General features: G+C 32.2%; 5 protein-coding genes and 2 long non-coding RNA genes across 10 annotated transcripts; 4 read left to right on the top strand and 3 right to left on the bottom strand.

The window, feature by feature from the left end:
- Positions 1-15,950: 15,950 nt before the first annotated feature.
- LOC139513682 (uncharacterized) lies at positions 15,951-21,279 on the top strand. The gene is made up of 3 exons (XR_011662499.1): positions 15,951-16,087; positions 17,953-18,166; positions 21,068-21,279. It is a non-coding gene; the product is annotated as an uncharacterized lncRNA (long non-coding RNA).
- A 9,123-nt stretch (positions 21,280-30,402) lies between these two features.
- On the top strand, positions 30,403-41,976 carry LOC139513681 (pituitary tumor-transforming gene 1 protein-interacting protein-like). Its single transcript, XM_071302390.1, has 7 exons — positions 30,403-30,793; positions 31,468-31,517; positions 32,462-32,570; positions 34,036-34,144; positions 34,715-34,780; positions 35,801-35,847; positions 39,469-41,976. Exons 1-7 carry the CDS (start codon positions 30,655-30,657, stop codon positions 39,513-39,515), a joined length of 567 nt encoding a protein of 188 aa, XP_071158491.1. The 5' UTR covers positions 30,403-30,654; the 3' UTR covers positions 39,516-41,976.
- A 5,353-nt stretch (positions 41,977-47,329) lies between these two features.
- On the top strand, positions 47,330-51,235 carry LOC139513680 (uncharacterized). The gene is made up of 3 exons (XR_011662498.1): positions 47,330-47,579; positions 49,223-49,531; positions 50,142-51,235. It is a non-coding gene; the product is annotated as an uncharacterized lncRNA (long non-coding RNA).
- A 3,783-nt stretch (positions 51,236-55,018) lies between these two features.
- Positions 55,019-56,663, bottom strand: LOC139511123 (putative nuclease HARBI1). The gene is made up of 2 exons (XM_071297696.1): positions 56,560-56,663; positions 55,019-56,045 (listed from the first exon to the last, which is right to left on the bottom strand). Exons 1-2 carry the CDS (start codon positions 56,661-56,663, stop codon positions 55,019-55,021), a joined length of 1,131 nt encoding a protein of 376 aa, XP_071153797.1.
- A 4,181-nt stretch (positions 56,664-60,844) lies between these two features.
- LOC139513679 (enolase-phosphatase E1-like) lies at positions 60,845-83,639 on the bottom strand. Of its 2 annotated transcripts, none has more exons than XM_071302388.1 (10): positions 83,582-83,639; positions 82,066-82,231; positions 79,886-80,100; positions 77,881-78,071; positions 77,241-77,401; positions 68,747-71,880; positions 64,412-64,677; positions 63,780-63,851; positions 62,605-62,649; positions 60,845-61,736 (listed from the first exon to the last, which is right to left on the bottom strand). In XM_071302388.1, exons 1-10 carry the CDS (start codon positions 83,591-83,593, stop codon positions 61,733-61,735), a joined length of 4,266 nt encoding a protein of 1,421 aa, XP_071158489.1. In that variant the 5' UTR covers positions 83,594-83,639; the 3' UTR covers positions 60,845-61,732. The 2 variants fall into 2 exon arrangements, with proteins under 2 accessions (XP_071158489.1, XP_071158490.1); XM_071302389.1 differs by lacking the exon at positions 83,582-83,639 and adding an exon at positions 83,442-83,545.
- Positions 83,640-89,702: 6,063 nt separating this feature from the next.
- Positions 89,703-101,652, bottom strand: LOC139513715 (serine/threonine-protein kinase 16-like). The gene is made up of 8 exons (XM_071302462.1): positions 101,501-101,652; positions 100,385-100,505; positions 100,013-100,253; positions 98,176-98,315; positions 97,311-97,431; positions 95,348-95,443; positions 93,921-94,048; positions 89,703-92,111 (listed from the first exon to the last, which is right to left on the bottom strand). The coding sequence occupies exons 2-8, from the start codon at positions 100,486-100,488 to the stop codon at positions 91,985-91,987; spliced, it is 957 nt and encodes a 318-aa protein (XP_071158563.1). The 5' UTR covers positions 100,489-100,505; positions 101,501-101,652; the 3' UTR covers positions 89,703-91,984.
- On the top strand, positions 101,597-121,186 carry LOC139513712 (dynactin subunit 2-like). Of its 3 annotated transcripts, none has more exons than XM_071302460.1 (14): positions 101,597-101,746; positions 107,551-107,631; positions 109,782-109,875; positions 111,163-111,230; positions 111,865-111,957; positions 112,239-112,399; positions 112,804-112,939; positions 113,739-113,804; positions 115,089-115,127; positions 116,199-116,348; positions 117,837-117,896; positions 118,269-118,311; positions 119,147-119,238; positions 120,892-121,186. In XM_071302460.1, exons 1-14 carry the CDS (start codon positions 101,711-101,713, stop codon positions 120,976-120,978), a joined length of 1,206 nt encoding a protein of 401 aa, XP_071158561.1. In that variant the 5' UTR covers positions 101,597-101,710; the 3' UTR covers positions 120,979-121,186. The 3 variants fall into 3 exon arrangements, with proteins under 3 accessions (XP_071158561.1, XP_071158562.1, XP_071158560.1); XM_071302461.1 differs by lacking the exon at positions 118,269-118,311 and adding an exon at positions 118,134-118,176; XM_071302459.1 differs by lacking the exon at positions 118,269-118,311 and having other exon boundaries at positions 117,837-117,939.
- The last annotated feature ends 327 nt before the right edge of the window (positions 121,187-121,513 follow it).

Raw genomic sequence — 121,513 nt, 5'->3', positions numbered from 1 at the left:
ATATATATATTGCATTAGGTCACTACCACACTGTGGGCCTTATTTAAATCATAATAAACACTGAACTATACCAGCTATTTTGGTACAGGTAAAAGAATTCTAGTAGAAACTGGATATATTACCTAGTATGTATATATATACTCACATATTTGGAATTGAAAAAGTGAAGGTTTAAGAATTTTTTGACTCACCAGACAAAAACCTTGATGATCCTTTGTTTAGCCAACCTGACCAAAGTCCATGTTGGCCATTGAAACAACTCGATGTGTGTAATCTGTCGTTGTTATCCTTCCATTAACAAACCGTTTGGGTCTTATTTACAACCACTGAACAATATTGATCCAAACTTGGCAGACATATTCTTTATGATCCTGCCCAAGTGTTCTTACTCTGATAATGCTTCATTTACAAACATTATTGCCCTGATCTGTTCTAGTTTCTAATAAGCTGGACTTGGCAAATAATTTGTAGCAATAAGGAATATAAGGTTTCTATTTTATTTTAAAAAATGAACGAAGTAAAATTAAAAAAATGCTGCAACCATGTAAATGGTCTTGAGACGATGCTTACTAAACTGTGTTACTTTTAAACCAGGTTTAAACCATCATTCTCTACATAAGGATATGCCAAGTCAGAATATTAGAGAGGTCTTTTCTATTCGTTTGATGTTTTTGAGCTTCTGATTTTGTCATCTGTTTAGAAACTTTCTATATTGTCCACGGAATTCAGTATTCATGTTGTTCTACTTTTTTTTAGACCTTTTTAGAAAAGTTCTTTGAGGCTCTTAAAAGGGGATCACATTGATATACACTTCAAATATCTTCCTTAAAAACAGTGATAATTTTAAAAGCAAAACTGTACATACTTCTTTCACGGTCATTAAACAGTGGTTAAAATTAATCAAATTTGATATTTTGATTCTTTATCTAGTTTATCCTCTGTTACGAAATGAATGTGAGGGTGTCAGATGCTCGAATGTAGAAGTAGACAATTTATTTCGTTTACAGATATTTTTTGGTTTTTATACGCCCGGGACGGGACGTATTATGGTATACCGTTGTCCGTCCGTCCGTCCGTCTGTCCGTCCGTCGTTCACACTTCGGACAATAACTCAAAAACACCTACACCAATTTCCATGAAACTTAAGTGAATTGTTTATATCTATTGACGTAAGCTCCCTTTCGTTTTTTTTTTAATTTCAGATTTTAAGTTTTGGATTTATGGGGCTTTATTCATAAAAAAGGGGGGATTTTCAACACTTCGGACAATAACTCAAAAAGGCTTTCAACAATGTCCATGAAACTTTGGTGAATTGTTTATATCTATTGATGTAAGCTCCCTTTCGTTTTTTTTTAATTTCAGATTTTAAGTTTTGGATTTATGGGGCTTTATTCATAAAAAAGGGGGGATTTTCAACACTTCGGACAATAACTCAAAAAGGCTTTCACCAATGTCCATGAAACTTTGGTGAATTGTTTATATCTATTGATGTAAGCTCCCTTTCGTTTTTTTTTAATTTCAGATTTTAAGTTTTGGATTTATGGGGCTTTATTCATAAAAAAAGGGTGATTTTTAACACTTCGGACAATAACTCAAAAAGGCTTATACCAATGTCCATGAAACTTTGGTGAATTGTTTATATCTATTGATGTAAGCTCCCTTTCAATTTTTATAAATTTCAGATTTTAAGTTTTGGATTTATGGGGCTTTATTCATAAAAAAAGGGTGATTTTTAACACTTCGGACAATAATTCAAAAAGGCTTTCACCAATGTCCATGAAACTTTGGTGAATTGTTTATATCTATGGATGTAAGCTCCCTTTCAATTTTTATAAATTTCAGATTTTAAGTTTTGGATTTATGGGGCTTTATTCATTAAAAAAAAGGGTGATTTTTAACACTTCGGACAATAACTCAAAAAGGCTTTCACCAATGTCCATGAAACTTTGGTGAATTGTTTATATCTATTGATGTAAGCTCCCTTTCAATTTTTATAAATTTCAGATTTTACATTCCGTGTTATGAATTTTTATGCTTAAAAAAGGGGGAATTTTTCCAATTTTGGGACAATAACTAACACTTTCACAAAATTTTATGTATGGATGAAAAATTAAAGACAACAAACTTAGTTAAATTTGAGGTAGCCTTAAAAGTGCCAATTTTTTTGTGCATTTTTATTTATTATTTGAGGGGGGGGTATTTGACAGGGCTCACACTATTTCTAGTTGATCATATAAATTCATTTAAAGCATAAAAGACAAGTTAAAAGAGCAACGGGCGTATCATGCGCTAAAGCGCAGCCCTTTATTTATTTCTGTCCGGCATTTATCAGCTGTCCTTGACTTCTTTTTTTTATGAAATAATGCCTTAGCCTCAATAATTTTGGTTTTTAAAAAAATTGATCAAAACAAGGAAAGATTTTTATCTGGAATAATTTTGAACTATGAAACAAAAAATGAAATCATTTACTGAAGCAAAGATATGTAGGCATTATAAATAATCTAAGGATCGTCAAATAAAGAGTGTTCTTATGATACAACTCATCATTTATACAAGTTCTAGACCAAATATCAAATGTTTTCTTAAAACTAAAGCTGATGAATGTGTGGCAACATATTCCATGCTCAATGGGTATTATATCATTTTTTTTTAAACAATGTGACAGATCGACAGATATGAAAATCGCTTTAGCGGTACAACTCATTATATTAGTTTTAATCCATTCATCAATACAGAAGCTGAGCAACATGTAATATAATAGTGGTGACGCTGAAAATTCACACATGTTTTTCAGTGTTTACTGATCATGATTGAATATGTTTGTTAAGTTTTTCACTTCATATAACATAATCATTGATCAAGAAAAGTGAGGTCAAGGTCAGATGGAAAAAATAGTACAATTTTATTAGCTAAAAAAAACTCGTGATGGCGTCCTTAAAACGTACGAAGGGATGAGTTCAACCTCACCCTTTGGAACTATTAGTTTAATAGCTTTATGGTGAGCAGCATCCCTCTATCAAGAAAATCATGATAGGGAATACAAGCCCGGGAATATCGTATCAATTGGGAGATATAATCTGTATGCAGGCGCTGCTGGAATGTTGCTACATAGAAATGGAAAGTTCACAATTGTGAAGCTGAAATCATCTTTTTGACGTTAAGTTTTGTTTTCAACCGACCTTCGTTGTCAATTTCTAAATGTATGTCAATGAAGATATGGGACAGACTTAACTGTATCTGTTGTATCCTTTATATCTTGTTCGATGGGATAGATGCGTTCAACATAGTCACCAAGTTTTGAATTATTTGGCAGGAGTCCCCTAAACTTTTTACAATATCCATGATTCAATGAGTGATGAAAAAGTATACACAAGATCGTATCTTTGTTTCTGGGCTATGTCATTTTATCCCCGGCTTAGTATATTTCTAGGATTTTGATTGGTTAACGCACGTCGTTAAAAAAAACCATAGCCCCTGTGTGTATAAACAGATGCTTAATCCGCTAACGATTTTATCTTATTATGTCAATTATTTGCACTCATTTTAGTAAATGCATCACTATTCTACCACATTGTCAATGAATGGGACTACTGACCTAGCTATGCAAATGACCCACGTTGACGTCACACCGTCTATGATGTAACTCTCACAACTTTGATCGCCAAATTCGACCCATTTCACTTTCTCTGTCTTTAGATTAAAAACGTCTTATATGTGTCTACCTGTAGGGTTCTACCAAAGGTAGTACCCTACACCCCATTAAAATATGTCAAAAATTCCAAATTTCAATAAAAGTATCTAAAAAATGAAAAAAGCGTTACTTTCACGTTAAACTTTGTAGTCGAATTTCTCTAAAAATAGCCAAATTTAGGGAGCTACCATTTGATTTTTATGGGCTAGGATGAAATTTGAAAAAAATAGGCAGGACAGGAGTTTTGAGTTAAAAAAAAAAAGGCAGGATGAGACACTTGCAAAAAAAAAAGTCAGGACGACAATTTAGGTAAAAAAAAAAGTCAGGATAAACTAAAAAAAAAAAGGCAGGACCGAACAGAGTGAAAAATAAAAAGGCAGGACAGAGATTACAGCTAAAAAAAAATGCAGGACAAAATTTTTCATCCTAGCCCCCCATAAAAATCAAATGGTAGCTCCCTTAGACTAAGACCGGGGATAAATTCGTTATCTACGTTCATATCCGTAGATATGGATATTTTAACACCCTTCAGTACCCTGTACAACCTTCTGCTGTGCCTCATGGTGTACTTGAATATTTCAGGGTGTTAAAATATCCATATCTACGGATATGAACGTAGATAACTTATAATATGTATTTCCCAGGTAATTATGAGTAACTGGTAAACTGTATGTGTTAGGTAGAATCGTATGTTGTATATATATTTATCTATTTGTCTGGATTCTGAATTATGTCCAAATTGATGTTAACTGCTACTTTCAGCACTATTGCCCTATTTTGTGGCGGTCAGGTTTTAATTGAAGAGAATGCTGGAGAGAACCACCGACCTTTGGTGAGAAAACTGACAATACTAGTCGTACAAGATCGTAGTCGAGTGCACCTTCCACGTCCAGGGTTCGGACTCATAACCTCGCTGGTATTAACACATCAGCTAGTGGTATATTAGATCGACTACTTAGACTGTTCGGCCGAATTTCTGTAACTCATTTGCCGCGGCGATTCATGCTACATATGATCAGTAACCAGTGCAAACTTCATTCAAGATGTTATAAGTTGAAATGCATTGAAATCTGTTGATCGGTTTTGGTTGCCTCTTCACGTTTTATAGCATTTGATCGTCTTTGTATAACATTGCAAGTCTGGTTGTGTTCCCCAAGCTACGTTCAAATGTTTAATGATGTCACAAATGTTTTCTATGTACCCTTGTAACGTTTGCGCCATATATTGTTATTCTTAAGGTCTTCTCGGAACCGTGTTTCTGTCCAAGTAACATATTACCGTAACCATCACCAGTATGAGCATTGCGGTTAGTTAATTCGGTGTCGCATTGCATTTACATCAGCTGCTTTTACATTCTTTTTATTTTCCAACTTATATCTAAACTGAAACCTGCCATTAACGAGTTCGTCTTCGAATTCGTTTTCTCGCGCTAAAGGGAGGATTGAGCGCTCAGAAATATATTTAATCCTGCCACTTTATGTATGCGCCTGTTATTCAGTGGTAGAAGTTGGTACCTGTGTTATTTGTTTTCGTTGGTTGGTTTAAAACTTGATACCTGTCGTGATGGTGTGTGTTTTACAGCTGTATTTCTAGGCATTTGTTTCGGTACTGATCTGAATTTTTCTGGATGGTCTTGTTAAGGTAGATGGTTTTCTCAACGTATGTTGACTGCCGCCTTTTCATGTGTGGCTTTGTAAAACAAGCAAACTCTACTGTATTTCCGTCTAAATTTTAGCGTCTGCCATTTTAGGATTTGCATGATGTTTGTAGCAGCCCCTGGTTCTCGACTGTATGTTGGTGTCGTAAATCCGACAGTCTCCTTTGGACCATTTTGGGGGAATCAATGTGATGTTTCTATATGGATCCCATACCGCAAAGGCATACTCACGATGTGGGCGCACTAGCTATGTATATGCATGTGCTTTGATGTCTTGTGAACACTTCGATATGTTGCTTCTAAGGAATACATAGTGCTCGGTTAGATTTTGTGATAACTCTTGATGTGAGAACACATTCTAGATCATCTGATAACTCGAATCCGAGGTATGAATATGGGTGAGCTATTGATAGTCCCATCATTTTATACTCTTTTATCATTTGATTTTTCTTTCTTGTTACACTCAGTGTCTAGATTTTTTGTGTTATGAATTTGCTGTTACAAAATTTTAGAAACTATTATAAATTAAGGAAAGTATCTCCCTCATGCAAAGTTCTGATTCCTTTCACGGATTTGACTATACTTTTTGGACCTTTTGGATTATAGCTCTTCGTCTTTTATATTAGCTTTGGATTTCAAATATTTTGGCCACGAGCATCACTGAAGAGACATGTATTCTCGAAATGCGCATCTGGTGCAGGAAAATTGGTACCATTAATAGTATAACTACCTATGGGTCGATGCCTCTGCTGGTGGACTGTTAGTCCCTGAGGGTATCACCAGCCCAGTAGCCAGTACTTCGGTACTGGCATGAAAATATGGATTTTTTTGTGTTATGAAAGTTTGGTGTTATAACATTTTAGAAATTATTATAAATATAATACAGATATAGTTGTATATAAATATAAATATATTACAGATATAGTTGTAGTTGTTTGCTTTCCTCGCTACACTTTATTGTTAGAAACGATTCGTAGGGTTGATTGTGATGAGATTGTTTCTCCAATATCGTTGTATATAAAAAAACAAGGTGGTCCCCCCAATAATGTACTCTGAAGAACTTCTGATCGTACTTGTTTGTTCCCACTAGCTTTTACATCTAGACATAATCTCTAGTGTCGCTAATTGATACTATATATGCCCTTGAATTTTTACTAGATAACATTTTTGTTCGCTTTGGGAATTCCGTATATCGTCAGATTATCGGAATTTCAATGGGGACTAACTGTGCACCACTTATTGCGGACCTGTTTTTGTATTGCTATGAGTTACAATTTATAACAAAAATAAGCAAAGACCCATCGAAACAACATCTGATAAACAAATTTAATAATACTTTTAGATATATGGATGATATTTTGGCTCTCAATAATGACGACTTCAGTATGTATATTAAAGAAATTTATCCTGCTGAACTTACCTTGAATAAAGCTAATACTAACAATGACCACTGTCCTTTCCTCGATCTTGATATCTATATCACTAACGGAAAGCTGAATACTAAAATTTATGATAAAAGAGATGATTTTTCATTTCCTATCGTTAATTATCCATTTTTAGATGGTGACTTTCCCTTGTCACCATCTTACGGTGTTTATATATCTCAACTTGTACGATTCGCTCGTGTATGTAACAATGTTTTAGATTTTAACGAGAGAAATTTATGTATTAATGAAAAATTATTACACCAGGGTTTTCGATATCACAAAGTAGTTAAAACATTTACTAAATTTTATCATCGGTATAAGGACATCATTCGTAAATATAGCTCAACATGCAGACTTCTTATACGTTCAGGTATTTCACATCCAATTTTTTATGGAAATATTCTTTATAAAGCACAAAGGTGTCAGTATTCACCTCAAAAACTAACAAAACCTTTGAATAGACTTATTAAGAAGGGATATAGTTACGATACTGTTGTCAGGTCATTAAAGATTGCATATTTTGGCGTTAATATTGATTCACTTATAGGGTCTTTGCATCGGAACTAAACACATTTATTCAAAAACCAGTTGTTGGCATGACACGGGTTATGTTCTTCTCATATATGTTATGATGGTGTGGTACTAAACCCCTAACGGGAAGGATTGTGCCTGATGTTCATATGATGAAATCATAATCTTTCAGTCAGTTTATTTGAAGTCTGGAGCTGGCATGTCAGTTAACTGCTAGTAGTCTGTTGTTATTTATGTATTATTGTCATTTTGTTTATTTTATTTGGTTACATCTTCTAACATCAGACTCGGACTTCTCTTGGACTGAATTAATGTGCGTATTGTTATGCGTTTACTTTTCTACATTGGCTAGAGGTATAGGGGGAGAGTTGAGATCTCACAAACATGTTTAACCCCGCCGCATTTTTGCGCCTGTCCCAAGTCAGGAGCCTCTGGCCTTTGTTAGTCTTGAATTATTTTAATTTTAGTTTCTTGTGTACAATTTGGAAATTAGTATGGTGTTCATTATCACTGAACTAGTATATATTTGTTTAGGGGCCAGCTGAAGGACGCCTCTGGGTGCGGGAATTTCTCGCTACATTGAAGACCTGTTGGTGACCTTCTGCTGTTGTTGTTTTTTTTCAATGGTCGGGTTGTTGTCTCTTTGGCACATTCCCCATTTCCATTCTCAATTTTATAATCTCTAGTGTCACTAATTGATCGCCATGCCGAAATTTATTGTAAAGTGTTGTGTTTTATTCCATAGTGTGGTATTTTCGTTAGGAGTCTTTGGTGGGGAACTGTATCGAACGCTTTCGAGAAATCAAGGATAAGCATGTCTATTTGTTTTCGATGGTCCAGTTCTCTTGCAACTTTTTCTTTTGTGTTATTGAGTTAGCTATCGCATGATCGCTTACGTCTGAATCCGTGTTGGAAGTCAGATAAGACTTGATGTTTCTCAAGATGTCTCATGATGTGTTTATAGAATATGTGTTCCATAACTTAAAAACTGCTCATAGTTTGTTTGGTTTTTTTTCGGAGAAACAGTGCAATTCTAAATTCGAGATTCTAGTTGGTAGTTCATCTAGACCATTAGCCTTTGTTGGTTGCAGGAAAGTAAGCCGTTTCTCAAACTCTTGTGTTCTGATATGCAACTGATTTTCATAGTTAAACTGGTTCCAATATTTGGCATATTTGTTGGTATCCTCTTTCATGAAGACACTATCATAAAGAATGTTCAGTATGTCTGCAGGTTGTTCTAGAGGGTGATATTCCTATTTTGTCTTTTTTCTTGATCTTATATATTTCCAGAATTTCTTGCTAAGAATTGGTTTAGTGGGTTTTTTTTGTCCTCTTGATTTAGGATTTGTCGAACATAGTTGTCGTGTGTATCGTTCATCATCTTCCTTACAAGGTCTCTCGTCTCTTTGTTCTTGTTCAACTTTTTCTTTGTATTGTGTTTTTAACAGCATTGTATTTTCGCTGGTTTTGTCGTATCAGTCTTTTGATATGTGTAGAGATACATGGCACATGTTGGTTACTACCTATAGTTTTCTGTGAAATTAATTCTTTAGTTGATTGTAGTGTTATCTTTTTTAATATGTCAAGTTTTCTTCTACAGTGTTTCCGTTCATGTTGTTCATTCTGTTTCCAAATTTGTCTGGGATGTTTTCTTTCAGTCCATTCATATCGCCCGTTTTGAATAGTTAAGATGGAGAATGGAAATTGGGAATGTGTCTAAGAGACAACAACCCGAGCAAAGAGCAGACAACAGCCGTTGTTGCACCAGTCCGGGTTTCTTTTTTTCGTTTTTTTTTTGTGTATTTTGGCTTTCAAATCTATATTTGCTATGACTACTTGGTGGTCACTCATACCAGGATGTACTTCGATTTTACTAAAAATGTCCTGGATTTGTTGTCATCAGTAGAACTAGTGTGTTTTTGTCCTCTAGTTGCTTCATTTATCATTGGTTCATGTCCTTGTTGTTTCAGATTTCAATTAGCTTTTCATTCAATGCTTTTCCATACTGTGTGTTAGAATTTACAGTGGTTATTTGCCAGTTAATATGTGGCAGATTAAAATCTCCCCCTAGTATGAAATTTTTCAGGTTTTGGCTTGTGTCTATGATGCAATTAATAGATTTTTCACGTTTTTCTATGTCACTGCATGTCTACCTATAGTACATACCTGTGTATAGGGGTTGTCGTCCCCGTGTTGTTTTACACCATACAATTTCACAATCACCCTCAGTCAATATTTCTGTTGTGTTATGGTTGTTGTCAACAACTATGAATACTCATCCTGCTCTTAATTTTCTGTCTTTTCTGTATGGATTCTGGAATTGGTATGGAAATGCTATTGTTATGTCCAAGTGAGATTATGTCCCTTGTATGATGTCTGGTTTGTGTGTTTCAATCAGGGTTTGAAGTTCTAGCTTTTTCTTGTCGCTAATAAGGCTTTTGTAGTTTACATCCATGATTCTTAGTTGGTTGCGATTATGATCGATCGTATGCTGGTGGTTGGTGTTTTAAGCTGGAATTTCATTCACTTTCTCAGAGTCTGATATTGAAAATTTGTATGCCTATTTCGGAGGAAGTAACTGATGCTGCTGTTGCTGCAGCCATCCAGAAAATATGTATGCTTCTTTCGGAGAAAGGAACTGCTGCTTCAGTTGCTGCTGCTGCTGCGCATGTTTATTTTTAATATGTTTCCGAATATCATGTGACATAGTCCCCATACGCGTTGACATAATTATGTTGCACTGAAATATCTTCACCTTTTCTGCATGTGTATACAATCTTCTCTTATAGGTTTCTTTTTAAAATTCAGCAAGCAGAACAGGTTGTCATTATTAGGTCAACATACTTTGAGATTGTCGTCTCACCAGAAAATTTGATTCTGTGCAATTCGTTTCCGGTGACTTTGAGATAAATTGTTTTTCATATACGATGTTCGTGATATCTTCGTTCAAATCTTCTGCCGATTAATGTATCGGCAGAGACATTTTCAAGGCTTATGTGTCGATCGATGCCACTGCTGCCGGTGGAGTTTTAATTCCCCAAGGGTATCACCAGCCCAGTAGTCAGCACTTCTTAATGACATGAATTGTCATTGATATAGTCTTATTTATAAATTAACTGTTTACAAAACTTTTGAATTTTTGAAATACTAAGGCTTTTGTGAATAAACTCATCATAGATTTGGCAAAACTTTTAGGAATTAATTTTGGTCCTCAATGCCCTTCAACTTCGTACTTTGTTTGGCCTTTTTAACTTTTTTAGATTCGAGCGTCACTGATAAGTCTTTTGTAGACGAAACGCGCGTCTGGCGCAAATACACAATATAATCCTGGTATCTATGATAAGTTTATTTACAACCACTGGGTTGATGCCACTGCTGGTGGAGTTTTAATTCCCCGAAGGTATCACCAGCCCAGTAGTCAGCACTTCTGTGCGGAAATGAATTATCATTGGTATAGTCTTATTTATAAGTTAACTGTTTACAAAACTTGAATTTTTGAAATACTTAAGCTTTTCTACCTCAGGAATATATTACCTTAGCAGTATTTGGCAAAATTTTTAGGCATTTTGGTCCTCAATGCTCTTCAACCTGATACTTTATTGGGCCTTTTTAACTTTTTTGGATTCGAGCGTCACCGGTGTCATCTGGCATAAATACACAATTTAATCCTGGTATCTATGATGAGTTTATTCACAAAGTCCAAGGAAAAATTAAGAAGACCCGTCTTATATGTAGCTTTCAGAGGCGGATTTAGGGGGGGGGTAGGGGGCCCACCCCCCCTTTTTTTGGGAACAAATTTGGTTGCTTATATAGGGAATCACTGAAGCGTGACTTGAGCGGGGCCCCTTCTTAGGTCAGTCAGTGGGCCCCCACTTATGAAAATTACTGGATCCGCCACTGGCTTTTGTGAAGTTGGATCAATCATAAATGTGTCACCGTTATCATTTTAAAAAAGCGAGAATCCTCGCTCGACACGTAATGGTAAAATTCATCCATAGTTTAGATATATAAGAGTAATTTCAGGCACCCTTATAGACGATAAAATGGTGACCAGTTTTTAGCATTGATTATTTTTCTCGATCTTTATTTCTATGTTGAGAATTTTTTTCTTTATTTACTTTTTTTATTCTATCATATTTTTTCAAGTCCTGCATATTATATATTTGTTTTTTTCGATTTTTAAATATTCGAATTTTTTAATTTTATTTTTTTCTAATTTTGATTTTTTGATTTTTTACAAGTTTTTAAATTTTTTGAAATATTGATTTTTTTTACTTTTATTTTTTATTTTATTTAAATTAAAATTTCTAAATAGGGAGACAAACTCTTGTTAAATTAACGTATTTACAATAGACCACTTTCGAGTTCATCCGCCACCGGAAAAAACTCGTCAATTATACGCGCTTTTATCACCGTCATTTGTGCGTTTTGGGGCGTCGTCACTTCCCTTCCAATGTTGAGCGAGTGGTTGGAAAACTATAATTCTATATTATACGAATCATTCGGCAAATTGAATTCTCAAAATTGACAATCAACACTGCTGTCATTAGGGAATTGTCAGTAAGTACCTACAGAGCAACCATTATTTCTAGTTTATCCTGCACAAAGACGATCACTAAGACGCTTGATGAACGTACATAGTGCAGGGATACAGGCGACCCCCTCTATCTGGTAAATGACGTCATAAAGGCGTGCATAATTGACGAGTTTTTGCCGGTGACGGATGAACTCGAAAGTGGTCTATTCCGACACGTCCCGTGTGTGAATAGTATGTATGGCCCGAGTTGTGGGTTTTCTTTTCTTTTCTTTTCTTGTTTGTTATTTGTTATTATTTTTCATTTAGATTTTTTTATTTATGTTTAAGACATTGACCTATCTTTTTATTTTTTTTAAATCATTTTTTTTTTATTTGTTTATTGGGTGAGACGTAGACGGCCATAACTACCATATCTGAACGTAGCGCGTCCTGTATGAGTCAATGAACATAAGGGACAGAGTAACGTTGATGTCTTATTATGTGTGAGTCATACTTTAGATTGTAACCATTACTTATGATTGACGTCACTTTAAGAGATCCTCTTCCATCCGGTGTCACTCCTTAGGGGCCTAATGATGATAGATGAAGTCGATGACTCATACGTCACGAGGATGTGGACACCCTATAAGGAGAGATGACTTCAGTGACGTCATGGGGCCCCGTCGTTCTCTGCCTTTGTGCCACGGTTTTTAGAAATGACTTATCACCTTCTAATACTAATGGGTACTAATTTTTCACCCCTGCAGGACAACCTGTTGTTTTCCTAATATGAAGTAGACTTCGTACATAATCTCATCAATGACCAAAAACAAAAAACGTCTAACAAATTCCATTTATTTCACTATTTTATATTGACGATATCCAGTCACTCAAATTTCTGATTTAATATTTTACTAATAATACATAAATTACACTCATTTAAATCCAAAACAAGAGCATAGCGAACATATTGGTTAATATAAACACAGTAAGACGGTGCCAAAGGAACATCACCGTCCAAAACAGGAAAAGTAACAATATGGAAAGAAAAATCAGCGCCTTTTTCGTATATTTTTGTGTAGAGTTTCTTGTGTAAAACTGAAATATCTAAATCTAGGAATACAGTTATTGCAGTGATAATTTGATTTATTTTTAAAAGATAAGTTCCTTTGGGTAAATTACTGCAGTATATTTTCTTGGGAATTCTTGATTATTTAAAGAACAATAAAAATCAAGATAACGGTGATTGTTATTAAAAATTATCTATTAAAAGGGTTTAGACGGTTCTTTACTGAGTTTGGCCATTAACTGTAATCCATAACAGTTATAGAAACAAGTCTGTTCTCAAAGGGGCACAATTTGTGCTCGTGGGAATACATACAACCTGTCGATAAACTTTATTGCCGACATGTACATAAAATGTTGTAAAGGAGAAAATGTATAATCATCTCATCACACATCCAGTAAGAATATCAAGGCATCTCATCACACATCCAGTAAGTGTATCGAGCGTAGTTATATACATTTCTTCTTTGCGACAAATGCTTAATAAGCGTTGCAGCAAATACATTTGCAATCAACACCTCTGAAACTACTGGGCCAAATACTTGACCACAATCATTATTGGGGTACTTAGTTTTAAATGTCTTCTCAACCAAGATGTCCGACATTGCTAAAATTAGATCATTGGTGGGAAATGCAAGTTGTGCCTATTATTTTGAAACCGTTCTAAATAGAGAAAATCTGAAAGGAGCACCAAGGTTCAGAATGGTGATCCCTACCAATTGCCTATATATCCGTTCAGTCCTTTGTTAATTAGAGTTATTGCTCTTTGCATGGTGACGATTTTTTTGGCCCATTTTTTTTTTCTATTTTTTCTCGTTTTTGCATTTATCTCTGATAAATTATAATAGATGAGGGTTTGGGTGGGGTTAAATGATTAGAGAATAATGCCCTTAAAAATGAAGATTATAGAATAACGGGCAAAAAAATTGAAGATTAGAGAAAAAAAGGGGTTAATTTTTTGAAGATTAGAGAAAAAAGGGGTTAATTTTTGGAAGATAAGAGAAAAAAGGGATGAAAATTAAATGTTTACAGAATATCTTTATTTGGCGTTTTGTCTCGTATGATAAAAACTTAAAAAGATTTATATTTATCAGTAGGACAAACGGAAGCGCCTGAGTAAGGACGACGTTGTCAACACGTATTTAGATTTTAAAAAGTGTGAGAAACATTTGTGGGTGTTATATACACCAATTTATTCTACTCTGAAACCAGAGGTGTGCCTTTCAAAGGCAGGATATTCATACAAGACAATCCTGTATGTAAAATTAAATGCTGAGAAAATCCATGAAATAGTAGAATAACTGGTCAGTGTGGTTGTGCCGCGCTATACCTATAAAGGGAATAAATATGCATGTTTAGCTTTAATACCCAGTAGCTACACACACACATATATATAACAGCTAGTATACATGTTATAATGGCTATGCATAATTAGATCGCTTAGGACATATAAGCTTATATGCATGATTTTATTGATTTATATATCGCCTAGTAGTACACATAGACAGATGTAGTAGCTGTAGCAGGCAGAAATCTGAAAACTATTTATTTTTATATTTTCTTTTTACCTTTTAGTAACACTGTTTTAGTGAATGTAAAGATTTTTTACTATAATGTATGTCCTGTAAATAATATTCAAAACTTTCTTAAAACTCTATTAATAACCTTTTAATTGTGACACATTTTTAATGTACATAGAAGTTATTATTATTATTATTATTTTTTCAGGGATTTAACTGTATATATTTTTTATAATGTTATTTTTAAATAGTTATGTTTTCACTGAATAATTAATTATTATAAGGGTTTAACCAACCTTAATTTAGTAAGGTTGGTGTACTCCAACTATTGGAGGAAGTTATAGAGGAAAGAAGAAGACAAGACAAGACAAGACAATGGCGGCCATTATTTGACGTCGGATTTGGCATTCCTCGTTGAAAGTTGCATAAATTTTATGACATTCTTGGATGCTTAAACTTTGTACCACACAACATAAAAGATAAAAATTAAAAGCTTTATTCCAGATATTGCAGGTAATTATTTTCAAAGAAGTCGTATCCTAAGAATGATTTAAACGGCAAAAATAAAGTGTAAAATAATATGAAACATGAATTATATTGAAATCCAAGTTTTCATCATTTCCTTTTCATGTAATGAATTTACTATTTATCACTTTTATTATTTTATTACATTCGGATTTCGGTCTGGGGTATCCGCCCTTGTCTCCGGAAATATTATACCTGTTCCAGACCATATGAGTATTTGGACCGTACGCGTACGGTCCGGACCGTATACGTATACGCGTATGGTCCGACCATACGCGTACGGTCGGACCGTATGAGTATACGCGTATGGTCCAGTACGAGCTGATTATACATGTTATTGGATCTTATGAGTTAAATTTAAACAAACATTTATCACAATCTTTATTTCAAGTTTTACAAATTGTTATTATTACAATTAGATGGATAAAATGAACAAACGAACAATTGAAATTAAATATTTGTTTAATTGTATATCTGAATCCTATTTTGGTACACTCGTCCAATGTGACACAAGTTGCGTAATATTTTTTACATTATCATGTTTGCAGTTCATGTATGTTCCTTTGCATTTGCATTTTTCAAAGTTGTAAAGTTGCTAAATATTCTAAAACAATTGTCCTCCCACATTATGTTTACTTTGATATCTTCAATTTCAGTGATCATAATTCAATTAATGTATTACAGATCAACATGCTTAATACAAGAGATTAACATATTTTAAATTACAATTAGCGTGAATTTAAAAAAAAGTTAAAATATAAAGTTTTTATTTCAATCAAAATTGAACTATTTTATATTAATTTGAGAGTTAAGTTATGTTGATCTGTTATATGCATCTGGGTCTAATAAACTTAACCAACTTCTAAATATAAGTCAGACCGTACGCGTACGGTCCGACCGTATGAGTATTTTGAAAAAGTACGCATACGGTCCAGACCGTACGCGTACGGTCCAAATACTCATACGGTCTGGAACATACCCACTGCCAACATCCGTTTTCAAACTGGACAGACAAAATTAAAAAAAAGTGTTCTTCACGATCTCCCTGGAAATAATTCACGCTATCACTTTGTGAACATTGTAATCATGAAACTGCAAATACGGACCAAAACGAATCAAATTTGAAAGCGTGGATGATCATGTTTCATGCCGACTGTAAGTTCTCTAAAAAAGGGGATGGGGTGGGTGGGTACTCTTCATTTCTTACGTTTTCCTTGGTCGCCATCTTGGAAGTACACACCGATATCCATAATTTTATAATGATCAATATTAACTTACCTGCAACTTTTTTTTTTATTTTTAGGTTATGAAATACACTTCTATTATAATTTTATTCAATAATATATGTTTAAAAGTCACTTAAATGTGTTAATATTGATATTTGAAGAGTTATTCGGTAATTACATGAGTTATTCGGATAATAACACTGTTATTCGGTAATTCGAGGTACCGCTCCATGAATTTTGCTGCATTAGAATGTAAGACATATTCACTTTAACTCTTGGCTACTTTATACCTGGTCTAATATAAATAAATTCCCATTTTATCTGGGAACAATTAATTTTATCTTCATTATAAACTAACTATCTAACTTATTTTATTCAGGATAAAATCCAGTACAAAAGGATCATCGCTAAAACACATGAACACATATAAAAACATATACAAAACAAAACAATTCAACAATAAAACATACCAGCCAACACTTTTGACACTTATAACATGTATAACAACATGAACAAGCAAGAGACAAACTCATTATATGTTTATGTGTTATTAGTTAAGAATCAGAATGTATTGTGTATTGTTGTCATTATTGCCCGTCAGGGGCCCTTAATTGGAAAATAAAGAATTTTGAACTTTTATATGTCCCTGATTTCATTTATATATAATACATGTACACTCAAGTTTAATATTTTATCTATAAAAATTAAATCTTTTATGAACACAAATTGATACAATACAAAGGGAAAGGGATTATAGGCACTTGTTTCTGACAATGTGGGTTCACTATCCATACTCTTCTTTCCCATATATAAAAAAATAAACCAGATACATGTAGTATCCCCATTGTAATTAACCAATCACCCGTCACCCATTTGAGAGCTTACACAGTGACATACATTTACATGTCAGACCAGAAACTAACAAATTTCAGTGGCAAAACCAGAACTTTTCATAAAAGGGGGGGGGGGCTCCAGTCATGCTTCAGTCCCTATATAATCAACCAAATTTTTTCCAACAAGGTCTCAATAGTCATGACAATGGTGGTTCCATGATTTTAATTGAGAAAAACTAGGTTATGAGTGCCCCCAAAATGTATATAATTTAAGCTTGTATTGTACATGTTATGATATTTATGTACACTATAATATAATTGAACATAAAAATGTTAATGAAAGGATTGTTAACACTCAAATTTGCTCCATGTAATGATATTAAACATTGTTATCTAACATGTTTAACACCGCCACATTATTTATGTATGTGCCTGTCCCAAGTCAGGAGCCTGTAATTCAGTGGTTGTCGTTTGTTTATGTGTTACATATTTGTTCTTCGTTTTTTCATAAATAAGGCCGTTAGTTTTCTCGTTTGAATTGTTTTACATTGTCTTAATGGGGCTCTTTATAGCTGACTATGCGGTATGGGCTTTGCTCATTGTTGAAGGCTGTACAGTGACCTATAGTTGTTAATGTCTGTGTCATTTTGGTCTTTTGTGGATAGTTGTCTCATTGGCAATCATACCACATCTTTTTTTTTATATTATACATAAAAAATAAATTTTCAAGACTTGGAAATATTTTCTTTGCCCATTATTGCCTTTAACTTTTATGTATTGAGCAAAATGCTTGAGGCATAATTATTTATAATGCTTAGTAAAAACATGTATTTTCTTGGTAATTCATTGGCAAATTTGTATTAATGTGTTGATAATAACAATGCAAAGTTTAATTTTGCTTTGAATAATTTAGTATATAATTTATTTAGTAATTGTATGTACATTTGCTTTATATTTACAGGAAGGAGAAAGATGTTCACTATGAATCAAAAATTCAATACATAGGACTTTAAAATTTATATATCAACAAAAAACACTTGTACATGTACATTTGTATGTGTGAGATACATACAACAAGAAAACAGTAATCAAATGGAATGTCAACGACCAGTGTCCAGTAATGTTGAAAGCAAAATGATTTTGATAGAAAACAATAGGACTAGAATATATTAAGGGTAAGTAATCCAAAAGTGTCTGTTTAGGGTAAAAACATTATTTACAGTGTGCTATGATTTCAATCCCACAAATATGAAACAAAAACATATTAATATACATGGTATGCAGACTGTTTTCATAAGGGAATAGACTGAAAATATCTACATTTAACAGTCGGACATAATTATATACTAAATTATTCTTTTTTATACAATGTATATAAAAGTTGTCAAAGGAATAAATTGAGGATGGAAATTATAATTAATGAGATAGGTAAAAGAATCATACACAGACTTTAAGGCCGAATGGTATTCTTTTAATAGTTTAAAGATTTTATTCTGTTATCTTTGCTGTATAAATGTCAAGATAGTTACATTTGGATTTTAAACCTAATTTCAAGAATGAAGGGTACCATAATTTAAATTTAATTTATGATAAAAAAAACAATATAAGGGAATTAACTCTTACATGATGTGCATCATATCCATGCAAATGAAGCGTTTTAATAAATCTGACCATTTTTATACGACTGCAAAAATTGAAAAATTTTTGAACGTATATTGGTGTCATGTTGGCGTCGTCGTCCGAATACTTTTAGTTTTCACACTCTAACTTTAGTAAAAGTAAATAGATATCTATGAAATTTTAACACAAGGTTTATGACCACAAAAGGAAGGTTGGGATTGATTTTGGAAGTTTTGGTCCCAACATTTTAGGAATTAGGGGCCAAAAAGGGCCCAAATAAGCATTTTCTTGGTTTTCGCACTATAACTTTAGTTTAAGTAAATATAAATCTATGAAATATTGACACAAGGTTTATGACCACAAAAGAAAGGTTGGGATTGATTTTGTGAGTTTTGGTTTCAACAGTTTAGGAATTAGGGGCCAAAAAAGGGCCCAAATAAGCATTATTCTTGGTTTTCGCACAATAACTTTAGTATAAGTTAATAGAAATCAATGAAATTTAAACACAAGGTTTATGACCACAAAAGGAAGGTTGGGATTGATTTTGGGAGTTGAGGTCCGAACAGTTTAGGAATTAGGGGCCAAAAAGGGGCCCAAATAAGCATTTTTCTTGGTTTTCGCAACATAACTTTAGTATAAGTCAATAGAAATCTATGAAATTTAATCACAAGGTTTATGACCATAAAAGGAAGGTTGGGATTGATTTTGGAAGTTTTGGTCCAAACAGTTTAAGAATAAGGGGCCCAAAGGGTCCAAAATTAAACTTTGTTTGATTTCATCAAAAATTGAATAATTGGGGTTCTTCAATATGCCGAATCTGACTATGTATGTAGTCGTAGATTCTTAATTTTTGGTCCTGTTTTCAAATTGGTCTACCTTAAGGGTCAAAGGGTCCAAAATTAAACTTAGTTTGATTTTAACAAATATTTAATCCTTGGCCAAGTTGGGGTTCTTTGATATGCTGAATCTAAAAAAATACTCAGATTTTTTATTATTGGCCCAGTTTTCAAGTTGGTCCAAATCGGGGTCCAAAATTAAACTTTGTTTGATTTCATCAAAAATTGAATAACTGGGGTTCTTCGATATGCCGAATCTAACTGTGTATGTAAATTCTTAATTTTTGGTCCTGTTTTCAAATTGGTCTACATTAAGGTCCAAAGGGTCCAAAATTAAACTTAGTTTGATTTTAACAAAAATTGAATCCTTGGCCAAGTTGGGGTTCTTTGATATGCTGAATCTAAAAAAATACTTAGATTTTTTATTATTGGCCCAGTTTTCAAGTTGGTCCAAATCGGGGTCCAAAATTAAACTTTGTTTGATTTCATCAAAAATTGAATAATTGGGGTTCTTCGATATGCCAAATCTAACTGTGTATGTAGATTCTTGATTTTTGGTCCCGTTTTCAAATTGGTCTAAATTAAAGTCCAAAGGGTCCAAAATTAAACTAAGTTTGATTTTAACAAAAATTGAATTCTTGGGCTTCTTTGATATGCTGAATCTAAACATGTACTTAGATTTTTTATTATGGGCCTAGTTTTCAAGTTGGTCCAAGTCAGGATCCAAAATTATTATATTAAGTATTGTGCAATAGCAAGAAATTTTCAATTGCACAGTATTGCGCAATAGCAAGAAATCTTCAATTGCACAGTATTGTGCAATAGCTAATATTTTCAATTGCACAGTATTGTGCAATAGCAAGAAATATCTAATTGCACAATATTGTGCAATAGCATGAAATTTTCAATTGGAGTCTTATCTTTCTTTGTTCAGAATAGTAGTTGAATCAACTTAAATCATTGTTTTATACAATATACAATGTATATTCACTTTTACTACCAACTGATAAATTAAAACAATCTTTACCTTTTCAGTGATTACAAGCACTTTCTTTACATTTTAATATTTTATCATATGATGTATTTAAATGAGTAGTTATTGTTGCAAACTCCATTAGAAATTTGAATTGAGATCAGTTTTGGAATAAGGGAAAAGGGGATGTGAAAAAAAAATTGGGGGGGGGGGTAAATTTTTTTTCATTTCAGAAATAAAAAAGAAAAAGAAAATTTCTTCAAACATTTTTTTTGAGAGGATTAATATTAACAGCATAGTGAATTGCTCAAAGGCAAAAAAATTTTTTTTAAGTTCATTAGACCACATTCAGTCTGTGTCAGAAACCTATGCTGTGTCAACTATTTAATCACAATCCAAATTTAGAGCTGAATCCAGCTTGAATGTTGTGTCCATACTTGCCCCAACCGTTCAGGGTTCAACCTCTGCGGTCGTATAAAGCTGCGCCCTGCGGAGCATCTGTTTTTTTTAGATAAGAGAATGACTTGTGCAGACTGTAATGAGGTCATAGATGGCAATAACAATACAATATATTATAATTATCATTTTTCATTACTTTTTGATTGAATTAACAAACTTAATTTAATAACAAAACATTTCATTTTCAGTAGACAACACATCCTGTCAGAGGAATAATTTTACTGGAGGATGAAAATTTTGATACCTGGAATCAGCAATTTATATGAAATTTGTTATGAGAGATATATTCATGTACAGAATGGTATCCGAGGTGGTTCAAGTGATTATAAGCGGACATTTTTTGTTGAACTAATGCAGGATTTAATAAATGAAAGTTTAACAGACTATGGGCTCCAAAGTTTAGTAACAAGAGGATTTTTATACGACCGCAAATTTTGAAAAAATTTTCGTCGTATATTGCTATCACGTTGGCGTCTGCGTCGTCGTCGTCGTCGTTCGGCGTCCGAATACTTTTAGTTTTCGCACTCTAACTTTAGTAAAAGTGAATAGAAATCTATGAAATTTTAACACAAGGTTTATGACCATAAAAGGAAGGTTGGTATTGATTTTGGGAGTTTTGGTCCCAACATTTTAGGAATAAGGGGCCAAAAAGGGCCCAAATAAGCATTTTCTTGGTTTTCGCACCATAACTTTAGTTTAAGTTAATAGAAATCTATGAAATTTTGACACAAGGTTTATGACCACAAAAGAAAGATTGGGATTGATTTTGGGAGTTTTGGTTTCAATAGTTTAGGAATAAGGGGCCAATAAAGGGCCCAAATAAGCATTTTTCTTGGTTTTTGCACAATAACCTTAGGTTAAGTAAATGGAAATCTATGAAATTTAAACACAATGTTTATGACCACAAAAGGAAGGTTGGTATTTATTTTGGGAGTTTAGGACCCAACAGATTAGGAATTAGGGGCCTAAAAGGGACCCAAATAAGCATTTTTCTTGGTTTTTGCACTATAATGTTAGTATAAGTAAATACAAATCTATGAAATTTAAACACAAGGCTTATGACCATAAAAGGAAGGTTGGTATTGATTTTGGGAGTTTTGGTCCCAACAGTTTAGGAAAAAGGGGCCCAAAGGGTCCAAAATTAAACTTTGTTTGATTTCATCAAAATTGAATAATTGGGGTTCTTTGATATGCCGAATCTAACTGTATATGTAGATTCTCAACTTTTGGTCCCGTTTTCAAATTGGTCTACATTAAGGTCCAAAGGGTCCAAAATTAAACTTAGTTTGATTTTGACAAAAAATGAATCGGTTGGGTTCTTTGATATGTTGAATCTAAAAATGTACTTAGATTCTTGATTATTGAAGTTTTTTTGGTCCAGTTTTCAAATTGGTCTACATTAAGGTCCAAAGGGTCCAAAATTAAACTTTGTTTGATTTCATCAAAAATTGAATCCTTGGGGTTCTTTGATATGCCAAATCTAACTGTGTATGTAGATTCTTCATTTTTGGTCCTGTTTTCAAATTTCAAATTCTACATTAAAGTCCAAAGGGTCCAAAATTAAACTAAGTTTGATTTTAACAAAAATTGAATTCTTGGGCCTCTTTGATATGCTGAATCTAAACATGTACTTAGATTTTTGATTATGGGCCCAGTTTTCAAGTTGGTCCAAATCAGGATCTAAAATTATTATATTAAGTATTGTGCAATAGCAAGTCTTTTCAATTGCACAGTATTGTGCAATGGCAAGAAATATCTAATTGCACAATATTGTGAAATAGCAAATTTTTTTTTAATTAGAGTTATCTTTCTTTGTCCAGAATAGTAAGCAAGAAATATCCTATTTGTGCAATAGCAAGAATTTTTTTTAATTGGAGTTATCTTTCTTTGTCCATAATCAACTTAAATCTTTGTTATATACAATATACAATGTATATACACTTTTTACTACCAACTGATAAATTTAAATAATCTTTACCATTCAGTGATAACAAGCAGTTTTTTTACATCTTAATATTTTATGATGTATTTAAATGAGTAGTTATTGTTGCAAACTCCATTAGAAATTTGAATTGATATCAGTTTTGAAAAAGGGAAACGGGGATGTGAAAAAAAAGGGGGGGGGGGTTAAATTTTTCTCATTTCAGATTTCATAAATAAAAAGAAAATTTCTTCAAACATTTTTTTGAGAGGATTAATATTCAACAGCATAGTGATTTGCTCAAAGGCAAAAAAAACCTTTTAAGTTCATTAGACCACATTCATTCTGTGTCAGAAACCTATGCTGTGTCAACTATTTAATTTTAGATTTAAAAAGTTTGAAGAAGAAATCTTTAATTGATTTGTAAAATCTTGGCATTTGTTTTGTGTAAAAAAAAACCATGTAATGTCAAAAATTTGATCACAATCCAAATTCAGAGCTGTATCATGCTTGAATGTTTTGTCCATACTTGCCCCAACTGTTCAGGGTTCGACCTCTGCGGTCGTATAAAGCTGCGCCCTGCGGAGCACCTGGTTTAAATATGTGAGACTCATCAACATTAAAAAGTGCAGAAGTGAAATGTCACCATATTTATTAAAAAAAATCAGATTATTGACTCAGTTGTTTTCATGAATATTTTGTTTTAAGCAATTTCACTGTTATATAATTAATAAGATTCCACGTTTATTTTATACTTCTGACAACCGAATATTATATCTTCCCTGTGGCCTCAAGTGTTTCCCTTTTATTTTGCATGAGTGTAATTTAAAAAAGCTCGCTTTTAGTTTTGGGCAAATTCAAGTTTTGCCATTCCAGAATTATTCGACTTTTTTCCTGGTAAATTAGACATGTACCCACATGTTGTATTTTGCTTTGGTACTTTTTCAAGAAATTATGGATCAAGGCTGAGTTTTATCAAATAAGATCATTTATGGATATTTATCACATATCACATACTTGAATAATCTTTAAAATTGAGAATATAGATGGGCAATGTGTCAAAGAGATAACAACCCAACCAAAGAGCAGAAAACGAGCAGAACCAGTAGTATGCTTATATTGATTTACTTCACTTTTGCCTTGTTGTTGAGATTGAGTGAAAGAATTTTTGTTTTGTTTATTCCTATCAATTAGGGGGGTGGGGACCAGTATTCAACACTGCATAACTAAATGTATATCCCATCACCAGAAATGAAGCAGCGAACCATACAAAACAGGCCCCCCGTCACTAAAAGGAGAAAAGAGATGCACAACATACAAAATATTCCATAAGGCTAGCTACATTGTATCATTTGAAATTATATTTCATTTATTTTTTTTACATGTGGAATTGTTTTTTGTAAGTAGTTATTTATTCAATTCAAGGTAATAAATACAGTTACCTTTCAGTAATATGAAAATTAGAAAGTTGGGGTATAATCAATGCCAATAAGACAACTCTCCACCAGATATCAAATGTCTAAAAAGATTAACTTGAACAAAAAGCAGTTAGTATAAAAGACCCTGTTACATGACACAAGACAGGCTGAAAAGGAATAGTCTGCATCTGTATGCAAAAGTGAAGATATGTTTAGAAATAAATGCATGTGTAGCAATGGATGCAAATGAATAGTCAATCCAGACAAAATCTCCAACGTTTTGGCGTATGTGGTTTATGCACAAAATTGTCAACCAAATTTTACATACTTCATTCAAATAATTTACATTAAAAAGGACAACAAAATAAAAATAAAGAACAGGGCGAATGGGTAGAAGGGCAAAGCACCCAGGGCGAACAAGTACATAGGCGGATCCAGGGGGACCCCCCTTTTCGAGGGAAAAATTTGGTTGATCATATAGGGAATCATTGAAGCATGACTGGAGCCCCCCCCCCTCTTAGGAAAAGTTCTGGATCCGCCACTGAAGTACTATTGTGAATGGACCAGGATTTCTTTTGAATTCCCACCACCTACTTTGAATAGAATTGGTCATCCCTCCTATGCATAGATATATTGATAGTCAGTATGTCAATGCCCCAAGAAACTGCAAAATGAATTTTTAATAAGTTTTTAAAGTCATGATGAGTTTGAACCTCCACTGTAACCAGAGATTGAGAACCATGAGCCCTAAAAATGACACATGCCTTTGACAAAATAAAAAGAGCATGCCCCTGCCAACGCCCCCCTTTTAAAAAGAAGAAACCAAACAAAACACACAACGATAATTATATTAACGAAAGGAATATCAACAGCTTTTCTGTGACCGAATCAGATTAAATGTTCATTAAAAACTCAGCGGCAGGTAGCAATATTCACGGAATGAATCTTGTTTTTTATAAGTTACTTTGTAAACTTTTAGTTAAAGTACGATCATGATTTCAACAAATCAGTCGGGGTCCCATGATGTGTAAGCCTAACACTCTAGGGTACCAAGTATGGTATAACGTTGGTATGGATTCAACATATTGCATGTCTTCCTGGGCATTAAGATTAACAAAATTGCTACAAAGAAGAAAAGAATCCAACTTTTAATGACATTTTACGTTGGCATTTTCGGCGCCGGAAATTGACAACGTTTATCTATATACTGACACAACTTCGGTTGAGGTCGATTCCGGCAATTCTGCTTAAAAAATCACATCCAGTAAAATTTATTGATGTCTTAACATATATTTGATATGTTTCAACTATTTTTAGTGGATAATTTTTTCGAGAGATGAATTACTATCGTGTTCTTCAGAAACAAGGTAAAGGGAGGAACAGGGCCCCCATAGTGGGGACATACAAAGTAAAGATGACCATTCTCCATTTCTACTCGATAGAAGTGCCTAATTTTTTCAAAACACATACATTTTGTACCAAAGATTAGCATATGAAAGTTTTAAAAAAATTGAGTCGGAGATTTTTTAGAAACACCTCATAATTTTAGCATATCAATAGACGTAATGGAAAAATAGCCAAAAATGGCGCCTTCTTCAATTTCGAAAAAAATCTATAATTTTACAATTCAGTGACACAAACTGCTATATTTAAAGTGGTTTTATACCCAATGATTCACCTTTTCATGATATTTGAATAAATATTTACTTTAAAAACAGAAACTCTTCCAATTTTCAAATCTACCGACCATGCAAGGAAAAACCTATAAAAGATTGAGACCCCTACTTTAAAATGGGAACAAATTTTTGCCCTGGCTTGGACACCTCTGGTCTTTACGAATTTCGATGCCAAAAACTCGCGAGAATAGGTTGTAAAAATTTTTAGCAAATCGAAAGATAGGTACTTTCTTGTTCCCAGTTTTGATATAGCCATTTAATCCTATAGTGCAGAAAATCAAAATCCGAAATTCTATGTTCAGATGTAAAAAAATCAGATTTCCTTATGTTTCAATGATCAAAAATGAAAATAATATGTAAACTCATATATTTTTCTCATGTAGATATGCTTAAAATCGACAGTATTTATCGTCCGCACTTTGCCGCAAACGAATTTAAAAAAAATACAAAAGCGCGCCATTTTTCAGTTGACGTCGGCCGACGCAAAATAGTCCAATTTTCGGCGTAGGACTACTGAGCGCCGCCGAATCACATTTTGGCCGAAAAGGCACATCCGGTTGTCCTACTGTTAGTAGGGTGCCCAGTATCGAAAAAGACGTCTAGTTAACGAGTTTAAGTTAACGGAGAACATACGGCTAAATTTAGATGCAAACTGTTGAAAAATCATTATATTTTCCAATCATGAATGTCGTCGTATGCTGCCGTGGTCACGTTTTTCAAAATTTCGTTGTTTCTTATGGTACCCAAAGATACTGTACAGTACAGGTCATCTTCAACACAAAACATAAAATTATTCCTCTTTGTTTTATTTGTTCAAATTGTACTTATCATTTAGCTTAAATATCAAATTATTCATATAAAGAAAGCTAAAAAATATTTATATAATTTAAGTATAAGTATTTCATGATTTTAGTAGGTCTATTTTTATAGCTGAAATTAACAACATTTTCAACGAAAGCAATTTTATTACGTGTTACTTTCACGGGATTTTTGCTCTGATTACATCAATAAGACATGGTTCATATGTGTGCCAAATATATTTCGTGTAATGTTAATCGGTGAAAAGAAAATAGCAATTAAAAACACAAATTTAGTGATAATTTTGTCTTGATTCAAACACGCCTTTTCTCGTGCCGTTAATCGTTTTGTAGCTTACACTATTAGGTCATTAACTAGGACAATTGTCACTAACTTCATTTCTTTTTTTTTTGCTTGTTGTATGGCCAATTTGTTTGTTTTTGATAGTCCAGTTTGTTTGAAGATCGTTGTTTTGTAACTTGAAATATCATTTTGTTGGTTTTTATAACTTTAATTGTTTTCTTTTAATGGATAGTTTTGTTATAATTGTAATATACAAAACAAATCCTTCGGTCACGTTTCAGACCCGGAATATGGCACACATTCACAGTCCTGTTAAACTATGCTAATCAAACCCTAAGCAAAGTAGGACTGAAATACAATGGGATAAGTGTGTTATAACTTATATGTCATGGTTCTTCTACTGAATTGCCTATTAATATGCGAGGAAATAACACTAAAGCTTTATCGAGGCTATGGGAGGACGGAAAGATCATGTATATTTTAGTATATTGCACGATGCTTCAGACCTAGACTATCTTCGTACTGATGATTACAAAATGTTGTACCATCATTCTTGCTATAAATCTTACACTAGCAGACACAACTGCAGTTATTTTAAAGCTTAATCAAGTTCTTGTTGGTCTGTAAAGTGTTTCAGGGCATATATAGAAGGTCGTCAAATTCCTGACTATAAAATTTCTTTGGGTCAGTGAGAACCAGCAGGCCTTAATCAGATTTCTTGGTGAATAGATTGTTCGGCATCATGGTATATCAACAGTTACTATAATACATGAAGAAGTCATATTCTATTTAACACTTCCAAGGACCCTAAATCAGCTCAGACGGAGTATTCAGGTTTGAAGAATTATTTTGTACGCCCGATGAAGTAGATACTCGCATGATTGTACATGCTATACATGTAGACAAAGAGTTCAGTGTGAAAGGAATCAAGAGTAGGCTATAAGTAAAAAAGTCACAAGATACAGATGTTATTATCTTATGGGTTCATAAGTACAAGTGAGAGGTTTAGCGCTATGAAACCAGGTTCAATCCACCATTTTCTACATTTGAAAACGTCTGTACCATGTCAGGAATATGACAGTTGTTGTCCATTCGTTTTTGATGAGTTTTGTCATTTGATTTTGCCATGTGATAAGGGACTGCCCGATTGAATTTTCCTCGGAGTTCAGTATTTTGTGATTTGCATGAGCTATGGTTTCAAACTGGCAATATAGCTTGCACACAAGATTTGCTCCGCTATTTACCTGTCCATGACACATGTAAAAGTATCGGGTTTGCCACCTGTAACATGGTACCAGCCGCACATGATGTTACATGATGCGATACAATGTAATCGGTCCTGTTTAGGATCGATAGGCGCACTGTTTATAAGTCTTAAAGGACAACCCAGATGATTTCACCGATTTGTCAAACCGTTCTTATTGTGACATCGATGAATCGATTAATGCAGCTCGAGATCTTGTTGTTAGATTGGATGATCTCAAGTCAAAACTAAAAATAGATCATTGTGCTTTTAAAAACAAATTGAGCGTTTAATTGGCTACAATTTAAAATTTCTCCCTTGTCAAATTTCCTACTTGTGAATCTACTTTTAAACAATATGAAATAAGCGCTTCACTCCAGACGTAAAGATATCTTCCAAAATAGCAAAACTAACGTAGCATTCTCCTCTTCAGTTCGAATGGGAAAAGAAAAATGACTGGTCTATCTCGAAGGTCAGATGTCATCCGAATTTCTGCAAGATTAGTTTGTACTTGTGAGGGGGAATCTGTGTTTTCAAAGGGTTGCATTTGCTTCGACAAAATCTATCCTGTACAGATGTATGCCCATGTCAAGCAAATGACATATGTCAAAATGTAAATACTCATCTGGTTGCAGTAAGAAACATTGATGACGACGAAGATGACGATGCATAAGATTTCATTTTTCTGTATGTACCTTATAAATCATTGTTAGTTATCGAATGAAAATTAAGAAGTCCATAATATTTACTAAACAATAAATAAAACATATAGTCAATTTTGATATCGTTGGAAATATAGTAATAATCTTTCTAATGGGGATTCCGAAAGGTATGTAAATTAAAAAAAACAACAACAAAAAAACCCTGCCATATGTTCTCTGACCTTGGCATGGTTGATGGGCTAAAACTACAGGAGACCATAAAACGTAGTAGGTAATACTAGCCTCGATCATAATTTTCTATTTGCATTTGATCTTTTGTGTGTGTGTGTGTTTTAGCAATACTGTTGTCTGCTTGTTTTCATTTTATTAGTTTTTAATGTTCCCTTGGTATCTTATGCCTGTTTTGTTTGCATTTGTTTGTAAAAACATCGGTGCTGTACATAACCCTCTTCCTTATTACATTTTTGGAATACTTATAAACATTATAGCCAATTGTTGCTCATTTAGTATATGTAAGAAGGGGTGTTTTACCTGTTCTAATAGACGTTTTGTTTTCATAACTTTTGCCCCCCCCCCTCTTTTTCTCTGTTTGCAGTAATTTTTACTTCTTCAAAGCAAAGTTATACACAGAGCTTTAAATTCAATCAAGTTCGACGTTAATTTCGGAACAAATCATTTATATATACTATTTCGCACCCAATAACAAAAATTTGATATTTACCTTGAAATTGACGAACACCTTACTATCAAAAGACGTGAAAAACACATTTTGTTTTCGACAAAAGATTAAAGTTAAGATCTAAAAAACGTCTTTAGATATTACTTGTAACGAATTGAATACAAAAATAACAAATTTAGAAATTGAAATAGGTCAAGGTCACTGTTATTTAACAGGTGTTTGAAAATTTCAAATTTGCACCCTACATGCAAAAAAGTCAATCTAAAGTCATTTTTGGGGATAAAAATATAAAATAAGTTCTAAATGTAGACACAACAGATATTTTTCTATAAATTAATTGTTTTTATTTTGCTCCAAACGCATAGATCTAGGAGAATCAAGCTATCTAAATGTGACTGTGCATTTTCCTTGAATTTTTGCTCTGACCTTTGACCCTGATTAAAAAAAATCGTGACCACGGTAGACAGCGACGACAACGCTATTTCGATGATGATTGTTCTCCTCTTTCCAATGATATAAAATATAGCCGTATGTTATTCCGTTAAGGCAAATCGATAATATTTGTTGATTGGGCACCCTACCGTATGTATAATAGACACAAAATAGTACTGAATAACTGAAGTAAAATTTTTCCGATAAAACTTCTGGATCTACTCTTAAATTTCTTAAAATATTATACAATAAGGAACAAAAAGGTCATACAGTTATTTATTTTATATATCCCGTTGAGTAAAAGCCAGAATTGGTATCTTCAACGTACTCACAGATACAAAATTATATCTATATTCTAAGTTGTGGCGTTTTCTTTATGAAACTAATCTTTGGTCTTCAGATTGTTTCTCGTATGTCACATGATTAAAAAAAAGTAGTCCTCTAATAAATGTCTACTTTATACGTCAAGTAGACTAAATATCCAAAATTACTTTTGAAAAATATGTGTATAAATGTTTGTAATTATTGATGTCGTATTACCAACATGATCTCTGCAAATTATATTGTCTTTTACAGTCTGGTGAAAGAATACATATACCGGAAGTCAAAACGTTACTTCCTGGATAAACACTGAAATACAGAAATGAATATCTTTTATTTTATTTGTGGTTTCCTATTACTGGCATTAGTTGACTCCGCTACTACTGTTCCAACCACACATGCACACACAGTAGAGGCACCAACAACCCTTCATCCTGTCACAACTTTAACACCAGAACAAGGTAAAACAACGAAAGTCGGTATATAGGAACAGTACAGTCATCGTCATGCACTTTTTATAGTTCTAGGCTATAAATTTTCATTCATAATCAAATGGAATGAACAATTTACATGTGGTTAACATATATGCAATAGAACAATAAACCTTTAAAACCAAATCTAGGTATTACATCAATATTTTCAACACCACCAAGTGGCTTTGTCCACATACTGGGAACAACCCTTTAAAATCAAAAGAGGGGTACAAATGTAAGTACAAAAGAATGAGGGACAATGTACTTGAAAATAAGTATTTGCTGCTTTTCTGATAACTTGTGTGAGAAGCACACAGTACTCATGAATAAGAGCAAAACCTCAGAATAATGTAACTAAATAAAAATAATGAGATACATGTAGTATGACATGTCTTCGTGTAGTTGTTTTCAGATAGGACATAGCATGAAAAACATGTACAATGTATTACATATCATATCAGCATTGAATGTTGAATATTCATGTAATATTTGCTGCTGGTTATAACTGTCAATCAATAATGCATTATATTATTAATGAAAGTATTGTTAGCTTTGAGATAACCAAAGCCTGGCTATCTTTACTTAATGTAAATTAAACACATTATTTTAACTAATTTTAATAGAATTTTATTTGTAAATGAACATGTGTTATATCTTTATAGAATGTGCTGCAAGAAACAGTAGTTGTGAAGCATGCTTGAAGCTTGCCAAGGTAAGCCCCAAACAATAACCTGTGGTACAGTATAAGTTAGAGTTTAATGTCATTTTTGTAAATCCACTTGCAATTGTAGTGCTACAATACAAAATGTATGTAACAATAATGTTTAGCATGACAAGATTTTTTGATAACATAATGACTATGTAAATTAGAACTTGGCTTCACCATGATAGAGAAAATATGTTTCCGCTTACACAAGTCAAAATATGTTTAATGCAAATGACTTGTAACAGATGAATATCAGCTGTGGAATCTCATTCATAAGGGGCTTCAATAGCGTCACACCCTTAGGTCACAAGGTCAGGTTTAAAAACTCTTAGATCACATGTTCACTTTAAAGTAAACCATATCAGTTCTAATCTGATTTGGTTCTCCATTCGATCATTTTGACACAGTTCCTACATGAGTCATCAGGTTGTAAATTCAGTGTCCTAAAAACTATGCTATTTTAAAAATGGAAATACAAGAAATGTATAGCCAAAATCAAACACTAGCAAGTTATAAATTTACTTCAAGACAAACTCATTTTCTCTTACAATATTCAGAACAGGAACAGTTTCTTTTTAAAATCTAAGCTGTAACTGATTGTAATATATACATTAACTTTTTGTATTTCTGCTTTGTTACATATTTAGTATGATTCTCTCCTGTTTTGCAAGAGTATAAACTTTTTATCACTAGTCTAATTAGTAATTGAATACATTTAACACTTAAAAGTACTTTTGGGGATGAACTTTCATTTGGCAAGCTCAAATCCAAAAATTTAAAAACCAAGAATGTTTAACTTCATTTGTACTTGAATATTCAAAAGTCATATGACCAAAAGAGATCTAATTAGAATAGCTACATTCACCTGAGGTAAATTTACTAGTTTACTATTGTCAGTCTTTCATATGAATTGTACTGTTATCTAACACATTTGTCTTTCTTTTTTTCAGTGTCTGTACTGTAAATCTAGTAGACAATGTACTCCATACCCTGTTGGAAAGGTACTGCCACCAAGTAGTGTGTGCCAACTAGATGATGCTAGATGGGGAGTCTGTTGGTGTAGGTTTTATTAGTTTATTTTTTGAGGCAATCAGATGATAGTTTGAATAAATTGTACTGGTATTATTTTTTTTGTATTTAGAAAATGTAAAACATCAGCTTATTGATTTTTTTTTCTTTCATGTTTTTCATTTCCTTACTTACTAAGAAGAGCTGATTGTTGTTTATGTATTTATATTTCAGTGAACTTTGAGGCCCTGATTATATCTATGGGAGTTGTAGAGTTTATAGATTTATATTTCAGTGAACTTTGAGGCCCTGCCCTGATTATATCTATGGGAGTTTTAGAGTTTTTAGGTTTATATTTCAGTGAACTTTGAGGCCCTGATTATATCTATTGGAGTTTTAGAGTTTATAGATTTATATTTCAGTGAACTTTGAGGCCCTGATTATATCTATTGGAGTTTTAGAGTTTATAGGTTTATATTTCAGTGATCTTTGAGGCCCTGATTATATCTGTGGGAGTTTTAGAGTTTATAGATTTATATTTCAGTGATCTTTGAGGCCCTGATTATATCTATGGGAGTTAGAGTTTATAGGTTTATATTTCAGTGATCTTTAAGGCCCTGATTATATCTATGGGAGTTAGAGTTTATAGGTTTATATTTCAATGATCTTTGAGGCCCTGATTATATCTATGGGAGTTTTAGAGTTTATAGGTTTATATTTCAGTGATCTATGAGGCCCTGGTTATATCTATGGGAGTTTTAGAGTTTATAGGTTTATATTTCAGTGATCTTTGAGGCCCTGATTATATCTATGTATGGGAGTTATAGAGTTTATAGGTTTATATTTCAGTGAACTTTGAGGCCCTGATTATATCTATGGGAGTTTTAGAGTTTATAGGTTTATATTTCAGTGATCTTTGAGGCCCTGATTATATCTATGGGAGTTAGAGTTTATAGGTTTATATTTCAGTGATCTTTCAGGCCCTGATTATATCTATGGGAGTTTTAGAGTTTATAGGTTTATATTTCAGTGATCTTTGAGGCCCTGATCATATCTATGGGAGTTTTAGAGTTTATAGGTTTATATTTCAGTGAACTTTGAGGCCCTGATTATACCTATGGGAGTTTTAGAGTTTATAGGTTTATATTTCAGTGATCTTTGAGGCCCTGATTATATCTATGGGAGTTAGAGTTTATAGGTTTATATTTCAGTGATCTATGAGGCCCTGATTATATCTATGGGAGTTATAGAGTTTATAGGTTTATATTTCAGTGAACTTTGAGGCCCTGATCATATCTATGGGAGTTATAGAGTTTATAGGTTTATATTTCAGTGATATTTGAGGCCCTGATTATATCTATGGGAGTTTTAGAGTTTATAGGTTTATATTTCAGTGAACTTTGAGGCCCTGATTATATCTATGGGAGTTGTAGAGTTTATAGGTTTATATTTCAGTGATCTTTGAGGCCCTGATTATATCTATGGGAGTTTTAGAGTTTATATATTTATATTTCAGTGAACTTTGAGGCCCTGATCATATCTATGGGTGTAATAGGAGGATTGATTATAGTGGTGGTTACAGTGTGTATCTGTTGCTGTTGTTGTTGTAAAGACAACAAGAAAAAGTAAGTTTGTTTGTACAAAAAAAATCTGATGTACAAAAATCTTTAGTTATTACACAGAAACTTCTTTTTAATGAACACAAATTATTAAGGTTTATTTCCTTAGAAAAAAAACTTTGACCACATTTTATAAAAATAAAATTGTTATAAAAATGTTTGCGTATAAAGGCGCTTTCACATGCTATCAAAAAATGATGATTGAGAACCAGTTTACAATTGGCAAATGGAAACAACTTCAAAGTGTGTAATACGAGTGTCAAATCTGTAATTTGTAAACTCTTTTGCCATGTGAAATAACAGAAATGATAATTTTCAAAAACAAGTTATTTGATATTATATTCATTTTAAATTTTGTAGGATAAACTAAGACTAAGACTAAATATATTCTTTCATATAATGATACAGATTAAAAGTAACTTTATTTTCAAAATGAGAATATTTTTGAATTTCTTGAACATCTATTCTGGAGTTTTCTATAGAAAATTACTGATTTATAAATAACTTGGTCTATAACACTATCAGTTGTTAACATTTTATTTACTTTTTATTTTTTTTATTCACTTAAATTTATAGGTATGCTAAAGAAGATGAAAAATGGGAGAGAAAGAAGGCTGACAGGAAAGAAAAAGCTAATGAGAAGTAAAGTCCATTATTTACACACAAACAATGCTTTTTTTTGTTGAGAAATATTATTATACGCCCGTCAAAATTTTGACAGGATGTATTATGGTATACAAATGTCCGAAACTTAATATAGTTGTTTCTTATGATGGTCAAATGATCTGTATACTTTTTGGTGAAAATAAGATTAAAACTTTTTGAGTTACAGGACTTTGTTACTAAAACATGGGGGGGGGGGGGGGGGTTCACATGTCGCGCCGTATCTCAAAACGATTTATGACTATTGCTAAATACTTTACCCACTTCTGAATTTTATTAATTTTAAGATCTGTATACTTTTTGGTGATGATTTAAAATTTCATTTTTGACTTATTGAGTATTGTGTAAAAAAGGGGGAGGTTTTTTTTACATGTCACACCGTATATGAAAAACATTTTATGACTATTGCTTAAATCTTTACACACTTCTTTGTTATATTAATCTAAAGATCTGTATACTTTTTGGTTTTGATTCAAAATTTTATTTTAGTGATATTTAGTTTTTTGTAAAAAAAAAAAAAAAAGGGGTGGGTTTCACATGTCCCGCTGTATCTCAAAAACAATACATGATTATTGCTTATACTTACCATTCTTCTTAATTATATTTATCTCAAGATCTCTATACTTTTTTGTGATGATTCAAAATTTTGTTTTTGAGTTATTGAGTTTTGTTGTTAAAAAAGGTGGTTTTCACATGTCGCTGTATTTCAGAAACTATTTATGATTATTGCATAAAACTTCCACACAAGACGAAAGGCGTATCATGCGCTCATGGGGCAGCTGTTTATTATATGAATATGGAACAATTCTGTCAAACTGTTTTCAGTACAAATAAGATTTTCAACTTGCTTACATCCACTTTATTTGAACACATCTCCTTATTTTTATATTGGTTTAAAGAATTTAACAATTTTATAGATATAGAGTATGATTGAGTTAAACAATTATAATCAACACATAATATTCTATACAATGAACATTTTGTTGTTTATCATTTTAGGAAAGCTGAGAGAAGAGCCAAAACAGATGAGATAAGGAGGAAATATGGTATGTCTTTATACTAATTGAAATAAATGTTTAACACTTGTAAGGGTAGTGTATGGTTATCTTACACAAACTACTAAGGTGTTAGCCAGCAATGGGGACATGAGACCTCTGGAAAGCTCTCTCAACTGAGCCAAAGGAGTACTGTACTAGCACATCTAATGGAGGACTGCTATGTCAACAGAAGAACCCCTTGACTTCCCCCACCTTATAGTACATAATCCGGCATATCATAATGACAGTATCCAACAACAAACCCTAGCTAAATTCTCTTAATCTCTTTATAACACCATGGGTTTTTCGATAAGGAAGTGAAACCAAATGTAAAAGGAGAAGCTTGGTTTTCCTTTAAAAAAACAACACTGTACCTATTGTCTTGAATTGAACTGTAGACCACTGGCATAGCTAGCCAACACTTTTCTTTAGCTAAACTAATACTTCATCACTGAAGCTAGTTAAGGGTGGTCTTATATCTTCTTTGTCACACCATTAGAAAATTATTACAACTGTAATTCCCTCAAAACATGTTCTAATAATTTGAATGCCAGTCATACACATTCCCCATTTCCATTCTCAATTTTAGATATAATTGTACTGGGTATACATTATTTCTTTTCTCTCAATTAAATTAAATACTAATGTTCTAACATTTTTACACCACAATTAAAGACTGATTATGACTTCATTGGTCATTCAACACAAATCTGATCCATTTAAAGCAATTGGAGCTGGTGTTATGTAATTTATGTACCTTATAACAAATTGTCATTCTCTTCTTAAAATTGGAGCTAACTAGAAACTTTTTTTTATTATTTTTTTAACCTCATCAGGAATTGAAATCAAAGGTATGGAAAAATGTTGTACTCAGTGTTGTAAACTGTTATTTTTTTATAGATATATATGTTTTAAGTTTTTTACTTAGATAATGCAATTTATATCTATTGATATTTTCAATTTTTAATTTTTGAGTAAGATAGTTTATAGATTACTGCTGCAAAGGGACATGTTTTGTTAAAACAAAAGATAATTTTTTCATTAAAGCATTATTGATCTTCCCCTGTTTTAACATATCAAAAAAATTAAACCTTGTGTATTTACTTACTTTTTTTTCTGTATTTTAGTTTAAGTTTTATTTTCCATTTTTTGTTTTTTCTTGCTTGTAACAAATGTTACGAATGTGAGCCATATATATTTCTCTTCTTCTGTTATCATCAACACATTATTTTTATTTTATCTATATCAAAATTATCAGTTATCAATGAATGTGTATGTACCTTAGTCATCCTCGATGCTAGTTCCATAAAATATATTGAATTTTTCACAATAATGTATTTATGAAGAAAAATGGTAACCATTGATTGATGGTATTTAGATATATCATCTTTTTCAATTTTCATTAGTACAATATATATATGTAACATTGTCTACTTGATCATGCTTAAGAAACCTTAAATATTTTTGATGGCATAAATTTTTTATCTTTCTGATTTGATAAAGATTAATTTATGATATGCCTTTAAAATTGTTCAAATGTTGTTTTTTTTTTAATTTTAAAACACAAAAAAGTCATGAATTCAATGTAAAAAAGACATCCCACTTGTTTGTCATCTTTTTTAAAACAAAAATAAATCATGCCTTCAACACTCATCGAAAGGAATGAAATATACAAGGGCAATATCTGACAATGATTTCAAAAAGTCAAAAATGGAGATTTTTATCAAATCGAATAGTGTTATTTTTGACGTCGTCAATGGAAGACAAGAATGCAAAATTTCAGCAAAAAGACCTATTTCCTATTTCTTCTCACTAAATTGGCTATGATTAATTGAGATATTGTTCAATAGATCTAGTCTATAGTAAATACAATCCTCAACAACAAAAAAGTCATATCACTAAATTAGCTATGATTAATTGAGATATTGTTCATTATCGCTATTTGTGCATTTTTCCTTTGATCTTTTTTTGTGATAATTTTCATATCATGCTACTCGCTTGAGATGGAAAATTATCGCTAGAAACTAAGCATGCACGTGGCGTTGCTAACGAAATTGACATGAAATTGACAACGTCTTCATAAGTAGAATAGCGATAAAAAGATTATCATTGTTCATCTCAACTCGATTTCCTTTCTCGCTTTCGCCATCCCGGCTCAAGCGAAAAAATCAATCTCGTTGAGATGATCAACGATAATCTATAAATAGATCTAGTCTATAGTAAATACAATCCACAACAACAAAAAAGTCATATCACTAAATTAGCTATGATTAATTGAGATATTGTTCAATAGATCTAGTCTATAGTAAATACAATCCTCAACAACAAAAAGTCTCATATTCTAGTGGCAAGTGCTTAATTGCACTGAGTCCAGAAATTGGTAAATAAATTTCACAGAGTAAGTGTATCAAATATTTTGCCATCTTTACAAAATCTCATTAAAACATTCCAAGATAACTGAAGACAGCGAGTGACAAGGTTCCTAACAAGCACAGGAACATGCAGAATGATGCTCATAATATAGAATCTAAACATGAATAACTTACAAGAAGACTTTATAGCAAAAATTGTATTTTAAATACATGTTATTGTATGTAAAAAAAAATTGAATACAAAAAACCTATGAAACATTAAAATGTTTAAAGGTCTAGCTAGGGTTGTCTGCAACTTTGGTAAAACATTTTTAAGGATAAAAAATTATGAACTACCAAAACATCCCAAAACGGCCAAACAAAGCAACTAAAAATGGATTTTAAAGATTAAGTTGCCATGGAAACTTCAATACTATACTGAGCCAAAAAAGTTTAGCAACAAAAACATGAAATTTTATTTTATTACAAAATTGTAACAACATATGATTTTAATAATAAAAAAATAAAATTATGATATGTCAGAAGCAACATGAATGTTTATCACTCACATTCATTAGGATTTTCTTGGTATGGAGCTTGGGAGGGTCAAAATGCGAAAATGAGTATAGTGTTATTCATAATCAATTTCTCAGCCATGCTCTAAGTGCATCAATGAAGGATTGGCAGGCACACCAGCAGTTGCTCGTAATCAATGCACTACTCTTATGGCCGGAAGAAAGTAGCGCTCCTCCTTTGACGATAGTTTTTTTTGGTTTACGACATATTGACCTATTCTGTGCCGTTGCAATTTGTTGATATCTGTTTTTTAGTCTCTAAACTGTTGACTTATGCACATTAAATCGATCCATGACATCAGAAACACTCATTCTGGCATCAACCATTCCAAGAACCTTCTGACGGTCGTTTTCGCGGAGGCCTGGTTGATGCCCCATGCAATGTTTTCAAACGTTTATGTGTTTTTCTTACCAATGGTGTATTTCTGAACGTAAGTGAAAAAAAATTTGAATTTTGTTTTGAAAGTTCAGGTACAGAAGATAAAACATCAATTACACGTGCAAAGCTGAAATGGCGCGAAATCAATCATCCAGAAAAAAAGTAAAACTGTTTAAAATTACAGGTAAAACTAAGGGTTATATCAATGATGTTTAAAAAAAAATTCGAGAAACAACAAAAAAAAAATTGAAAAAAAAGTGTTGCTAAACTTTTTTGGCTCAGTATATATACATGTATACTGATGGTTGATTTTGATTTTTTGTAGGTCTTGTGAAAGATGACAATCCATATGAAAGGTTTGAAAATGCCTAAATAATACCACCAAAGGTCGAGACTGTGTCCTGGAGAGTACAATTTTGATTATTACCATAAAATGACTGTGATTATTGAAAGATGTTTTGAAAATGAAAAAGAAATTTATGTAGATCACATATTTTGTTTGAAATGAAAATGAAACAAAGACTGTTAAAAGTAATATCTTGTTTAATGTTAAATTAAGAATGTAAAATGTTTGTATAAATTATGTTGTTTTTTTTGAAAATCATTTCCAGTGTAAATATTTTCTTGTGTATATGAAGCTTAAACTTAAACCAAGGCAAGCAGTAATAGTTACGCCTATTAACCACACATATGAAAACAATTTATTACTGATACATTTGCTTAAAGTTGTTACAGTAGTCCTTGTAGCTCTGCTATCTATGTATTTTGTCATTTGATGGATTAAGTAACAAAACACTTGCTTACATTCAAGCTTTAATGACTATTAAGATAGAATATGTTTAAAAAAAATATTGTTAGCTGTTTTTAAACAAAAAAAATGTTCAATGTTCAGACTTACACATAAATACAAATAACATGAACATTTGAACATTTTAAAACCTTTGAACATTCCTACTAAAATTATGGGTAGTGAACTGCAAAGTTGATTTGTTTTCCACTGTTACTTTATATGTGTAAATATTTGTGTCTAGGAAAGATAAAACAAATTCCTGGTGGATAGTATAAAAACAAAATTATATAACTAAACTTTAAACTTTTAAAACAGCAGAACTATATTGTAGTAAAATATGTGAATGAGCCCACCATCCTCTGACCGTTGCCAATTTAAGAAATTTTTCACATTGTAAATATTTTATATTAGTTTTTTATGCCAGGTTCAAAGGTCTTCCAAAAATCATAAAGTTTATTTTTCTAAACATTTGATATGCATGTATTTTAAAGAAAGTAAAGAAAAGTACAAAAGTTATATTCTTAAAATTTGATTAATAATTTTGGACAAAAACTTGTATTTATTAAGTGTGTTGTAAGCTTGTATAATAGAATTTTAATGTATGATGTAATATTTTTGTTAGTTTTAAAACACCGGTTATATTGTATTGTTTCTGTAATACATACAATGGGCAATGTTATTGTCCACTTTATTGAGATTTTTATAATTATTTATTTGATTTTCTTTGCATTTAACCAGTTTTTACAAGTTTGATAGATTTTTGATAAGTTACAAAGTTATTTAACATGTGATTTCGCATGATTCTTTTGGAATATTGTACTCCAGAGTTTTTCACTAATTGGTTATAGATTCTACTACTTAACCCTATTTGTGATATTAATCCATTCTCAATGGTTTACTATTCTACATGCTTGGTAGGCCACAAAATTCATATCATGAGGTTAACTACCTGTTCTTTCAATGGATGAAAAACATCAGTAGGATATGATGGTACAAATCATCCATATTGTCACAAGTTTTAATTTTATATATTATTCAGTTGTGGTTTATATGGTCTAGAAATGTAATTGTAAGGTAACAAAAAAAGATCCATTTAGACAGTTGTAAACAATTAACAGTTTCAGCTAATGAAACTTGTGTAAAATCACCATCTAAATAGACCTAAACAGATTTACACAAGCTGTCTTTTTTAATGTTATAAGATTATAGGATTTTTTTTGTTTTGTGATGAAAGTGTTTTTGTGATAATGCTGTGCACTCATTGTATATAGTGTAAAAGTCCAGCTGTCATTGTCTTTATTGGTTTTTGTCATTTCAGGAATTTTTTCTTTTACTTTTCCAAAAAAATTATTTCTGCCTGATATTTTTTTGGTACTTTGCTTCAAAATTTGGGAACAGTTTGAAAACCATGTATATATTTTTTTTTTAAATTTCTGCATATCAAAAATAGTTTTTTTTTCTTCAAGAGAATGCATATAAAACAAGTATGTATGGTGGACACCTTTTGGATGTAATGAGAATAAGGAACCTTTGATCTATTTAAGCTGAATACCACTTTGTTTAAATGGCTTTCACTTTTGGCAACGTAAACAGATTTTTTTAGTCCATATTTAACATAATTATGCATTGACTTCTACTATAAAAGAATACCCTACCGTAGTGAGAAAGTCCATTGTTTTTTTAAGACACTCTAATGTTAGGAAGATACTAGGAACAATGTGAGGAGGTAAAAGTCACTTTAAGAAAGAAAATTCACTGAATGTTTTTATTAACTTAATGGATGGTTAATTTAAGAAAAAAACAAAGTCCTCAATTCTCTGGATTTTTTTTAAATACTCCAAATTATAATAGGCAGACTCATAGGTTTTATTAAAATGGTGACATATTTTAGAATTAAAAATTTCAAATTGCACCACTTATCAAAAATTTAACATTAGATTTTGAAGACTTACAATACTTTTGGTAAATTTACTATTTCATTCTTTATTCTGAAGATTGTACCTCCTGATGTTTTATTTTTGTAAATAAATGATTAGATTGTTAGGAATATTTGTATCATTATATTCCAACTGCAGTAAATGTCACTGAATTTGAGACAAAAGTTATGGCAACAGCAGTGTTATATACTGGTGTTTTTTTTTAAATATAAGAAGATGTGGTATGATTTCAAATGAGACAACTCTTTATTAGAGACCCATTGATTTAGAAGTAAGCAACCAAAGGTTACTGTCAAGACTTCAACATGGAGCAAAACCCAAACTGCATATTAAGCTATAAAAAGACATCAAAATGGCTAATGTTAAACAATTTAAAAGAGAAAACTTACAGCCTGATCAATGTACAAAATAATAAAACAAACAAAATTATATGATACAACACAAAATTACCAATGAATTACAGGCTCCTGACTTGGGAAAGACATATACTGAATGTGGCCTGGTTAAACTAGTCTGTTGGCACCAAACCCTACCCCATACCTGAAACAGTGGTGTAACTTTACAACATAAGAATAACGTATATAGAAAAAAAGTTAAAAACTCATCCGATCCATACAAAGCACAAATCCTTCAAAAACAAAAAAGACACAAGTACTGATCTGAGAGTACTAAGTTTCTGAAAGCAAGGATTTATGAAGGTGGATATTTTAATATATACAAAACTAAATTTCAGTTTTAAATATTGGAGTTTTATTACATTAAATAACTCACCTTTATAAACTTAGATTAACATAAATCAAAGAAACACTGAATCCCCTTAACTAGGAGGAGGGAAAATGTAATTTGCAGCAACTAGGGGTTCTAAAGAATAGAGGTTTTCATAATGATGGGACATGGCACGTAAATAATGCTTTCAGAAGGCATTATCTGACATTCAAAAACCAGTTGACATAATTTCACTCGAAGAAGAGGAATAAAGCATCCCAAAATAGTTCTAACTTCATTGGCTAGTCGAAACTTTAGAAGAAGCAGACTTTTAGGCCAATATTTAATGGTTTCAAATTTGGGTAGAAATGTCAAAATAGTCTTAAACAGGAATTAACCAATCTGTCTTATACTGGCTTACGAAACTAGGTACAAAAGCAAATTTCTCATGGGACACCAAACCTGATTACCTGCAGGGGGAATGGCAGGAATAGTGATCCAGAACATTTATTTAGGTTCTGATTGAGATAAAAAGTCTTGATAGTGACACGAGTATCTGGAAACTTATCGGACGCAATGCGGAGGCAAGACTCAGAAGTAGACAATAACCAGTTGTCAACGCCATCTGTAACAACATTTATAAGATAAAGTTTATAAGTGGCTGAAGAAACTCCCAAGACTAAAACCAAGTCCCATGAAGGCATCAACCGCCTTTGAAAAGCTCTTTCAAGGCAAATGTTAAATCATCAAGGAAAATGTCTTTATCTCTTAAATCTGAATCTACATACAGCTCTGGCTAAGGGGAAACTTTATCCCTTTTTAAAAGACGGGACATAACTTTTATCTTCAAAAGGAAGAAGAAAAAATCTACTAACTGTTGCACAGTAAATGAGATTTGATCAAATTGTCTGGACAAACACTAACACAAGTTAACCATTGGAGCCATAAACAGATCTGGTAGAGTTTCTAGAACGGCTCTTTTGTGAGGAAATTTTGCCAATAACTTATCGTGCAGATGAAGATTTTAAGACCCGGAGGAATATTTGTTCTTTTGAATTGAGATAGTAGGTTGTTCCTGAGAGGAATATGAAATGGCTTGGGTAGCAATACACAGTTAGAAGTTTAGTTTCGCATTATGGCCCCTGTGAATTTTTTAAATATGAAAGTTTTTGCACAATAAAATTGATTTTTTGATAATTGAAGAATAATATAGCCTTCTTAGTGGGTTTATATGAACATTTAGATTGTTTTTAACATGCTTTGTAGGCCATTTATATGATTGACACTCCGTATTTTCCTATCCGTACCGTCCATAGGTACATAAATTATTGTAGTGTTCATCAACAAAGATTTTGCGCTCGATCTTTTTAATTCAATTTTATGGAAAAACGAGCAGAAATGCATATGATTTTTGTTGGACCACTTGATAGATATAAACCTATGGATTCAGGAAAGGTATCATTGTAATTGATTGAAATTTTCCTTTAGACCAAATTTTGGAGACTTTTGTGACATGTTCACCCCCTTTTTATACGACCGCAAATTTTGAAAAAATTTTCGTCGTATATTGCTATCACGTTGGCGTCTGCGTCGTCGTCGTCGTCGTCGTCGTCGTCGTCCGGCGTCCGAATACTTTTAGTTTTCGCACTCTAACTTTAGTAAAAGTGAATAGAAATCTATGAAATTTTAACACAAGGTTTATGACCATAAAAGGAAGGTTGGTATTGATTTTGGGAGTTTTGGTCCCAACATTTTAGGAATAAGGGGCCAAAAAGGGCCCAAATAAGCATTTTCTTGGTTTTCGCACCATAACTTTAGTTTAAGTTAATAGAAATCTATGAAATTTTGACACAAGGTTTATGACCACAAAAGAAAGATTGGGATTGATTTTGGGAGTTTTGGTTTCAATAGTTTAGGAATAAGGGGCCAATAAAGGGCCCAAATAAGCATTTTTCTTGGTTTTTGCACAATAACCTTAGGTTAAGTAAATGGAAATCTATGAAATTTAAACACAATGTTTATGACCACAAAAGGAAGGTTGGTATTTATTTTGGGAGTTTAGGACCCAACAGATTAGGAATTAGGGGCCAAAAAGGGACCCAAATAAGCATTTTTCTTGGTTTTCGCACTATAATGTTAGTATAAGTAAATACAAATCTATGAAATTTAAACACAAGGCTTATGACCATAAAAGGAAGGTTGGTATTGATTTTGGGAGTTTTGGTCCCAACAGTTTAGGAAAAAGGGGCCCAAAGGGTCCAAAATTAAACTTTGTTTGATTTCATCAAAATTGAATAATTGGGGTTCTTTGATATGCCGAATCTAACTGTATATGTAGATTCTCAACTTTTGGTCCCGTTTTCAAATTGGTCTACATTAAGGTCCAAAGGGTCCAAAATTAAACTTAGTTTGATTTTGACAAAAAATGAATCGGTTGGGTTCTTTGATATGTTGAATCTAAAAATGTACTTAGATTCTTGATTATTGAAGTTTTTTTGGTCCAGTTTTCAAATTGGTCTACGTTAAGGTCCAAAGGGTCCAAAATTAAACTTTGTTTGATTTCATCAAAAATTGAATCCTTGGGGTTCTTTGATATGCCAAATCTAACTGTGTATGTAGATTCTTCATTTTTGGTCCTGTTTTCAAATTTCAAATTCTACATTAAAGTCCAAAGGGTCCAAAATTAAACTAAGTTTGATTTTAACAAAAATTGAATTCTTGGGCCTCTTTGATATGCTGAATCTAAACATGTACTTAGATTTTTGATTATGGGCCCAGTTTTCAAGTTGGTCCAAATCAGGATCTAAAATTATTATATTAAGTATTGTGCAATAGCAAGTCTTTTCAATTGCACAGTATTGTGCAATGGCAAGAAATATCTAATTGCACAATATTGTGAAATAGCAAATTTTTTTTTAATTAGAGTTATCTTTCTTTGTCCAGAATAGTAAGCAAGAAATATCCTATTTGTGCAATAGCAAGAATTTTTTTTAATTGGAGTTATCTTTCTTTGTCCAGAATTTAACTTAAATCTTTGTTATATACAATATACAATGTATATACACTTTTTACTACCAACTGATAAATTTAAATAATCTTTACCATTCAGTGATAACAAGCAGTTTTTTTACATCTTAATATTTTATGATGTATTTAAATGAGTAGTTATTGTTGCAAACTCCATTAGAAATTTGAATTGATATCAGTTTTGAAAAAGGGAAACGGGGATGTGAAAAAAAAGGGGGGGGGGGTTAAATTTTTCTCATTTCAGATTTCATAAATAAAAAGAAAATTTCTTCAAACATTTTTTTGAGAGGATTAATATTCAACAGCATAGTGATTTGCTCAAAGGCAAAAAAAACCTTTTAAGTTCATTAGACCACATTCATTCTGTGTCAGAAACCTATGCTGTGTCAACTATTTAATTTTAGATTTAAAAAGTTTGAAGAAGAAATCTTTAATTGATTTGTAAAATCTTGGCATTTGTTTTGTGTAAAAAAAAACCATGTAATGTCAAAAATTTGATCACAATCCAAATTCAGAGCTGTATCATGCTTGAATGTTTTGTCCATACTTGCCCCAACTGTTCAGGGTTCGACCTCTGCGGTCGTATAAAGCTGCGCCCTGCGGAGCACCTGGTTTGCTATATTTTGTATCTAAGAAATGCAGATTGTTGCCATGGTAACACCCAAAAGGTATTATATTTCTACTGTCTTGGCCATTCCGGAGCACTAAGAATGGACTTAAATCAACCCATCTGAATTTTGTCTTCGGTCATGGAAATAAGAAGAAAAGGGGGAAACATGTAACCGGTGATTCCCAAGAATTTTTGTCAAAATGGTGGCAAAAATATCGATAGGACGATCCCATTAAAGTGAGATATCCTTAAATACTGGAACACTCATACAGGATACGGCATTCACTAGAAGGTTTTGACTGCCTGGAACATGTTGTCTAGAGACTATTTTACAGAAAAATACATGGGAAAGGAATGTGTTTCTACTTGATTCTGAAGGTAATTCAGCAACTTCTGTTGACATGGTTGTGGCAACCAGTAGTGACCTACCAACTTATATACCCTAATAACTTCTCTGGAGAAAGACCTTATCAAATATATGTTCGAAAATGTTCTGCAAGTTCTCAATGGTGTTGCAGAGGTGGATCATCCTTTCCATCTTGGTTTTTGTTCCTTGCTTTTTTTTCTTCATAAAAGAACGGAGGAAAAGTTAACTGTTCTAGACCTTTCTTTTCGGAAGCAGTATCTGATGGTACCACACATAAAAAAAGGAATCAACAGGTACAATCAGGTAGTCTCTTTATTGGGGGGATTTTGACATTCTCGACTTAAAGGATGCATATTTTCACATCCCTATTACTCCCATGTTTTCGTATTTTTATTTTCTTTGGCTGGTCTGGGCAGACAGGGCGTAGAGCTTTCTACTGCTTCATTATTTTTCAAAAGTAGTTTTCAAGTCGGTGGTATCTTACCTACATTCCCGGGCGACGCTCATATATTCCTACTAGGACAACTTCTAATCGAGAATCATTCCAGTTTTCTTCTGGTGTAACACACCGAATTGGCTACGCATTTACTCCATAGAGGTTCATTTTGCATTTTATGAAAACAAATCAGAGCATTCCTAGCCAGAAATCTGGATGCGAAAATGTTCCTTCGTCGGTCAGGAGATGTCAAAATCCTTGAAAAAGGGGACTACTTGCATATACCTGTTGGTTTCTTTTTTTATTTATTTGCGAGACCATGAGCGTATTTGTTTGGTCTGCAGGATCGCTACTGGATCGCTCCGCGATAGTTCGTTTGGGAACAGCTGGTCTACTGGAGAGCTACCGCTTCTCCATTTCGAGACCCAGGTAGCAAGTGGAGAGACCACGTGACAACTTCATTCACCATGGCCGAAACAGAAGACATCCATTTTGAGTGTGAATCTTGCAAATCAATTTCAACTAATATGGACGAATTTTTGCGCCATCCTTGTATGAGTGCAGGTAAATGATTCGATAAATATATGCACAAATGTGTAATGCATCATATTCAAGCATTTTCCCATATTCTTTAAATGTATATTTTACTCAAGCATTGACTTTCAATCGTCCCCTTTATATGTTTCGGCCCTTATATGAATTTCAGCTGATCTCGTTGATGGCACGTATATATATATAACATATTAAAAATGGTAGACAGGTTGATTTAATGGTACACAATCGTTTCTTTTTATCTTATTAAACAAAAGAAATATATGCAATATCCAACAAAGTTTAATAATTGGTTCAAAAGCCAAATTTACCTCTTGGCATGCCACCCTCCCCCCAAAAAGTAAAGAAGTTCAGTTCAGTTTCTTGTATATTCCTCCATTAATTGTGGAGCACTACCCAAAGGGTATAGTTTTAGCAACTATGTACACCTTAAAACATAAGGAAACAAATGATTATATACAGATGACTGAATTTGGTTATAATAATCACTAAATGATAAATATCATAATTAATTCATAGGAATGTCATCATAAAGTTTAAAAAAATATATAATAATTCATATGTGCTGAGTTGTAAGAAAATTTTAAGAAGAACCAAATGGTATTAAAACAATGGGCTTTTAAAAAAAATAATTTGATTCTAAATTTTCTTGGAAAATAGTTTGTTTCAAAAGGGTGAAAGGAAGTGGGAAAAGTGGTTTCTTTTTCTTTTTAAAAAAGGGGTAAAAATACAACGTTGAACTTAGGAAAAAATAATATTGTTCCTGTATGTTATTAAAAAATATAGTTTGTATTTTTACGAATGTCGAAAAACATTTGTTTATCCTGAGAAAAAAACCATGCTCCCCACCCAAAAGATGTATGGTCCATGTCTTAAACAAAATGAATGTAAATAAATTGAACAACTACTACAGTAAAGACATTATATTTATACATAATGACATTACATGTATGTTTCATTAGATTTAGTAATTTTTGATTGGCTGAAAACAATCGTGAGGCACTCCCATATCACATTTTATTTCCATATAAAATACAGCAGCTATGACTGCACGTGCTATCCCTGACAATGTCAAAACAATGCATTTACATGAATTAAAAAAAAAACAAAAAAACCCAGAAAGCTTGATATAACTCTTAATTTCATGGTTGTAGCATAAAAATGTAATTATAAGAATTGAATGCTTCTTTTTATAATTTTATAAGGGTGTAAAAGTGTTGATCATGCGCACATTTTTAATATGAAGCGCTTCCACACTTTATACAAAATGTGCTTTGGTCAACGCTTGTACTGACTCCCAATAAAATTAAAAAAAGAAGCATTCAATTCTTAAATAAACATCTTTACCTTGAGGCTAAAATGACTGTGTCTGAACTTCATATCTGCAGGGACCAAAAAAAGTGCACAGAAAAATCCAGTTAAGTTTTTAATTTTCTGAAACATTAAATACATTTGAATTTTATATATCTACATGTAGGTCATGCCATGCCTTAAAACTTTTCCAGCTGCACAGGTTTGTCTGTGCTCACAGTAAATTTTGAGGTGTAAACAGCCATTTTAGCTTAAAGTAAAGAAGCTACATGTACATGCAATATCTAATCCCATTTTTCCAATGGTGACCTTTATTTACATGTTTAAATAATTTTTAATTGTAGGCCTAAACTCTCAACAGTCTACATGTACAGAGACTGGTGATTCCCGTGATGATTCAGCCTCATCATCATGCTCAACATCCAACTCACCGTCTTTTTGGAGCGATTCAGCAACGAAGATTCTTATCAATGAGGTGAAACAAAGAGAAGTTCTTACAAACAAAGGGAAGCAAACTAAAAAGAGAATGTGGGAGGATATTTCAAAAGTATTGGCTTGAAATGGTTTCCGGTTTACATGGGAGCAGGTGCAAGGGAGGATGAAGACTCTTACTACCAACCTGAAGAAAATCAATGACCACAATTCAAAATCAGGTAATGACAGAAAAACATGTCCATATATGGAAGAAATGAGTGAATTGTTTCAAGGAAATCCCGTTATAAAACCCAAATCAACCTTGGGCACATCTATTTCAAACAAGAGAAAGCAATGCAGTGAGGATTCTTTGGAAAGTAGTACCGGTATATCAGATGATGAAGATGATAAGAATAAAAAGAGTACTGAAAAAGCTGGCACATGTACGTCAATCAAAAAAAAAAAATCTGCAGCTACTGAGATTGTTGAATTTCTCAAAGATTACACAGGAAATCAGAAAGAGGAGAGGGCTTCAAATATGAAAGAAAGAAAAGAAATGCATAATGAAAAAATGGACTTGTTAAGAGAATTCATTAATGCTGTTAAAAAATAAGTCGACATGTAGGTGATCAGGGTTGTTGCATGTGTAAATAAGTGGGTTAACATTGTTTTTTTTATGTACATCATTTAGAAGATAAAGCAACAAAACAACATCATGCTTAACAGTTAGTTTTTTTTACAATACAGAAATAATGTTTGAGTGAAGTGTATACATTGTGTATCCATACATTTTTATACATGTAGTATTTAATTACAAACTGTTCAGAGATTTTTTATTCTCTTTTGTAGGATTTATGGATTTAACAGAAGAATTAATTAAAGGGGTCTTAAAATTTATTAGTGTCACTGAATTGTTAATGACTGTTTCTAAAGTCAATAAAAAATTGCATGACATCATTGAGAGAAATTGTGGAGTGTTTGTTGAAGTATCATTTAATGAAGATTGTTTTGTCATTGATAAGCAAACTCTAAAATTATCAACAATGTCAGTGGAAAAACTACATACATTTGAAGTAGGGAGTCAAATTTTTGATATGACAAAACTAGAATTTAATCAAATCATATCAAGACTTGCAGGAGGTTACCATTTGAAAAGGCTCAATTTATGTGAAAGCCCATTGTTCGATTTTTCATTTTTGCAAAACTTGGTAACCTTGACATCTTTGGATATTTCAAACACCCAAATTATTGATGATGAGTTGAAATATTTAAAAAATCTCTCAAATTTGACAGAACTTTATTTATCATTTACAGCTTTGTCTGTAAACTCAATTGTAAGCATTTTGGGTTATATGCCTTTAAAAAATTTGGATGCTTGTCAAGTGAAATTCAGTTTTGTGAAGTTTCGCGAGTGTTTTGTGAAATGCCCTACATTGCAATACATTCATACTTCTTTTATTTCAAAAGAAGATGAGTCAAATGCTAAATCTTTTATTTACATGATACAAAATTTCAAGGATGTCAAATTAGCTATCTTCTGAGATTAGATTTGTGTTGGTTTATAGTTGTTTTTAAAGTATATAGACAAGACTTTTAAATGTGCTCTGTTTCATTTAAGAGATCAATGTTATAGTAATAACAAGATTAGTTCTTTTTGTTTATTAAAGTTTGAAAGCGGAGTATGAACTTTAACCTAATAGAGACAATATTATACTTTACAAGGAATTGTACTAGATGTTTTATGTTGTGCACAAGACAATTTAAAAAAAAAGTGTATATTCTAATTTTGCAAGACAGCAATGTATTTGTATTTATTTTAACATGTTTAGAGTACTTGGTTTACAGTATTTTTGTTTTAAATTTGTGATACTTTTTTACAACAGTCAGTTGTTATAGATTGTTACCTTTTTAATTTGTTATTGATTAAAGATTTATATATCAAAGTCTTGTTTTTGTTATACTACATGAGGCCTTGTTGCGAATGAGACATCACTGATTTTGTACCTGAGGCTATACATGAGCAACATGATGGGTGCCACATGTGGAGCAGGATACTACTGAAAAAGTCCTGTTTTTGAAGGAGGTCTTGTTGCTCTGACAGTCTTGAGCTTTCTTTGTTGTGTTTTGTGGACTGTTGTTTGTCTTTCGTCATTTTTCATTTTATTTTGCCATGGCTTTGTCAGTTTTTCATCGACTTTGAATGTCCCTTAGGTATCCCCCCTCTCTTTTTCAGTGTTTTGAAGTAAAATTGGTCAATGAACCTTATGTTACATAAAATGCAACATTCAAGAAGATTTCAGAAAATGGTAATAACTTCATGTTAATTAAAAGATAGATTTAGATTGTGCAATCAATAACTTTTCTCAAGTTGTCAGTAAAACCATAGTTGGTGCAATCTTATTTGCACACCATATTTATTGGGAAACTAATGAATATCAGGCATACCAGAAAGTTGTTTATATTTATCTAAATTCCAGCCTGACCTTGATGCAGGGTATGACGTATTTGTACATTGTTCACGTTTTCCAGTACAGTACTTGTTAAGATGAATATCAATAACAAAAGCACTTATTTCTCTTATGATGAGTAAAGTTGTCACTTGAAAACTTGCCCCATATCATTTTATTTCTTTATAATCAAATATGAGAAGTGTAAAATTCAAAAGAAGTGGCACTCCTACATATGTTTTGGAAACTATCTTACTTTATATAGAACACACAGCAGTCTGAATGAAATTGGCAGATGTATATGTATGATTTTTTTTCTTCAAATTGAAATGCCTTTTGTAGGGTACTGATAGAGGCCACTTAAAATGGATCCATATAAAAATGAGATGTGATATGATTGCCCATGAGACAACTAACCACAAGAGTTAAAATGAAGTGGTAGTAAGCAATTATAGGCCACCATGTACATTAAATCAGAATTTATACTGTAGGTGTGGGTATGCTTATAGTATGCTTATTCCTCCAGAACACCTTACATTTTTGTGTGAGTCTGTTACTTATATTTTTCAGTTTTTGCTTGTTTTTCTGTCAATCTGGATTTTATTGATTTTTGAATAGAAGTTAAAAGAAATATGAAGTATAAATCAATGAGACAGCAACCTAACGTCAAAAATAAAATATGCAAACAACCAATCAGCAAGCCTCACATGTATCGAATTGGCAGGAAATTAGGATGTTGCACAAGATTGAGTGATTGCTGCCAAAAAAATCCAGGAAAAAATTTACATGCATATTCAGGAAGATAATTTGGGGAAATAAATATACCCTTCTTTATAGTAGACATGTTTTTTTTTAATACTAGCTCCTAAGGGAACAAGTAACCACACTACCAGGAGACAACCTAGGTAGCTACACCTCTCTGTTTAAGTTTCCTTTATAAGGTTAGTTTAAGGAACATCAAGGATAAATCCAAGTAGAATATATCTGAACACGGTAAAATATTGTCAATCTTTAAAAGGTAAAATGCAGTAACTATATACACTTCTCTATTTACATATAAAATATGGTAGTTATATATTAATTCCCCCTTTTCAAATTTACACCAACAAAAAGCAGAGCCTTCAAGGAGCCTGTAGTGTTCACCTGACAGTTTGGCATAAAACTGATACAATGCAAAAAGAATAATTGTCTTGAATGGAAATTTTTGTGGGCCCAAATCTTGTCTTGTTGGACCCATTTTCTTTCTTTTCTATTATAGTTTTCATTAGTACAGAAAAAAAAAAAAATCCGCAAAAACGGGTAAAAATTGTCATTCAAGGGCAATAACTCGTATACAAGTATACTGACGATTTTGTCCTCAGATACAGCTTCTCTCTATTTATTACAGTGTTTTTTTTTAAATGATGCTAATCGTCATTTCAGACAATAACTCAAATAAGAATTGGTCTGACAACTTTGGTTAAAATGGACAGTAAGTAAATATTGACATTTCTATCCCAATCAGATTTTCACTGTCTATAACGGTATTCAAGTTTAAAAAAAACCAACTATATACTAGATAAAACACAAAGGTTATGTAAAAAATGCATGCTGGATAAAGTTGAAGATGAAGAACATTTTATATGTGAATGTCCCCTTTATCTTTTGAGAAAAGAGTTCTGTGATAAAATTTGATAAGTTGTCAAAATTTCGAAGTGTTAAACACAAGTGCCAAGTTCAATTGACTTTTTATTCAAGAAAACCTATAGGTATTAAAAAAATTTTGAACTTATATTAAGAAATGTTTTGAACACAGAAAACTATCATTAAAGTACAGATATGTTTATATATAACCCATTGAGAATATTTGCCTGTTAATATTTTATACAATCGGTTTTATTACTGCTTTTTTACACATATTCTTTGGCTCTGGTCTGGCTGTGGCTTAAGATCCGGCATAAACTTATAAAGTTGATTATATTCATATTTATATAAGATTGTCAAAATTATTTGTGTCTCTCAATTATAAAAAATCATTGTAATAAATTGCTTTGCTCATCATGGGTCCTTTAATTGGAATAAAGATATATTGTGTCTTATCTTATCTTTATAGACGATACTTGTATTTTACACCTTTTTTCTACGTTTAGAGATTGAAGTAATATATTTTTTTTAAAACTAGATACACCAAGGATGATTGTGGCCAATTTTGGTTCCAACTGACTAAGACGTTTTACGGACGACTACGACGAAGAACAAGAAGTGATGCCAATAGCTCACACTGGCCCCTTGGTCCGGGCGAGCTAAGCTTAATGTACAAGTATACCAATTAAGACGTACAAATCTTTTGGCACAACAAATTTCCTTCATCAGTGTCGTTCTTTTTAAACAATATTATTATCTTTAAGATATATTAATTAACAATGAAGGTATTTTATTTTGATCAAGGACATGCCGTCCTTTCAGGCTAAATTTTACAGAAATATAAGTTTTGACCTGTTTAATCATAATTGTCTTCAACAGCAATGCATTACACCCAATACTTTTTGATTTTATGAATACATAAGAAATTGTTGCAAAATGCTTTAGGTCAACTATTCATTTTAATTCCATTCAATAGAAGATGATGACGGATTGGTGTTTAACGTCCAGTGGGAAATATTACATGCATATCGGGACGAGAACATGGTAATGAGATAGAAGTATGAATCCTGTTAATTTCAAGACCGCCGACGAGCCGGATTTTTAACGTGCTAGTTCACAAGGTAAAAGTCCGAAGGAAGACACAAATAACCTTACTCGGGACACATTATTCTGACTCTGATCATGCCAGACTTGCTCATGCCGAAAGAAATCATAGCTTAAAATTCTTGTATACCACCGTAGTCCTAGGGACTTCCATAGAATTAAAAATATGTGATTTCAACAAATATTGAAGTTAATGACATGTGTCACTTAGCACATGGTCATGCAGTAAATCGGACTAAAACTCATCCATATAATTGTATGGCTCAGTGGAGTGTTTGCAGAATTTCATCGGAGGCAATTTCTTGGCATGCTTACTCCTAAATGCGTGTGCTTGCCAGAGAAGAAAAAAATTCAAATTTTCAAGTCTTTGGTTTGACCCGGTTGGATATCTAACTAACAAACTACCGACATCCCAAGTCATGCTAGGCACCACAAGACCACCACTATAAAAAGGTTTTCGTCATGACGTTCCAATTTTAAAGTTAAAGGGATAGGGTTTGGAAAAAATTAGGGAAACCAATTAATAAAATAAAACAAATATAGTAAGTTATTTTATTGCAAATTTGCAGCTATTTGATCGCGTTTTAAAATTCCTTGTTGGTCTGGTCCTTGAAGATTGTTGACTGCGTTTTGTTGAATGTTATCTTCTTCATCGTCATCCATCATATCAAGAGCAGCGTCCCCATCGAGTATTGATATGTTGTGGAGAACACAACAGGTGATAATTATTTCGTTCACTGTTTTAATCTGCTGGACTTCGATATACCGTAGTCTGCGGAATCGTCCTTTCAACATGGCAAAAACTCTTTCTATGATACTACGTGTGGCAGAATGAGCTGCATTATATCTCTTTTGAATTTGTGTCAAATTACCAGTGTTCCTGTATGGCGTCATGAGCCAGGTCTTAATCGGGTAGGCACCGTCTCCTAAAATGTGATTTTGACCACAAGCCATGTTTGCTTCGTCCCATAAATCTGATTGTCGTAGCACCCTGGAGTCATGAACACTTCCAGGAAAACCCGCAAAACAATTCGAAATCTTCATATCTTGAAGGCAAACTGCTTGCAGAATAACACTGTGGAAACTTTTTCTATTGACATAACTTTGTGGGTGTTCTGTTGGGGGTTTAATATGGATATGTGTTCCATCTATACATCCGACGATTCCAGGAAATCCCCTCTTTTCTCTAAATTTTCTTACGACATCATTTTTTTCAGCAGCACCCGAGGGCCATCGTATAAATCTGTCCTTAAGGTTATTCAAAATAGCCGAAATAAACCTATCTCTACTAACAATTACAGACGAGTCGGCCACATCAAAGATATTTGATATAATGCGCACATTTTCCTGATGTCCAAGATATCTCAAGGCTATTAGAACGGTTTTCTCCAAAGAAATTCTCCCCCTACCGCCAAACTGAGGTGACCTGACTGACATTTCTGGGCATGTAGACAATAACTGGCAAAGGTGCTGAAAACAGTCAACTGATATTCTATATATTCTCCTGAATTCAACAGCTGTAAATTGGGCAACAACATCAGATATATAATTGTCTATTCGAACACGACTTTCTCTTTGCCTAAAAAAAAGAAGAGAATTAGCTACAAAATAAATGAATGATAAACATTTTTATAATGTCATAAGATATCTGATTTCATATATTTTTTAACATTTAATGTACTTTATCCATGCACTTAAGAAAAATAGGCAGTGTCCCCCCCCTTTTTATGAATAAAATCTTATAACTCGGAAACGTAAAGTCTGAAATTTATAAAAATCGAAAGGAAGCTTAAGTCAATAGATATAAACAATTCACCAAAGTTTCATACAAACTGGATAAAGCGATTTTGAGTTATTGTCCGACATGTGGACGACGGACGGACAGACGGACGGACAACGGTATACCATAATACGTCCCGTAAACAGGCGTATAAAAAGTCAGTCCTTTTTAAAACTACTTGTATAATAAACAATAGTTAGTAAATGTGTTCATTTGTCGGAAGTATCGAAGGACCGTATGTCTCTACTAAATAATTTTTCAACGTCACAACAATCATACATTTGTGTTTGCTGGAAAACTTACAGAAACTTACAGAAAGGTCTGTAGTACTGCACCAAATATAACTGTACTTTCTGAGTCACAGTCATTGTCACTATCATCGTCTGATAAAAGAAACTCTGTAAAAACTGTTTCCATTTTTTTAATACGAAAATTATTTGTTTATCAAATACATACACAATAGTCCAGAAGCGATCTGTTTGTGTTTGTTTGCTTCAAACTTCTGGAGGTAACACGTGATTCTACAGAAGCACTCCATTTCTATTTGTTTGCTTCCCAAACCTGGAGGTCTTCTGGATGTCGTCAGAAGAGAGCAAACAAATACACCCCATCAGATACTGCTATTGAATAGAAAGATCTAGAACAGGTATCCGTTTCCTGTTCTTTTATGAAACAACACTATAATATTAACTTCGAAGTACAATACATCCTTTGGAGAATCCTTTGATTCCTTTTACAGAAAAACTGAAGCTCTAAACCCCACAGTTACTAGTATACCAAAAGAACCGACTTGTTCGATGTTTTCAAAGATCAATGAACCAGAAAGTGAGAATCTGCTACCACTAGGTTTGATAGTGTTAACATTATTTTCAACCTAAAAAGAGTTGAAAAAAGAAAAAAGCCAGTTTGAAGGGACCCCGACTCGGGGAAATACATCTTATAAGAACTTAACCAAGCAAGAACAAGATATGAAATAAATCTAAAGCAGTGATGACATTTGGAGATAAAGAAATTTTCCTTTGAAGAGGATAGGCCATATTCATGAGAGACTCCGTGAGAATGCTTAAAGGAGGCCCAACTTCCTGTGAGAGTGCAGTATCTTCAAAGAAGATGGAACTCCTACGACCACTGTCATCAGCTAATATAAAATCCTGATCACCAACAAAACCCTTATCTTGGCTTCTAGGGTAAAAGACCAGGATGTCTTGTAGTTCTAGAGATCACGGAGGGAACGTGAAACAGACATCTATAATCCATTTGAGTAAGGCGGTTACCAACTTCTAATAATTTGGCGTTAACTGTGAGCTTGCAATAGAGTTGTTAGAATCTTCATATCGTCTATAAGAGATGCCAACCATGAGAGGGTTAAAACCCTCGACTAGACCATACAGACTCAGCCGAACATGGATTGTAAAGAGGCAAGTCGGATAAACTCATTTCTGCAAAAAGGGTCTCTCATTATGCCAGAAGAAAGCTAGGGACCCCTTCATACTTGCGGTCTAGTTACAATAAGTGATAATTTCATTAAGACATAAATAAACTCAAACGACTGGGTACTGTTTTGAAACACCAAGAATAAATTGAAACTAACCCATCTATATCCTAAATCTCATAAGAGAGTTGATGATATAAATCATGAGGACAAGCCACTTAACAGTGGACACAAGCAATTGCTTCCTATCATCCATAATAATTGATGCATAATAAAGGCAACAGTTGTTGCTGTTCGAAAGTCATAATTCGATTGAGAGAAAACAAACCCTGGTTACAAGCTAAAACCGAGGGAAACACATCAACTATAAGAGGAAACCAACGAAACAACAGAATGTATATCATATCTGATTTTTGTTCATTGTTTTGTGCTTTAATCAGGCCGTTAATTTACTTGTTAAGTTGTTTTTTCATTTGTCATTTTTTGGACTTTTATAACAGACTTTGTGGTAATGGTTTATCTCATTGTTGAAGACCGTACACATAGTTGTAAACTTATGTGGCATTCAGTCTCTGTTGGTCTCATCAGCAATCATACCATATCATATTTTAATACTTAAGAGTGGACACAAGCCATTGCTTCCTATCATCCATAATAATTGTAGTAAATATTACTTATGATATATACTATTTAAATTATCATCCCTTACCATAGACAAAATTGCTTACTAATATCTGAAAGTGTGCCAACTACTTGCCTCTAAAAGTCAAGTACTGTGTTACAACCCTAGATAAAGTCAGTGAAGAAAGGTATTAGATCGACAACCAAAAGCTATTTTTTATGTAGCCTATGGGATCATGCGGTCTAGGGAGCTGGATACGGTGAAGGGGATGTTGCTTACGGAAATTGAAAGATCTAACATGTTGGGCTTAATTTGAGACGAATTATATATATAGTTTGGTGTAAGCCCTGTATAACAACGTGTTATCCAATGGAGAATGTCTGTCATACTGAAGAGACAAGGTCTCACTAGGTCACCGAAAGATGAATTTTTAGTTCAGTCTTGAGTGCTGGCATCTTTGCTTGACAAGGGTTAAGATCCAGTCCCACTCTCCACCTTGGCGAATTAAGAGAGAACTTGAGATCCACGAGGTAATGAATTCCATTGGTCACAGTCGTAACCGTCTGCATCCAATCAAAAAGGCCTATAACACAATGAAGTGTAAATGTAGAAAATGTAGATCAACATATGCCACATACTCCTGAAAACATACGGCAAAGCTGAAAAGACCTAATTGTGTTGACAAGTTTTTCACTTGGACCATTGATAGATGACCTTGGAATTTATAAGATGTCATCATTGTGACAATCTCATTAAAATCGGATGTTCTGATACGCTACCTCCACTAGCGTTAGTGGAGGGTAGCGTATCAGAACATCGGATTTTAATGAGATTGTCATTGTGTTTGTGTGATACTAGTTACACAGAAATTAACTGTGGTTCCATTCGAGAGAAAATAAAACCACTATACTGAATCTTATTCCTTTGTAAGAACATTGTAGATGAATCATAAAAAAGAGGTAAGTTACCAAAATGATAGTTAAACTCACTTAAGGTTTATGACCCCTTCTGTAGCCATTAAATTAAGAAATTTTCAATCTTCAATTGTATCAAAACAGCAGAAAGGATAACTTATATAGATAGACCATTTTTTACATATACCAAGGGGAATCTTCGAGCAAAGCATGATTATTTATTGTTTCATTGCATTTAATAGAAAAAGGGGATTTTGTGGCAAATAAAACCAGATTTTTGTTCTAAAATTTTAAACATAGATTACTCACTTATTTTTCTATGATGTGCTAGTGTTTATTGTTTACAAAATGTCTTATTACATCCAAAATACCTCGTGCTGAGTCACTAGAGTCAAGTGCACTCTAGAAGGTGTACTTGAATTGGTCTATATTTATATTTGTTTTAACCAATATCTAAATTTTATAAATTTATTTGAAGGAAGTCATTTCTAGCACTGCATGCAATGATCCTCTATTTATCATGCACTGAATCACCAAATATGTGTGTACAAGGGGATAGGCTGTGGATTTTCTACAAAATTTTCATATGTTTAGCATTGAATCAACACAAGGGTACATAATCATCCTTAAATTGAAAACAAACTGGTAATGCCATGCAGAAAAAACACAGAAAAATGACCAAAAACAAAACAATAGTATTCGCAAGACAACCTAGAAACCTAAAGACTGTGCATTATGAACTCCAACACAAACCAGGAATGATCTTAGGTGCTTCAAAAACAGATATTTAATAATGGTCAACCAACACATGATAGTGCATGGATTTCCATGATGCATGAATAGCTAACCATGATAGAGTTCACTCAACAAAAAAAAACCAAGCATGTTATGATTGAAATTATTACTTTGTAAGGAATAGTGATTAGACAGATATATTGTTTATTTTAGAATAACCATTGTCATTTGTAACAACTTCAATGTCAAGCCTGGCTCCTCTTAGTAAATGTTGACCATAATTCAGCTGTCCTCTTACCATGAAAGTCTTAATGTTAGAAGGTTTCTATTCAGGTTATTTGGTTAATTTTTCTCTCTGTCAAATACAAATCAAAAACACAAACTCGAATCTACAATTTGCAAAATCAACAAGTTTTGTACAAGTTTATGTAAAGCATTGAATAGTTATTGGTTAAGGGTATAGCTGCATAAATGTAGCTCTAATGGTCCTAATAATACTTTTAGACAATTTTAGGTCATCAGAACTGGATCAATGTTTTCTCCTTTGGGGTGCGATTAACAATTATTAACCAGTTTTTTTCAAGGCTTTAAAATAGTAATAAGAATGGTTGTGCTATTAAAGCAATTGAGTATAGTTACTAACAAAAATGACAGCAACCAGAAAAACAAAAATAAATTTTGACTACATTTTCAACCATGGCCCATGTTTTGCACTTACTTAAGATGGAAGGATTATTTGACGATCACAGAAGGTATATAAACAATGTCAGTGTGCCAATATAAAACAGATCATGGTGATGCCTTATGGATTTTGTATATATTTCATAATAAGGTTTGAATTTCAATACAGCATATTGGATACATACTTATGGCTTCAAAACACAAAAAAGATCAGTTTTGTATACAAAATTTTACTTACACATAAGATATTGAATATTATTCCATTACAAAACTCAAACATCCAGTTCAATCAACAATTAAAATAAATACTAAAATAGGGTATAGAAGAAACAACCATTCTCACAATACAGTCGCATCTCATTTAGAATGTTTAATTTTCATATATTGATTGTATTATAAATACTTATTGAATGGGATAAGTGTCATGTTCTCATTTTTTTAATACATTAATAATTCTATCAAAACAATAAGTGAAATGTTAAAACAAAATAATATTAAAACACTAAACTAAAAAAACATTATAGATCTGTCTTCATTATATGCAGGGCCTTTTCTTTTGATAACTATGTGAAGTACAGATCTAGTCAAGTATAGATAAAAGGTAAGTAAGGGCAGATAAGTCAAGAAGAAAGGAAAGAGATAAAGATACCTAAAATGTCCTCATCATTATAGAACTAAATAAAAATAACAATCTAACAAGTCATGTAGTTTTGTACCTCGCTAATCTACCTAGCTTAGCTTGAAAGTATTAGAATGCTTAATTAAGTTTTGAATAAAACATGTATAGAAATAGCATATTAAATTTTGTATAATACATCAATTAACAAACATATTTTTGCTCCCATAAATAAATACAAAACATATATTGGGTTAACAAAATGGCAATTTCTAAGAGTATCCTATTGCAATTTAGCAATACTATCAATACATTTTATACTTGAAGCTTAAAAGAGCTCATGCACTAAAAGTTTCAAACTGAATTGGTCTCCAGCTTAAATTTTCTAGTCTATTCTGCTATCAGCAACATGTAACACAGAACATCAGGCTTTCCAGAAACCTTTACCATGGTAGATCTGACCTTCCCAGCATGCTTGGTTTACATTCATCTACAACAGAAAAGGTTACAGTACACAAATGATTCTGTTAATAAAGGTCAATATGTTAAATTTGTAATTTTGTAAAGACTATCCTGACTTAATATGGGAATTTTGCTTTCAATGGGAGATCTTTTATCAGTCTCTATAGATTTCTTAACTAGGAATTAAGTGTTAAACATTGTACAGACACCTGCCATGCATATTGTCTTTTTATTGTTGTTTGGTTGCTGTGTCATTAATTTATCCCCCTAATCAAATTTCATTAGTTTTCTGTCTAAAGCATCCTCAGCTATTGTGGCTAGTAAAATAGGAATGCAAATGCTTTATCTATATTTTTTAGTTGATTGAGTCTCAAAATATATGTTACAAATGCTAGACAAAAGTTCTTCTTTCCATGTGTGAACATAAAACAGCAGCTTTGTGTTTTAAATATTTCATACATTTCACTGTACTGTTTCAAAATCAGTTAACTAACCATATTCTTCCTTAAAAATTTCATAATTGTAATGGTGTATGAATCTATCTGATCCCAAGATACTACAATAGGGACAGTAGACAAAACATGACAGATCCAATTCAATTGCTCTATACATTTTAAGTTAACATCACAAAATGTAAATGATTTTAACCTTTCAGTGTTCACAAGCAGTGATTGTTTTAACAAAAGCCTTCTAGAACATACATTATCATATCTTCGTCTAGTTTTAAAGGTTATACAATGACCTGTGGGAGTATATGTTCATTTTCTCCTCCAGTTGGTCTATGTTGGAAATAGAAGTTTCATTAGTGATGAATAACTTATTTTCATACATACATCAACCTGAAGTTTATATATTGCAAGATTAATCTTTACTTTATTTACAAATGATTTACATACCCAATCAATTTTTTGCCAGCCAAGACATCTTCTCTTCTAAGTTTCCTGCAATTGAACAAACAAAAATATATATATATGTGTATTTTAATAATATTAATAAAGAAAGTGCACACACTAATATGCCATGCCTGGTTTACTGAAAAAGATTGAATTTAATTGATCAGGTACACTTAACATTATCAAAACTCATTCAAATTCCTGACATATTTATCTTTATGCAATCATTCAATACTATTCATGATATTGTTGATAGTTGTTTATTGAAACAGATCTACCTAAAAACACTTCAGGCTGACTGACACACCATGAAAATACATTCAAGGTCAGATGAAAATGCCAGACTGATAAATACAAACACACCTAACAATTATTTCATACACCTATTTATTGTTACTTAATAAATTTTTACGTGAATAAAGTTTAGTAGAATTATTTCATGCATATTCAGGACAATAAAATTATTTGATTAATATATTGTTAACAAGTCTCTGTAAAGTTGTATCTGAAAAACAAGTCTAACCAACAGTTTCGAAATTGACCTTTGCAACGGTCAAGTTGAAATGAACCCTCCAAGATGTGCATCCAGTTAACAACCATTCCATACACCGCAATATAGTTGCTCTAAATCTATTTTTTATAGTATCTGACATATGGACTAAACATAAAAAACTTAAATCTTCATCAATGATCCAGTATTGAAATAAGATTAATGCAAAATTGACAAGGACTTTTAAAATTGACATCTAAACCTGGTTCAACCAATGGCAAGTCACCATATTTTTTTTTTAATAACAACTATTTAGGTTCTCAAAGTCATATTCAAACTAAAACAAAATATATTTGTGTTCTTGTAATTTGTTAACCCTTTCCTCCATGGATATTTTTTTACATACTTGATTCGCATAGGATTTTTTCAATGAAAAATAATCATCAGGTTTAAAGTATTAATGCATTGCGAAAACAAATTTTTCATCAATGAAATTCCAGTCAGATGTTCTCATGAATATCCTTTTTATATTAGATACATTTTTTTTTTAAAGTCTGATGAAGTTTTTTCCTAGGTAATACGTTTCAATTGAGGAACTACACAGGCGTTGAAAGGCGTCATTATGGAGTAAAGGGGGTGGCGTCAAAAGGCGTCATTATGGAGGAAAGGGTTAATTATGATAACTTACGCATGTAAAGGCTTTTCTTTATAGCAAACATTAGCAGCTCTTCTTCTTGACCTTGGTTCTTCCAGTACATTTCTATATCAGACAAAAACATTTCTCAATTATTTGTATATTTATAAGGATAGTGGAAAACTGACAATGAAAAAAATATAATTTTTCATTGAACTTTTAGAGTGTTTTTTTAGCTGTTAATTCATATTACTGATGACGAAAAAATATCATTACAGAAATATGACTCTTCCACATACAGTCATATAATCTAGAGGTTCTTAATTGCCTGTATCACCTATCTGGATTTCTATCTTTTGTCAACATTGTTCATAATCAAGGATCCGGAAAATAAAAATGTAGTATGAGAAATTAAGGACAGCAATTTGAAATCAAATTGAGATTTGAGATGACTAAAATTTTATCCTTGCAATAACTTTCATATTTCTGTTTCTTGCAAAAGCCTTACCTAAACCTTAGAAGTATGATGAGTCAGTTGGTTAGATAAAAATGTTAAAACACTGAAATACACATAAGCAAATCAAAGAAGAATACATCTAATATCCTAAAGATCAATGAGGTTTTGAGGCTTAGCACCCGTAGATCATGAAGGTTCAGGCAAACAAACTTTAATCTTAGTAACTTACTCTGCATTAGGAGTAGTAACACCATCTTCATCAAATGATCTATTGTTCTTGGATTCCTTAGACTCATTTAATAATACATTAGGACTTATATTTTCATCTCCTTTCTTCATAACAAGAGCTGGACTAGGAACATTTTTGGACTCCAGTTTGTCAATATTAGCTCCTTTAACTGGTGACTCCATACTTTCAGGTTTCATTTTAGGACCAAGTGATGCCAGTCTCTTTTTCAATAAACTCAAACTACTTGATGTACCAGTGCCAGTATTCTGAAATAATAGTTGTCAAGTTAAAGCAGTAGAAACATGAGAATATGATATGTAAAAAAAAAGATTGCATTATTATTCCTTGGTTATTAAACATAATGATTCAAACAAGTGTCACAGTGTCTTGATAGCGTGACATGTCATCATGTAGACTGTTACTGTTTTTGTCCTAAATATACAATTAACCAGTTATCTCAAAAGACTAATTTCAGATTTTTTGCCCCATGAATTTGTCTTTGATTTGTCTTTGATTTTTCTTGAATTTATTTCACACCAGGGTCATTACAGTTTAATTAGTTATCAAAGGTATCAGGATTATAATTTAGTATGCCAGACGCGCGTTTCGTCTACATAAGACTCATCAGTGACACTCATATCAAAATATTTATAAAACCAAACAAGTACAAAGTAAGCCTTTCAATCTTAACCTGAATCTACAGTATCGCAGCTTTATGCATGTACTTTTAGGTTATAACAATATAATGGCATATATATTCCTAAAAAATATTGTCAAATTTAACATTTTCTGATAGTTTATATTTGAAATTTCCTCAGATTTTTGGAAATTTTAAAGTATTTATCCCCTCAAAAAAATAAATGGATACTGAATCTATTTGAAGATCAAATGTTGAAAGTGAATCAATAAAAAATAAATCTATTAAAGTCATATGAAACCTCAAATTAAACAAAAAATATGCATATGTTTTTTTTTTAACAAAATGGATAGTTTTCATTAGGCCAAAAAAAATTATATGTGTGTTTACGGTTACCCGACTGACCCTATTTTGAGCACCAACCCTAAGCCATTTTATTTCCGTCGTAAAGTGAAAAATAAAATGAACTAATGTCTAAAGTGAAAATAGTGTTGCCTGATACATCCCATTGTTCATAATCGTGAATATGATAGCTGTTTTCAGGAAATATTGTGACTCGTATGATGTAATAAACGATTTGCCACCACTTTTTTCCCATCCAATCATTAAAATAACGGGTAAACTCGGCCCATGATGCACTTGGACCACGACAAGACGAAACCCCACACTCAAAATTATGTCACAAAAAATAAAATGGAAATACCGACCTACCTGCCCTATTTTTTTTAAAGCATGTTACCTTAAACAGACATATTTTTTTTTGGGTCTTATTAAACTATGTACATATACTTTTTTCTGAAGAAAATTCTCTAATTTGTCCACAATTAGAAGAAGTTTACTTTTTTTAAACTTCTTGCTTCCAGGAAGCAATTCACCGACATATTTTCCGTATGCAAAGTGACCTTAGCGTGACCCTTCTTGTAAAAATCCGGTGATTGCAATACGCATGATCTGTCACTAAAATAAACTATTATCTGATTGTTCAAGTTATACATGTGCTCAATATCGATGCTTATTTGTTGATTGTTTACTATATTAAGGTGACAATCGGTAAACTACGGCTTCAAAACTCTACAAATTAATGAGCGGCCATATTTTCATCTCATAACAGACAAAGAGAAAAAAAAATTGACGATTGAATATTAAACAAAGGACACAGATGAATTTATGACAAAATTGTGTTTTGGTGATGGATCTTACTTTACTAAACATTCTTGCTGCTTACAATTATCTCTCTCTAAGATGAACTTTGCCCAGTAGTTACAGTGGGAAAGTTAGTGAAAACTTACATAATTTTTTTGAAAATTGTTAAAAATTGACTATAAAGGGCAATAACTCCTTATGGGGTCAATTGATCATTTTGGTCATGTTGACTTATTTTTAGGTCTTACTTTGCTGTACATTATTGCTGTTTACAGTTTATCTCTTTTTATAATAATATTGAAGATAATAACCAAAAAGACAAAATTTCCTTAAAATTACCTTTTTTTAGCAACTTGGCAGCAACCTAATAACGATTGTCGGATTCATTTGAAAATTTCAGGGCAGATAGATCTTGACCTAATAAACAATTTTACCCCATATCAGATTAACTCTAAATGCTTTGTTTTTATCGATATACAATGTAAGCCAAAAACTGCATTTTTCTCTTATGTTCTATTTTTAGCCATGGCGGCAATCTTGGTTGGTTGGCCGGGTCACCGGACACATTTTTAAAACAAGATACCCCAATCATGTTTATGGCCAAGTTTGGTTTAATTTGGCCCAGTAGTTTCAGAGGAGAAGATTTTTGTAAAAGATTACTAAGATTTACGAAAAATGGTTAAATAGTCTATAAAGGGCAATAACTCCTTAAGGGGTCAACTGATCATTTTGGTAATGTTGACTTTTTTTATAAATCTTATTTTGCTGAACATTATTGCTGTGAACAGTTTTTCTCTATCTATAATAATTTTCAAGATAATAACCAAAACAGAAAAATTTCCTTAAAATTACCAATTCAGGGGCAGCAACCAAGGTTGGGCGGTAAATACAACCCCCGGTATTTACCAGTGGTATTTACCGCCCCGAACAATACTCCCCAAGTGGTCAATACTGGAAAAGTACTGGTCAATTGAAATTTTCATGGTTGTTTCTACTATTAATTGAAGTAAAATCTTGATAAAAAGTCAAATATAATGTGTCAGCTTATAAAATTAATGAATTTGATATGTTTTATTCATTTATAACACTTATTCTTACTGATTTAAAATTTAGTTTTTATGAATTATGATATTGCATACTTCATTGTACTTAAGATATATATATATACAAATTTATATTTTATTTCAACATGTTTAAATCAAAATATTTTTATTCAAAATTTATGATTTTACAGGAAATTAAAATTAAAGATAAATAAAACTACAGGTAAATGAAGTTACATGGTTCTTTTTACCTATCACCTGGCATTGCTAGGTGTGAAAATTTAATTACTAAAACAACAGCTTCCAATAAAAGTTGACAGTACCATACCTGCCAACTTTTCAAAATGCCCATGGGGGTTTTGCGTCCAAGATGTATGTCATAGTCCTAAAATACACCTTCAAGGGGGCCTTCAAATACATTTTAATGTTGTTTTTTGGCTTCTTCATACTAATATAAGCCTAATGTCATTGTAAAATTAATTGTTTTGTTTAAAATTGTGGACAAAATTGCTCTTTCAAAATTTCAATTTGGGAGCCTCCATGGGTGAAATCCCCCACAAATAGTGACAGTTGGCAGGTATGCAGTACATGGGTTGAAAGTAATAAAATTGATATATGAAGACTCCCTTAAACAATAAATTATTTCCTGTCTATAGCTATTTAACTGTGAGATAAAAACCTTCTTCATGCTGGAAATGGAAATTTGAAGCAGGGACAAAAAGTTTTTATCTTTTACTATAGTATTATGTACACATTAATCAATGTACATGATGTAGATCCCTGTTTGAATTTACAATAGAATTAGAAATGAAAGCATTAAAAATGATTTGAACACTTTCTACATGTATATAAATTAATTATTAATTGTAATTATAATTGACCAAGTAGATAGTGGTTTTTATAGTAATAACCACTCAAAATTTCAATCGACCAGTATTTGCCGGTATTTCCCAGTATTTCCCGGTAAATACCGGTATTTACCACTGGCATGGTCAATACTAATATTGACCGCTTTTTTGCCAACCTTGGCAGCAACCCAACAACGGGTTGTCGGATTCATCTGAAAATTTCAGAGCAGATAGATCTTGACCTGATTAATAATTAAACCCTCGTCAGATTTGCTCTAAATGCTTTGGTTTTTGAGATATATGCCAAAAACTGCATTTTACCCCTATGTTCTATTTTTAGCCATGGCGGCCATCTTGGTTGGTTGGCCAGGTCACCGGACACATTTTTTTAACAAGATACACCAATGATGATTGTGGCCAAGTTTAGTTTAATTTGACCCAAATGTTTCAGAGGAGAAGTGGTGCTGTGTAACATCTTAATTGTATGAATAATGTAAAACTGTTGAAATTTTTATGCATATATACTCTTTAATATCTAACAATGCTCCATTAGATGTAAGATTTGATTACTTTAATATTCTTGTAAACAAACACTAGAAATGACAATACACTTTTATAGAAAAATGAAAATCCCACTTTTTTCCCAAAGTAATATTAAAGTTACCTCTTTGTCTTCTTTCCTTGCCTTTTTCTTTTTCTCTGATCTTACTTCTGATGAAGAGTCATGGCGCCTTTTCCCCTTTCCTTCCTTTAGGACAATATCTAATGCTTTGTGTTCTTTTTTTAATTCGTTATCAATGTTTAAAGTTTTTGACAATATTTGCGTTCCTGTTACCGGCTCTAAGCACTTATCAGGAACATGCTCCTGTTCTAAGCTCTTATCAGGAACATGCTCTTGTTCTTTTATGTCAAAGTCTTGATTTCTGTCAAGTTTATGACTTCTAGATCTTGACCTCTTTGTAACACACATTAAATCAATTTTCACAGGGGATTCGTCTATCAAGATTTCTTCTTCATTTCCACTATTGTCTTTGATTATTTCATCTCTAGGCTTCAATGGGGTTTCACAAATTGCATGAACAGTTTCTACAATGTCTTGGTTTTCTACATTCTCACAAGAAAAGCTGTTGTCAGGGAAACTCTTTTTTCTAGTGTTTTTGAATAATTTATCTAAAGGATGATCTTCCCCTTTATTTGATTTAGGTTTTGTCCTGGATTTTTTCTTTAGTATTTTTGAAGTTTGAAAGTCATCCTCATCACTAAGATCAGTTGTGGTTGATATGAATGATTTTGAACGTCCTGTTTGATAGTTTGATTCTGCTTTGTCAGTTTCTTGGCTTTTTTTCAGTTCTGATCCAACTGACCTTGATTTCTGAATATTTGACCTTGAATTTTTTAACTTTTCTTCATCATGTTCATTAGAATTAGCTGAAACTTTGTTAGGACCTGGAATATCAGCATTTGACAGTATATCTGGCTCCTGGGATACAGTTTCTTCGCTATCAGATTCCCGATTACCAATAACTTCTGACAAGGCTTCTGACCTTAACCTACCTCTAGATTTACTTCGTGTTATTGTTTTAGAAGGTATGAACTCTGGTTCCCCTAAATCCTGTTCCTTTGACTCATCATTTTTCCGTGTCCTTGATCTTCCTCTAGATCTACTTCTTTTTTCTTCCTTTGTTTGACTTTCTATCACATGATCTATGTTACACGCCTCATTTTCCATCTTCCTTGCCTTGCTCCTGCCACGTGATTTACTCCTTGTTGTGGACTGTTTTGTATTTTCTTCCATTTCATCTTTCATTTTCTTAGGTCTACCACGGGAACGACTTCTTGATTTAGTTGGCAAATCATCTTCAATATTGTCTTCATCATTTTTATTTTTGTGAAAACTTCCTACAGGTGACTCTGGATTTACAGAGATTTCAACATCAATATCTTCATTTTCACTTGCCTTTTCTCTGGACTTTCTTTTCTGAGCATCACCATTTGAATCTGACTGTCCTTCATCAACATCCTGATTCACTACTGTGATTCTCTTACCGTGAGATCTACTCCTTCCTCTGGACTCACTTCTCTCCCTTTCTTGTGCACTGCCTTTACTTTTAGACCTTGACCTTGAAGTTTTCTTGGGGATGTCTGGAGAACAACCCTTTAAAGGCAGATTATAAATAACTTCACCTTTTCCATTTGACTCTTTGCTAATCATCTTTTTTTCTCCTGCAACTGATTTTTTGTTCTGGTCAGACTTTAATTCCAGATTATCTGTTTGGTCAGATTGTAATTTGACATCATTTGTATGGACGGACTGTATTTTATGATCATTGATTTGGCTGTCAGTGGTTTGATTGTTTACTTTGTCCCTGAATGTACCATATGATTCCTTTTCTCCATGAACAGACACGTCCATAGACATATCATATACAGAAGATGCATGTTTTAGGACAGTTGGTGTCCTCTCATGGAAATCAAACATGGACTTAACGTTACTATCATCAGTTTCATGTTTAGTAAGCTTGATTTTGGTTTTAGAACGTGATCTTTGTGGTAGCTTGGTTGGTACACGTTCTCTAGTTCCATCGAACATTTTTCTCGACGCTGCAAATACAATTTTTCCTGGTTTTGGAAGTCTGAATTCAACAGCTGATTGATGTCCTTCAGTCTTTTTATCTTCTGTTTTACTATTATCTTTCAAGTTGTCATTGACAACCTCCTGATTCTTTCCTTTTTTATTGATATCATTTTTAACCATTTTGTCAACTTGAGCAGTAGATTTGCGTTTTTTATCTGAATTTTTAGAAGATTTGACCATTTTCTGATTATCTGCTTTTGTATCAGATGTTTCGAGAATAATTCCTTTAGAATTATCAATGATTTCAGTAAAATCCATATCACTATTAAAATACTCTGTAACATCTGTATCACCAAGATTATCAGGTGTTGTTTTTTTCATAGCAACTGGTAGTAAAAATGCGTCTTTAGATGATGGAACCAAAAATGTCTTCCTTTTGTCTTCCTTCGAGTTCACAGAAGTATCAGATTTTGAGGATTTTGGGGGCAAAGTTTCCTTTTTCATTGAAATATTTTCCTGTGACCTTGAAGTAACAACCTCTTGAGTATTTTCTGACACAACAAAAGTTTCTCTTCTATCCTTTGACTTGGTGGAGTTCTGCAAGGTACCAGAAGGTACTACAAATGTTCCTCTTCTGTTTTTATCTTGTTTTGTAAGTTCCTTGTCTTCTGATTCTACATTGTCAGGAAGAATAACAGTTTCTTTTGGACATTTTGTATTTGGATCATCAGTATATTTTGTACTACCATCATGATCTAATTTATCAGTTGTGTTTGTACTACACTCAGGATCTGGCAATACAAATGTTCCTCTTCGTTCTTTTTTACTTGGTTGTTCATTATTCTTAGTTGTGTTTTTTTCTTTCTTTTTTGAAACCTTTTTAGATTGATCATCTTTCACTTTCTCTAATGTATGAGTTGACTCAGTTGGATTTCCAGATAGATTTTGCTTTTTCTTTTTCCCTTCATGTTCAGAACTTTTCTCCTGTGTTTGCTGATCAGTACTTTCTATGTTTGTTTGTTTATCTGCCAGTTTTATGTTATTTATTTCCTTTTTCTGACCATCTATATTCTCTGACAAATCAACCTCCTCAAATTTCTGGCTCTCTTTCTCAGTATTTTTCTGCTTTCTCTTTTTACTTCTTGTTTTAGCATGTATATCCTCATTATCTACCGTTTCAATTGTGTTTTGTTTTTCTTCCTCTAAAACTTCTTCCTCTATACCTGCAATGGCACATTATAGAATTATAGAAATAAATATTAAGAGAACCTTCAGGAGTTATTTCATATCGAGCAGTATTAAATAAATGAATAGATAAAGACTTATTATGAAAAATGTTGCCAATAGTACCGGAAACCTTCTTTCAAATTTGAAGTGAATAAGTTTCAGCTGTAAATCTTATAAATTAGGAATGTCTTATGATAAAAAGTTACTGGTATGTCAAACCTATTACTGAGGTTACGACAGGGTGTGAAGTCACTGGTATGTCAAACCTATTACTGAGGTTACGACAGGGTGTGAAGTCACTGGTATGTCAAACCTATTACTGAGGTTACGACAGGGTGTGAAGTCACTGGTATGTCAAACCTATTACTGAGGTTACGACAGGATGTGAAGTCACTGGTATGTCAAACCTATTACTGAGGTTACGACAGGGTGTGAAGTCACTGGTATGTCAAACCTATTACTGAGGTTACGACAGGGTGTGAAGTCACTGGTATGTCAAACCTATTACTGAGGTTACGACAGGGTGTGAAGTCACTGGTATGTCAAACCTATTACTGAGGTTACGACAGGGTGTGAAGTCACTGGTATGCAAACCTATTACTGAGGTTACGACAGGATGTGAAGTCACTGGTATGTCAAACCTATTACTGAGGTTACGACAGGGTGTGAAGGATTTGCTTTTATTAAGAAACATCTTTTTGACAACTACTTCAGGGGGAAGTTTCAATTTCATAACTTCCAAGCCCAGCAGACTTTTTTTTTAATCTGACAGTACAGATGACAGCTGGAATGACTTAGACCCATTTTAGTCAAAAGTGTAATCATAGGAAAGCTCTTCTTGTGTGTAAGTCCATTACTTAAATGATTTATCTCAAGAGCTGAATTTGTAATTCCAATTGAAAGATATTTTTAACTACAACTTAGCACACAGTGCTCTAGCTAGAAATCAAAAGGGGCAGGGTGCCAGTGGAGGGCAGGGCACTTTTTATGATAAGAAAAGGCACTGCTCATTTTTTTGTCTACGTTTCTATGTGCATCATGAGTTAACGAATCTCTTTTTTTTTTACTGTATATGTTGTTTTTTTTAAATAAAGATGCTTTTCAACTATAGTCTTTATTTCATTGTTTGTGTATGATATGTTGTTTTTTTTAAATAAAGATGCTTTTCAACTATAGTCTTTATTTCATTGTTTGTGTAGTTATAAAAATAGATATAGGAAGATGTGGTGTGAGTGCCAATGAGACAACTCTCCATACAAATAACAATTTAAAAAGTAAACCATTATATTATGAATGATATAGTACATCTTCATCAACATATTATGTTTTTACAGTTTAACTTCACTCTACCCATTATTAAAGAATATGTGTTTTTTTTATATATAGGAATTATAGCTTTTAATGCAACTGAAACTGAGAGCATTACTAATTTAACAATGTTTAGAACATGGATTGCTAAAAGTATAATTATCAAGTAGAAATTGCAATACATATTCAGGGATCTCCATGGATGAAAATTGAACAATGGAGGAACTTTCACCATTATAAACCGTATCTACGCCGTACAGTGTAGCGCGATCAAAGTATTTCATCCCTCCACATAAGGATAGGTGAACATGCTAATTCATTGCTTATCTAAATTATATTTATTTTATTTATTTGAATTTTCATTATAAATACTATATAAAAGTATATATATTTTCAATAATTGCCGTTTGTAACCGTTCAAATGCCAAGCCCTCATGCCCCCTCCATTTCCCTTAGTCGAGAATGACCAATAGCTATCACGAAGGTCCCAATGTAGTTTTCTTGCTATTTTTGGTAATTGTAATGGGGGTTAAAATTCATGTGGAGCCTTTTTTTCACGGACATTGTCAAATTCAGAATTCATGAATCCATTACCGGTATGGCTGGTTTGCAGCAACGACAAAACGAGTCGTACAGTTATGTAAAAGGTAAAAAAGATTTGTAAAGCGGACGTGTTCAAATGAAAAGGTTTTTAATGACTTTATCTAGCAAATCGATGCTATATATATGCAACATGCATCTTTCGAGTCTGAATAGAAATCGGAAACTCGGATGTATCAATATGATTGTAAACTACGAAATGAATTCGGAATTACGATACGATATTTATTTACAGGAAATATTAAACGTTTTTACTTTTTAACTTTTAAAGTAATTCTATATGATCGTTACAAAAGAGGGACGAAAGATACCAAAGGGACAGTCAAACTCATAAATCTAAAACAAACTGACAACGCCATGGCTAAAAATAACTAGAGGCTCTCAAGAGCCTGTGTCGCTCACCTGTTAATGTGTTTACTGATGTCGGCCATCTTCGTTGGTAGGCGGGGTCATTAGACACTTTTTTTTTAAATAGATACCCTAGTATTATGATTGTAGCCAAGTTTGGTTAAATTTGGCCAAGTCGTTTTAGAAAAGATTTTTATACAAGTTACAAAAATGACGAAAAGTTGTTCAATATTGACTATAAAGGGCAATAACTCCTTAAGGGGTCCTCTAACAATTTTGATCATGCTGACTTATTTGTAGATCTTACTTTGCTGAACATTATTGCTGTTAACAGTTTATCTCTATCTATAATAGTATTCAAGATAATAACCAAAAACTGCAAAATTTCCTTAAAATCACCAATTTTAGGGCAGCAACCAAACAACAGGTTGTCCGATTCAACTCAAAATTTGTGAGGGGATATATCTTATTCTGATGGACATTTAAATCTTGAAAGATTTGCCCTAAATGTCTTAGTTTCAAAGATATAACGCAATAACTGCATTTTACCACTATGTTCTAATTTTAGCCATGTCGGCCATTTTGTTTGGTAGGCTGGGTCATCGGACACATTTTTTACAACTATAAACCACAATGATAATTGTGGCCAAGTTTGGTTAAATTTGGCAAAGTAGTTTTGGAGAAGAAGATTTTTAGAAAAGTTACAAAAAATGACAAAAAGTTGTTAAAAATTGACTATAAAGGGCAATAAATCCTTAAGGGGTCAACTGACAATTTTGGTCATGTTGACTTATTTGTAGGTCTTACTTTGCTGAACATTATTGCTGTTTACAGTTTATCTCTATCTATAATAGTATTCAAGATAATAACCAAAAACTGCAAAATTTCCTTAAAATAACCATTTCACAGGCAGCAACCCAACAACAGGTTGTCCTATTCGTCTGAAAATTTCAGGGCAGATAGATCTTCACCTGATCAACCATTTTACCCCATGTCAGATTTGCTCTAAATGCTTTGGTTTTTGAGTTATAAGCCAAAAACTGCATTTTACCCCTATGTTCTATTTTTAGCCATGGCGGCCATCTTGGTTGGTTTGATGGGTCACGCCACACATTTTTTAAACTAGATACCCCAAGGATGATTGTGGCCAAGTTTGGTAGAATTTGGCCCAGTAGTTTCAGAGGAGAAGATTTTTGTAAAAGTTTACAGACGACAGACGACGGACGCAGGACGACGGACGACGGACGCCAAGTGATGAGAAAAGCTCACTTGACCTTTCAGGTCAGGTGAGCTAAAAAAGACAAACAAACAACAGCACACACGACACAACATAGAAAACTAAAGAATAAACAACACGAACCCCACTAAAAAAACTAGTGGTGATCTCAGGTGCTCCGGAAGGGTAAGCAGATCCTGCTCCACATGCGACACCCGTCGTGTTGCTTATGTGATAACAAATCCGGTAAATAGTCTAATTCGGTAGGTCACATTCAGGAAAGGGAAGGGGATTGTAGTTACGACGTAAGGAACATATCCGATATCATTTGTGATACGGTTATTCCATAACGGTCAACCAACTCGTGATGGCGTCCGTAAAATTTACGAAGGGAAAATACAGCAGTACTCGAGTTATTTATTTGCGATAAAATAATAATTACTGTTTTACGTCTTATTTTGTACTTCTTACAAAGGGGGATGCTGATTGCGTAAGTCAAAATAAAAGCACGTGTTCTACTTGTTAAACTTTGTAACTAGACTATTAATTTATTTATTTAATCTGAATTATCATAAGCATTTGTGGAAACTAAATTAAATAATTCGACAAATGAATCGTCTATCTTCAGATAATATTCTCCTGTCTGCTTTGTTGATCTACCTGTACAAGCTCAGGTACAAGTGATTAGCGATCTTAATCCGGATATTCCTCAGGCGTTAGAACTGGATTATACTATAAAAAAAGCCTGAAGGTTATGCAATTACAAGCATTTGATTATAATTGCTAAAAAAAATGGCGTCAGGCTATAAAAACGATCACAGTTTTGAACGATGGCGCAAGACATTTGAACGATGGTGCAAGTCATTTGACGATGGCGCAAGACATTTGAACGATGGCGGGGCGCCATCGTTGAACAGGCCATGGAGATCCCTGCATATTTTTTAATATGTTCAAAGACAGTTAATATCTTTAAGGTAACATTATTATGTTATTATATATTCAATTGGTTATTTATTCCTTTTTTTGATACTAGATAATATTTTAAGAGCACAAGTTTGTAATAAGCTAAAACAGGGGAAGTAATTCCAAAATCAATTTCCACCACAATTGGGTTAATAAAAACTGTGCTTGTCGCTAACAAGTTGAGATGAAAGGCATTTCTGTAAAGGCATAGTTTTATTTTGATGACTTAAATTCAATTCTAAAGTCATAAAAGTCTTCACTTATATATACGCTCTTCCATTGTGACTTGGAGATCGAAAATGCCGACCCAAGCTAAACACACTCGCTGACACATTCATCAAAAGTATGACAAAAAGATACATTGTCCTAATTAAATTACCTAGTTATTAACACCTTTGAAGTCTTTATCATTGTAATTGAGTGTAATGACATGATTGGGGCAATCACACAGGTGTCATATATGTAATTAACTTGGAAATCAGAAATCGATGAACCAAAATTTTACCAAAACGGCACAAGATAATTTTGGAAAAAGACGTCAGGGGGCAGAAGGGCGCGGATGAAGGCACCCAGGGCGCGGCTGAGGGCACCCAGGGCGCGGCGCCCTTCTATTTTGGGCTAGCGAGACCACTGGCACAAACACGAAATATATTTTAACTATGACTAATCAGTGGTTAAAATTGAATTCTTCAGCGAGGTGTTTGCAAGAAAACAAATTTTATGGAAAAACTAGACAATGCCGTAAAAGGAAAGCAATTCGTCAATTATCATTTTGGTATTTGATACTCTATTTTTCAAAGCAATATTGGAGTTTTCAAGTACCTGTTGAGCTCTCTATTGTACATATGTACTAGCATAAAAAGGTAAAAGTATTCAAAATATTAAACAAACATATTATTCAGATATATATGACAGACACACCTTCCTCTACAGGTAATTCCATCATTTCATCAGGCTGTAAGACATCATCAATCAACATAGACTGTTCTGTAATGATACTCATGTCTAATCGTGCCACTCTCTGTGGCAGCGATCGTGTAGGTGAGTCAGTCATTAATACCTTAGTTTGATGTAATGGGGCCCTGAAAAACATATACTATGTTTAATCACTTTATTCATATTACATTTTAATATGACTGTTTAAGGAAAACCAGAATTAGTTACATTGATATAAAGATTCATTTAACATCATTCTGATAAAAGGATTTCTGTTATCAAAAATATTTATATATTGATACTTTTTTTAATTTTTGAGTTGAGTTGTACTTTTTAGTAGTAATTATAATTTATTTGTTGTGTTTTTCATAACAATTCAACAGCCAAGAAAGTTGACTAATACCAAGATGTTTTTATGTTTTTTGCATTTATATTATTGGTTTATGATCGTTCTACATGTTAAACATAACTTTAAAAGAAAATATATCAAATGATTTTCCAATTTGCAATTGATTTCAACTGAAGATATGTTTATGACAAACAACAATCTTCAACAGATGTCAAATGCTGACAAACATTCACATAAATCATTTTGGCAGATGAGCTGTAGTTTACCACCACTTACCTTACAATTTGTTCACGATGAAAGTCTCCATCATCATCAGAGATCAAACAAATTGATGAAGATCTACATGACCCTGTTGACCTTCGAGATACATTCATACACAAATCCATAGCTTCTCCAAGACTTGCAGTAGCATCAAACAACTGCTGTCCCATCTTACCAAGATGGTTCTTTAACTCAGATATATATTTCTAAAAGCAAGCAAATAAAATGTTCAAATGCATCATTATAAATTAAAGGGAAGCAATAATCAAAGAGCTGAAAGCTCTGAGGAAAAATGACGCCAATGTCTCTAATATTGGGATACTTTTTATGCAAGTCTTGATTTTCACATACTGCAATTAGTTTAACATTGCAACATGTCTTGTACGGATATAATTGATATTCGTATAAGTGTGTGTGAAGTAAAGATGAAAACTGGCTGTTTTTTTTAATAGTCCAAATAATTATGACGTCTTGGAAGGCTATTTTAAATTTTTGCTTCGACGCCTTCGTCAAAGAAAATAATAATATAGCCTTTCAAGATATCATAATTATTTGGACCAGTTTTTTTAGTTCAAATGAAAAGGTCAAGACTACCTGAATGATCTACAGTATCCATAGACTACTGGCTGTTTTTTGTGCAAATAAATACTGTAGAAAGGCCTGTATAGTTCGCACTGGTACATAGTCCGAACCCCCTTCTCCCCACGAAATTTTAAAAAATTTCTGTTGCTGTTAGAAAAGGTCTAATGAAACTCTGGTAATTTCAAATCCTGTGCGATCGTTTGCGGTATTTTCTTGGGAAAACCAGTTTTCCATCATCAAACAGAAGTTGAAACTGCTTGTTAAAGATTCTTATGATTGTTAAAATAAGTTTAATTCACTTACAAAACAATTTAGAAACTTGTGTACGTTTAAACAGGAAGTTTAAAAAGCACGTGTAAAAGAAGAAATTAACCGGTGAGAGTTGAAATCCGAACTGACATGACAGATATCACTATAATATATACGACTTTGAAAGTAAAACAGTTCCATCCTTTTGTAAAACAGTCTTTAATATACCTATCACATTAATGTTTGTAGGGTCTTTAAAAGCTAATACAACGAACCATATTAGTCAGTATGAAACACCAAAACAGAATAAACAATAACCGATTACGTTTTGTAATTTACAAATTCTAAGCTGGTTTACGGTTGTCTTTTTTACTATGTATCGTTTCAATCAAGCAGATACCAGTTTATTTCAACCAATGCATTGAAAAGAAACGAGAAATTTGTAATGTAAGGTTTAGTTTTTATATTTATCAGTATTAATTTGATATCGAATAGAAATAACTTATTAATATGGATGAGTTAAAATTATTAGTTTGAAAATTGATGAGAGCGCCCTCTACAATATCAATAACAAGATGGAGGAATGTAAACAAACCACCTCGCTGAAAAATTGAACTTGTTCTCTTCTTTCTTGCTTATTGTACTCTATAGTCTGCACCCCCTCTGAAGGTCCAATTTTGTAGAATAAAACCGCAGACTATACAAGCCTTTCTATGGACAGGTCAAGATTTTTTTTTGTAAATAAAATAAAGTATGTAAACTGGTTCCTGTCCGACTACAACACTTTGTTCGGGTGTAGCATAATACAAGCAGATTCCAGTTAGTATGTAAAATAGTAAATATGAAACTGAGTGCGGTAGGCGGAAATATAATCGACTTCCAGTTCTGGTCAATGGTATTGGAAACATACCGCTGATAGCGTCATTTTCCAAAAAATAATACTATGTGATTTTAGGGAAGAGGTTTAAAAAAAAAAATCACAAATAAAACATAGCTTACATGTACCAGGCTTTTTTTTCACTAAAGAGAGCATCAGAATTAGAAATGTAGGTAATTAAAGGGGATTTTTTTTCATAGAAATTAAATTTAAACATGATATAACTTTGAAGCACTGTTAGAATCTTAAAGTAAATATTTTATTATCTTTTTTGTTATCATATATTTGGTTCCTAATCATAGTTTATTATACCTCCATTCTTATCTGAACTTCATTCTCTATTTCATCTGGTTTAAGTCCAGCTAGGTGTTTGTATGTAGTAACTTGTGTCTGTAGACCAATTATCTCCCTTTTTTGGTCCATTATAACATTACTGGCCATTCTGAGATCCTTTCTGGTTTTCTCTAGAGTCATGGCTAACTGTCTATTGTTTGACTGCAGTGTTTGTTTGATAACTCGACTGGTTACTAGAAATATACATGAAAAGTCTCAAGATCTAAATTTTGCTTAAAAATTTATAAACAAATTGAATACATTTCTATATATTTTATATGATGGTCATACAATTGAGAGGTTTAGCAAGCTATATAACCAGGTTTTATCTACCATTTTCTACATAAGAAAATGGCTGTACCAAGTCAGGAATATGACAACTTTGTGTAATTTGATTGAATAAAAATATGACCTGACATATCTTCTGTGGATGTTGGCCAATCATAGCAAATATATGCAGACTCCATTAAAAAGCATTAAGAAAGTCTTTAACAGTTTTACTATCTTTAATTCCTTGTTCATTGACAAATAAAAAGGCAAACTTACAGTTATTAAGCAGTTTGTACAATACTGAAAATACTCTATATTGGAGTGGCATTTTTATTACAAGAAAGGGATTACAAAACAAAAACATGTGCAAAATGGAGATAAAATACAGATTTTACTCAGTATTCTCCACAGGATTTTGTGATAGTGCTGTGGTAAGCGCGTAATTTCGATAATTCTCTTTAAATAAACTTTGTTGCGGCATGCAGTTTGTTTGTAATTGATTTGTTATGTGTTTTTCTTATATTATGATATTGATGTTTTCTCTTGTAATGATGTCCTCATCATGCTCATGGAAGTTACTCCTTTGTTTGTTAATGTTATTGTCTGGATATAGAAGAAGAGTCTTTTTTTCTATACCATAAAATTGAGAAAGGAAATGGTGAATATGTCAAAGCGACAACCACCCGACCATAGAGCAAACAACAGCCGAAGTGAATGTGAATGTGAAGATTTCTAAGCACTAACAGGTGATGTTGCAGAACTTGTAGGACCAACATTTAAGTCATTGTCAGCTTCTGTGTTTGGTTTTGTAACCCAGTGTAGCAGTGTACTGTTAACCTTGGAATTGACATTTTTTAGCATAATGATTTCTCATTTTTCTGACCTTAGCGTTTTATAATATTCCAATGGCTTCATCCAGTGACATTTTAATAAACTTGTCTCTGCTTCATTCAAGCTGGACACCGAGAAATAGAACTTCTCAAGTTGTATCAGCTTGGGGTTTGTTTTTCTAATCATATCCTCCTAATTGTTTTCTAATGGTAAAATTCATAACTGCAGAATTGCTGACTAAACAATTATTAGTTCAAATAGGTGATAATTATTACTTCAAAGACTTGCTAATTTTCAAGGGTTCCTTTCGTATGGATAGTGACAAACCCCTGTGTTTGATCGTTTTTAAAATCATCCTTTGTTCAAAGTTCATTAAACAAATTTGTGAGTGTCGTCGGGAAATGCGGTCAATTAATTTCATCTCATTTCATTCATATATGCCTTTATATATTCTTTTAATTTGAAAAATAGATGTCAATGTTGAAATCTTTATTTATTTTGATCTTCCAAAGTCACCATTTTGTAAATTGTATTAGACTGGTCCAGCGGAGTTACTTAGTACAAAGAAAATAATTTATTCAGAAATAGTAAACCAGTCGATCACGTGATCTGAAGTGAAAAATAAGCGGGAAATTTGACAAAAATGACGAAAAAAAATATAGTGATGTGCTTGCGTTTGGATAGCGCTGCTGTTAGTGCAATAGAACAGCGGGAAATTGTGATAGCGCTGAAAAGCGCAGTGCTTAAACAGCCTGGGGAGAACACTGTAATTTCTGAAATGACCAAAGTTATTTCTGTAAAAAAAAAATTATATTTTGTTTTGTTTTAAATTCCAATCCGCTGTTTAGGAAATGACTTGCAAATATGAACATTCTGGAACCCTCTGTTCTAGTAATTATTACATTAGCATTCAAATTCTAAAAGGTGTTTATTACGGTAATCAAACATTACATAGGCAGAAGATCCTGAAAGGTGTCTAACAGACAGTAGAATGGAGCGATTTGATCTGTATTTGAATCAGATTGAGTTATAACTATCAGTGTAAACACAAACAGTACCACTTCTATTGAAACTTTTGGAGAGTGAAGACAGTGATGTATTCAAGTTTCTTTTCTGTTTAAAAGTCTTAGCTTTATCTTTTTTCATAACTCTCTTTAATGCTCTTCTTTTCTTTGGTGGAACCTCAATCTTCATGGAATCTGACATGCTGATATCTTCAGTATCCTAAAATAAAAATAAAAATCTCTAAATTTCTATGTCAGACATATATTAGAAGAAATAATATATACATTATGAGCAAAGTTTCAAGTTAATTAAACTTCAACCTCAGCAAAATCTACCTTGACCAAAAACTGTAACCTGAACTTCCCACTATCATTTTGAATTTTCTATGCTCAGTGGACTGTGAAATTAGGGTCAAAACTTTAAATTTGAAAAGATCATATCATTGGGAACACGTTTTCTAAGTTTCAAGTTGATTGGACTTTAACTTCATCAAAAACTAAACTTTGACCAAAAACTTTAACCAGAAGCTGGACAGACGGATGAAGAACAAATTTACGCACAGACCAGAAAACATAATGCCCCTCTACTATCGTAGGTGGAGCATAACAATAAAAATGCATAATTGTATAATGCACTATGTTTAACAAAATAAAAGATATCATTTATGAAGATATTAAAGTGTAACCTGAGAGCGCGAATTTCATTACAAAATTACTTCTCTCCACCAGGACCTCTGTGTTACAAGGCAGCGCTTATACCGACTGAGCTAAAGAAGTACTTCCTTAGCTCAACCGCTTACGGCTGACTAAGTATCTACCAAATGTTCTAAGGGAAGCAATCCCGTCACAAAAGAAAAGGGGCCCCAATATAGAGCCTTGGGGTACCCCCTTTGGATGTCAGCCCAGCTACTCAGAACACTGTTTACTTTAATTTGCTGTTTTCTTTCAGAGAGATATGATTTTAATAAAGATACTGAATGTGGAGAAACACCATATGCTAGTAATTTATCTAGTAAAATTTCATGAGGTAGGCAGTCAAAAGCTTTTGATAAATCCATAAGAACTGCAGCTATATAAGTTTTTGTCTAAAGCTTTATGCCAGTCTTCCAAGCAACATAGTCTGACAATCATGTCCTCTACTGAAAGCACATAGATAAGGATTAAAAATGGAATCAAAGAAATCTGCAGACTGGAAAAATATGCACATCATAAATGACATTTATAATCCAGTTATAAGTATTCAATTTTCTGAAACATAGACTAGATACAACTTTTACATATCTAGGTCCTGCCATGCCTTAATACTTTTCTAGATTTATTAGTTTGTCTCTATTAATTGATCTTAGTAGATTTTGATAAAAAAAAAAAAAAAAAAAAAAAACATTTTTTGTGATGTAAACACGGAAATATTTTCAATTCCTTTGATGAACCTTAAGCTACTCTTGATTAGTGTTTGCTATGCATAAAATGCTGCTTTTTTTATTAAAGTTTTTTGCACTGGTACGTCCCCTTCCCTGTATTGAAGTTTGATTATTTATGGGTATAATGTTTGTGTAATGTATTGACTCACAGGAGACTCCATTTTGTTGAATTTAGCGCTTTTTGTGAAAAAGAATTTGATTGGTTTATTCAAAATTATAAATTACAAAACAAATTCCGAGAAAGCAGAGATTATATTTCCGGATAATTTCTATCATTTGTAAAAGATACTGTGATGCAGATGATCTGTGATAAAAGTCACAGTGTATGCTATATTGTTTCCACTCCATATGGGCACCATAATTCCTATTGTGCTTTTTTAATTTTTTAATGTATGTATGTTCATATATATATATATTTATTATTATATGTCATATATATATATATTTATTATTATATATGTCATATATATATATATTTATTATTATATGTCATATATATATATATTTATTATTATATATGTCATATATATATATATTTATTATTATATGTCATATATATATATATTTATTATTATATATGTCATATATATATATATTTATTATTATATGTCATATATATTCATATACAAACAATGAATAAAATAAATCAACTAACTTCAGTGTACTATTATGAACCAGACTTTTTAAAACTGAAACATTGTTAAAAACCATATTCTGACACAGAAAAAAAAACATGCGTCCCCTTTTTTTGTATTTTTATCTGACTTATTCAAGAACCAATACATACAATTTGTAACATAATACATATAAAAACTAGAGGCTCTCTAGGTCCTGTGTCGCTCACCTGTACTTACTGATGCTTTGGAAATCATGTAAAATAAGGTTAAAATCAAAATTTATAGTATGAGATATCATTAGATACTATAATAATATCTAAGATAATAGCAAAAACTGCAAAATTTCCTTAAAATTACTTAACTCAGGGTCAGCAACCCAACAACTGATTGTCGGATTTTTCTGAAAATTTCAGGGCAGATATATCTAAATTTGATGAACATTTTTGCCACCAGTCAGATTTGCTCTAAATGCTTCAGTTTCAGAGATATATAAACCAAAAACTGCATTTTACCCTATGTACTATCTTGGACTATCTTGGTTGGCTGGCTGGGTCAACAGACACATTTTTTAAACTGCATACCCTAATGATGATTGTGGACAAGTTTGGTTAAATTTGCCTAAGTAGTTTCAGAGGAGAAGATTTTTGTAAAAGATTACAAAAAATTAAGAAAAATTGGAAAAATTGACTATACAGGGCAATAACTCCTGAAGGGGTCAATTGACCATTTTGGTCATTTGACTTATTTGTAGATCTTACTTTGCTGAACATTATTGCTGTTTACAGTTTATCTCTATCTATAATAATATTCAAGATATTAACCAAAAACGGCAAAATTTCCTTAAAATTACCAATTCAGGGGCAGCAACCTAACAACGGGTTGTCCAATTCATCTGAAAATTTCAGGGCAGATAGATCTTGACCTGATAAACAATTTCACCCGGTCAGATTTGCTCTAAATGGTTTCTGAGTTATAAGCCAAAATCTATATTTTTAGCCATGGCGCCCATCTTGGTTGGCTGGCTTGGTCAACGGACACATTTTTAAAACTACATACCCTAGTGATGATTGTGGACAAGTTTGGTTAAATTTGCCATAGTAGTTTCAGAGTTGAAAATTTTTGTAAAAGATTACAAAAATTTACGAAAAATTGTTAAAAATTAACTATAAAGGGCAATATCTCCTTAAGGGGTCAATTGACTATTTTGATCATGTTGACTTATTTGTAGATCTTACTTTGCTGAACATTATTGCTGTTCACAGTTTACCTCTATCTATAATAATATTCAAGATGATAACCAACCAGATGCTCCACAGGGCGCAGCTTTATACGACCGCAGAGGTTGTACCCTGAACAGTTGGGGCAAGTATGGACACAACATTTAAGTTTGATACAGCTCTGAATTTGGATTGTGATTAAATAGTTGACACAACTTAGGTTTCTGACACAGAATGAATGTGGTCTAATTAAAACTTCAACTTAAAAAACTTTAAAATTTTAAATTGGACATTTACCCATTATGGTCCAATATCCAAAATCTAAATACATGGTTAGATTCAGCATATCATAGAACCCCAAGAATTCAATTTTTGATGAAATCAAATAATGTTCAATTTTAGACCCTTTAGACCTCAATGTGGACCAATTTGATAACCAGGCCCAAATATTAAAAATCTAAATACATGGTTAGATTCAGCATATTAAAGAACCCCATATATTCAATTTTTGTTGAAATCAAACAAAGTTTAATTTTTGACCCTTTGGACCTTAATGTAGACCAATTTGAAAACGGGACAATACTGTGCAATTGAATATTTCTTGCTATTGCGCAAAACTGTGCAATTGAAAATTTCTTGTTATTGCGCAATACTGTGCAATTACATATTTCTTGCTATTGCACAATACTGTGCAATTGAAGATTTCTTGCTATTGCACAATACTGTGCAATTGAAGATTTCTTGCTATTGCGCAATACTGTGCAATTGAAGATTTCTTGCTATTGCACAATACTTAATATAATAATTTTGGACCCCGATTTGGACCAACTTGAAAATGTGGCCCATAATCAAAAATCTAAGTACATGTTTAGATTCAGCATATCAAAGAACCAAAAGAATTCAATTTTTGTTAAAATCAAGCTAAGTTTAATTTTGGACCCTTTGGACCTTAATGTAGACCAATTTGAAAACAGGACCAAAAATTAAGAATCTGAATATACGGTTAAATTTGGCATATCAAAGAACCCCAATGATTCATTTTTTGATGAAATCAAACCAAGTTTAATTTTGGACCCTTTTGGACCCTAATTCCTAATTCCTAAACTGTTGGGACCAAAACTCCTAAAATCAATCCAAACCTTTTTTTTGTCATAAACCTTGTGTTAAAATTTCATAGATTTCTATTTACTTATACTAAAGTTATTGTGCAAAAACCAAGAAAAATGCTTATTTGGGACCTTTTTTTGCCCCTTAATTCCTAAACTGTTGGGACCAAAACTCCCAAAATCAATCCCAACCTTCCTTTTGTGGTCATAAACCTTATTTTATATTTCATAGATTTCTGTTGACTTATACTAAAGTTATTGTGCGAAAACCAAGAAAAAGCTTATTTGGGCCCTTTTTGGCCCCTAATTCTTAAACTGTTAGGACAAAAACTCCCAAAATCAATCCCAACCTTCCTTTTATTGTCATAAACCTTGTGTTTAAATTTCATAGATTTCTATTTACTTATACTAAAGTTATAGTGCGAAAACCAAATGTCTTCGGACGACGACAACGCCACTGTCATACCAATATACGACCCAAAAAGTTTCAATTTTTGCGGTCGTATAAAAACGGCAAAATTTCCTTAAAAATACCTTTCTAGGGGCAGCAACCCACTAACAGGTATTCAGATTCATCTGAAAATTTTCAAGCAGATAGATCTTGACTTGATAAACAATTTTAACCCCATGTCACATTTGCTCTAAATGCTTTGGTTTCAGAGATATAAGCCAAAATCTACATTTTACCCCTATGTTCCATTTTTAGCCATGGCGGCCATCTTGGTTGGTTGGCTTGGTCACCTGACACATTTTTAAAACTAGATACACCAATGATGATTGTGCCCAAGTTTGGTTTAAGTTGGGCCAGTAGTTTTAGAGGAGAAGATTTTTGTAAAAGTTAACATCGACGGAGGCAAAGTGATGAGAAAAGCTCACTTGGCACTTCGGGACAGGTGAGCTAAAAAAAAAGGAAAATCACCAAAAAACTGAACTCAGAAGGAAAATCCAAAATGGAAAGACCCTATTCGAATGGCAAAATCAAAAGCACAATCACATCAAACGAATGGATAACAACTGTCATATTCCTGACTTGGTACAGGCATTTTCTTTATATATTTAGAATCCAAATAAAACTCCAACTTTTTGTATTTAGGGTATAATTGCTCTTTTATCATGGCAATTCAGTTGTTGTAGGGGATTTCTTACATGATGACAAAATTGACCAAACTATTGACATTCATGCACGAATAGATTGCTTTAAAAATATAAGTCTCATTTTTAAGTTTTTTTTATCATTCATTTGTGAACATATATCAACATAGTCACAAGTAGTATAGGGAACTTCTTTTCAGCATGTATAGAGTCAAGACTTTGTGGCTAGTTCTTCTACAACCTGATTCTGTTAGGCTTTGGCCTCAATAGAAGAAAGGTGGAACTATTGGAACTTCCAAAACGCTAGATTTTAAAATAAATACATGTTTTGTACTATGAGACAACAAAAACACATCATAGGACGACCCATGCACAAACAAAATATTTGTATTTGTATTGTATTATATAAACAAAAGTGCACACACTGGAATGTCTCAGCTGCTTTACTGGTATTTTGATTTTATTTTGATAGTCTTAAATATATAGCTTTACTTCAGGTATCACATAAACTTAACATGATCCAAGAACATGGGCTAAGGTCAGATAAACCAAACTAGAAATACATGTACACCTCTCAAAATATAGTTGACCTATTGCTTATTTTTGAGCCTGCGACTTCTGTCAAAGATAGCTTACCACAGGTATATGGATCTGGCAGAGATGGCTTTAACAAACTTCTTAAAAGTTTAGTATTTTGGAGGGTAGAGGACCTTTATCCTTCACATGGCGTTGTCAGTTTGTTTTAGATTTATGAGTTTGACTGTCCCTTTGGTATCTTTCGTCCCTCTTGTATATAGATTCGTTATGCTATTAAGTTTTCGTCATAAAACCATAAAATTTAACCCCGACCAATGAACCATGCAAATGAAAAATGAAGTCAAGGTTTGATGATACATACAGACATATATACATCTGACAATCCTTCCATTCACCAATTTAAAGTTGATACATTGATTACAGTTTAAGAAAAACAGACCAAAACATAACCACTGAGCAATGAACTGTGAAAGTGAGGTCAAGGTAAAATTATTCCTGACATGTACATCATAAAATATTTCCATGCAACAAATAGTTGACCTATTGTATTAGAATAAAAAGACCAAAACACAACTAAGAGTGCACACACTGAAATGTCTCACCTTCTTTACTAACCATTGCTATAATGTTGAGTTCTAAATTTAAAGTTTTACTACAACTATCACATAAGTTAAACAAGATCCAAGAAAATGAGGTCAAGGTCAGATAAACCAAAATAGAAATACATGTACACCCTACAACCATTCAATACACTAAATATGGTTGACCTATTGCTTATAGTTTCTAAGAAACAGACTTAACCAAGAAAACTAAACATTAACCAATGAACCATGAAAATGATGTCCAGGTCAGATGAATGATGCCATGCAGACATGTTCACCTTTCAATCAATCTATGCATTAAATATAGTTGACCTATTACTTATAGTATCAAAGAAACAAAATTAACCATGAAAACTATCATTGACCAATGAACCACCAAAATGAGGTCAAGATCAAATGATACCTGACAGACAGACATATCAAGCTTACAATCCTTCTATACACCAAAAATAGTTGACCTATTGCATATAGTATTAGAAAAAAAGACCAAAACTCAAAAAAGTTAACTTTGAACACTGAACCATGAAAATGAAGTCAAGGTCAGATGACATCTGCCAGTTGGACATGTACACCTTACAATCCTTCCATACAGCATAGACCTTTTGCATACAGTATAAGAAAAACAGACCAAATATAAAGTATTTAATAAGTTATTTAATGTTGGGCTGCCAGATCACTATCTCTATGTGGAGCTTTCTGCGACTTTTCTGCGACAAAATTCGCAAGGTCAGATGAAAACTGTCTGAAGGACTTTCAGACTTTGCAAGGTATGTACATTTCAAATAGTTATTCTTTTATTCATAATATTAAAGAGAGAAATTATCATTACAAAAAAATCTGGACTTTTTTTTAAGTATACTTCTAGAACCATGAAAATGAGGTAAAGGACAAAGAATCCAAAGTAACCCTCACAGACTTGTTTCCATTTAAATAAACAAATACCCAATCCCTTTCAGAGGAAACACCTTCCTCATATTACATGCTGGTAGTCAGATACACTCTTCAACTTTGTCCTTTATTTGTCACTTTTTTAATCAAGCATCTTTGATGAGTCTTTTGAAGACGAAACGCGTGTCTGGCATACAAAATTTCAATCCTGTTTTTTGGTATCTATAATGAGTTTATTTATATCCACAAAATTGTGGTAAATGGAATACGCTTTCATGATTGTATAGAAAATTATGAGAAATCATATTCATCGATCTTTATGTTTTTTTATGCAAATACCCTCTTCCAATCGGGGGTATATATATTTTTTTACAAATAGCTGACAAAAATTAAGGTACAATGTGGTATCTCTGATAGAAAATGATAATAAAGTAATACTCCAGCTTAAATTTTTCTTGGTAATAAAATGAGTTTGAAATATTCCTCTAATATTTTGGATGACAAATTAAGTGTCGCTGTTCCATTTCCTAATTACTAGAATATTTAAATATAAAGGCCTTGTAATAAAAAAGAACTCATAACAATTTTGGAATGAACTTAATATAATCATAAAATATTACAATATAGCACTTTTCAATATAGCTATGTTCACTTTTATTGCACACAAACAAGACATATAGCGGTAGCATATTTTAATATTACACAATGTTTCCTATCAAAGTTTAAGAATTATTAATTTTTAAAGTTGAACACAATATAACAAAGGCAGAAAGAAATAGTTAACAGTGGATATCACATCCTCAATCCATACAAAGGAGTAGGTTCAGTAAGACCCCTTTTTGGCCTCAAAATATAGCAGTTTTAGAAAATTGTGAAAATGTAATCTTTGAGCTATATTTTGGAAAGTAAAATGCTTGTGCTACATAAATATGAGCTGTTTTCGATAATACAATGCACACATATCACGTTTCAGCATCATTAAGTCATGCTAAATTACTGAAATCTTTAAAATTTAAGCATTTTGGTTAATTTTTAGCCGGTTTCCGTCTAAAATGAAAGTGGCCGCATTCGTGTTCATTCATAATATTGAAATCAGAGCGTTTTTAATGACTAAATCAGTTAAAATCTTTCACAGAAACTAATCGAATCAATTGAAATAGACAATTAAGTGTTTAAAAAGTGTCTAAAAACTTTCGTTAGATGAACCTGAGATTTGAGGCCAAAATCGGCCCTTACCGGACCTACGCCTTTATCAGGAAATACTAAAAATGCATTCTAATTTTACACCAACACATTGTGTAATTCAGAAAACCATCTTAAATCCTCTTATCTAGAATACAACCATTCCTGGAAAAAGCCCAACTTAAAACATATACCACACCTTTTTTATATTGGCTGAATACGCCCTTGCATACATAGGATTAAATAATTAGACTGAATGATAAATATTCACATTTTCTTGGTCACATAGCTTGCCCATTAGTAGATAATAGAGAAACAGAATTGATATATTTCAGTTTAAAAATGTAGTAAATTTGTAATTTTAAAAACATCCTGCACTAAAAATGACTTAAGGGGGCTCGAGGGTATAAATCCATCTTTTTTTAAATATAGGATTTTGCTATTTTTTTCTATAAATGAACTGCATCATATACTTAACAGAAAAATTAAATAAAAAAATGGGGTCACTGATCATTTAAGATCACAATCTGCGTTTGAAAGAAGCATGCATTTTTGTTAAGGTATTAATTTTCTGTTGAAAGGTAATAACAAAAAAAAATCAACTTAATTACAGAAATTTTACAATTGTTTAGTTTAAGTACAGCTTATTTGAAAAATGTAATAAAAAATATAGGTCACTGATGAGTTTAAAAAGATATTTTAATTTAAATGCCAAAAAATGGCATTTTTGTACCTAAGGGAGATAATTTGAAGCTTTTTCAATAATATAAACATTTTAAAAGTCATCTGGGGCTAAAACAAATCTATTTTATGGTTGATTTTTGTGTGTACCATAGCATAAACTAACAACTATTAGTGTTAATGAAGAAAAAAAAAATTGTACCCTCGAGCCTCCTTAAAAAAACAATAAACTGATATCAATTGTGATTCACTAAACAGCAGTAAAACTGAAATATTTTGGATAAGTTATGATATATCCACAAAGATAACTAAGGATCTAATCACTGGTCCTAACATCAAATTAGGTAACTATATCATTAATGAATAGTAGACAAATCATATCTACATGTATATAATGTAGTTTTTCTTTATAGGCCTTTATTTCTGTGTCATTTGGTCTCATGTCAATAGTTGTCTCATTGGCAATCATACCACATCTTCTTTTTTATATCTTTACAATACTAGTAGATTATTGATAGTTAAAACTTATTTAACTTTAAAATGAATTAAACTTCCCAGAATTTTATACTAAAAAGACCTTTTTAAAACATAGTGAGCAAATAAAATGATTAAATGAATAAATGATTCTGGCTACACACGGTTTGTAGCTTTGTATGATACAGTTTCTATATGTTGTAATACACCGTCTATAAATGGCCTCTCTGCAGAGTTAACTTTCATCTGTAATAATATTGTTTCTTGTAAAGATTTGGAATATCTGCAAAAAAAAATATCACATGAACTAAACTCAAAATTAGGAAGTTTCTTGGAATACATAATATAATTTCAAACAAATGTAATATGAAAACATCATTTTGTTTTTTTCGTTTATTTACCTAAAAAAATTCAGTGGGATTAAAAAACATTTTAATACCTTGAAATTCCCTTTTTTTTTTTTTATCTTATAAATCTTTTTACTGTAGAATTTAAATTGCTAGATACAGTACTACAGTCTACAAGCAAGTAATGAGAGAAAACAAACATTGGTTGTTTGCATTGGCTTTCTCAATTTTATACAATACTGGAAAACCAAATTTCATCTCTCTTTTGTGTTTAATTAGGTCTTTCCACTTTTCGTGGAAAGACCTTTTGTTTTTCTTCTGATTATTAGCTCTTTCCAGTTTTCATTGAAAGACCTTTTGTTTTTCTTCTAATTATTTTTTTTTTTTTTTTTTCTTCTGGCGTCTGAGATGCTTTTTTGTTTTATAACATATCGAATGGATTTTTGGCCAATGATGTTGTACAGTAATGGGGGTTATAAACTCACCCTGTGTGACCGAAAAACTTATTCTTATAGAAGTTATCTCCCCGTACCCCCTTTTTCTTGTATATAATATCGCTATACATTTTGTATCTCTAAAACTGTAAAAGATTTTAACAAACTGTTTTCACCAAATTGTTTGTCTACTCTTAAGAATGATTTGGTTAATTTTAACCGGAGTGATAGGAAGACATCTTATGGGAGTTATTCCCTTTGACAATTTAAGATAGGCGATATGTTGGATAAATTCATACATTATAAGTCGTAGAGGCCTAAAGTCTTTTGATATGGAGTCCTTGGTCCATTTGGGGGAAATTGAGGTCATGATCAAAAGTCAAGGTCATGTTCTAAATTTTGAATTTTGTTTGTTATCTTTATTCAAAAGAAACCATAACAGTTAATGATATGATGTTTTTTCCAAATAACTGATTACAATAAGGCGCAACTTCAACCCATTTAAGTCGAAGTGTTTTGGTCAACCCTTAAAGGAGTTTTCTCCCCTTTTGTATTTGAAATCGGTATTTCTCCACAACCATACAAATGATTGATTTGGGATCACTGACCTATGACCTTGAAATTGAGGTCAAGGTCAAAGGTCAATTTGATGTTCTAGATTTTGACCTTTGCTAAAAATTCTTTCTTGTTCATTATAAAACAATTAAGTCTTCTGCATATACCTATTAATCTTATTTTTTATATCAATTTGAAGTACCAAACTACATCAACAAGGAGTGACATTTTCTAACATCGTTTTTTAAATTTCATTCTTATTATCAAGGTGGAAAGACCTTCAATTGTTCTCTGAAGAATTGGTTTTTAATTGTCTGTTATCTTACTTCCTCTCTCTCTCTATATATATATATATATATATATAAATAGCAGAGTTATAAAAATAGAAAGATGAAATTTGATTCCAAAACAAGTATACAAAAAGTGGTATAAAGTCACAACTTCAGATTTTTCACTTATGGATGAACGTAAAACAAAAAAAAATAAAAAAATGTTTATCACAATTTTTTTGGCAAAAAAACCAATATCAATATGGTCGAGCAATAAACTTTTTTGTACAGAGGTGGTGAAAATCCATTAAAAATTGCACTGATATACTGTAAAGTAATTAATCTTAAGTACCCGGTATATGTAAAAATACAAGTAGTTTAAATGGTTGTACCATAAGTCAGTTCATTTATTGTCAAGTCAAAGAAATGTAGATATACAGGACATTAAATTACTTTACACATGTCAAACATGTAAGAGGAGACTTACCCCCTATTATCCTCTGGAAATTTGACTCGACCACTTTGAGCAGCAAGAGCTATACTTCCACCATGATTATAATCACTCTCAAATGGTGATGTCAAGTAGGCTAATGCATACAACAAACAACCTAAAGACTGAACAAAAATCATGTATACAATTATTTCTGTACTAGACCTTCAAGGATATGTTTTATTGTGTCATGTATACAATTACTTCTACTAGACCTTCAAGGATATGTTTTATTGTGTCTTTATATCACTGATCTCAATAACTTTGGAATACTTATTTCCTTCTATATTATTGGTAATCATATCACATTGCCTTATTTACAAAAACTTAACTTTATCAATGAAGCACAAGACGTGTAGGAAAGCTGTCAGAAGGTTTAGTACTTCTATATTATTGGTAATCATATCACATTGCCTTATTTACAAAAACTTAACTTTATCAATGAAGCACAAGACGTGTAGGAAAGCTGTCAGAAGGTTTAGTACTTCTATATTATTGGTAATCATATCACATCCCCTTATTTACAAAAACTTAACTTTATCAATGAAGCACAAGACGTGTAGGAAAGCTGTCAGAAGGTTTAGTACTTCTATATTATTGGTAATCATATCACATTGCCTTATTTACAAAAACTTAACTTTATCAATGAAGCGCAAGACGTGTAGGAAAGCTGTTAGAAGGTTTAGTACTTCTATATTATTGGTAATCATATCACATGGCCTTATTTACAAAAACTTAACTTTATCAATGAAGCATAAGACGTGTAGGAAAGCTGTTAGAAGGTTTAGTACGTAGAGATTTTTATTTTGTAGCTGTTCTTTCATACAATATGGTTAGTCTTCAATTGTTTGTATTAGTATTTTTTAATACATTATACTATAGAATTGTGTGCTTTTACTCTTCTGTTTTTTATGGTATATTGGTTTATTTATCTTTTTTACTCCACTGATTGAAATTAAAAGGGAAAGGGTTGCGATTTAAAAGAACTGTTAAAATTGTGCCACAAGTTGCTGGTCCCATGTAAGAAACCTTGTCAGTGATTGCCTTTTTTTTTTTTATCTTCCTACAATAACATGTTTGTCACTTTGAGAATTGAGTGTTGAATGCAGAACTTTAATAGGCTCTCTTCAACTTATTCCCAACAGCCTTAGACTTTAATAATTGTACTGATACCTGTCTTCTTTGACCACTATTTGTCTTTTTTTTTGTCATTGTTACATGTGGTGTGGAACTTATTAAAAATGGTATTCTGATTCTGACCTTAGGATGTCTTCATTGATACTGTTGGATTTATCTCTCCTTAATGTATACCCAAAATCTAGGATTCATTATTTGAATGACTCTTATGAAAATCTAGAGGATATGCAATTTTTGTTTAATTCAACATTGAAATACTAGTGAATGTCTGTTATATCAATAGTTACCCATATATCTGTTCTTTCGTCTACGCTGGAACCCAGTTCTGGATTAAAAAGTTCTGGTGCCCTGTAGAACATAGAACATCTTTCTGCTGCTTCATCCTACAATATGAGTATAAGATTTACAAATATAGATTAGTATTGTAAGAAAACTTTCAAGACAAGCCATTTAGTTTTACAATTTATACGTTTTAAAAAAAGAACTATTGAATTTGGAGGTGCATTTACTTTTGTAGATTTGCTCTATATTTCCACTAAAAATACCTAAGTTTATGTGAAGAGTTGCTACATTTGAGGATATTCTTTAAATTCTCTTTTAAGTATTTTTAAAGTGCAAATAAGTAGAATTGACATCTGATACTCCCTTTATGATCATCCTGTGTTTTTTTTCTATATATAAAGTTTTTATCTGATTATAAGATGTAATTTTTCAATTAATTAGGTCTTTCCACTTTTCTGTGGAAAGACCTATTGTTTTTCTTCTGATTATTTTTTTTTTTTTTTTTTTTTCTTCCGCCAAATTTTGTTCTTGCGATAAACATTTGTTTCGCAATATGTCGCTTAGATATTTGGTATATGATATTGAACAGTTTATGCGCTTTTGAAATTTACCCTGCGTAACCGAATACTTTTCTTTGTAGGAGTTATCTCCCCAAACACTGTTTTCCTTGTGCTCACAACTCCTTCGCAACCGTAAAAGATTACGACAAATTTATTTTATAAAATTGCTCGTTATATCCTTCGCATGATTTGTTCAATTTCGACCGAAGCAATATGAACGCTCCATATGAGAGTTATTTCTCTTTTTGTATTTGAAATTTTAAAATGTATTTTAAACTGGAACACCATAAGTGATAGAGACCTAGGATCTTTTGATTTGAGATCCTTGGTCCAAAAAAATGAAAATTAGGTCAAGGTCAAAGGTCAAGGTCATATTCTAATTTTTTAATTTGTCTTATTTTCACTCATTTTCATTAACCTTATAAGATATCGACAAATTATTTTGTATAAATTGTTAGTTGCAACATGTTGTAACTAAATAATTTTAGTTAAAAGGGTGCGTAAACAATGAACGGGAGTTTTAGCCCCTATCATATCTTAAATTATGTTTAAAGTGATATAACTTATTAACCATACATATAAGAGACTAGGGTCTTTTGATTTGAAATCCTCAGTTTGTGACCTTGAAATTGAGGTCAAGGTCATAGGTTAATTTGACGTTCTAGATTTTGACCTTTGCTTTAAATTCATATCTAAACATCATAAAGCCATATGAACTGACATTTTAGACTGATTTTTAATATTTCAATATCAAAATAGATATTAACTGGTGGAAAGACCTTCAATTGTTCTCTGAACAATTGGTTTTTAATTATAATATATTTTTTTCTTTGATTTACAGTTACCACCATATGGGAAGGAAAATGAATATGAACAATATTTCAACATTTTTATTTTTTTAAGTAGAATAGGTAATACACTGTTAACAGAGATATGTAGTAAATAATGATAGTAAACTGCAAATATTGAAAATAGCAATATATAACCATGTTAACTACACAAACTTTCAAAGTCAATTGACTATGACAGAGAAATCGGCCACAAAAATCTGTACCTCCAAGATGACCGATTGGAAATCAGTACCTCAGTGTTGACAAAATTTGGTCCAAATACCAATTACATACTATGGGTTCCCTATATTTTTGTCTTAAAATGGCCTACAAACTTTAACATGTGAACTATGGAATAAATCTTATGCTGATCTATTTCAATAAATATGTAACGTAACTATTAGAAAATAGTAGAAAGAATAAGAAATAACCCAATTGATTCTTGGAACTATACTAAATACCCTAGACTAGCAATAAAGTGGTCTCAAACATTTAAACTAAATAAGCAAAAACAATAATTTGTTTACCAGTTTGTCCACCAAAGAAATGCTGATCCTTAAAGTAAATACAAAATTTACCTGCAAGGTGTGTGCCTGAGATGGAGTTTTGATCTCTACTCTGGCTTTATTTGCAGAACCTAAATCCATTATTATCGCTGTCCCATCATCTGCTAACATTATATTGGCCATCTTGAGATCCCTAGAAAAAGAAAAGAAATATTGGTAGTCTTAAGATCTTCACATAAGGAAAAGAAATAACACTACCAGTTTTATGTCATCCTTATTTTTTTTTAACCTTAATTCATAATTATAGAATAAACATTAGACAATTTGAAAATTCTCCCTAATAAAATCATAAAATTTTCTGTAAAAAATACATTCTGTCTACATAAATAAAAAAAGGTATCAAACCAACCTTCAATTTAATACATGTCATATACAATGATATACCTGGCAAGCATTTGGAAAAGTCTATCACATTATCTTTCTTTACATGAAACTTGAGTAAACACCTTGATAAGCTTGTAATTCATTTCATGATTTTTTTTTAAAGAGGGTTGCTGTTTACAAAGAAGCTATTTAACCAAGAGTTCCAAGTGATGAAATTAAAAAAAAAACAGGTCTTCAAAAATTTTAGGAATGCCATTGCTGAGTTCACTGTTATTGAATATCTGTTGCTTAGATGACAGTTGATACATTGCAATTGTAGTAGCCGTAATCCCATCCTTTTTTCCTCCAATGTCGCCTACTGAATTATACTTTTCACCTGTTTTGTGTTTTGTATACTGTTGTTTGTCTTTTGATCATATTTATTATATTTGCTATCGCCTATGGAGTTTGTTTTCAACAAGATGTATACTTGGTTCTAATGAGAAATAAAAGCAAACCCCCCTCCCCCCTAAATCAAACACTGAAAAAAGACAATAATTGATTGGTTTAATACCTGTGAGCATATGGAGGATTGTGTTTATGGAACACTTGGAGTCCAAGACAAATCCCTTTAAACAATTCCCAAACACTTTCTTCTGGAAATCTCTCCGACTTCTTACTCATCTTTTCTATTACATCTTGTAAGGATCCTCTCTGATAATATAAATATAAGAGGTTCTTGGACATTTAGATATCTATTTTACTTATATAATTTTCTTATATAAGTAAATCAAAGTGCTTGCAAGCACTGAACGGTAGGATTGCTTCAATTCTAACAGTTGGAAGTAAAATTAATTATAGCATTGAATGTAGTTGATTTAACAGCAGTTCTAGACAACTGAAGATAACTCCGAATGTTTAAAGATGATTTAAACAACGACATCATTCTATTTTTAGAAGATATTATGATTCCTGCACCTTGCAAAAGTTATGTAATTTTCTTGACAAGTGTAACATCATTTTGTGCCTTGAATATTTGAGCATAAATTACATTGATAAGTTCTGGAAATGTTTATGGATCATGTGGATAGGGTGTAGTGAATGTTAAAATTGATGCACTATATTTTGAGTATCCAATAAAATTGAGAATGGAAATGGGGAATGTGCCAAAGAGACAACAACCCGACCATAGAAAAAAACAACAGCAGAAGGTCACAAACAGGTCTTCAATATAGTGAGAAATTCCCGCACCCGGAGGCGTCCTTCAGCTGGCCCCTAAACAAATATATACAATTTAGTGATAAGGAACACCATACTTATTTCCAAATTATACACAAGAAACTAAAATTAAAATAATACAAGACTAACAAAGGCCAGAGGCTCCTGACTTGGGACAGGCGCAAAAATGCGGCAGGGTTAAACATGTTTGTGAGATCTCAACCCTCCCCCTATACCTCTTGCCAATGTAGAAAAGTAAACGCATAACAATACGCACATTAAAATTCAGTTCAAGAGAAGTCTGAGTCTGACGTCAGAAGATGTAACCAAAGAAAATAAACAAAATGACAATAATACATAAATAACAACAGACTACTAGCAGTTAACTGACATGCCAGCTCCAGACTTCAATTAAACTGACTGAAAGATTATAATTTCATCATATGAACATCAGGCACAATCCTTCCAGTTAGAGGTTTAGTATCATACCATCATAACATATATGAGAAGAACATAACCCGTGTCATGCCAACAACTGGTTTTTGAATAAATGTGTTTAGTTCCGATGCAAAGACCCTATAAGTGAATCAATATTAACGCCAAAATATGCAATCTTTAATGACCTGACAACAGTATCGTAACTATATCCCTTCTTAATAAGTCTATTCAAAGGTTTTGTTAGTTTTTGAGGTGAATACTGACACCTTTGTGCTTTATAAAGAATATTTCAATAAAAAATTGGATGTGAAATACCTGAACGTATAAGAAGTCTGCATGTTGAGCTATATTTACGAATGATGTCCTTATACCGATGATAAAATTTAGTAAATGTTTTGACTAGTTTGTGATATCGAAAACCCTGGTGTAATAAATTTTCAGTAATACATAAATTTCTCTCGTTAAAATCTAAAACATTGTTACATACACGAGGGAATCGTACAAAAATGGGTTTTCCCTTTATGCGGATATTTTACCTCTCCCTGTAGCTTGTAGTAAAATATTTAGCATACAGGGCCAACTCGTGGTAAAATCAGTATAAATTCAAGCGCCCATCCCATGAATTATTTTATTAAACACTTTTTTTTATGAAAATTTAAAAATGAGGAAAAGGATATCAAAGTAAGGAACATTTTATTGCTTTCAGTCAAGACTTTGACAAGATTAGAGACTTCACATTTTTTAATTGGACTTACTGAATAATAAGGCATGACAATGAGGACTTCACTGACAATGTCTAGAGATTTTGAATACTGGTTGACTTTAATGACAGAGGATGCCTCTAATGGAATGATGTTTGGATGCTGGAATGTTCTCATTAATTCTATCTCTTGCAAAGCTATCCTTTCTTCCTCATTAGAATGACATGTTATTCTCTTAAGAGCATAGTCTTTGTGAGTTCTGATTTCCTCTATCAGGTCAACATAGCTAAACCCACTGTAAAAAAGGAAAAAAAGACATCTTGACATTAGGTTTTTTAGGTTCCTAAAATTCTCTTAAAAGTTTATAAATTTTAAATAATATGTTAAACTTGATAAATATATCTTACCAACTATGTATACACTTACCCTTCTCCTAATCTTGATCGGAGATAAAATCTTCTATCATTGATGCGAAGGGCTTCTTTACCACAAATACAGCCCATTCTAATTAAACCAAACAGGGCGTCCATTTAGCTATCATTTTCTCCTGAAAATGAATTTAAATAATAAGTAGCATTGCAGTTATTAGCAACAACATGAACAATAAGGAGATGTGGTATAATATCTAGACTCAAGTAGTATAACAATGTAGTACTAATACTAATTATCAAAATCATTGTAATGAATTACTTTGCTCTTCATGGAGGGTGGTAAAGGGTTATTTCCGTGCAACGTGTTCAGGCATTTTTATTTCATGTGCAGCCGTGAATAAGGTTTGTTATTCACCGTGTTTCGTGAAATTGGTAAAAAGATCAACATGCAAGAAATTTTTAATTGTTTCGTTTATCGTGAAATGGCAAATTTATTTTGCGTTCTTCCTTGCTGATACCCTACTCCTCTTCATGGGCCCTAAAATTGGAATATAAATATCTTAGTACTATACACCTTATCTCTAATCCCGGCTGATCCGGCCGTTTGAACTTTAGACGCATACATGTATAGGATACACCGATCACTTTTCCATTGTGGCTTCAGATATTTTGTTTTATGACGTCCAAATTTTACGGGAACCTGTGTGATATCCAGTAATGGTGGACAAATAGCGATAAGCAACTTCCGAAGCAAGGTTGTCGGCTCTCCGAACTTTCCCGAAGTCCTGCGTTTGATTGCCGAGTTTATGAGCTTCCGTCCTTGTTTGGAAGTTGTAGCGATAAGGTGTATAGTTATACTATTTATAGTAGTGAAAGTCGTTTTTTTAGAAACAGTTTTAAATTAGCAAGGAAAAATATAAATGAGGGTATACAGAGGCGGATTTAGGGGGGGGGGCAGGGGGCCCGGGCCCCCCCCCTTTTTGGGAAAAAATTTGGTTGCTTATATAGGGAATCACTGAAGCGTGACTGGAGCCGGCCCCTCTTAGCTCAGTCAGTGGGCCCCCACTTATGAAAATTTCTGGATCCGCCACTGGTATATACAGATATAGACAAAACAACAAGGCAGTATATGAATGTATGTGCATATACAACAGATATGTTTTGGCTTTACATTTTCAACAATCATCAATTGTTAGAGATTTTTGCAGGACTTGGTAATGAGTACGTGTAGGAGTCTATTTTCAATTTCTAAAATTTCATTAACGGGAGTCTTTCACCCGGTACATGGAGTTACGCTTTTGTAAAGCGCTCTGTAGACTTTGATTCACGACCGGAAGTTATTCTGTCAAATTAATCAATTATTCGGAGACGGAGGCAGAAGATGGCAGATCCAAAATATGCTAATCTACCAGGCATTGTAATTAATTTTGATCACATAATGCATTTTTACTCTAATAATACTACTCAATTTCATTTCAATGGTTACGAAACGAACATACACTGATCCTGTCAAGTGTGTAATCACCAGTTCAACCAGATGACTCATATGATTCAGCTAGCAAAGTAGCATTTTTTTAATTGAAGATTGAAAGTAGCATATAGTATAGGTTCTGCAATACATGATCTTCCTACTGGTGCTTTCTTCTAAAAAATATTTGACGTCCAAAAGTGATAAACCTCAGGTCATACAGGTATATCCAATGACATGTTTTCTCCTGAACAGCTGAACTGAGTTTATACACCTTATTGCTATTTATCTACCTTAACTGGACATCACAAAAGTTCCTGTGAAACTTTGACGTCACAATAGAAAATGTATGAAAAGTTCAAGCAAGACATATTTTAATATTGCAATCAGGTGTTTTCATAAAATCGGTATCAGAATCCCTTGTATACATCACTTTAGAGTTGTTTTTAGGTGCCACATACGATAGTATAGGGGCATTATGTTTCCTGTCTGTTCGTCAGTCCCATACCTGTCAACTGACCCGTTTTCTGCGGGTGTGACCCGAGATTTTCACAATTCTCAGGGATCACCCGGAACACCCGCCGGGTCATTGAAATAACCCAGGAATTCCGAAAATGACCCGATTTCACCCGTATTTCTTAGCCTTGAGATTGATTTCATAAGTAATATTCCTTTGAAATACCGGCAAATTCGTAATTCTTCCATGAACAGGAAGTTCATCTAGCTATGTAAACTGTCAAATTAAGTGACCCATTAAGTGCATGGCTTCACTTGACAGCTTTGGTGTCAAACACACTGTTAATTAACACCAATTACCTAAGTAGCTTTAGGTCGTAAATAAATTGCACCATCAGTTTACAAACTGAACTAGAGTTACTTCCACTTATTTGTCACCATTCAAAATTATTCCTTATATTTACGTTTTATGGGTGAAAAAGATTAAATCATAAAAATATAAAATTCAAATACATATTGAAAAATAACTTTTCATTATTTTTATACCTTTATACAATTTTTTTTTTAAAGTTGAAAACTATTTTTTACATTTATACTTCCTTCAACTGTATTACTATATTGTATCATAGTCTAATTTCCTTGTTAACTGAACAATATTATGGTTAAAGGTTACATAGTCTATAGTCTCAAACATTAAGGAATTACATTAAATTCTGGTGTGTGATAATTGTTGTATTTTTTCTCAAAAAGTAAAGCACATAAGACTGAGTTACACAAATTTATAAAAATCTTTGAAAGTGCAATGAAATAAGATTTAATAAGATTTAAAATGACTTAACAAAGTGAACATGCATTGATGTTTTGGTATCTTTGATATACATTATAAGAAAATGTACCATAAATACTGAAATTCAACTCGAAAAAGTTTGTACGCGTTACGACCTGAGATTTGATTCTTCAATGCAGGTCATGACCTGCATTTTCATCGTCACAGGTTGACAGGTATGCAGTCTGTCCGGCTTCAGGTTTAAGTTTTCAGTCAAGGTAGTTTTTGATCAAGTTAAGTCCAAACAACTTGAAACTTGGTACACATGTTCCCTATGATATGATCTTTCTAATTTGAATATCAAATGCAAGTTTTCCCAATTTCACAGTCCACTGAACATATAAAATTATAGTGCGAGTGGGCATCCGTGTACTATGGACACGTTCTTGTTTATGAATGTGTTACAGCAGATGACTCAATTAAGGTCAGTCAGACCTGCCAACTATCCTGATTTTTTGCGGTAATCATCCCTATTTTCATGCCTCAACCTGAATCCCCATTTCAGGATAGTTTAAAACAAGTCAAAATCCTGATTTTTACAATATCTAACTGAAAACAAAATTTTGGTTATGGTTTTTGATGTGTTTTTTTTTTTTTATCAATTTCTAATTCAAAAGCACCTCTGATAATTGATAAAGCTTGATCTATTTTCTCATTACTGATTGAATAACTCAAGATCTGTCTTCATCATGGCAATTTTTCCTCTATTCTTCAATTATTTTGCCATTGAAAAAGTACAAGAATCATGCCAAAAAAAGAAATCAAAGCATTTTAATAAGTTCTTCATCAGTATACCAAAAGAAAAAAAGAAGATATGAGACAATTAAAAGAGTAAAAAACACTTCACACAAAAAAGCCACAAAAATTGTTACCCTTAATTAAACAACTGGTAGTGCACTTTTATTAGTCCCCCATGGGAATAATTTTTAACCGTTGACAGGTCTGGTAAATTGGTGTAGATAACATCATCAAACAATGGAATATATGGTAAAGTACACAATTCAAAAATCGTCTATTACAATTTTAGGTATTGAGGTGAAATTGTTTGCTGTGAATGACCCAAAATCAGGATAGATCTGAATCCTGCTGCGGTTATTCAACTTTCATTTGTTTATAAGATGTCAAATGTTTTAAATTGTTATGCAAAAAGGGAGTGTGATGTGATGGCGGACAAATTTGCGTAAATAGACCTACAAAAAACCTACAAATATTGCAGTAAAATAAATCATTTCTGAATCCAACATGTTCTCTGTAACATTATCAAAAGCTTTCACCAAAATGATAAGATTGTCTATTGTCTCAATCAATGGAAATCCAACAAATGATGTGATGTTTTGTTCACTTTAGGGTATAAACAGTATTATTGCCCATTAGATTCTAAATGGTCCATTTTATTGGAAAATGACGCAGTCATTGTTCCATTACTGCCGACCTGAACTTCATTACATTTCTCTGCCTACCGCGCTTGGTTTCGTATTTACTATTTTCCATACAAACTGGAATCTGCTTGTGTTATCATTATGCATGATCATTGTGTAGTAATCAGCCAGGAACCAGTTTACACTCGGTTTAAACTAACTGGTTTCTGCTTGTATTCCACTACACTCGAACAAATTGTTGTAGTTTGACGGGAACCAGTTTAGAATTTGTAAACTACAAAACGTAATCGGTTATTGTTCAATCCGTTTTTGTGTTTCGTACAGACTTATATGGTTTGAATAAGGTTAAGACCCTTCAAACATTAATGTGATAGGTATATTAAAGACTGTTTTACAAAAGGATTGAACTTTTTTACTTTCAAAGTCGTACTATAGTGATAACTGTCATGTACGGATTTCCTCTCTCACCGGTTAATTTCTTCTTTTACACATGCTTTTGAAACTTCCTGTTTAAACATCGCAAGTTTTAAAATTGTTTTTTGAGTGAATTAAACTTATTTTAACAATCATGAAGCGTTCCAGAATCATTTTAAAGCAGTTTCTTCTTCTCTTTGATGATGGAAAATAGGTTTTCTCAAGAAAATACCGCAAACGATCGCAGAGGAATTGAAACGTACAAGTCAAGTCGGCACCTAGTCCAAATAATTATGACGTCTTGAAAGGCTATTATAATTTTTTTCTTTGACGCCTTACATCGTCGATGTAAGGCGTCAAAGAAAAAAATTATAATAGCCTTTCAAGACGTCATCGATGTAAGGCGTCAAAGAAAAAAATTATAATAGCCTTTCAAGACGTCATAATTATTTGGACTAGTCGGCACCTAGTTAAATTGGCATCTAGTCAAATCGGCACCTATTTGACGTCAATTCGGCATCCAATAATATTTGTTATAATATTTTCTATTCAATTAATTAATTACTGTTACCAAGTACATAGTGAATATGTTGTTGTGTATTTAGGTAAACAACGAAACGAAAGTGAATATGTTGTTGTGTATAAAGGTAAACAACGAAGCCCTTACCAAAGCTGTTGTTTTAACAATTAGACAATTATTAAGATAAAATGGAAAACTATGAGTCCCTTTCAATAAATCAAACTTTCATGCCAAATAATTAGCAAATTTAAGGTGTTTTTTTCAGTAAAGTTTAAACAGCATTAAACCAACAATCCTGTAAAATGCTCAACTGGTTAAAATAATGCAGAAAAATATCCAATATCTCATGTATTAGTCCAAATAATTATGACGTCTGGCAAGGCTATTTAATTTTTTTTCTGGGACGCCTTCCTATGACGTTGGTAGGAAGGCGTCCCAGAAAAAAATTAACATAGCCTTGCGGTCATAGGAAGGTGTTCCAGAATAAAATTAAAAAAGCCTTGCCAGACGTAATAATTATTTGGACTACTCATATATATATATATCATTAAAAATACACCAAAAAAGTCATTTAGTTGAGAAAAATAAATATATACAAAATGTACATGAACACCCAAAAATGTGAAAATTAGTATTTAACACTTTTTGCTTAAATACTGAAAAAATTTTGGCAAACCCTTTCTTATTTTTACTCTTTTTGCTTAAAATACTGTTAAAAATATATATTTAACATGGGTGACGAATTGACTATATCAGGTGTCGATTTTAACCAGGTGCTGATTTGTCCAGGTGCCAATTTAACTAGGTGCCGGTTTGACTAGAATTCTTTGACAAATGTTTGAAATTATCTGAGTTTCATTAGACCTTTGATAACAGTAACAAAAATATTATTTACTTAATATTTTGTGGGAGAAGGGGGTTCAGACTATGTGGTATCAGGTCTGTTTGCGCCCAATACATTTTCGCACCCTACAGTGGCCTACACGTTCGCACATTTGCACCCAAGGTCTGTTCGCACTCTACTCATTCGCGCCCAATTTTAATTCAAATTCAAGTTGAATAATTGGAAAATCATGGTTGTTGTTTTAAATGGCTTTGGTGTAAATACTGAATGTATTTATAGCTTGGTATGAGTAAAACATTGAAGATTTTAAAGGAAAAACACAAAAGATAATTGTTTTTAACAGCTTGGTCCCTTTGATCTGAAACAACGAAACAATAAAACATAGAAACCAAAATATAGCAATCCACTAATATAACCAAAACATGATAAAATTTATTCAACACACAGAAAAAAACATAGTCAGAATCTCACTTCATTTTGAAACAAGTCAATGAAACAAAGTTATAGCAATACACTTACCAAAACATGATTCAGAGTTATTCAACACAAAATAAAACGTTGACAAAATACCACTTTATTTAGAAAGGATTATTATTTTTTTTAACAATACGCTATGCAAATCATGATTGAGATTTATTCAACACAAAAAAAAAATGCTGTCTCACTTTATTTTGAGACAATGACAACAATTATACTTATAAGAAAACACTTGCTTACAGAGTTATTAAACACAAAACCAATTAAGATTGGATGCGAACATGTAGGGTGTAAAAGTGAAAGGGGGTGAACATGAGTGGGCGCAAACGTGAATGGAAGCGAACGGACCCGGATTCAGACTATGTACCAGTGAGAAATATACAAGCCTTTCTACGGTATTTATTTGTACAATTCAGGTAGTCTTGACCTATTCATTTGTCTTAAAAAACCAGCCAGTTGTCACCTTCACTTCACACACACACACATATACGAATATCAATTATATGCTTACGATACATGTTGCATTGTTAAACTAATTCCGGTATGTGAAAATCAAGACTTGCATAAAAACTATCCCAATATTAGAGACAGTGGCGTCATTTTTCTTCAAAGCTTTCAGCTCTTTGATTATTTTTATATTGGGCATGTCCAGTAAAAATGGTATTCAAGATTTAATTAGCCTTGAACCAATGCCTTAAGCCCTTAACAACTTGATATATATTGTAGTCTGTATAATTATGTTCTCCAGAGTTTATGAACTGTTGATATTTTGAACAATTAGGGAATAATTTCACCAGCTGTTTGTGAAATATGACATGTATGAACTGTTGATTGTAGGATATAGGTGCACCAGATGTTTATGAAACAGATGAATTACCTGAAGATGACCAAGCTTTACAGACACCCAGTGAAGTCAAGGTAGGTATTATATTAATATTCACCAAGCTTTACAGACACCCAGTGAAGTCAAGGTAGGTATTATATAAATATTCACCAAGCTTTACAGACACCCAGTGAAGTCAAGGTAGGTATTATATAAATATTCACCAAGCTTTACAGACACCCAGTGAAGTCAAGGTAGGTATTATATAAATATTCACCAAGCTTTACAGACACCCAGTGAAGTCAAGGTAGGTATTATATAAATATTCACCAAGCTTTACAGACACCCAGTGAAGTCAAGGTAGGTATTATATAAATATTCACCAAGCTTTACAGACACCCAGTGAAGTCAAGGTAGGTATTATATAGATATTCACCAAACTTTACAGACACTCAGTGAAGTCAAGGTAGCTATATATATATTATATAAATATTCACCAAGCTTTACATATTAATGAAGTCTGAAAAATAAGGGGATATTCTCATCACTTAGTGTCTATCGTCTTTGTTGTCAGAAAACTGAGAATTAAGAACATCACGATCTCATGTCCTCTGAATTACTGAACCAGTCAACTCTTTGTTTATTCCCTAATATGATTATTTAAGGGTTTTTTGTTGAGCCTGCAACTTTTGTTGCAGAAAGCTCGACATAGGGATAGTGATTCGGCAGCGGCGGCTACGGCGCCGGCGTTAGCTCACTTCTTAAAAGCTTTATATTTTAGAAGGTGGAAGACCTGGATGCTTCATACTTTGTATATAGATGCTTCATGTTACGAAGTTTCCGTTAGTCACATGTCCAATGTCCTTGACCTCATTTTCATGGTTCAGTGACCACTTGAAAAAAAAGTTCAAATTTTTTGTAATGTTGAATTCTCTCTTATTATAAGTAATAGGATAACTATATTTGATATGTGCGTACCTTGCAAGGTCCTCGTGTCTGTCAGACAGTTTTCACTTGACCTCGACCTCATTTCATGGATCAGTGAACAAGGTTAAGTTTTGGTGATCAAGTCCATATCTCAGATACTATAAGCAATAGGGCTAGTATATTCGGTGTATGGAAGGACTGTAAGGTGTACATGTCCAACTGGCAGGTGTCATCTGACCTTGACCTCATTTTCATGGTTCAGTGGTTATAGTTAAATTTTTGTGTTTTGGTCTGTTTTTCTCATACCATATGCAATAGGTCTACTATATTTGTTGTATGGAATGATTGTTAAGTGTACATGTCTAGCGGGCAGATGTCATGTGACCTTGACCTCATTTTCATGGTTCAGTGGTCAAAGTTAAGTTTTTGAGTTTTGGTCTTTTTATCTAATGCTATATGCCATAGGTCAATTATATTTGGTGTATGGAAATATTTTATGATCTTTATGTCAGTCGAGCAGGTTTTATTTAACCGTGACCTCATTTTCACGGTTCATTGCACAGTGTTAAGTTTTTGTGTTTTGGTCTATTTTTCTTAAACTATAAGTAATGTGTCAACTATATATGTTGTATAGAAGCATTGTTAGCTGTACCTGTCTGCCTGGCATGGTTCAATGACCTGGACCTCTTTTTCAAGGTTCATTGGTCTTTGTTTAGTTATCTTGGTTAATGTTAAGTTTATGTGACAGTTGTAATAAAGCTTAGCTTTATACTTAGGACTATCAACATAATATCAATGATTAGTATAGAAGGCGAGACATTTCAGTGTGTGCACTCTTGTTTGTATATTATATGGAAAACAATCATATTAAATGGATAGCAAGTTTAGATAGCAAAAATGATCAGCAAGTAATCATTTTAATACAAAGTGTCATCTTGGGCAAATCATTGATCTACAAATGTACTTCCAGGAGTTTTTGACTCTAAAGAACAATTATTGTCAGTTTTTTGCACTTTAAACCAAAACTAACTGAAATTGATAAAGACAAATTGTAAACAACAAAAATTACCAGCAACTTGAGCAAGTCAGAATCTGTGATATCATATTGACATATTTGCTTATAGGAGTCAATGCCCATAGATCTAGGTGAGGACATAACCTCTTTAAAGACTCTATATTATGGAGTTAAGATTGCATTCATGCAATCAACACCCTTATGTAATAGTTGTCAATTTAGTGCATTGAGCAAAAACATAAGTTTTATGTCCATTTATGATAAAAGAGAAAAGATTCTGTGTAATAATTTCTTGATATACAGGAAGAAGAAAATGAAAGTATAGACAAATCAAACATTGACACATGTTCTGCCCTTGGCAAGTTTAAAGGCAAAGACCTGAAAGCATCAAATATAGGTTAGTAATAGTATACTATTAGGTATATTTTGATGTTTTATTGATGGTCAGCAGAATCAACCATTGTCACTTTTGATAATAATAATACTTATTTTCATATTACTATACTCAAAATTAGAGTAATTTAAACCATTACATTTTTTGCCTTACTATTCTCTGCTGAATAAAGTTTATCTGATGAAAACCGAGAAGGCTATTTTATGACTGATAAAAAAGGGTTGAACAGACACAACTTTTAAATTGAATTAGATAATTGTAGTTATTTTATCATCCATGATATATCGATACTGGTATATATGTGTACCATATTAGGTCAATGTCAGAAAAATATAAACTTTTTTGTATGAGGCTAAGAAACTGGGGAAGGGTGATGTTCTACCAAGCCCTTCCTCAGTTTTGTGCCGAATACAAAAGAAGTTATATTTTTCTGACATTGACCTAATATTGTTTTTATACTGCATCTTAAATTAATACATAGATAGCTTTTCAAATTGTAAAACTAATTTCAAACTTATTTTCATCCTTTATGGTACCTCTGGAAAAAGTTCTATATTATGAAATTGACGTTGCACAAAATATAGCTGTGTTACTATATTTAGGAAATAAACACAAGTAGTTGCAGTATAAATATGTGTATATATATGCAATTCTAATATGACGTCCTTATTACGCTTTGTAAACAAAGCCATGTTCTAATGAGCACAAAATATGTTTGACACATGCGCACAAACTTACTTTTTTTATTTATTGTATTTCCATCGTTATCCTTTAAAATATATACATTTAAGCAGCTAGCATAAACTCTTATTATATATTTTTATGAAACAACATATATTTACCCTGCTCGTAGTTTTTAAACTTATCAAATATGAACTGCAATGCACAGACTCCTTGAGGAGGAAACGGGAACAGCCAAACATTTTTACGGTAATTTTGCACGCTTCGACCTATAAAAATACTGTATTTGTCCTATTAGAATCGAAATAATTCCTTCATGTCATGCTCTTTGCTCATTTTAACATGGGTAGGCATTATATTTGACTACATTTTACACCTCGCTAACGCTCAGTGTAAAATATTGACAAATATAATGCCTACCCATGTTAAAATGAGCATAGAGCATTACATGAAGGAATTATTTCTTAAATAGAAAACATTGAATAAATTTCCACATTTTGCTTTTAAATCTGTCTTGTTTTTTCTCCACATATGGTGAAATATTTTAAATTGTCATTCATTCTTATATATATATAGGATATATATTAATAATATATTATTTTATAACAGACTTTTCAGACAGAATTACATCTTCAAGAAGAACAGGTTACGATGCAGATAAAACAGAATATGAAATGGTTTGTGTATAAACTTCAATGAAAAATATTAAAAATTACACAAATTTAAAGAAAAGTTACTCAGTTACTGACAAGTCATGAATTATATAAAGGGGAAAAAAGCAATCACTCAAACTGATAAATGTTGAAAGCATCATGTTTGTTCAACAATATCTTAGCAAATTAAAAGCAATTACCATATTATAGGTACATTATGTATATTATAAGGTATTTTGGGAAATGAAAGTCAACAATTTTTGCAAGATCTATATTTGAACAAAATGTGTTTAAAACATTTCATGGTAGATAAATAAGACTTAATAAAACTTGCAAATCAATTTTGAATATACAAACATACAAAGTGCACCAAATTCTCATAAATCTATTTATAGAACATTTGAAGTTAATAAAGACCTTTTAAATTTTGTCTGATACATTTGCTTAAGGTCTTTAAACTTCTTGCATTTAAAAAATACAACAACTAATTTCATGATAGTTGTTCATGATCATTTTTGTCATACCTTCTTTGTCATCTGGCCTTTGTATCAATGTTCAGGTAACCTTCACTAAATAATCCTAAGATGACAGCATGTTACTTAATGATGTATGTAGAATGAAACCATTTTTATAACTACACTAATCTTTATTACAACAGCTTGAAGAAGGAAAAATAGAGACTCCCCAACAGAAGTACCAAAGGATACAACATGAGATTCGGGAGCTTGCAGAGGAAGCTAATAGAATTAAGGTAAATTACTTGGAACTTTGTTATTGTTTTGTTTGTTGACACAATTATAATAGCATCAAACTTCAAACATTGTTCTTTTATAATCTTCATACAACTTGTCTCTACAAGTTAAATAAACCTGAATTTTGAACTGGAACTCTCTTTCTTTATGTCAGTGAATTAAATCTAAAAGTTTGTATTTGGACTATCTTCCTTATGCCTATGAATTAAAAACGTTTCCATTTGAACATTATGAAAGTTTTTGATGATGTTTCAAATAATAAAGTGAATGTTATTTACAGGAGAATGTAAAAGAGGAAGCTAATACAGAGAAACTGAACCCTGTAGCCTTCAGTAAACAGCTGGAGTATTTACAACATCAACTTAGTGATTTACAACTAGAAAAGTTACTGGGACCTGATACAACAGTCAACCTGTCTGATCCACAAGGAGCTTTACAGAAGTCATTATCTCATTATGAATAATATACCAATAAGTTTGATCAAAGTACTGATTAAAGATTGACTGCTACATGTTCTGAGTTTCAATTTCTCAAATATCGTTTTTTATTGGAAGTTAAATAGGAGATCTCATGTCCTTTGATAATCCTGTGTTAAAAATTAAAATGTATGAAGTTCATGTAAGCTGTAAGTCAGTGAAACAGTAATCCAACGACAGCAAAACAAGAAAGGTGAAGATACTATATTCAACAATCAACATTGTCCACACGAAATGTCAAGTCTGAAGTAATCATGAGTCTTAAACTGTTGTGAATAAATTTATCAGACTATCAAAGGTCTGCCATCAATATCTTATTTTCTTAATATAAAAAGAACAATACTATTAATCTTGTGATGTCTCTTTCAGAAGACTTATGACACAGTTACAGGCCTACAAACCAGTAGACAAATCTAAAAAGTCACCAGATGGCAAGGGAGAAGACTGTGTAATGTATGAATTATACCACAGACCTGAACAGGCACAGTTCTCTAGAAATGCTAAGGTAAAGTCAACAAGGACAGTACAAATATCACAAAGACAAAACTCTTTCATTCTTACTACAGTTTTATTTTACAGATACCTTCATGTGATAGATTGGGAGTTATATTTATAAAAAAAGAAGATGTGGTATGGTTGCCAAATGAGACAACTCTTCACAAGAGAACAAATGTCATAGAAATTATCAACTATAGGTCACTGTACGACCTTCAACAATGAGCAAAGCTGCATCTTCAGCTAAAAAAGGCCCCAAATGACATATAGGAAACAGTTCAAAAGAGAAAACTAACTGCCTAATTTATGTACAAAAATTGAAGGAAAAACAAATATGTAACAAACTACAACCACTGAATTACAGGCTCCAGACTTCAAACAGGCACATACATACAGAATGTGGCGGGGTTAAATACGTAAGAGGGATCCCAACCCTTCCTAACCTGAGACAGTGGTGTAACAATACAACACAAGAACGAACTATCAAAATGAGTGTAAAAAGGCTTCACTCATCAAATGGATACAAATAGAAATGCAGATAACGAAAATACTTGGTTGACTTGGCCAGGTACATCCCATTAACAAAAAGACACTAAGTACAGATCTGAGAGTTCTTGCAGTTACTCACAGCTAGATCATGCATCTAAGACTAAATTTGTTAAAAAAACAGATTGTACTTGTTACAGTTTTGCACTTTTAGAGATTTAGTAGAGTCACAATCAGTCCAGGATTCGCTGTATTCTTCTATTTTACACAAATGTTTTATTGTTTCATCTATATCTGGTATAATGTGTTGAATCCTGTTTTAGATGGCCAGTTTAGAAGAGAGATTAGACAGACTTGAAGCAGTTATAGGACATAATCCTGAAAAACTTGTAAGATTGATATATTTGTTCAATGAATCACTTTCTTCTTTTCATGCTTTAGATAAGAAATGGCTAGATGTACTTAATTTTTATAACAGTTGTTTTCTTTTTGGAAAAACTGATAGACTATAGAAATTTGTAGACATTTGTTCAAGTTAAATTTATTGACAACTTGACTGCCAGTATATCTGATTAAATCTAATTTATGCATTGCAAATTACTTTACAGTGGAAAGAAGAAGGTTCACAAAGAGTTAAAATTGGCCAAACAATTACAAATAGAAATACTTGTGATAATACTGTTAAGACTAAAATATACTTTTTTGGCACCTTCCTTTAATTTTGGAGCTATGACCCCTTAAATATACACTATTTGTATTTTAGGTCAATTTTGTCCAAAATTTTGATTGTTTTTGGCATTAGTAACCTTGGCCGCCATCCATGATCCAAAAAGTTTTTATATTGATGAATTCTATATCACATTTGGAATCTTTTGGTCACAAAACATTTTGGATCGTAGGTGGCTGCCAAATTTTTTCTGAAAATTGCCCAAAATCATCATAATTTGACAAAATGTCCAAAATGGGCCTTATTTGGAGAGTATTGTTTACCTTTATTAAAAGAACTGATTTATTGAGCATTAAGACTTTTGAAAAAGACCCATTTACGAACCAATTTGTGAACTTTTTTGTGTTTTATGATAAGTTGATATTTCAGGCCATTTTGGGCCATAAGTGAACCTTGTCCTTTATGAACTTTAAAATAAAGTGTCAAAGAGGTTGTACATATCTAAGATTAGTTGAAGATGAAATTCATTTTCTTCTTCAGTGTCCTGTTTTAGAAAATAAAAGATCTGAATATATAGATTACTTAAATAAGGTTAACAAAAACTTTAAAAGCCTCCCAAATAAATCAAAATTAATATGGTTAATGTCATCTGAGGATAATGTTATAATTAAAAAAGTAAGTTTATTATTGTGTACTTTATTCAAAGAGAGAAAATTAATTCTAGATACAGTTTAGTCACCGGTAGTTTGTCCATCTATATTATATTGTAAAACTATATATATATATATCTTTTCTGCAGAATTTATTTGGTTGAAAAAGACTTGACTTTGTTTAATTGTTAAATAATCAATGTAATCAATATGTAATCACTTGTATGAAATTGAACTTAATTGTACTGCTCAAATTATTGGGCGTCATAATTGACAATAAAAAACTCTGTATTGTATTGTATTGTACTTCATGCTGTAAATTATTTAGTTGTACAAATATGTTATGTATTTTACAGAGTATATTGACTGCAGACACAGATAGTAAATGTTTACTGGTAAGTGCAAAAATTAGTGGGATTTTAAAATAATATAGGGATAATTGAGAAAGAGTTGTGGCTATAAATAAGGTTGCATGATGATAATTGGAAAAAAAATTTAAATGATGTCACAATCTAATAAACCATGCAATAAAGCTAGATGCTGTAAAAGTTATGAATATTATTCCAAGAAATTATGTTTTTGTTTCTAGATATTAAATTATTGGTTGTTGTATGATTGCCAATGAGACAACTAGCCACCAAGGTTTAAATATAGTGGATGTAAGCAATTATTGGCAATTTTACCACCTTAGCAATGTGAAAAAACCAGTATAGTCGGTATGGTCATTTATGAGTATGATTTAAAAGATGCATAACTACGAACTAAGATGCAGTGACAAAAATAAGTTTTCCCTCAACAAAATAGCACAATAGTGCTGAAATTTACGTAGAGCACATATCAATCAATAAATCAATAAAAAACTAAACAGAAGAAAAATACATTATTTAGGATCTGTTTTAAGGAATTATATTGTATTGCTGCTTTTGATCTTTGACAAACATGCAGTTTAGATTTTAAGGAGCAGGTCTTGCTTAAACAGAAGATAGGGGGTTATGGTAAATTTACGATCCAGACAATATTATAAGACTTATAAATCACTATTATTCTCTGACATGAAAATAAACTCTGATGTAGGAAGCATTTTGTATTAAATAGAATGCGGAAGATCTTTATAATCTTATGTTCTGACTGAATAATTGTCTTACTGCAGGTGGTACCAAACACCTTGACTAACATTAATTTGGCTCGTTTAATTTCATAAAATTTTTACAAAATTTACTTTGACCCTTTGACAAAAATATAAAAGTTTCAAAAAATTTGACCGCACTTTATCATAAAATTTCATTGGATATATAGCAGTTTGACAAATGCTTATTTTGATCATTGAAAAGTTTAATATTTCATTAACAATAAAATGTTAAAACTTTCAGCTAAGTTTTACAGAGTGATCTCCCTGCAGTGTTATGTACCACCTTAAGCAGATATATATTTATCTTGTATTAAACATTGCATTGTATTTATTGTAGGAAGCTGTATCAGTGGTTAACTCCAAGTTATCTTTACTGGAGCCTACAAGTCTTGAGCAAGTTGATGCCAGACTTCATGGTGTAAATCACAAACTGACGCAGATTGCTGAGAAGAAAACAGCCCAAGAAAATAATGAAAAACAAACAAAGGTAATTTTAAAACAGTAAAGTGACAAGAAAGGAATTTAACCAAGTAAGAAGCACAGTGAACAATCAGCATATGAGAGATATGAAAAAAAATATTAAATTTATGCTTCTAAGAAGTATTTGTTATTAAAATTGAATGAAATACCCTCTTCTGTATCACTAATTTTAACAGATTTTGATAAAGTCTTTATTGAAAGTTTTTATGCTTAATTCAATGTTTTATCAAAATCTCATCTCTCAACGAGTAAAATCAATATTTAAACATTGTAAAACAATACTCATTAAAATGAGAGCCATTCTATACAGAATTATAATAGACTATTAAAATGCATAGATATAATGCACTAAACAATATGAAATAAAATACTATTTACAATATATAAAATTGCTATACCTTTTTAAAATCAAATAACAGGTTTTTGCAAAAACAGTACCTAAGGCCAGACTTTTTATTTTATCTGTTTAACGAGAAAATTTGTAAAAAATTAGGGTCGAGGGGGCAAAATAAAAAAAAAAAAAGTGCAAAATTGGTCAAGTCGACACTAAAAATAAAAATAAAACCATTATTAAAGTGACTTTTTTTTTTTTTTTTTTTTTTTTTTTTTTTTTTTTTTTTTTTTTTTTAGAATTTATCAAAATACAAGAACAATGAAATGAGAACAGACCAGTATATTAACCCAGAGAAATATAAATACATATAGTTTATATATGTCTCTGGTTAACCCTTCTATTAATATAAACATAAAAACTATGTTTTGATTCTGTATTTCCACTAATATAGATCCATGGCACCACTCAAATATATCAACCTCGCTGCATATACACTATATATGTATATACCAGTCACCCAGTCAGGAACCTCTTAGTGTATGCAGAGACATATATATACACATGTGTATATATGTCTCTGGTGTAATAGTCCCAGAGTTAAGCAACTTTAACCTATAAATTGAAACAATGCTTATACATGGAAATATATACATTAATCAAGAAGATCTAACCAAAAGTATGTTAATGCGTCTGGAATGCGTAATTTTCCCTTTTGGGATCATTTTTTGTCTGTCAGCAGTGCCATTCATGCGACTGTAGTCATTATCGCAAGAATCCGGATTTCGGTCATAGCGGGTCCGTTTCCGATGAAATCCCGATTCCGATCCGTAGTTCTACAAATTTAAATGTCGGACGAAGAAAAATTTACAAAAATAAACGATGTTTGATACGCTATTTGGAAAGGAATATGACGTTTCTAATGCAATACATGGATGACAAGTTTACTTTAGGCTAATTTCATCAAGTTCTGATGAAGTAATAACTGATTTTGCCGAAAGTTAGAATGATTTGATGTACGCTCTCGTGTAACAATATAGTTGTTTCCATTACCTACACCTTTTGGTTGGTTAATGGAACATTATATTATATTTTAAGCATACTTTACAACTGATTTAAAGTTTACTAACAACTGAAATTAATCCCTGTTTAAATATTTTTCAGTTGATGGAGTTGTATGAACTAGTAAAGAAGTGGAATTCCGTGTCTGACACATTACCCCAAGTTGTAGATAGACTTGTTTCCTTAAAGGATTTACATGAACAAGGTTTGTAGGAATTCTGTGTCTGACAAATTACCCCAGGTTGTAGATAGACTTGTTTTACTAAAGGATTTACATGAACAAGGTTTGTAGGAATTCTGTGTCTGACACATTACCCCAGGTTGTAGATAGACTTGTTTCTCTGAAGGATTTACATGAACAAGGTTTGTAGGAATTCTGTGTTTGACACATTACCCCAGGTTGTAGATAGACTTGTTTCTCTAAAGGATTTACATGAACAAGGTTTGTAGGAATTCTGTGTCTGACACATTACCCCAGGTTGTAGATAGACTTGTTTCTCTGAAGGATTTACATGGTCTGACACATTACCCCAGGTTGTAGATAGACTTGTTTCTCTAAAGGATTTACATGAACAAGGTTTGTAGGAATTCTGTGTCTGACACATTACCCCAGGTTGTAGATAGACTTGTTTCTCTGAAGGATTTACATGAACAAGGTTTGTAGGAATTCTGTGTCTGACACATTACCCCATGTTGTAGATAGACTTGTTTCTCTGAAGGATTTACATGAACAAGGTTTGTAGGAATTCTGTGTCTGACACATTACCCCAGGTTGTAGATAGACTTGTTTCCTTAAAGGATTTACATGAACAAGGTTTGTATGTGTAATGAAAGAAAAACTAAAAAGAAAATCTGGTGACATTCTCCCTCACACTAACTGTTATATAGGCAGGGAGATGAGCATTAGTTTTTGGCTGAAGTTGTAAAAACTTGGAAGTTCTATTTCTTCCCACAAAGAGTTTATCTGAAAGTACCTGATAATTTGATTTTGTTAGCCAGTTGTTGTCTTTTCATGGCCTTGACTTACTCTAAAAAAATAAAATTCAGTAACTTACATAATACATTAAATTTTTGTTAGTTCTGACAAACAGATATGTGATGTATTAATGAAATTTTGAAGTCTTATAATTATTTTGCCATTAGGCTTTAAAAAAATTGAGACAAATGCCTAATTTGTTTAATACAATGTTTTAATAGCTTGGCTTATTCTGCTTATTTTTACAGTCTATATGTTGGAACTCATAATGACTATTGTAAGTTTTTCTTTTCTTGACTCAAATATTTTCAGTTAGAATTCTTGGCTCTTTCCAAAAGTATAACAAATAATATACATATTTAGTACTGATTTATAATTTTGATTAATAATTTGCCAGAATTAAAGTTGATTTATTTGAGGTATTTGTCTTTTACAGCTCTACAGATGACACAAACACTGGGATATTTAGATACAGCGCAACAAGAAATCAATTCTAGTCTACATTCACATGGAGATTTATTGAAACAGGTAAATTCAGTTATATTTCTTTTTTTTCTAAATGCATTTAACTGTTTCTGACTAGTTTGCTGATAAACAACATGTTGTGTTAATTTTTTTAAATATCCATTCAGAACATATATGTACATTCATATTTTTCAAGTAACAAGCTCATTTCAACAATGGGTATAAAACAAGGGTCCGGAAACGGTCATATATGCCAGTCTTGACCTAAACTGAAAGTATTTTGTCCTAAATGAGTAATTGGGATTTAGGACAAATTTTATTTTTTTACAGAAACAATTTCTGTCATTTAATGCCATTTCGTTGAGATCGAGTTTCTAACATTGTCTAAATCGCCATTTTGAACTTATTTTTTGTTTGTTATCCTTTTCCTGTTATAAAACTGCCACTGCAGTAAAGTGTTATAATCCTGAGGGCCCTCCTAATAACTATAGTAATGCCTCGGGGAAATATTGGCTAATGATCGCTAATCTCTTTACCTGTGTTTTTAATTAAATTTTCTATTGATCACAAGCTCAGAACTAATATTTTAAAGAAATTAAAAGTTCATAACAACTGTCTGCATTATTTAATTACTTTTCTCAGCTTAGACAATTGTCAATTCTGATTTAAAATTAAATTAAAATTAAATTAATTTACGTAGAACAAAATATTGTTTCACTACAAACGCACGTGCTTTGTTTACTAATACGCATGCTTGAAATGCTCTTCTGAAAATTAGACACTTAATCGTAAATTCAAAATGATTTCATGCTAAATTAAACAAGTCCAACTATTATAATTAATATTCAAACACTAATAAAGGTAAAACAGTTAAAAAGCCGACGATTTCCTGTGAATTTGATAAACAAAACTTAAATCCCGGAAATGAGTCCGTAATTGGTCGTTTTACTATTGTCGTAAAGCATCCGGTTATAATTTTGTCTTCCAAAATGGAAAGAATCGTAAGCGAAGTTTGAGAAATTTATCGTTTTGAGTCATTAAAATCATTTCATTTTTAAACTGTTGCCTTCCTTTTATTGCTAAAGATCGATTTAAAGGAAAATGGTAGGAAAATTTCTGATGTAAATGCGATGCAACAGTTAAACAAGTTCGTTGATGCTACGAGTATGCCTGTATGAGCATGCACACAATCTTTGTTTGAAAAAGGGCACCAACTTTTAAGTTATCCGAAAATGACCGAAATTAGGTGAAAAAATTTCCGGATCCTATAAAACATTAAATCAGCTTATATGTATAGTTCACAAGAATTCCCTGTAAAAAATTATATTGAAGAACAGTTACTTTAAATTTAGTCTTAAAAAGTTATAACAAAAATATTGGAACCTGTTTTAGGAAATTAAAATACTAACTTTAACTTTATGCTAGACTTTTGTAAAATTCACATAATTTAAATTTCCACCGTGAATTTTCTTGTCAGGATAAATATCTTTATTGTTGTATTAATCAAGATACATTCAGTCATGTTGGAGGAACATTGCAATAAAAGTTTAGCTTGTAAAGATGTTCAATCTTTTATCAAAGAACCACTGTCAGCAGCACCACTGTATGCCTTTATTAAGTTTATTTCTGAAAAATTTAATATCTGAACCAATTGTTTTATCAGACAAAATTTAAACATGGTCAGACATTTTAATCAATTTTCTGTTTAAATTGTAGATTCAAGAAACCTTTAAACAGAATACAGATGCTATTAAGACAAATACAGAGAAGTTAGAACAAAGAATGAAGACAGTACAGAAATAGTGCAATAAACAAATACTTATACATTGGATAAAACTCATTATTACTTTATTATACATTTTATTTGCTATTAGAAGATAATGTAATTATTTGCCTAACTTATGGTTTATTTCAGTGGTATTTATCTGGTAATAGACATTTATCTCATTTTTATGATGCTATTTATGGTTAAATGGAGCAAATATGAAATAAAGTGACAAATAAAACTGAATTCCTTATTATTGAACTTATTAATCAACATCACTAGGTGCAAAACTGGCATCATTAACCCTTGATAATAAAATTTGTAATTTTTCAAAGTATGAACATTCAACTATTTGAGTGTTTGAGTTGATGGATGAATTTGCAGATGAAAAGCATTGATAAGATAAATGTAATACATAATGCTAATAGGGATGATAGGAAAATGTTAGGACCCTGGCTTGGAATAGAAACATAAACACCAGGACAGCCATATTTTGATACCAACTTGAAGGTTCCAACTCACTCAAGAATTAGCTGCAGATATTTTTGGCAACCATTTCGTTTAGTCTTTTTT

The sequence above is a fragment of the Mytilus edulis genome, chromosome 2 (assembly GCF_963676685.1).
Source record: "Mytilus edulis chromosome 2, xbMytEdul2.2, whole genome shotgun sequence".
NCBI lineage: Eukaryota > Metazoa > Mollusca > Bivalvia > Mytilida > Mytilidae > Mytilus > Mytilus edulis.
The sequence above is the reverse complement of the archived record's forward strand: the minus strand, read 5'-3'. Positions and strand labels throughout refer to the sequence as shown.

Coding starts and splice junctions, on each gene's coding strand:
- LOC139513712 (XM_071302460.1), top strand. CDS start 101,711: ATGGCAGATCCAAAATATGCTAATCTACCAGGCATT. Junction 107,632..109,781: donor AGACACCCAGTGAAGTCAAG/GTAGGTATTATA, acceptor CTTGATATACAG/GAAGAAGAAAATGAAAGTAT. Junction 116,349..117,836: donor ATAATGAAAAACAAACAAAG/GTAATTTTAAAA, acceptor AATATTTTTCAG/TTGATGGAGTTGTATGAACT.
- LOC139511123 (XM_071297696.1), bottom strand. CDS start 56,663: ATGGAAACAGTTTTTACAGAGTTTCTTTTATCAGACGATGATAGTGAC. Junction 56,046..56,559: donor GCAGTACTACAGACCTTTCT/GTAAGTTTCTGT, acceptor TCTTTTTTTTAG/GCAAAGAGAAAGTCGTGTTC.
- LOC139513681 (XM_071302390.1), top strand. CDS start 30,655: ATGAATATCTTTTATTTTATTTGTGGTTTCCTATTACTGGCATTAGTT. Junction 31,518..32,461: donor CATGCTTGAAGCTTGCCAAG/GTAAGCCCCAAA, acceptor TCTTTTTTTCAG/TGTCTGTACTGTAAATCTAG. Junction 34,145..34,714: donor TGTAAAGACAACAAGAAAAA/GTAAGTTTGTTT, acceptor TTAAATTTATAG/GTATGCTAAAGAAGATGAAA.
- LOC139513715 (XM_071302462.1), bottom strand. CDS start 100,488: ATGGACGCCCTGTTTGGTTTAATTAGAATGGGCTGTATTTGTGGTAAA. Junction 100,254..100,384: donor CGATCAAGATTAGGAGAAGG/GTAAGTGTATAC, acceptor CCTTTTTTACAG/TGGGTTTAGCTATGTTGACC. Junction 92,112..93,920: donor TTTCCAGAGGATAATAGGGG/GTAAGTCTCCTC, acceptor TTTTTTTTGCAG/ATATTCCAAATCTTTACAAG.
- LOC139513679 (XM_071302388.1), bottom strand. Junction 78,072..79,885: donor AAGTTCAGATAAGAATGGAG/GTATAATAAACT, acceptor GCTTGCTTTTAG/AAATATATATCTGAGTTAAA. Junction 62,650..63,779: donor AAAGAAAAGCCTTTACATGC/GTAAGTTATCAT, acceptor GTTCAATTGCAG/GAAACTTAGAAGAGAAGATG.